Source organism: Dermacentor albipictus, chromosome 10 (assembly GCF_038994185.2).
Source record: "Dermacentor albipictus isolate Rhodes 1998 colony chromosome 10, USDA_Dalb.pri_finalv2, whole genome shotgun sequence".
In the NCBI taxonomy this organism is placed as follows: Eukaryota; Metazoa; Arthropoda; class Arachnida; order Ixodida; family Ixodidae; genus Dermacentor; species Dermacentor albipictus.
Window position 1 is genome coordinate 37,284,117 of NC_091830.1, and position 121,896 is coordinate 37,406,012.

The 121,896-nt window shown below is 44.9% G+C and overlaps 5 protein-coding genes and 2 pseudogenes across 8 annotated transcripts; 3 read left to right on the plus strand and 4 right to left on the minus strand.

Moving 5' to 3' along the window:
• The first annotated feature begins 14,215 nt into the window (after positions 1–14,215).
• l(3)87Df (lethal (3) 87Df) lies at positions 14,216–18,381 on the plus strand. The gene is made up of 4 exons (XM_065444245.1): positions 14,216–14,441; positions 14,613–14,721; positions 16,065–16,128; positions 18,171–18,381. Exons 1-4 carry the CDS (start codon positions 14,397–14,399, stop codon positions 18,304–18,306), a joined length of 354 nt encoding a protein of 117 aa, XP_065300317.1. The 5' UTR covers positions 14,216–14,396; the 3' UTR covers positions 18,307–18,381.
• Positions 18,382–23,053: 4,672 nt separating this feature from the next.
• On the minus strand, positions 23,054–39,735 carry LOC135911892 (G patch domain-containing protein 11). 3 transcript variants are annotated; one of them, XM_065444242.2, is made up of 6 exons: positions 39,509–39,735; positions 37,039–37,274; positions 32,928–33,163; positions 29,743–29,958; positions 28,563–28,644; positions 23,054–23,178 (listed from the first exon to the last, which is right to left on the minus strand). In XM_065444242.2, the coding sequence occupies exons 1-6, from the start codon at positions 39,556–39,558 to the stop codon at positions 23,117–23,119; spliced, it is 882 nt and encodes a 293-aa protein (XP_065300314.1). In that variant the 5' UTR covers positions 39,559–39,735; the 3' UTR covers positions 23,054–23,116. The 3 variants fall into 3 exon arrangements, with proteins under 3 accessions (XP_065300314.1, XP_065300313.1, XP_065300315.1); XM_065444241.2 differs by lacking the exon at positions 23,054–23,178 and adding an exon at positions 26,569–26,711; XM_065444243.2 differs by lacking the exon at positions 23,054–23,178 and adding an exon at positions 26,774–28,299.
• A 139-nt stretch (positions 39,736–39,874) lies between these two features.
• Positions 39,875–41,767, plus strand: LOC135911894 (proteasome assembly chaperone 1-like). The gene has a single exon (XM_065444244.2). It carries the CDS (start codon positions 39,948–39,950, stop codon positions 40,770–40,772), a length of 825 nt encoding a protein of 274 aa, XP_065300316.1. The 5' UTR covers positions 39,875–39,947; the 3' UTR covers positions 40,773–41,767.
• Positions 41,768–45,959: 4,192 nt separating this feature from the next.
• Positions 45,960–90,367, minus strand: LOC135911891 (calcineurin subunit B type 2). 2 transcript variants are annotated; one of them, XM_065444240.1, is made up of 6 exons: positions 90,212–90,367; positions 75,371–75,410; positions 64,101–64,277; positions 62,816–62,875; positions 58,710–58,894; positions 45,960–53,457 (listed from the first exon to the last, which is right to left on the minus strand). In XM_065444240.1, the coding sequence occupies exons 1-6, from the start codon at positions 90,212–90,214 to the stop codon at positions 53,410–53,412; spliced, it is 513 nt and encodes a 170-aa protein (XP_065300312.1). In that variant the 5' UTR covers positions 90,215–90,367; the 3' UTR covers positions 45,960–53,409. The 2 variants fall into 2 exon arrangements, with proteins under 2 accessions (XP_065300312.1, XP_065300311.1); XM_065444239.2 differs by lacking the exon at positions 45,960–53,457 and having other exon boundaries at positions 57,656–58,894; positions 90,212–90,366.
• Positions 71,377–71,550, minus strand: LOC135911904 (U2 spliceosomal RNA; annotated as a pseudogene).
• Positions 90,368–90,656: 289 nt separating the features above from the next.
• TrpRS (Tryptophanyl-tRNA synthetase) lies at positions 90,657–112,612 on the plus strand. The gene is made up of 8 exons (XM_065444238.2): positions 90,657–91,053; positions 91,252–91,360; positions 92,689–92,808; positions 95,950–96,132; positions 97,633–97,846; positions 99,711–99,884; positions 107,860–108,000; positions 110,953–112,612. Exons 1-8 carry the CDS (start codon positions 90,894–90,896, stop codon positions 111,115–111,117), a joined length of 1,266 nt encoding a protein of 421 aa, XP_065300310.1. The 5' UTR covers positions 90,657–90,893; the 3' UTR covers positions 111,118–112,612.
• On the minus strand, positions 104,560–105,123 carry LOC135911838 (uncharacterized; annotated as a pseudogene).
• Positions 112,613–121,896: the final 9,284 nt, after the last annotated feature.

Consider the following 121,896-nt stretch of genomic DNA (forward strand, 5'->3'; position numbering starts at 1 on the left):
CGGAAAATCGCAGCGATCGGTGCGACGGTGCGACTGTGCGACCAACCGGTTGGTCGCAGCCGAAAATCGGGGGGTCGGCACTGCGACTGCGATTTTCATCGCAAACGACGGAAATCGCACTTCCGGTGCGACGATAATCGCATCATGTGAAACAGGCAAATATCGGCGGCGCCGAACTATCAGAGGCGGTGAAGCTGCCGTCGGTGCCAGAGTGACCACTCCTCGGTCGCTGATTGGCCGCTTCGCCGTGCGGCTGCCGCACAAATGGATCCCGGGCCCGTCCTCTCTACGGAAAGGAAATCTCGCCATTCGCGAGCAAAACCACCGGCGCACGGGGGCCCGCGAACGGCAAACGGCGTGCGGCGAGGTTCCGTGCCGGTAACGTGGACGGGCCCTCACATTGAGAAAGGCCAAGCGAACGAGAGACCGCTCCGAGCTGCCGAACTATGCGACTATGCGAGGAGAGAAGCGGACAGCACGAACGCCGCATATCCTGGTTATCCTGGTACCTTTCGGAGTCGGCCGGCTAGTGTTCTGAAACGTGTCCGCACGGCGACTCGCCGCACGCAGTTTGCCGTTCGCGGGCCGCCGTGCGGCGTTCGTGTTGTCGACTTCTCTCCTCTTGTGTCCGTGTCTGCACGCCTTACCCCTTCTTTGCATTAAGAAAGGATTTATATATGCCTCTAGCTCGGTCATAGAGGAGGCTATGCTCGGTCGCTCGGCTCAGCAGGCTCCGTAATCGACATTTCATCACTACTCATCATACGTCACGTTTTTGTGCTAGTGTGCTATGACGTCAATATTTTCGTTCCTCCTCTGTGACGTAGTAACTGCCGCGCTAGCGATGGGTCTCGACTACGAGAAGGAGTTTTTAATGACTTTTTGGAGCTGAATTAAAATTATTTTGATATGTTTGCAGCGTCCAATACCTCGTTCTGGGTGTCCTTGCATACGGAAGCAGCCTACAACATGCTTTTTATAGCTTCAAAATTTGGTGTCCCAACCCCTTTAATGCGATTAGCATTGAAGCAATGTAGCGACACACCGTATTGGCCACGACCGAAATGCGTCATATGTGAAGCATGTATGTAGTCAGGCTCCTCCTTCGTGCATCCGTCTGGACACGCTACGCCACGTAGCGACGCCGCAGCGAAGTCCTCACATGGCGCGTGTCTGAATAAAGTCAAACCTCGTTGCAACAAAACGTGACATAACTAAATATTGGCTTTAACTAAATGAAATTACCCTTGAGATCCCCATGGATACCCATGTATTTACAACTTCATTTTAACGAAGTTCAGTTGTTCTGTCAGTGGATATAACGAACTATAGTCGGGTACAACTGTGGAAAAAAGGTGGAGGCCCCGCCTAGAGCATTGAGTTGTGACAGCCGATTGCCTCCGCGTCTAAAATACTCGCGCTCAAGAAACCCTGCTTCTAAAACGCGTAATTCTCGGTATCAATAAAAACTTGTGTGTTTTGATGACTGGTTGGGTATAGCTCTCGTGATTGGAATGCTACAGCACATGCCGGATCGCGAGAGAAAAATAACGCCGTGTCTTCTACAACGCTGCGCGTCATCTGCTTTTTAGCTTCATTGCAAGGGACAAAAGTAGAAAGAGCAGCTCTGCATAGCTTTTGCGCATAGCTTTTGCGCATGACGTTTGTGCATGGCTTCTACATGTACACGGAACATCTACTACTCGTTTTCCGAACTTAAAATGAATCAGCTGCCTTATTACTAAAATAGAACAATGCATTTATCGAAACCATTACAAATCTGGGGCGAGAAGACGATCTAGGCAGGAAAGGTGCAAACATGTTTAATTCATCGTTTTAAATAGATACTCTTGGTTTTAAATAGTATAAGACTTATATAGATGTATATTTTATTTTGTGTTTTCACAAACTTATTTTCAAGAATGTGATAGTTTATTTTTCGTTCCCTTTCACGTTTTCTTTTCTTTTGCGAGCCTGCAATCTCGCCATCGCACAGCGTCAGCGATGCTCGCTGCAATCTTTTATCGCCGGACCACGGCTCACAATAAACGCATGCGGCACCAATGGTGCATCGTAAGCTCGCAACAATATTCCCGGCATGATAGACCACCAGGAGCAGTTTGGGAATCCACTCCGACGAGGGGCAGACGCACACAAGTGATACGACTCGGCCCAGTTCGAAGTGCGGGCGGCCATCTTCTCCATAGGAGGAGTCACCGGCCATCCGGCTCGTGACGTCAGTCTAGAGTTCGCGCCCATTGGTGGAGGCTCGTGTGCATCCGTCTTGGAGGAGTAAACACCCTTGTTTTCTGAAATTCTACCCGACTAAAGATTTGGCTTTGAAACCAAAATAATCCCGACCCTTGCACGCCGGGTATATTGCTTTCCGCGGAGTTCGGCCTTCGTTCGGGGCAGAAGTTCACACAGTTGAGCCATGTGAGAACGGCAGATCAGCTTGGATTAGAGGTGCAGTCGGCGAACCGTGTTGGCGTCACGTGCTGCTCGACCACGGCGAATTTAGCTCGCGTTGCGCAAGTTGTTTTCTTCGAGCGTGTCGGCGTTTCATCGGCTTAACGACGCTATAGACGAGCCAAGAAGAAAGCGGAAACTGAAGACCATCACACTGGAACAGAAGGCCGCTATGGTAAAATCCAACGTCGTATGGACAGACATGAGGAGCAATGGTGGAATAAGTTCTGCGAATCACTTGACCCTCGTAAGCCATTGTCCATCATATGGAGGACGGTGCGGGGTCTTGGTTCATCTCAACAACAGCGACGTCCATTCTGCGCCCTAGTCCTCCATCAAGGCCATTCGCAGGTTGATATAGCTGAAGATTTCTGTGTGAAGATTGCGGGTACTGGGGGTCACCATCAATGGCGAAATTCTGGGCGAGGTTCCTGCGACACGCTTCCAAGGATTAGATGGGTCCTCCTCACTTGAGGAAGTGGACGCTGTTCTGGCCACATGTAGGCGCTCATCGTTGCCAGGGCCAGAAGGCATCACGTACGCTGATTTATGTCACGTAGGTAAACATGGCCGAGCTCGACTTCTGGAATGTTACGACCAGTCATGGAATGATGGCGTTGTTTCTGAACGGCGGAAGTCCAGCCGCTTGATACCACTCCTGAAGCCTGGAAAGTCGCCACTTGACCTAGCATCGTACCAACCCATTGCGCTGTCCAGCTGCGTTGGGAAGGTAATGGAAGGAATGGGGTTTCACAAGCCTAGAGTGGTATCTTGAGCACAACATAATGTACTCTGAGGCCATGGCAGGGTTTAAAAGAGGCCGCTCCTCTGTTGACGTCATCGACCTCGTGACGTCTGTACAAGAAAAACACCTCAAACGTATATCGGTTGCGCTTTGCCTCGATGTGAAAGTCACCTATAATAATATAACCACGAAGCCATGCTTGATACCCGAGAAAATAATGGAATTGGTGGACGAATGTTTCGGTGGATTTGGAGTTATCTATTCAAAAGATGCTTCTTTGTGCGAAGTGGGGATGGCCGAACCGCTGACCATCACACTTGCCGTGGCGTCCCGCAGGACGGGATTTTCAGCCACACTTTGTTCAACATAGTAATCATTGGTCTCGCCGAGGTTCTACCACGTACAGTCAACATTTCCATATGTGCTGACGACATATGCATCTGGGCCTTGGCAGTTACACGTCTCCAGGTACGTGCGCGGCTCCAACAAGCAGTGACCCTGACATCGTCGCACCTGCGTGCTCAAGACGTCAGCATTTCGACTGAGAATTGTGCCTTGGTCGCTTTTACCCACAATTTCATGACCTGGTACCCCATTTCTATTGACCATCAAACAATTTCATACGCGAAATGTCACCGATTCCTAGGCGTTATTATTGACAGAGACCTTTCATGGAGCCACCACATATCATATACTTGAAGAAGAGGCTTACCGCTATCGCCCATGTACGAAGGTTTCTTGCAGTAAAACGTGGGGCACATCAGTGGCATCTGTGCTTCAACGATACAGGACGCCCTTCCTAGGATGGTCGCGATATATCACCCCCGTGCTTACCAATGCTAACAAAACTAACATCCGCGTCCTACAGAGCATTCAAGGTCAAGCCCTTCGTACATGTCTGGGGGTGCCTCGATGTGCTCAACCGTAGCAACAATTGTCATCGCGCGAGACCACCCGGTAACGACTTGTATAGCTGTCGACACACTGCGGGCGCATGTTCGCCATATATCCAGAGTTCCTGATCACTATCTAGCTCGCTTGCCTTAGAAAAGACCCAAGGCAGTTTTTTTTTTCAGATCAGTAGCGGCTAAACAGCACTCTTTGTCCTTGAGACACTCGCCCGCAATAAGAACACCAACCCCTCTGTGATGCCCGAAAAAGCCTTCTGTGCACCTTGCTGTTCCAGGAATTGCGAAGAAGGCTAGCCTGACCACCACGGCTCACAAGCATCGGAATTTTTGCCTTGTTCCTACGCTAACCGAATCCATGTTTACACGGACGGTTCGGTCTCGGAAAATTCGACCGGCGCCATGGCTGTACCATCTCAATCAGTCGTCATTATGTTTAAGACTTCACATGTAACGACATCTGCAGGCTCGGAACTGGCCGCTCTTCGTGCTGCTGTGGAATACGTTGAAAAAGAACCGCCTCGCAAATGGACAATACTTTTTGACTCGAAAGCAGCCCTATAAAGCGCGCGAGGCTTACTACGCGGAGATTACGACCGACTTGTGTCCCAAATCAACGAAATTTACCATTGCGTTTCTGAATGAGGACATGGTATACTCATTTAGCGACTGCCGAGACATTGTGGCATCGTTGGTAACCACCTTGCCGATGACGCTGCCCGCCTGTACCGACGCTGCTTATACCTTTATCGAGAGTAAACACTTCAAGAGTGCTACGCAATTTCATGCTTACCATTGCGCTGACTTACTCGCATACTCCGTAAAACTATAACCATCGGTTATACACCCTCGACCCATTACTGAAATCAAAACTACCGACAAATCTTTCACGACGGGACGCAACACTGGTGTGTCGGCTGTGGGTAGGAGTAGCCTTCACTAACTCCTGCAACTATCGTATTGGAATGGCCGACTCACCTATGTGCGCCAAGTGCAAGTGTGAAGAGACCATCGGTTATCATCTGTGCAACTGTTCTCGCTTCGATAAACAGCGCCAAGCCCTTCAGTGTGCCTTGAATAGACTGAACGACCGGCCATTTACAGAAGCAAAAGTGTTGGGAGCTTGGCCACTGTTGTGACGGGTGGTCCTTCAGAGCGAGGGATGCACTTGAGTGCCTGGCTTTAGACATGCTGCACCTTAAGGCATGTTAAAGTGCGATCAAGACTCGTGTCTTTTCTCTCACTTTCTTTCACTCCCCCTCCCCACACGCGGAGTAGCAAATTAGACAAAGTCTGGTTAACCTTCCTGCCTTTTCTTCGCCCTTTCTCTCCCTCTATCGTAAAGGCAGTCGGGTCAGGTGCTGAGAAGTCATGTGTTCCGCACGCCAAAGGTTCTTTTACTGCCTTATTAAAATTCCATAGCATACGTGGCCGTGTAGCGGTTCCGTGGGCCACAAAGTTGCCTTTTTCTATGCATATTTAACGTTGTGGACCCCAGTGGGCCTATATTGCAGTATAGGTCAATAAATGATGTAACGAAGTAATGGATAGAATTAGGCAATTTCGGCTTCCAGTTAAACTTCGTTATAACGAGGTTTTACTGTATATATTCAGACAAGATTCTTTGGTACATACCCAGTGGCATATACACAGTGATCCAAGTTGGCGTGAAACAGGTTCCTTCAAAAAAGGCATATATCGAGTGTCACCTTTAGTGACACAGGTTGGTCCAGCGGTTGGTTTCGAACAGGGTTCCCTCAGCACAGCAGCCTTTAATACTCTAGACAAGGACTACGCAGTGACATAAGTTGGCGGGAAAACAGTTAGCTACAAACAGAAACATCCCGGAAAATGCGTGAAGTATCCTAAGAATGTTCAAATCACATTAAAAGTTAACAGATCACATATATAGAAGGGCACGTCCTCCTTTAGAAGGTCGGTAAGGGTACGGGCGTTCCTTGCAAAATGCCGTGTAGGGTGTCAGATGTGAGACATAATCCAACGATGCTCCGAACATTTTTAGTGTAACGGCATAGGGAAGATCTTGGCGGCGATAATCTTGTCTCAGGTTGGACATGTCGATCATGGCAACACGAGACACCTCGTCAAATAATGTATCGAGATTCACGGTGAATGCCTACTGCGGCGGTGCGAAGATCAGTCACATCGCCGCCGATGAATATTAGCGTGGTAGACCAACCCGCGAGATTCTCTATTTGCGGGGTGATCATCTTTAAGTTTACCGGGATCGTGAAAAGTCATCTGCGGTAGATTGCGTAATTATTGCCCTTGAGCTGGATTATTCGAAGAGGCGTATATTACTGGGTGCTCAGCTCCACTAATGATTCAGGTTGCAGCATACAGCATGCTTAGTACACTAAGTAGGCACTAAGCATGTAGATTAACCATTAACTATTGTCATGGTTAATGGACATCTAGAGGGATTTCCCTGTCGTGACGGATGTACTTATGTTTGGCAGTTCACGCTCCGCCGCACTGGAGCTGTCTCTATTCGCCGCTACCAACAAAACTACGTATATAGATATCATTGTCGATATCGGTGTCACTTAGCTCTAATATTGTCACGTGGTAGTGACGTTAAAGAACACAGTAGCAGTACTGTGAAAGACAAACTAGCTTTTATTGGGCGAACCTGTGCCCACAAAACAGGGTACACTTAAAGCACAACGATAGCGGCGAACACAGTCGGCGATCGTCGAAAATCTGATCTGTGGGTCAAGCGCGTCGGCTTTTATAGAGCAGTCGTCGAATGTTCCAGACTAATCGTTCGGACCCGCGTGCCTTCCACAAATTTCTACACCATTCGCGTCAGGCGAATAAATCAGATAACACAAGGTTCGGCGGCAACAGACTACGCATAGAAGCATCGATAACTTTCCAGAAACTTCGGATACATGCAAGCGCGTCCCGCGCTGTGCGATAAGATTTGTTCGGCGGCGAAACGTGGTCTCCCGATAAATATAAGTACACGTGTCAATACCCCCCTCTTAAAAAGCATCGTCCCGATGCTACAATAAGAGCGAAACACAAAAGGACACTTATTAAACGTAAGTAACAAAACAACGAAAAGAAACAAAGTCCAAAAGAAAGTTACGCGAAGTCCCAAAGTTCGTCAACGCTGGTGGTACGGCTTGAGTCGCACAACGTGGACAATTTCAGGTCGTGAGCGGCGCCGCTGTGACAGCGAAATGCCATCTGGCACGACCTCATAGTCCAGTGCGCCCATACGTCGGATGATCTTGTACGGTCCGAAATAGCGTCGGAGTAGTTTCTCACTGAGTCCTCGTCGGCGTATCGGGGTCCAGACCCAAACACGGTCGCCAGGTTGGTACTCGACGAAGCGTCGTCGGAGGTTGTAGTGTCGACTGTCGGTCCTCTGCTGGCTCTTGATTCGCAGGCGGGCGAGCTGTCGGGCTTCCTCGGCACGCTGGAGATAGCTAGCAACGTCAACATTCTCTTCGTCAGTTACGTGCGGCAGCATGGCGTCAAGCGTCGTCGTCGGGTTCCTGCCGTAAACCAGCTTAAACGGCGTGATCTGTGTTGTTTCTTGCACCGCCGTGTTGTACGCAAAGGTTACGTACGGCAGGACCGCGTCCCACGTCTTGTGTTCGACGTCGACGTACATTGCTAGCATATCGGCGAGGGTCTTGTTCAGGCGCTCTGTGAGACCATTCGTCTGCGGATGGTAGGCAGTTGTCCTCCTGTGGCTTGTCTGGCTGTACTGCAGAATGGCTTGGGTGAGCTCTGCTGTAAAAGCCGTTCCTCTGTCTGTGATGAGGACTTCTGGGGCACCATGTCGCAGCAGGATGTTCTCGACGAAAAATTTCGCCACTTCGGCTGCGCTGCCTTTTGGTAGAGCTTTAGTTTCAGCAAAACGGGTGAGATAGTCCGTCGCCACGACGATCCACTTATTCCCGGATGTTGATATCGGAAACGGCCCCAACAAATCCATCCCAATCTGCTGGAATGGTCGGCGAGGAGGTTCGATCGGCTGTAGTAATCCTGCTGGCCTTGTCGGTGGTGTCTTGCGTCGTTGGCAGTCTCGGCATGTCTTGACGTAACGGGCGACGTCGGCGGTCAGACGCGGCCAGTAATACCTTTCCTGTATTCTCGACAGCGTCCGGGAGAATCCGAGGTGCCCAGCGGTTGGATCGTCGTGTAGGGCGTGCAATATTTCTGGACGCAGCGCTGACGGTACAACAAGAAGGTAGCTGGCGCGGACTGGCGAGGAGTTCTTCTTCACGAGCAGGTTGTTTTGTAGCGTGAACGAAGACAACGCGCGCTTAAATACCCTAGGGACAACGTCGGTGTTCCCTTCCAAATACTCGACGAGACCTTTTAGTTCCGGGTCGGCTCGTTGCTGTTTAGTGAAGTCTTCCGCGCTTATTATCCCAAGGAAGGCATCGTCGTCCTCGTCGTCTTGCGGCGGGGGATCGATGGGGGCGCGCGATAAGCAGTCGGCGTCGGAGTGTTTTCGTCCGGACTTGTAGATCACCGTGACGTCATATTCTTGCAGTCTGAGGCTCCACCTCGCCAGCCGTCCTGAAGGGTCCTTTAAGTTAGCTAGCCAACACAACGCGTGATGGTCGCTGACGACTTTGAATGGCCTGCCATATAGATATGGGCGGAATTTTGCTGTAGCCCAAATGATGGCGAGGCATTCCTTTTCGGTCGTAGAATAATTGCCTTCCGCTTTCGACAGCGACCGGCTAGCATAAGATATCACTCGTTCATGCCCGTCTTTCTTCTGGACTAGGACGGCACCGAGGCCTAGGCTACTGGCGTCAGTGTGGATTTCGGTATCGGCGTCTTCGTCGAAATGTGCGAGTACCGGCGGCGACTGCATGCGTCGTTTTAGTTCTTGAAATGCGTCGGCCTGCGCCGTTTGCCATTTGAACTCGACATCAGATTTGGTTAGATGTGTTAGCGGCTCAGCGATGCGTGAAAAGTCCTTGACAAAGCGCCTGTAGTAGGCACACATGCCAAGGAATCTACGCACTGCCTTCTTGTCAATGGGTTGCGGGAACTTTGCGATGGCAGCTGTTTTCTGCGGGTCGGGGCGTACTCCGGATTTGCTGATGACGTGGCCTAGGAACAGAAGCTCGTCGTAAGCGAAGCGGCACTTTTCTGGCTTCAGAGTTAGCCCTGATGATTTGATGGCCTCTAGTACTGTTGCAAGCCGCCTAAGGTGATCGTCAAAATTTCCGGCGAAGACGACGACGTCATCCAAGTAAACGAGACAGGTCTGCCACTTCAATCCTGCTAAAACCGTGTCCATGACGCGCTGGAACGTTGCAGGCGCCGAGCACAGTCCGAATGGCATAACCTTGAACTCGTAGAGGCCGTCTGGGGTGATGAAGGCGGTCTTTTCGCGATCCCTTTCGTCGACTTCTATTTGCCAGTAGCCAGACTTGAGATCCATCGACGAGAAGTATTTAGCGTTGCAGAGCCGATCCAATGCGTCGTCTATTCGTGGGAGGGGGTATACGTCCTTCTTCGTAATCTTGTTCAGACGACGGTAATCGACGCAGAAACGCAGGGTTCCGTCCTTTTTCTTTACCAGGACCACAGGGGATGCCCAAGGGCTTTTCGACGGCTGGATGATGTCGTCGCGGAGCATTTCGTCGACTTGTTGCCTAATAGCTTCACGTTCTCGCGTCGAAACTCGGTAAGGGCTCTGGCGGAGTGGTTGAGCGCACTCTTCGGTTATTATGCGATGCTTTGCAACTGGTGTTTGTCGAATCTTTGATGAAGTCGAAAAGCAGTCCTTGTATCGTCGGAGAAGACTTCTGAGCTCTTGCTGCTTGCTTATGGGGAGACTTGGATTTACGTCGAAGTCTGGTTCGGGGACTATGGTCGGCGGGGTAGATGCGGCAGAATCTGTGAGGACTAAGGCATTGCTCGTTTCCACAATTTCCTCGATGTACGCGATTGTCATGCCCTTGCTGATGTGCTTGAACTCTTGGCTGAAGTTGGTTAGCATCACTTCCGTTTTCCCTCCGTGGAGTCGAGCGATCCCTCTTGCGACGCAAATTTCACGGTCTAGCAGTAGACGTTGGTCGCCTTCGATGACACCTTCTACGTGAGCGGGTATTTCGGTGCCGACCGAAATAACAATGCTGGAGCGAGGCGGGATGCTCACTTGATCTTCGAGCACACTCAAGGCGTGGTGACTACGAGGGCTCTCCGGCGGTATCGCTTGATCTTCAGACAGGGTTATCGACTTCGACTTCAAGTCGATGACTGCGCCATGTTGGTTTAGGAAGTCCATGCCGAGAATGACGTCGCGTGAACACTGCTGGAGGATAACGAAGGTGGCAGGGTAAGTCCGGTCATGAACGGTAATTCTTGCCGTGCAGATTCCAGTCGGCGTAATCAGGTGTCCTCCAGCGGTCCGAATTTGAGGGCCTTCCCATGCAGTCTTAACCTTCTTCAACTGGGCGGCGATGTGTCCACTCATGACGGAGTAATCAGCACCGGTGTCCACTAAGGCGGTAACTGCGTGGCCGTCGAGAAGCACGTCGAGGTCGGTGGTTCTTTGTCTGGCGTTGCAGTTAGGTCTTGGCGTCGGATCACGGCTGCGTCGTGTTGAACTGAAACTGGAATGTCGCGTCGTCAAGTCGTCTTTCGTCGGTGTAGACTTGGTTTGCTGACTTCGTCGGGACTGCGGCGTGTCTTCATTAGGTCGTCGAGATAGTTTCTTCGTCGTTTTCGTAGGCGGCGGAGGATCTTCGTCAGTTCGACGAACAGCAACCGCACCTCCATCGGTTGCTGCTTTTAGTTTTCCGGATATGGGCTCGCAGAGCGGCCCCGGGCTGGGCCGCTGTATGGTCGGCGCTGCGGTGACAGGTAGCGGCCTGGTGACGGCGAACGGGATGGTCGTCGAGGGTTCCACTGAGTGGCGGCGAGGTAGTCGGCGATATCACGAGGGCGTTCACCTTGCTGCGGGCGCGGAGCGTTGACGGCGAAACCTCGCAGTCCCATCTCCCGGTATGGGCATCGTCGGTAGACGTGGCCGGCTTCGCCGCAGTGGTAGCAGAGCGGGCGGTGGTCGGGGGTGCGCCAAATGTTCGTCTTCCTCGCGTAGGTGCGCTGGGCGACGGGTGGTCGTGCTGGCGGCGGCGGCGGCGGCGGACGACGGAACTGTGGCGTGACAGGGCCCTGGCGCGGTCGCGGCGGGGGCCCTTGACGGCGTGCGACGGCGGCGTAGGTCATCGCTTCTGGCTGGGGCTGCGGTAATTCAGGTTGCACCTCAGGAGCTCCCAGTGATCGCTGAACCTCATCTTTCACGATGTCAGCAATCGAGGCTACTTGAGGCTGCGACGAATTCAAGACCTTGCGGAGTTCTTCGCGCACAATGGCCCTTATGGTCTCTTGGAGATCAACGGAGCCCAGCGCTTGGACGGCGCACTGAGGCGTGAGCACTTGGCGGTTATATTGCCTAGTGCGCATTTCTAACGTTTTCTCAATCGTCGTAGCCTCTGTCACGAACTCGGCTACGGTCTTCGGTGGGTTTCGGATTAGTCCGGCGAAAAGTTCTTGCTTTACGCCTCGCATCAGGAAACGCACTTTTTTCTCTTCGGACATTTCCGGGTCGGCGTGCCGGAAAAGACGGGTCATCTCTTCTGTAAAGATAGCGATGGTCTCATTAGGTAGTTGGCCTCGGGTTTCCAGCAGAACTTCGGCCCTTTCTTTTCGGACAACGCTCGTGAACGTCCTCAGGAAGTTACTGCGGAACAAGTCCCATGTTGCTAGGGTGGACTCCCGGTTCTCGAACCAAGTCCTCGCGGCATCTTCCAAGGAGAAGTACACGTGTCGGAGCTTATCTTCAGAGGTCCAGCTATTGAAGGTCGAGATCCTTTCGAAGGTTTCGAGCCAGGTTTCAGGATCCTCCGACGTAGCTCCACGGAAGGTAGGGGGCTCTCTGGGTTGTTGAAGTACGATGGGTGAGACTGGGGCAGCCATTGTGGTTGTCTTGGCCACAATCTTCTTGGTCTTCTCAGGCAGAAGTCCGTGCTCCGGGGGCAGCTGTTGTAGACGACGGCTTACTCGATGGTCCGTGACTACGTTGGTGCTCTCTTTACGGTCCGGGCTTGGATCACGGCTTGTCGGGGGCGTGCGGTACATGGACCAAAAGCACCTCCACCAGATGTCACGTGGTAGTGACGTTAAAGAACACAGTAGCAGTACTGTGAAAGACAAACTAGCTTTTATTGGGCGAACCTGTGCCCACAAAACAGGGTACACTTAAAGCACAACGATAGCGGCGAACACAGTCGGCGATCGTCGAAAATCTGATCTGTGGGTCAAGCGCGTCGGCTTTTATAGAGCAGTCGTCGAATGTTCCAGACTAATCGTTCGGACCCGCGTGCCTTCCACAAATTTCTACACCATTCGCGTCAGGCGAATAAATCAGATAACACAAGGTTCGGCGGCAACAGACTACGCATAGAAGCATCGATAACTTTCCAGAAACTTCGGATACATGCAAGCGCGTCCCGCGCTGTGCGATAAGATTTGTTCGGCGGCGAAACGTGGTCTCCCGATAAATATAAGTACACGTGTCAATATGCTACCAAAATTTACCTTTGGTAGTATGTATACATTAACTCTTGTGGCACTAGCACCCACGAGTCCTCCAGCGGTGGCCCCCGCCAACGGCAATCGCTCGTATTGTGGTCATGTTGGCGTTTCTGTCGTCTCGTGGGAGTAGTCTCGTTTTGGTCGTACGCTTTGCCTGCTCAAGAAAATGTTCAAATTTTGGTGTCTTGCATAAAGCTATGTTATACATTATTGTGTTGTTATATATTTCTTGTTACGTAGCGGTAATACTTTAATTGGGTTGTTTAAGGTATATGGCTTCTCCGTGTCTATATTGTGCTTACTTTTTCTTTGTCTCGTGCATAATGATATTGTACTTAGTTTTGAAAACGCCTGCACTTTGTTCTATCAAGACTTGTAGATTAAAAACTTGGTTCACTTTGTTCCGCATAGAAAAAAAGAATTAACTTTATGCAATCAAAGAAAAACTGTGAACACTGTTCCTTGATGTCCTTGCAATTTTCAAACGTGGTAGCAGAATGCCATGGGTGTTTAAATATAGCATCGAATTTATAATCCCGTAAAACGAGGCACACCTGGTGTGCACCTGGCACATTGGTGCACCTGTCTGTGCGCGCCTTCGTTGTAGCATTTTTTTTTTTTGAGCAGCAATATTAGCTCGGCGTGCACCAACAACGACGAACTCCCTTGTTGGAGTGTTGTTGTTGAAGCAAGGCTTAATATCCTTGCTTAAAGTGTTAATCAGTCCACTTTTGCTAATTAGCGGCTTTTTCATCACCATTTGTTGAAAAAAAGTGTTCAGCCTTAATTAAATAATACAACGTGGTAAAAAGAGCGCTAAACCCTTGAACCTCTCCCCTCCCCCGACCTCTTTCACTCGAAAAAGATACAACCAATAACTTCGTATCCCCGCCCACACGTTCTGGTAACGCCGCCCCCCCTCTCAATACAGACATGCTAGATAAACACCTGCCCGAAAGTACCGGGCGCGCAGATATAAATAAACGGGAAGACTCGCACGATAAACGACTGTTATTGTTGTTGGTCAAAGATAACCCTCCGAAGCATGCAAATTGGTGTTAGAGTGAAACGCTGCAAAGTTTTCTTAGATAGTTACAGAGAAAGCTTTCTATGGCTGCCAGCATAAAGGACGGGCCGGAGATGACGCAGTCAGTGGATGTAGTTCAGTATTTTAAGAGAAGCTTCGCATGATCGGTGTCGTAAAATGGTCACTAAGCATGGTTTCTACTGCAACAAAACTGAATAAATGGTCTCCAAACCCACGCCGCTGCAACGGTTCTATGTATCAAAAGTCGATCTCGAAAGCCACGCTTTTGCTTGTTTCATGGGCTATAGGCGATTAAATTGGATTTAGTGCGCAAGTCCTATTTCAGAAGCTTCAGAAGCTAAAAAGCATCCGTCTAAATAACGTTGCAAGACGATGGTTACCGAAAATGACGAAAAACGAAAGATCTGTGGTCTCTGCGTGAAGCGTGGTATGAAGCCAGGCCCAGCCAAGCCAAAGTCGTTTGCACGGCGGCTGCGCGACAATCCGTGCGACGATTTCGCATGCGCTTCGCGTGTCGTCTTGGGCGTCTCTAAACATGTTTGCGATTAAGATTGCGTCACCATTGAGAGCGCGCTTCCTTTAACGTCCTTACTTATCACTCGATCATCTTAAAGCAGTAATTATGGCCAGGAATACCGACGACATCGATGATCCACCCCGAAAACCGGTAAGCGTATATGAAAGCATGTCCAGCGTGAATACATCAGACAGCAATATAATAACACTACGGGCGAACCTTTGTGACTCGTTTAGTTTCCCACGGTTTTGGAGACTGGGCCTGAACGAGCATGTGATCTTCAAGGTCGAAATATGTGACCGTGTGTTCCTCTGCATCCAGGTTATGTTCATGGGCCGCAACATAGAAGAAATACCTTGCTTCAGACAAGTTCTTATCACTGGCATTCTCAGCGGCCTTGGCATAGGATTTGGCACGTTTATGCTTACAAGTGAGTGATCACTGTTTCACCGGTATTCTTTCGCTACAAGGGAAAAAAGCCCGAACTACGTTTTTCAGTTGACCAACGTCACTTGCCCTGATAAACTAATTTCAAGCCGAGGTGTTCGAAATTTGTTAATCGTATCTAACACGAAAGTTCGGTAAAAGCAACCTTCGGATATCAAATTAAATACCGAATATTTTCTAATTTCTTGAAGTAAAATATAAAGGTTATGTGGAGCCCGGCTGGCTAAAAAGAAGAGACTTATTTATGTCATTCGATACATGAAATGCATTTCAGAACTTGCCTTGCGGTCAGCAGAGTAGCTTCAGTGACAAACAACCTAAGAGTGATCGTATCTGGCACAACCACAATGACACTGAAATACAGGAACAGCGCATCGCCAAATGCACAAAGCACATGCACAATGCACATGTTCGTTGAAAAGGCAAAGTGTAGTGCTACAGCACGGCGCATTGTTTTAGATAGATGCAAGCATAGTGATATTATTCAAATAACACATTCATTTGCCTAAATCGAGTAAAAAAAAATGTAAGCTGCCCAAAGGCAATGCATGAATGACTGGAAATTATTCAGCGGCAATTAGTTGTTCCTGCATTTGCTCATCAACTGGCACCTCTGTGCAGGAACTGTGGCTCCCCTGTAGACTCCAGTAACTGTTGTTATCCCTTCTATTTGAACATAAGTTGATGTTATGTCAGTGTTGGACACCCCTAATCTTCAGCAGTGCTCAACACTGACCAAATGGTGAACATTGAAAGACAGCATTAAATGTCAACTGCAAAAATTGCGGAGAAGCCCTTAAGTGTCATTGCCATGTGGACATTTAACAATAACGTGCAAGTGTAGGACTGGCTGTCTTGCTAGTGGTCGGGCTAGCATTCTAACTAGGGATACAGTAACACAAAATATACTGCAACAGATTTGAATGAAAGTTTCTAACAGCTGTTTTATAGCAGAACACCACCCACTAATAGATGTTCTGCGTGGAGTAACATGCTCCAGCCAAACCATTGTGTCACTGCACAAAAAGAACCAGGACGTAAGAAAATTTGTGCAAGTCAAAGGACAGCATTCATGAACTCACATTTGGCAGTATGCAAACTCCGTTATCGCTTGTCGTTAAACAATTGTTGCAGTAATTTGCACTACCCTACTCCTAGGTGGAGTATCAAAATCTCTTTATGACATGCACTCCACAAAACTCTCGTCAGCATGTTCCTAACAAATATCTCTCAAAAGATTTGCTTAATGATGTGCGAGGTGTGTTCCCTTTTGTTTGTACATTTCTCCTTTTTCAAGCACATGACGCACCATATTTTCTTTGACAGGCAGGCCTCGGCGGGCCACAGACGCAGCCGTGTATTCGTTCGTCGGCATTACGATGTTCTACTGGTAAGCCTGTCACTCCAGACATCACCATAATACACCCAGCTGTTCTTGCGCCACAACTTGGGTTACTGGGTATGTGCAACTAGGCATGTGGCACTGGGTATGCAAACATTCCAGAATGGATATGTGCCAAATAGAAAACCACAAGAAGCAAAGAAGCCGGCAACAGAAAATCAAAGAAGTTGGCATCAAAAGCAGCTGAGCGTGGAGAAAGTTAAAGAAATAAGGCCAAAGCAGGCATTGAATGAGCAGCATTGCATTAAACAGAGGTGAAGACATTTCAGTAACCAACAAAGCTTCTCTTATAACCGATTGTCACATATGTGTGGGATGTGCCAAGTTTTTATTCAAACCTCAATCTTTAATATAACATAGAGTGCCAGGAAACTTTAATTAAAAGCATGAAGGAAGACCTGGAAAAATTTGACAATTAGAAATTGCAATGTGGTACGGCACCCTGATCTCGTGAGCTCTATTACTACTTTACTGCTGTGTCAAAGCATGCCAGTAGTAGTAGTAGTCCTTCGCAGGCTGAAGGGAGCAACCATGGTAAGAAGCGTGTGGTGTTTGTACCTTGGGAAACCCACTTGGCCCTCATGATCAAGAGCCAGAGAGGGGAGAATAGATTCAATAAGATTGGGGTTGGTAAAGACCAATGGTAAAACTTGGCATGCATCTTCTCCCTAAAATACACTGGAGCGGCACGCATTGATATTCTCCTCTGCATTCCTCTCATTGTTGCTTTGAAGTCATGTACAGCACGAAAGCAGCAAGCAGGATAGTCATCACAGCACCAGCAATGCAGTTGCACGTACACTCTGTATGTGGTGAAATCAGTCTATTGAAACATGCCGCAATAAAAAAAAAAATCCAGCATGCTTCTGTCCGTTGCTCTCTCTCACCTATCCTTAGCCAGAAACAACAGTGTTTTTCATATCAGCTGTCCATGAACTAATATACACACCTGCCAACTCCCAAAATTTTCATACAGTTTACAAATTCAGGCCCTTTCTATAATTTTACGGGTGCATCATCAAGTTTTACGGAAAGTAACTTCTGTTTGCAACAAAGTTTCACTCATCAATCTTCAGCCATGCCCTCGAAGTCTTCCGATTGTGAAAGGTCAGCAGAGGTTTGTTCAGACAAATTCACGTAGCAGGTGAAATCAGCAACAGCAAAGCGACTGGAAAAGTCACTGTGCATTGCTTGTCATTTTGTGTTCCAAGTTTCCTGCTGCTTGTCTAAAACTTAAATCAGCATAATAAAGTGCGCAAGTATCTCTATTCCTTCCTTCCCCTTTCAGTGCTGTGTCCACTTAACCTTTACGAACTTTAGAAGAGTACAGACAAAAATTTTGTACCCCATTTCTTTTGCTTTTTTAGCTATCTTGACTCCATAATTACAGTGTGAAGCTTGAATTGCTTGAGAGTGCCACAAATAATTGTTTACAGCACCTTTCATATGACCCATTCATTATGCTTGTCCAGTGCAACATTGCTTCAGACATGAAAAAAAAAAAGACTGATCATGTCGGCAAAACTGCAGATGACGGCCACGGGCCCGCCACTCGCTCAGTGCGGTGGTAGAAGGGCATGCATTGACTGTGTTGCGGAAACCTGCCAAATTGGTCCTTCCTATTGTTCGCTTCCCTTTGAAATGCAGGGGCATACACTTTCCCCTTACATCCCGTCGAGTGCTGAATGAACTTGTCTTTTGACAGCATGGCCATAACATGCATGTATGCATTAGTATATGGGACCTTAGGACCACTACAACAGGTTTTCATAACAAGTCTCGTTTTATCGTATGCGAAGCCCTGCTGCACTTAGCATGCATTCTGAACTGGTTGCATTAAAATGCTGTGTGAATATTTGTAGTACTCTCAGGGAACTGAGGCTCTATAATGTAATAACTGGGTCGACAGCTATCCAATAAAGCAATGAAAACAAATTTTCTGTCAGTACTCCTTTAAGTTCTACAAATTGGCAGGTATGAGGTACCTATTGATCCATGCTACTAATGAGCCATGATCACCCTTTACGCAGGTTTTACTGTCGGTACCAGTACTCCGTACAGAACTTCGAGTTACGAAAGCTGCAGCAGGAGATCCAGGGTGCCATTATTAAACGAGGCAGTGACCAGGAGCCAGACAAGCCAGTACCAAAACTAGAAGATGCATAGCGCATGCAACTAGTGAATGTAACGATGTCCTCGCCAGTAATTTTTTGCTGTAGTAAATATTATTCATTACCATAACACACGTCTCCTCATTTTCCTTGCAACAGCTGGTTTGTAAGGTATGCTCAACACTAGTGTTCGTAGTTTTTGCCGTAAATGACCCACTCACATAAGAAACGGGCCAGTAAATGTTCATAATGTCTTTGCGTACACATGTGCCTACATGGCGTACTCAAAGGGAGTGGTCCAATATATGTGTGTAACATGTCTGTGTACACATATGATTTCTGAGGCACATCAGAGGCCTACCCAAAGGCAGTGGGCCAATGTGTGCTCATGTCTGCATGGTACATGTGCCCACACAGATGGCCCACACAGGAAGGGGACCAATGCGTCCGTGTACATGTGCGCCTACGTGGCCTACTCACAGGGAGTGGGCCAATATAAGATTATGATGTGTCTGTGAACACGCATGCCCATTCAAGCCCATCGATGGCCCATGCACATAGGAAGTGGGCTGACGTACAGGGTGTTTTCTTAGACCACAGAGATTTTTTTATAAAAAGGCAACGAGTGTAGTGAATGTGGCATTCTTACAGATAAGTTCTTTGGCAAGACAGACATGCCTTGCCCCTAATAATTTGAGTATTGAAGGCTATTAAAAGCTTACTTAGCTTTTTATTTTACCTTAAGGGCAGTTGTTTAGACAGCAACATAGGGGAAGTCACATTTTAGTGCAGTCTCTGTTTTTTTTTTAAAGTAGTGCCCAATTCCTGCACCGTGAGTGCAGAAAAGGCAGCCCCGCTTTCATATTAGAGGGAAACACCCCGTCACGATAAGCACAACAAAGTTTGAAACTAATTGTTACAGCCAGTCCTGGTAGATACTGAAATGGCATGTTTTCCCTGACAAGCACGTGGTGCGACATGCTGTACATTATTTGCCATGACATGCCATCATTGAAACTTGATCGCGGGGCCTTTTTGTCTGGTGTAGTTGCAGCGTGTGCTTGGTTTTGATATTGCTTGGACTGAGCATTGAAATTCTAAGATAAAAGTCTGGAATTAGAGGGGGACTTTCGAGATAAAAAAAAGGGGTGCATTAATATGTGACTGCCTCCAAGGCTCTGATAAAAAAGTTAATTAGCTACTTTTTGTCATTAATCCTCTAATATGATATTAGCGGCAATGTACGTCCACCTCGTTGAAGAACTCATCTGCAGAAACACTATGTTCACTATTCTCATAGCCTTTGTATAAGAAATCTGCGGGATCTAAAAAGCACCGCATATGCCCATGGCACGTCTGTACAGCTGTGCTTATTCATACCTGTGAATGACCCATTCACATGGAGTAGGCTAATATATTTTCTCCAAAGTCCGTGTACAGATCTGCCCCTGTGAATGGCCTGCTCACATATATATTACTGTTTCATACATAGCAGATAACACTGCCAAAGCTAGAACAACCTCTCTCGCTGTTCACATTTGCTGCAAAAAAAAAAGAATGCACCACATGAGAGTGATTGAGATAAACAGTCAACGACTGATTTTTCAGACATGCTTGATAATTCAGATGCCTTCATAGCACCACAGTGCACCCACATTGAGTCAATGTACACTCGGCCACAAAATATTGCGAGGTGCGCAAGCGCGTGCGAAACAACCCTCTTCCCCTTCTAGCGGTGCAACCCTGGTGTCGAGACCGACGCCTGCGCGTCCCTCCGAGACTGCAAGTGTGCACGTTTTCGCGCTTCCGCCTTGTGCGCTGGCAATATCCGAATACAGCCGTGAGGTGCCCCTCTTGTGATTGGCGCTGCGGCGGCAAAATGTCAGCTACCGCTACGGTAGCTGACATTTTAACTTTGTTCAATGACAATGGCAAAGGTTTAACTTTCACACATGAGCTTTCTAGGGACGGTAAACTCCAGTTTTTAGATTTGCAGCTATCCTTACAAACAGGCCACGCCGGTTGGATGTACTCGCCACGTGCACGTAAGGAACTTTTACTTTATGCGTCTGCGCACTCAAAGACTGAGAAACGTGCCATTGCTTTGATGTGTCTAGAATCTTCGTTAATGAAATCTTGTCATCACTCTGCGAACCTGAGTTTCATTGCACAGTTAAATAGGCTGCAGGCTTCTGGTTACCCAAGTGTGGTGGTGACGTCAGTCTTGGAGGTATTGCTTCAGAAACTGAAAGGGAAGCAGCACAAAAGTAACTGTATTACACAAAAGAAGAGGGCTGAAGTTGTGCTGTATTGCCACAGAGTGGCTCACAATCTAAAGAATGTCGTCACTAGATACCAAATTCCGGTAGTGTTTTCCGCGCTCCTCAGAAACTGTCAATGTTGTGCAGCCATATTTCTGAAACAAGTAAAAAACCAGATTGTGAAAAGAACCACGCGAAGTTTGTAGATTGCAGCGTCGGTGTGGTTTATAAGATTCCCTTGTCATGTGGCAAAGTGTATGTAGGGCAGTCAGGTCGCTGTGTTAACGAGCGCCTTAGAGAACATGAGCGATCCATACCAACAGGCACAGGTTCCCATTTGGCTCAGCAGTGTAAAATATGCAAGTGCAAACCCATGTTTTGTGATACCACGATTTTGAAAAAGAGCCGTGACACCACCACCCGAGAGTTATCGGAAGCATTCTTTATTCAGTCATTGGGGTCACAGTGCATTAGTGTGCCTTCCCTTAACCTTGTACAGAGCTGAATATGATTTTTTGGATTCTGTCGCATGAGTGCACTCTTGTGATCGGATGTTGGTGGCTCCACCACATGGTGCTCACTGCGCATGTTCCTCTAGTTTCAGCTGTCTATAAAGGAGTGACGCAATAAAATGTCAGTTGAGAGGAGTGCCTTGTCCTGTCGTCTTTCTTGTGTATGTTGTTTTGCGCTAAACAAAGTATTCATGGATTCGCACCAACTAGCCCGCCAACGCATAGTGTACGGTACAGTATATACCTGCTATTTTTGAAAAATTAACATGCAAATATATCAAGCAGATAGATCACGCAGGGCGTACTGAAGCAGAACCGCATTAATAAAAGCACACCGCAGGGTCCAGGCGACACTACGGAAGCGGTTGACCATCAAACCAACACTTCTATGCCTGCCGTGGTAGCTTTGCAGCTATGGCATTGTTAGAGATCGCGGAGTTGATCCCGACCACAGCAGCCGCATTTCAACAGGGTCAAATAGAAAATGCACATGCACATAGATTTCGCGACACATTAAAGAACATCACGGTGTCAAAATTAATCCGTAGTCTGCCACCACGGCGTGTCTCATAATCCGATTGTGGTTTTGGCATGTACAGCCCCATAATCCAATTGAAGTTTAAAACTTCTGCCCGGGGCCATGTGAGGCATTGACAACGCTCAACCCTCTCAGAGGTTATGAAATATGGTGCGCAACAACGCCTCAAGCAAACACCTCTCCTTGTGTGTTCTCTGCACTACGCATACAAACAGCAGTGGTGCATGCAAGGTAACGTTTAACATCAACTCGCCACTCGTGTTAGACTAAACATTGAAGAAATTAAGCTTTCATCATCAACGTCACCGCTAATTATCGTCAGTCAAAGCAAACAGCACAGAAAGCTTCATATACATCGATTCCTACAGTGTGAGATCTGCACATTTTCTTTTAATTTGATACTAAAGTTGGTCTCCAAACGCCTGACCTAGCATTGTCGTAGTACTACAACATCACCACATGAAACAAAATTTGTCGACGTGTAGCAATAAGGCTAGGTACGGAAGTTGCTCATAAAGCAAAATAGTGCTGTGTGCATTTCTTATGACTCCATTTATGCCTGGCAGCCACAGGGATTGCAGAATCAGAGCGAGCAGGTCTTTCATTACATTTTGACTCATTTGATCCCGAAACTGGTTCAGAAAAACAATTGAAGTATACTACCATGAATCATATTCTGACCGAAGGTCCCTGCCGGCGCCCCTGCATTTCTATGGGCCCGAACTTTCATTATTTGCGGCTACATTGGGTTATTTTGATCCTAAAATTGGCCGTCACCAGCCAATGCGAACTTGACCAGCCGGCACGCACGTACCTGACACCTACGGTGTATGGTGATCCCAATAGCGACCTCTTTAGTGGCAGTGTCTATCTCAGCGGAGCGTTGAACACGTCATCTCCCATCGAAGACACCTGCTTTCGGCCTGCCTTAGGATTTCCTAGCAGTAACCACAGCGGCGAAATGCATTTCGTTTCAAGCACAATCACCGTCATAAGTTCATGGTGCATGGGTTCCACGAGAAAGTTGAATTTCCCAGCAGTTTATGCCCGCAGCCAGCAAAACCACCCAGTTACTACGTTCTTCGCATGTACAGCTGAAACTTGAGATGATCAAGTTGCACTCGACACAAGACTATCATGAAATACAATATTCATTATTATATGCTGATGTCCATTACAAGAGATTGATATTTAATTCATTACATCTTACAATTAGTGATATTGAAGTTCAGCTGTTTAGCACAGGCTGGAAATCCAAATACGAGGCTGTCTGCCTCAGGGCATGCAGACATGACGCACCAACTCCCAAAGTCTTGCACAATACAATGTGTGCACAGAGTTTACCGAAGTAATGTTTTGCAATATGGATCACGGATGAATAAAATGTGCATATACAAAAGGCTACAGTCAGTACATTACTTCATAAGTTACGTAACGAACTTGGTAGCTTTTTTCTTAACCTCTAAGCCAAGTCACTCCCAAGTGCAGTGATTCACATATACATTGAAAATATTTAATAAATCTATGTACAGTGAACAATGATCTTCCACATGCTCAGTCATCATCATGATCTGCCCTCGTTGGGCCGGGACAGCATGTTGCCATGTCCTCCTCATCTGTAAATAAAAAAATGTTAAGTGGTAAAAAGCTTGCGCTAAGTACATTCTGGCAGAAATCACTGAAAATTATTGTAGATACAAGCGATAGCTTTCATGCGTGACCTGCAATCCGTGAATCACGATTACGAAATCACGAAACACGACGTCAGGATGTAAACTATAAAATACCAAGGCTACTAAACATCATGGAGCAAAAAATTGATTTTTATGCACCTCATATAAGCAATGTACAAAAAGCCTTCTCATACATTATCAAATTACTCATACGTAAAATGCTATCGCAGAAAAATTTTTTATGCACTATGCATGTATGCTTTAACCTGCACTGTAATGTGAATGTACTAACAAGCAAAAATTTAAGCATAAAATGTTTTTTCACATAGTCATTGTATAATGTACAAACTATCTTGTTTATTTGTATTTTCTACATAATACTTGCTCGTTTTTTCATACATTGACCTATCATGTAAGCCAAACGCACTTAAAAGCAAGAGCCCCTGTCAGGCCATATGGCCTTTAGCTCTTGTTTCCTCTTTCTGTAACAAAAAGAAATAAACTTCAAACTTATGCTTACATGAGAAGACACAAAGTGGCAATCTCACTGCTGACCAAGATGCCAGATGATACAACACAGTACATCTTGTTGAAATCATTGCACACCAGTTTGAAACCCCACAGGAATCTTCGCTAGCTTTAGTATCCTCGCTGCAACTTCCCTGCAACACCTATGCATCAAGCGACCGCGCCCAACACAGAGGTGTCTGTTCTGGATGGGCCACTATCGCTTTAATGTACTTAAGGCTGCACACTTTTTGTTTCACTATGGCATGCACCAACATCAGATATGCAGTGCCGAAGTTGTCTGTTCAGGCACACACCTGATGACCTGAATTGACTACTAGGCCAGACAGCAGCCTGCATGAAGTTGTCCATTTGGGTAAATACCCAGTAACCCATTTCTCCTTGGCAAGTCGGCACCTGTCTAGTGACCCGAGCTAGCAGACAACTTGGGTCATGGGTATGTGCCACCTTTTTAACGCGATAGCGTTAAGGAGCTCGTGTCGCAGAAAAGCCGGTGTCGTCGGCGTCGGGTGTCGGCGTCGGCGGCGTTGACCGTGAGCGATAAATCACGGCAGGCGCTTCATAAATGAAAAGCAACTTCCAAGATTGGCCCGGTGGGAATCGAACCCAGGTCTCCGGAGTGTGAGACGGAGACGCTACCACTCAGCCACGAGTTCGATGCTTCCAAGCGGTGCAAACGCGCCTCTAGTGAATGCGGTGTTGCCTTCGAAACGAGCCGTGGAAAGTTATACTGCGGTGTATATCGGTAATTATGAACATGTAACGTACAGAAGTCACAATTACACGAGTTGCGAAGTGCGTTTCCGCTGCATTTCTTCTGCGCTTTCCGCACACGCAGAGCCATCTTGCGGCAAACACAGAAGACCCCCTCCTCTCAATGTACGGCGCTGCCCCGACAGGAGGCGCGCCGCGCGCGCATTGGGACCGCTGCCAGGCGCGTCGCGGGACTCCCTCTCCCCTGACGACGCTTCGCCGTGCTTCCGGTTTAGATTACTATCTATCTCTCTGCCCGTGCCGATCACACGTTTGGCTGGCGTAGATCGTTTCCCCTCCGAGACACCGAGTTCTTTGGTTCGTTTCGTTCGCTCAGGCGCACGTTTCGTTGCCGCGCCCAACGCTGCGTTGCTCGACGCTCACCGCGTGATAGGTGGGCGCTAAGTCCGATGCGGGGCGCATCGTATTTTGTGCGGGATCATCCAACCATCCAAAGTGGCTGAAGTAGCTAAAGAAAGTTATCGCCTTAAAAATGCACAGAGCAGCAAGCAAAGTGTTCTTAGACGTAATAGTTTTGCGGAAACCCACAAGGTGGAGAGACCTAATTAAGGGAAAATGAGACATCCACCCAATCGTAGAAACTGCTACAAAGGGATCCTGTACGGGTTCCTCGAAAGAAAAGCCTTGCAGTTGAAGAAAAATTCAAACTCTTGCCTTTCGTTCGAGTTGTTGACAAATTCGATTTCGCCCTGCCATCTGCTAGCCTCCTGGTTAGCTCGATGGTAGGGCGGCTGCCCAGGAAATATGGTGGTCCCGGGTTCGAGTCCCGGACCAGGATGAATTTTTCTTCAACTGCGAGGCTTTTCTCTCGAGGAATCCATATGGGTACCCTTTGTAGTAAGTGCTACATTAGGGTGGATGTCTCATTTTTCCTTAATTAATAGTGTTCTTAGATGAGAAACATGATCAATGTGTGACAACTGCACAAAACAAAGAAACAGCTGTTTTATAATTAACAGGCATCTCCGTCACTTGGTAATAAAGGAGGGCAATTCAAGGACTCATGAAATCTCAGTACATAATAGTGCTGATGTAAGTGTTGGATATCTTGGACATCAAGATATCCAAGGGTCAATGTTCACAGGGCGAAACAGTCAGCTATTGTTTGAGATCAGTAGATATGATTATACACATAATTTGACGGCATTCAAAGGTTATAATGAAAACCAATTTCATCTTTACGTAATGTATATAAAGACAGTAAATTGCTATGCAGAAAAGAAAAAGAAAAGTTTCACCCGTAACTCGAAGAATCGACACACTAGCTGTCAAAATATACTGTGCAGTAAGCCTTGGATGGTTTTGTATGTATGATGTTTGTTGAAGTAAACATTCCCAAGTGTGAGCAAGCAATCACCTTGCGCGAAGTAAAAGTGTGAGTCATATTCATTTGTACAAGTTGCACCTTCTGGTGTTGGAGTGAAAACAGTTGGCTATTCTTCCTCCTCTTGACTATCCTGACCTTGCCACTGGAGTATACTAAAACAGCCCTTTAGCTTTTTGCTGCTAAATTCATTTGGCTTCCAAATTTATATTTGGGGTACCCCATTGAGAGGCATCAAGATATCCTCGAAGAAAACAAGAATATGTCAGCGTCATCCAGTAAAGATGAGAAGAAGTCAAGCGCTAGAAGAAAAAGAGTAATGAAGACGAAGCGGACTCATACATTGTCATTACATGTAGAAGAAGGTAACTTAGGATCGCCTTCGCAACTGTCAAGGCAACGTGGTAGCACATGAAAAAGGTGTAAACACCAGCTATATACAGTAGACAGGTGTTGAGCGAGCATTAGCCAGTCATGGTAGCTGCTGGCGTAATAATGCTCTCTGGTATCAGTGTTCTCAACTGCTGTAGTATCAACGGAGTGGCCGAGAGGCAGAGTCCTGGAATGCCAATCCATTGTTCGCAAGTTCGGATCATCACGGCACAATCAGTCTTTTTCTTTCTTTGTAATTTTTTTGCAAAGGATTTTGGGATGCCAGCGATGGCACGGGCAGACATCAAAGCGACTAAGTAAGCGAGCCATGGAGTTTCTCACAAGATTACCTAGAGGAAGAAATGGCGCGGTGACGCTGTTGTGTGTATGGGTATGTCGAGATATGGTGGCTTTGCATTGGCATTGTTCTCAGAAAGCCAGGACACCTTGAGGGCACACCTGGCTAGCACCATTCCATCTGTCAGAATGGATCATTTTATACTAAAACAGCACGTCCAAAGCAGTTTCTACTTCAATATCACACAATGTGTTTTATTCAATCATGACAACTCATGCTTAATGTACAATTATACAGTAAAAGCTCATTCATTCTAATTCTGCAGGGATGCCACGAAAATTGAAATTCTACAAAATGTGGACTAATGAAAGAAAGAAGAAATTGCTCGGTTAAGGCGCATATATAGTCCGACGTAGCGTGAGCATGCATATGCTACGTCATGTTGGTGGGAACAACAACTTGCATGCACTGCACAACTACACACAACTATTCGATGCACTGACACAGCCAACGTAACCAGAGGTGACCAATGCGGTGATGTGCTCAACGTCAAGATGGCTTTTGCACCATCCGTGCATTCGTCACACTTACTGCGTCAACCCACAATGCATGGTTTGGAGAAGAAAGGTGTCCACGCCGCTTCACCGACGGTCACAGACAACCGTTCAAAGTGACGTGTGGGTTGGGAATCGTTCTGTGCACGCTCCCAAGAGAGCTGCAGACGGTGCGCATGCCGGAGTATAGAAGGGACGGCATTTCGGCTGGCTCAGCACAAGCGGCATAGCGTGACTGGCCGCAAGTGACATGTCGAAAGCGTTGAGCTATAAGATGCCTTTGAACCGCTGAGAGAGGTGGTTCGTGTTGAGAAAGGAAAGCTTAGCGCTATCTTCTGCAGCCCTTGAAGGAGCATGGCTCAGCGCCAACAGGGAAAGGAAAGCGGGAGAAAAGGAGGTAGGAGAGGAGAAGGGCTGCCAATGCTTGCCACAAGAACAAAAGCTGCGCTCTAACGCACACTCGCGAAACGCACCACAACCTGCTGCAACGTTGGTCGCCGTCGTACATTCGTAGCTGCACCAGCTGCACGCTGCTGAGCCCCACTATACGTGCAAGCGGCGTCCAAACACGTATCCCAGCGATGCTTTCCTTTGAGTGACAACCACGAATCTCAAATGCTATGCTTTTTGGCACTGCGAGCGCCGATAAACGTCACGGCCGCCATGTTTTAGATATTACCTGGTGCCACTTCTCAGCAGAACACCTCGTAGGAAAAGCACATCACCTCCAACATGTAACATGAAAAAAGAAAGAAAAACTAGAAAGAAACGCAGCACCGTGTCCGCACGTTTATCTTGAAGGTTGTGAGAGAGGGAGAGAACCGACCTGCAACAGAGGCTTTGGCCGTGCTACACATACAAGTGTAGCAAAATGTACACAACTGGAACATGTAAATTGCATTCCAGACTTCAGTATTTTAGCTTACTTGCAGTGAAATGCCAAACAGTCATTTCTGAGTCAACCGAGCTATAGGTTTCTCCTATAAGATAAGGAAAGTAAAGAATTAAAACCTGAAAAATATAGGTTGTAGCAAGATGCAGTCTCGACAATAGTGCACAAAAGAAAAACATCAATAACAAAATGCAAACAAATATACGAGCCAGGGCAGTTACATTTGTCACCAACAGGTGATGCTGTTACGGCACAACTGTAGGAAATGTGCACTTTCCAGAAGCGTTGGGGTTCCCAGCTCATGAGGACATTAACTGGTCAGCTGTGAAGGTACGGAAGAGATGTTTGCAGAATTGGTAAAAAGAAAGGCAGGGAAGAAATGGCAGCAGAATCATAACAGGAACAAGCAATACTGATCAGCGAACTTGCCTAACAGCCAGAATGACTGCAGCATTTGATATTGCTTGGATAATGACTAGGTTTTCTGTTTCATCCTAAAAACCATGTCTAGTACTTCCAATTTTTGTTAGTGATGGAAAGCATCCAGAAGCTCCTAGCTTAGTACAGAAAAAGCTAAGCACTTACCATCGAACCGAATCACACACCATATGCAGTAGTGGTGACGTTGGCGAAGATACTCGGTCAAAACTTTCAGCCTCTCGGACGGCTGCAATGACAGATAAGGAAAAGGGCAAGGTTTACAACACATTTTTATAAAATGAAGAATTACTCTCCTGTGAAAGATACAGCAAGGGTAACAAGTCACCAAAAATGCAAGACGGCCGCATAATGAGAACTTTGGCTGCATGTTAAAAGAACCCCAGACGGTCAAAATTATTCTGAGCTTCAGACATAAAGCAGCCTTTGTGCAAAACTCTATGCGTGGAATGAGAGTGAATGCATGACGTAATGCTAGCATAAGTACTGCAACTGAAGAAACGATGCCATTTCCACTCTCCAGAAGTGACGCAGGACCCAGAACGTGAAATGCCAGTGCACGTGGCTGCTAGGCCCAACCTACAGGATTAGGAGGCGGCTGCTTATGGCGAGATGAAAAAAATCTTGGAGGCAACGTGCTAGGATTTATGTTGTATGCGCTAACTACTAGTTGCACATATCGTCTCTGTAGGTTCTATCGAAAGGCTGCAAATGAAAAAAAAATTGGGCAATTATCAGCCGTGCAGCTTTTCCAAGATTACTTGGCAAAGAGCAAGCGGCGGTTTCTTTTCTGCCTTCACTAGCCTCCCCAAGAGTGCTCTTTCATCCTCATTGTACACTTCCTCTGAAGACACGTGGGCCCAATGTCAGCACTGAACCTCACATTGGAACTCTTTTCTTGCTTGAAAACACCATCCACTTCCGTTTATCGGAATGCTGTGCTTTTCAGCTACACGCTGTAGTCGCCGCACGTGCAATGCAAAACATGCTACACGAGGCGAAAATGGTCGATTGTGCACGACAAGCAAGTGAGAGGGCGAGCAGGCGTGTGACAGACTACGACTTATGTTTTTCATGCGTGGAACAATTGACACAGCTTTTACTCTGGTGACGTCACATGCAAGGCCTTGTCGGGCATCACGTGTGAAGGGACCAGAAAAGCCCGGAGAGTAACATGGGACTCTTTCTTGGATTATCAAAAGTAGTTCAAAGGCCCTTCAAGGTTATGAGAGAGCAGCAGCAACAAGTGTTGAGCATGGCCTGCTCCTCCCATAGCTTATGTGCCCCCTGCCCCCTTCCCCCCCAAAATGGTTGCCACGCCACTCACGTCCACATCTTCCTCCTCCTCCTCTGCCTCTTCTTCATCTTCGTCTTCACTCTCCTCACCGCTCTTCTTGTGCGGCACGATCGCGTCGTCCGACGAAACAATGCCACCGTCGGCTATGTCTTCGTCCAAGCACACCACGTTTCTGACATCGCCGTCTGTGCTGCCCGGATGTGTGCTGCGTGGCCAGAACCACGGCTGTGCAGGCTCTGTGATGTCCTGCAGGGAAGAAAGAGATGCCGTATTTGCACGAGCGCAATGTGAGATTTTATGTGTGTGTGAAATTACCAGCCTGAAAAGTCATTTCACAGAGTCTACTGGTCACGGGCACAAGCCATGCTGGTAATCTAAACTGAATTCAATGGCATGAACAGATAGGAGGACAAGGCAAGACCAATAGTGTATAAACACATTTCTTTATATCGAGGTCCAAAATACATGGTGTTCTATAGACAACAAATTAGGAAATATTATTAAGAAGTTATCAAAAAATTATATACTCTGTTATATTAAGAATTTTGCTACAGCTGTCGACTGATAATTCGGACATACTTGATTATTCAGACAGATCTGTGGTACAGCCACTGACTAAATAGGCTTAATGCATGAGGATGAGCAAAATTTTGGACAATTCACAGCACATTGTGCGATAATTCCAACTCCTTGGCTTAGTTGTGTGGCAGCTGAGGTTACTGTGTATATTAAAGGGTGAAAGCGCAAAAAAATTAATTTCATGAACTTTGTTTTCGCTTACACCTTGCAAGAAAAAAGACAGCATAACTTGTATAACATTTGGAATAATTGCAAGAAAACATTCCATGTGTGTTATTGCACAGTTTGGACTGAAAAAGATAATCTTTCTGCAAAATGTGGGTCAGAACAAAGCCTCAGTGAGCGCAACATCTTTTTCCAAGTTGCCAGTGCGTGACAAATAAGAGACGCCCACAGGATTTTGGCAATCAATACATCCTGTAACTGTCCTTGGCCACGATGGTGATTCTATTTATCACTAAAACATGTTGAAACACAAGGCATGTCGTGCTGGACCTTGCAGAAATGCACCAAAGTGCCACTACAGACCACAGCGTCTGAACGTCTAAACCTTTGAATGCCACAAAGCTTCCCTAAACACAGCCTCCCAGTTGCAGCCATTTTTGTCCCACTGTAAAGGTAGAATTGGGGTTCAGGACATTTGACTTCAAATACTAATGGACATCACGACAAGAACGGGGCTTCTTCCTCCAACGTAAAACTTGTACCTTTACTGTAAACCAGAAAAGTGCACATTCTCACTTATATCAGTAAATTGTTGCAACATGACTCGAATCACGCACTAGACATCTCAAGTGCTGGTTTGCACAAGGGAAGTTGGCAAGGGTGTTACTTGGGTACAGCATCGTGCTGCACTGGGGGAACCGGGTTTGTAACCAACCTATCAACATGTCATTTTCTTTCTTCTATTGAACAGCAGCGTCTACTCGGCAACTGCTAAATCGCGAGAATATAGGTAAACAGAGCATCCCTTTAAAGCAACATACTACTTTAATGTGGTTTTAGCCAGCTGAATTCTTTTCCTAGCTGCAATATGTAAGGGTCACCTCAATGTTGCAAAATTGCACAACACGTTTTAACGCGATAGCATTAAGGGCCCTGAGTCGCAGAAAATCTGGTGTCGGGGTCCCATGTCCAGCATCGACTGTTGTTTTGGCAAAAGATCATTTCGAACCACGCATACCCAACCATCCAGGCCCTCTGTGTAGCACAAGGATGTTACTAAACTAATCAAGTTTCTCAAGGCAAAATACGTCAGACAAATTATAAAGTACGACTTACACACAACCTACAGACATGATAGCATCAGATTGTAATTTGAATATATGAGAAAACATAATTCTATTAGGCGGAAACTCAAAACACAAACATCTTTTCCAGCATTTCTACCATGCATAGACCAGCCATGGCAACCGAGATTTGTGTGCGCCAGAATGTGCAAATTTCGGAGGCCACGGAGCAGTGCACCCGTTTCCTTGCAACACCTCCAGATGGCACTCGCTTCTGCCACATTGAGGCCCACTCAACAGTCTGCATTGCAACCAGAAAGCTCGCCTTCATGCATAGCGTTCGCCACCAGTGTTTCCCAGAAAACATTATGGTTACATAAGCTGCAGTTGCCGGGAAGCATGAGAAGCAGTGGGGGATCTTTAAACTATTGCATTCCACTCTTAAAGGCGAAGCTTCGGCGTCCTTCAACTATTTTAAGTTCCAGTAAGAACTATCTTTAGAATTATTTTAGTGGATTAAGGATGCTATCAGACAGAAATTGTAAATGCGCTTCTCTGTTTAGCCCCTGCATAATTCGCACTGATTATGGAATTCTCTCCCAGGCCCATGCTTCATTTTGCCAAATTATATCCTCTCTTTTCTAACACATCATCCATCATACTGACCTCAGCCCTTTATAACCTTTCTTCAGAACTGGGGGGTTGCTCAATCTGTAGCTGCTTCACTAAATTATCACTACAAATTACGTTCCTGAGAAGCTCTTACCGAGGTGACAGTAATGTTAATTATCTACTGACCTATATACAGTGTAGACTACATTACTCTAGTGATGAGTGGAACTACCAGTCTTCTTTTTATCAACAAGATAATCAATGCTTTGAAAATTAGAACTACTGTTGAAGAGTACTAGGGTTCTATGTCTGCTTGCCATCGTTACCTAGCCTATTTCCTTGCACAGGGCTCCATGCTGTAAAGGCTTTAGGCAATGAACATTACTGAAGCGATGGCATAAATAAACAGGAGTTCCCTACACAAAGCTTCAATAACGAAAAATACAATCAAACTTATAGTGGACACGCATATAAGAAATTCTCAGATATAACTAAATAAATCTAAAAGCTCGTTGGCCATGCTTTATTTCATTCAGTATTCTCCTGCTATAACAAAACTGGTAAATGCAGGATCCAACACAGTATCAGTTGTAGCGAAGCAAATCTTTGTTTGCACATGGCTCAAGATATGTATTCCGGTAGCAAAAATGTAAAATACAGTCCACTGATTTTTAAGATGCTTGATATAACGTACATCACTTATTAAGAATACCAGATATATAAGGAAAGCATTTTCATGATGGACGCAACTTCATTAAAACTAGACTCGACTGTTACCAGATGGAGCTGCTGTACCTTTGCATTGTCCAGGTTGTAGCACGCTCGCTGACTTTTTCGCAAGTCACCTTCGACCTGCTGCAAGAGGGCCTTGCTACGCTTGGCACTCCTGAATTCCTCTGCCATCCGGTTGCACTCTGCCTCAGACGTCGTCTTCAACCTGGCCTCGATTCGCTCACGGGCTTCGGTTTCCTGGCCCAGACCACCACGGTTCGCCCGGACCACAATGGGGATCGGCTCCTTGATCGAGCTGCCTGCAGATAATGGCAGCAAAGACTCAAACGCAGCCGATGGGAAAAGCATATCTGACAACTATAAAAGAAATCACTAAAGAGACTGGATTTCTGAGTCAGACAGGTACTGAAATAATTGCGAGGCGTTTATAGTGTACATCCATGGTGGTAAATGTGATAGTGTGTGATACAATTTGTGATGTAGGCAGTATTGTATAACACCCAGCCTCACTCAGCACCAAGTCATCAATTATACAACACAAAGTTGATGTCTCAGGATCAAAAAGCACTAAAGGCAATAAATAAAACGCGTCTTACATGTGTCCAAAGGCATTATAACATCAGACGTTTAGACTGAAGTGTCAGCAAATAAAGTGTGAAGATGAATGGTGCCAGTATGCAGCGACAAAAAAAGAAAGGCTTCTGCACTTTTGCTGCGTGCCTTGCAAGCCACAAGGCATTTTTCTATGCACTCCAGATAAAACAGGCAATGTTCGTTCCTGCAATTCAAAGACAGTTCAATGCACCACGGCAACTCTGCAGCTATGATACTTTACTGCTGTGCATGAGGTCACAAGTTCAGCCCTCACGCCCCCCCCCCCCCCCAGTTACAGCGATCGCACTCTGTCGGAGGTGAAGCACAAAAACGCTCATGTACTGTGCTTTGCGTAATGTTAAAGAACCCTAAATGATAAAAGAATTGATCTGAAGTGACCTATTGCACCGTCTCACAGTGCTTCTGCTGCTGTGAGAAGTTAAGACCTGCCAAGCTAAGAAATTCAAAAACACTGCAGTCAGAATCAAAAAATACCAAAATTTGGTGAAAAACATGAGTGCTCTATGATTCAAATGCTGATTGCTTCATAAAAACTTGCAGAATTTGTTTCACATGGTTCACTGCTGCTCTATAGTTAAAGCAAGAATGATTTGTGCCACAAATAAACAGAAATGTTCATACGACTGTAGGAGAAACTTCAGCTGCTCTTACACATTGGCTCTATAAGTGGGTGACACTTCTACGATTAGGTCCTAATAATCTAGCTGGTTCAAAAATCAAGGTCTAAAACGTCAATCCAATTGGTGGTTGGACCTACGTTCATCATAAATCAATATGCCCCAAAGTGAAGCAAATACAAAATTGTATAATTATTGTGCTGATATGACAAATGCAAACAACCTGATTAAAGATCTTACATTTGAGAGTTAAATTGTTAAAATTTGTGGTTATGGACACTGAACCCAATTAACCAACTATCAACTTGTTTTAGGCACGGGGACCATATTTGTGTGCACCACAGAACCTGTTGATAAGCTCTAAATATAAACCTGCTCTGCTTTTCTGTGCTTGTAAGTATCCCCTTCAGGTGCCAATTAATTCCGTCAATTAAAAATTTAGTTTCGGCACATTTCTTGCATCTTCAGAACTATCAGAACTATAAAGCTATAGACTATTTTTTTTCTATTTTGCCTAATAACATATTTAATTATTCTTAATGAACTGCTGAAATATTATATTAAGAGAAAGAGAGCCAATGAGAAAATTGTAGACCAGCCTGAAAAATTTTCAATCCAGATGTCTGTTACTCAATACATGCTACATAAAAGTTTTTTCCCAGCCCAGTGGTGTTCCAGCCAGTTTAGGGTTTGGAGCAATTTTTGGAGCAGAAAAATTGGCATTTTTTGGACATTTGGAGTAGTACAACAGTACTCTGTAGCCATATGGCGAAGCTTGTTATTACTGTGCAATCAATAAGTGCTGCTCAAGGGTGAAGCAAGAAACAAAACCAACAGTAACCAATTAAGCATGGCTTCCCACGAATGGTATACCAAGCACGGTATGTCACAAACATATTTATTTGGGTAGGCAAGGAACTTAATTTTGTGAACAACTAAATAAAATTTTGCTGCCTAACAAAAACAAAGATATGCATCTGGGTGCAAGACAGACATAAAATTACAAATGAGCTAGAACTTGCGACGTCAGGCACGACACAAAAAGTGGTGGAAAATTTGTTATGTGCAGTGCATTTCTATGCTTTGCCGCACAAGACAAAATGTGTATTATGCCGATAACAATGCTAGAAGCTCGACAAGAGACTATGCATTTATGAACTCTGCCAAAATGAGATGCCTCCATAAGGCGTGTTGCAAAGATGGTGATGACGGTCGAGAACAACATTTGTACCATCCTGTATACTTGCTTTCATTGTGAGATGGATTGCCGGCTTCCCATGTGTCGTGTGGCCTCTACGAACAGATATGAAACAGTTTTTTTGTCACTGACACAAGACCGACCTTTCGAAGCACTACCTTCTACTTCTCCCCAGGGCTCACTTTGTCACAGGCGCATCCTAAATAGTTCTGAAGCTCTGCCAGTACAATTATTAGGCATATCACTGCTTGTACTGTGACAGGAGCCAGCGTGTATAATTAAGAAATACATACTGTGCCCCATGACAATTGCCTCTTCCCACTCTTACTACACTTCACCGCAATACTTTGAGTATGCTTCACCACGTAACACTGTTATATTGAGGTGAAGCTGACTTTTGGGAACCGGTATTATGCAGCACGTCATGCTTTCCAAGCTTCGAAGCCATTGGCGAGGATTACAAAGGCGGAGTCGGTGCCACTGCTAACAGCGGCGAATCGATTTGGTGAAAAACATGGCACTGAACAGGAAGAAGCTTGGTAGCGATTGTCCTTTAGTAGGACGTCCTAGTGGGCTAGTTGGTTCATATCTTTATGTTTCCTTTAACTGCACAAAAAGACGAGGACACACGAAAGAAACACGCACTACACCAATGCTAGGCTAGGCCTAGAGTTGCCACGGTGGTGGCTACAGCTGCCAGCGGATCTGCGTGTGAAAGCGCCTGTTAGAAGCGCCGAGATAATCAAAATGGTGGTGGTCGTGGCTTTGATTACCGCCGTTTCGGAGCTGCAGTCATGGCAAAAAGTCCAGAAAATCGGACGGCAAAGGGTTCTTGTGCCCGAAATTTCAGACGCTCTTATACATTGACTATGTGGGGTACCGCAGCAGCGCAACGAAGGCGTCCGAATTATCAGGCACGTCCGAAAAGTCGGTCGTCGACTCGAGTTGCATAACTCTACCGAAAACATTGCACTGCCGTGAAAACACGAAAATACGGCACTTTTGCACAGTTGGTGCAAATGGCACTTGAGTGGGCGCAGCCAGGAACAGGCAAGTCGAATTGTAGCAAAATGGTGCATATACTAGCGCAGTTGGACCACCCCTGTGAAGCCTGAAAGGAAGACCGCGAAATACAAAAAAGTGCCACATGGCTAGTCACTCGGCAAATAGTCCGACTTGCTCCAAGCAATGACAAGCAACATTACCTTGACTCTGCCAAGCTACATGGCACTTCATTTTTTTAAATTTTGGCCCAAGTTACATAGGCCAACCAGTATGGGGATGACAGTCAGTGTTCGCTGTGGGCACGTAAATGAGGTGCTGGCACGACTATGTACAACTAAGAAAGTGACCTTACCTTCCAAGAACATAAAATTGTTTTTGTGCACTGCAAACTTCCTGCATTTAGCTGGAGAGTTTGTCTAGGTTTGTTGCTGAACGAAAACTGGTACATTGGCTAACAGTGTTTGCAGTGTCCAGAAAAGGGCAGATAGGCAGCCAATGAATGCAATGACAGATGAAGGGCGAAGTCAGGTGCTTTTCATTTACTCGACGCAGGGTGTGCTCTTATTGGCTACAATCCAGCCAGCTAAGTGCAGCACAAAACGACATAGCCTCTGTCCGCACTACACTCGTCCGCCAAGAGCCTGCATGAAGTGTAGGTAAAGAGAGACAGCCCTACTAGTGCCGCAGTTCCTCTAGTAATTTTTGTAGCAAACTCTTATGGTTGGTGGGTGGCATGTACCTGCAGATGCGGCCTTGCCAAGCCCCATGCCTGGCTTAAAGCCCATCATCTTGAGAAGGTTGAATCCCTTGTTTTCCTCGCCCAAGGGTTTGTTGAGTGCTTCAGTACGAGTGTCTTCCATGAGCTGCTTTGTGGACTTTGTGCGGCTCATCTTATTCGCTTCGTAGTGCTTCTTCTCGGCCTCGAAGCGCCGCTTGGTGGAACGGTTGTGGACCAGTCCGGGCCGCAAGTCATCGCTTGAAAGTGAATAGACAGAACGGATTGCACAGCAATAATAAGAAACACTGCTTCTTGGAGAGGCAGTACTGATTTACGCCGACACTGAATGCTAATACAATTGGCTTATGGGGAAACTCTACCTCAGAAGCACTTGTTTAAGCATGTGGAAAACGAGAAAATGTTTTGCTCAGCTTACATGCAAGTGAATCTGATTAGGGTTGTGGCACTTAAAAGAAAAAGTTAAACTTTACCCTCTGTAGGGAGCAAATCTTTTATTAAGGTTCTGTAATTTTTTAGAAAAATTCAAATTTAGAAATACGAAAAATGGAAACTGCCAAGCTTACAACTTCGCAATTAAAGATAAAACAATGACATCATAATTCTGTGAACTTTACCTACAGAGAGACCTAATGCGGACAAAGTTAGGGCATTATATGCCGTTGTGAATTATACCACTAATTTCTGAATAGGACCTTTGCAAAACACTCAAACACTGTACCAAATTCACATAAGCTGTAGACTCATCACATTTGTCCCCTACGAATGCTCTGTCAGTTTTTAGTAGTGAGCTATAGATTGGCAAACATTGTGCCTCAGTTTTCCTTAAGGCTTACCAATTTCTGAAGATTGTTGTAATAGCTACGACGGTCCATATCAGAATTCGGCTTCCTACAGTCAGCACAAATCAGTTTTCTCTCTTAAATGCAAAAAATTTCATTCAGATCATTTCAGTGGCTGCCTAATGAAATAATATCTGCGTTTCACATGCATTCGAAAGAGAAATCATAGTTAGCCTTGAGGTAGAGCTTCCTCTTCACAACCTGAGCTTGCGCTACGCAATGCCAAATCATTTTCCACAAGAAAAGCGTTAAGAAGAAAATGACGGATACTAGATGCGAGCATCGGTGCGCATTGTTTCTTTTTTTTAACTCTAATAGCTTTCTTTGCCTGTTTCGCATGTATTTGCGGTTGGTGGTGGTTGATGGTCGGTGGTCTGATTTGCGACCAAAGGTGCCGAGGCAAAGGGCTCGTGCTCTCACGTAACCAAGTTGCAAGGAGGGGTGAGGGATAATGTCGCGTGTGAGCTCTCACGCGACAGAGTTGCGGACAAGGAGGCATAAAATATTTTCTGGAGTGGAAATGCCCCCAAAGTGAAGCCACACCGCTGCCATCTTAGGAGAGGTACGATAAAACATTAGCTTATGGTGAACGAAAAGAAGCGCTTGCCTCACATTCCGCACGAGTTTAGCATGGCTTATTTCGCATACAGATAATGGTCGACATGTATCTCAGTGTTGCAGGTTTGAAGGTGAAGCCTGAATGTCCTGACAAATTTTATTGTAGTGTCATCAATGCCCGACAGAAAGTAATACTTTGGCCGGGAACAAACAACTTCTATTTTCTACTTAGCTTATCATTTCCATTAACAGAGTCAAAGCGTTTGAACTGTAAGCAGACAGCACATAACAAAGCTCTATTTCAGAGACGCAGTAGGGGCATCTGCTGGCTTCACCTTGGCAGGTAAGAAACTGTGGGTGCTTCTACTCTAGCAAATTCCCTAAAAAAAAAAAAAATGAACTCCTTGGTTGCGGAGAGGTTCGGAAGGAGCACGGGAAAGGGGGACCTGTAACTCACTTCCACGTTCGTTTGGGCTATTCGTTTACATTGACAATTATCCTCGATGGTTCCTGCACATTTATTTTGTTTTCTTTTTCTGGGGGGGGGGGGTGCGGCGGGAGGAGGTTCTGTTCTTATGACCCGATAAAATGTATGTTCCTGTAAAACATGCACACACGCGAACTAAGTTACTCAGAAATTGCCTCTGTTACACATACCATTTCAGTGCGCTTGTTTGTATGATGTTGAGATGACACCGAACCAAAGAAAAAAATTGCGCGACTCGTATGACCAAAACAAGTAACTGCTCGGCGCTAGTAAGGTAACAACAGTTGAGTATACTGAATTTATGAATTTCTTTTACAGAAAGAGCGTGATGTCGCACGTTCGGGAAGCGCAATCGAAGTGTGCTACGATTAATGAATGAGACCAATTAAGAACGCGTACATAAGACCCTTGCCGCATCATTTATACGCTTTTGAACAGATTCGTGCAGCGATGTTATTTAAGAAAAGCTGCCAGAGCGCACAATGAACGTGTATTTAGTTACGCTGTATTTTTCGGGAATAACATTCACTGAAAAGTCGACATCACAGGCTTGCATTTCAAACACAGGTACCGGCTCCGACGATACCTTTCAGCGAGGAAGTTTGCTGACATGTAGTCATCTTCGTCAGCTGACATCTCCGCACTCTTGTAAGACCGTTCTATGGCAACAAGAACTTTCCGGACACAGGAACGTCTCGGGTGCTTTCGCTAAGGCGCTGCCGCATCGCTTATTTTTTTTACCCGTCGATTTTGCTGTGATGAAATCGTTTGGTTATTAAGACGGTCATTCCGTAACAAGCATATTCTATTTATGTTGTGAAAGAAAGAATAACAGTCGCACACAAAGAAGAAGCAACGCAAAAAAATGAATAGTTTAAACCCTTTAAAACCGCGTCTCAGGCGACAGCGACGGCATCCACACTCTATGGTACGGTATCTATGGTATGGTACGGTAAGTTGTTTCTTTGGTATGGTACCCACGGCATCGCCAGGGACATCACTCGAGAAAAAGCCGCCGAGTCAACATGGCGACCTTTTTCGGTGAAGTCCTGCCGATTCACTCGCGAGCCGTTGACGACAATGAGGACGAGAACGCCGAGTCGCCCAGCGTCTACTTCGACCTCGACCAGAAGTACCACGACGTCCCGTCGCTTCCCGCCTACGACCTCGTCTGCGTGGCTACTGGAGTGGCACCCAGTATTTTTGTGCAGTGCTACTTGGTGCCGGACTCGCACCAAGTTCTGGGTACCATCCGGTTGAACCGGACGAAGCAGCAGGACTCCAACGACCCATCGGGTGCCTGGGGGCTCGACTACAGCCGCCGTCCCGACGTCCTCGGTAAACTGCTCCACTATTCGGATCACGGCGGTGGCGTGTTGTACTGCTTGTGCGACAAAGAGGTGCCGTTGGAGAGCTGCGCGCCCATCGCCCGCCACTTCGTCGAGCTCTCCAAGTCCCCGCGCGTCACGTCCGTGTCGTTCGCGGCGCTGCCGGCGAGCGACTACAAGTCCAAGGGCAGGCCCGAGTTCCCGCTTCTGAGGCAGCTTCGCACGTTCGGCTCGGCCAGGAACGGCACGGAGGACGCCATACCGGACCTGGAGACACCGAACACGGTGTCGGGAATGTGCGCCGCCATGCTGACCGAATGCGAGGTGGGCGACATGCCCGGGACGCTGTTTGTCCTCTACACCGACGCGCCCGAGGTGGACTCGACGGTGGTGCGGGCGCTGGAACCGACGCTGAGGTTGAACTGTTTGCAGGCCCTGAATCAGCCGCTGGACAATTGCAGAAACGAGCTCCTGAGGCGCGTCCGGGACGCCAAGATCGACCGTGGGTACCTGTACTTCTGAGGTCGAAGCTCGGGGTTTCAGGGAGCGGAGGGGGTCGATTTAGTCGTGCTCTAATGCTAGCGTCAGCAGACTGGTTTACGAGCAGAATACACAGCAAACGCACATCTGATATCTTCTGATGACCTCATCTGTTGACGCGAAACAAAGGTTTTCAGCTAATGTTCTTGACACTCACTGACCTGAACCCGCTAGTCTGTAGCGATCTGACGAGCTTGTTACCTCAGAGGCACGGTTTACCAGGCTACCTCGTTCACTGCAGTCGAAGGACCATACTTGAAGGACACCAAGTTGAACAAGCCCGTAGCGAGCCCCCTGACAAACTGCAGCTTATTTACCTGGTAAGCGAGACATGCCAGGATGTCACCTGCAGTCCGATACAGATGCGCAAGCTGAAGACACTTTAATCATGTACCTTGTTTGACCATCACCCGTATATCTGTGGACTTCACACTGACCAAGTCACTTTTGCCTGCATGTCTCTATGAAAAGCTTCACAAGAGTAATGGACAGATTTTATGCGCACGTCTATTGGAGTGCAAGGACATTCTTGTCCGTTGCATGCAGCAATAATGCTGGTGATTTCACGAGTGAGATGTGTTTGCTGTCCGCTTCGTAGGGCATCAAATCACTTGAAAGATCTCTTCTATGTATATTTTATGCATCACAGTGTACTACAGGGCACATTACATTGAATGTGTTACTCGGTACTTATTTCTGGAGCTTTATGTTGCTCTGTCATTGGCAAATGATAAGCACACTTCTACATCATTGCAAGCACAGATTGCAGAGTGGACATATTGTTCTGTTATTGTCACAAAGTTTGGGTGCCTCGAACATAATTGAGGACCAACAGTCCGCTGTGTTTTGAGTTTTGTTGCACTTTTTCAGTCTGAAAGAGTTTGAGTCGCGTTTGTTGTTATTGTCGTGCACCTCCAACATATTTTGTTTCCTGAGGCTATTAAATGGCAGCATTGTTTAAATGCTTGTCAACCTTATGATATGTCTTCTTGCCATTATTGCAGCACAGCCCAAGCATTGCATTGAAGCTTATTTTTGTAATTAGCTAAGAAACACGATGAAATGCTTATTTGCTTCTAATATCCCAATATTATGGCTATATATGAACCTCTTCAATTTCTTTCTAGAAAAACGCATGCTTGAAGAGCAATTTAAAACAAGTGAATGTGGCATCATATAAACTAAACCGGCAGTTGGAGCATTTGTGCCAAATGCATCATAGATTCTCATGTCAGCATTATGTATGCAGGGGTGGGACTCCTGCGCCAATTGTGCTATTTTAATACAAATGCATGTTCGTGCACCAAACTGCGCCAAACGCACAAAATTGACTGAAACTGCACCAGAACTTCGGAATGCGTGGTCCGGCAGTGGCTGTGAACAGCGAGTGGATTCGTTCTCCAAAAAGAGTGCAGCCGTTCACACTGCGCACACCACGTGGCGGCGCCTCCCGCACAGTTTCTCAAAATTTTGCTGCATATAACGCTGGACTTTTCGGTGCTTCCCGCAAGTGGGCAGCACGCGCGGCCACTCCCAGCTGTGGTTGCTGCTGTGGGAACAGCCGGGGCAGCTGTATTTATAGTGTATTAGAATACAACTTAGCAGGACTCTGGTGCAAAAAAAAAAAAGAACATTTTTTTCATGCCGAAACCACGATCAGATTACGAGGCCCGCCATAGTGCGGGACTCTGTGGAAATTCGGACCACCAGGGGTTCTTTAATGTGCATCTAGCACGTAGGTGTTCACGCGTTTCTCCCCCATCGAAATGCAGTTGCCATGGTCGGGATTCGATCCCATAAACTCCAGCTTAGCAGCCAGGACTCTGGTGCAAGTTAGTTGGTTCATTATCTTGAAGCAAATTTTTACCAGCGCAAAGAAAACAAGACAAAGGACAAGAACAGTGTTCCTCGTCCTTTGTCTTGTTTTCTTCGCTCTGGTAAAAATTTGCTTCAAGATTAGAATTTCCTTGAGCAGGCCGAGTGGTGCAGTGCTCCCTAGGTGAGGCTCAAAACAACAAAAAGTAGGCTGAGGACGCTGCGAGCGAACTAGATATTTGGGAGGCCTGCACAGCTGTAGGCTCGGCGGGCATCTCTGTCCCCAGGGCCTGTATAAAGTAAAACTAATCCAATGTTTTCTTATGCCCTATGGATGGCTCAGGGAGCCATTTTGACCTATCGCGAAGGGCTAGCGGGGGATTTGGAACAAAAACAGATTGGAACAGTTTTATTGCAATAGCAATTATAGGGACACTCCAGGCGCATTTCCGCTGTCCGCATCACCTAGTGGTTCCGTAAAAACACCAAAGGTGATAAAATCATCGCCGCGTGCTGTATGTGGTATGTGCAAGGGTGAGCCGGCGATCATAGTTCAATCAGGTGCACGCAGCGGAGGAAGGCGGAGAGGAAGCGCACTGCCTTCCGTCACGTGCAAGGCTTCGGGGAAAGGTAGGGGGGTTGCATTCTATGCCGTGTATCCGCGCACACCAGGCTGGGCTGCTGTATTTTGAAATTCATCTCCGACAGATAGAGTGCGCGCTGCGCTTTGTTTTCGCATTGATGAGAGCGGCAGCACGAAAATCAATTCGCTAGCTGCTGCTGCCGCGTTTCCTCACTGCAGTGTTTTTGACAGCGAGCTCCCTGGTAATCGAGTGAGATGTGTTCATGCTTGCTTGTGCGCATGGCACCATGCTTTTTAATTCATCAATGTTTTCAAGTTTATATGGCCGACAAAACTGCTATCCTTACATTGTATGGCTGTCCACTAATTTCCTATCGCAATCGATGCTTCACCTTTCGGGTGAAACTGAGACTTCATTATGACAGGTACACTAGAATCACGCTGGTCTTTTATGTAAAAATAGCTTTAAAAAAAAGTAGTCGCACCCGAAAAGCGAAGCATCGGTTGCGATAGCAAATTAGCAGAGGATACGAAGTATAGTAGCTTTATTGGTCGTATAAACTTGTAGACATTCGCTAACTAAATTAACAAGCATGGCGTCGCGTGCACAAGCAAACGTGAACAAATCTCACTCGATTACCATGTGCACTCAAATGCTGGAACGAGGTAGTGCGACAGCAGCAGGGGGCGAATTAATTTTCGTGCTCCGTCTTGCTTCACCACCAACTAAGCAGTGAAAGCACAGCCCACAAGAAGCTATGAGCACTCTGTCGCAGACTGCCTTCGAGATAGGGCCCCATGCGACCATGCCATACGCAGCAGCCGCCGGAGTAGAACGCCCCCCTCCCCGGTGCCCTGCGCACGAGGGAAAATGATGCGCTTTCTTTCCTTGCATGCGTGAGATTAAGGCGCCATCATCGGCTCGCCCTCGCACATGCAGCATATGGGGCGCCAATGTTATTAACCTTGGACTGTATGCGGAACATCAAGACGACGACGGTATGAATGCGTTTGGTGTCCATATGATTAACATCACAATAATAAACTATGCTAGTTGATCACTCTGCCTTCTCGGTGCGGTCTGTTGGAAAAGTGCATTTGCAGGCACTTCACCTACTGTCGATGCATTAAAGAAAAGTTTATTTGTAGAAACAATGTCTTGGGCTATTTTTCGAAATATCGAACTTACTATTTCAGAATACATGTTTTTGCGATTTCTAGCACTAGTAAAAAATTTAGTGGCTGTATTATTGTTAGAGAATCTCTAAGGCGTGAATATTATCGCGAACAGAGCCTTGACAGTCTAGAAACAAGTGAATGCAGGATACGATAAAAGACCCCCCCAGGACAATTAAGTACTTGCCTGATGACGAAGGCACTCCTCATTTAAATTCTGTCACTAGTATTGAACCACTCGTTATAAGACATCATTGTAATGAAATGCCAGATGAAGGAACATTCTACTTGTCCAGTTCTATATATCATTTTTAGGAAAAAGAGCTCCCTTGACAACTACACAGGTAGTCAAAAGGTTTCGCATTTGCTCGACTCTGCCACCCGCGCTTTTGAGTTTCACTACTTTCGTCATTGCTTAGTGCTGCGCTAGCTTTCGTGGTTCGTGAAACTCACACAAACAGCTAGCAGTAGATAAGTCCACATCCATGTGATGTCACAAGATGCCTGAACGGTCCACACCACTTTACCAAAAGCGCCTGTCGCAATAGTGAAGAGCTAAACTGACGCAGGCACCGGCCAGAGCAACGTGTTAATGTTATGGTGTGGTTCCAGTCTGGTGTGTGGTGTAACAAGGAGACGAGAGTGCAGACGAAGAGAAAAGGAATGGCAGGTAGAACTGCCAAGGAATCCTTTCAGCAGTAAATGTGCGTAGGCACTCTTTCGACACCATTCTCCAATATTTCGCTTTCCGCCTTTGGTAGCCTCCGGGACTTGTTCAGGATGCACAAGTGTAAATGGCCAGCTCTTCAAATCGGTGGTGTCTGTGTGAAACCGCAAACCAAGAGAACGAGGAAGCACACCCGGAGGTGAAGAGAATCGAGTGCCGGGGAAAGTACGAAGGAGCCCACAGCCCATAGCTTTACGCGCACTGTGTTCAAACTACTAATTTTGCTTTGAAGCGACGGAAAGCACGAAGGTCACTTAGCTCGCTGCTGCTGAGTTTCCTCGTGCCAGTGCTTTGACAGCAAGTGTCTGCGGTCATCGAGTGCGAGGTGTTCATGTTTGCCTGTGCGTGCTGACATTCTAGGTAATTTAGATAGTAAGCGAATGTTTACAACGGAGTGTTCTATTCTGGCGGCTCCTGCGTATGGCACGGCCCCACGGGCAGTCTTTAATACGATCTACGATGTGGACAGAGTAGGCACAACAAGAGCTAATAGCATCGCGTGCGCTACAGCACCCATACGCTTGCGCGTCACCCGTGTTCATGAAGTGAAATGTCACTATTCTTTTTGGTTTAGAGTTACGGAATTGTAAGCACTTTTAAGCATACCAATCTTAGGTAATCCTTCTGATAAATTCCAGGCCCTAAATCTCCCCCTTTTATCATTATTGGAATGTCACTTTCTCCCTGAAATGCAAAAAAATTTATTCATATTGGTCTTACGGTTGTTTAATAAAAGCATTTCTACAAATTACATGAATTTGAATAGACGGCATTGAAGATGGTTCCTAAATAAAGCTCGCTTTTAAGGGTCCTTTGAAGGTGTCCAACTTCCTGTTTGAAGAATGAAAGAAACACAGCACACAAGGTGTTTGGGAGAGTGCAAGTTTTTAGTTGAGGACAAAGAGTATTTACAGACGTATGGTACAATTACGAGCTAAACAATGCGCTGCAATAAATTCGTACCTTTCCGTTTTATTTTATTTTTCATACTCCTTTATAAGGTCATAGCTTTTTTTTTTTCATGCGGGACAAAAATACACGCTCACACACATGCACGCACGCACACATCAAAACGCCTCGTATATACGTCGCGTCAAACCGCGCTGTAGTGATAAAAAAAAAGCACTAAACGAAAACAAATACATCTAGTCAGAGCCACATTTTTGCGTGCTCTACGGGAGTGGTAAAGTGGTACTGTGAAAGGCGGCTGCGCTGCGCTCCCTCCAAAGCAGGGACACACGGGACACTCCTTTTAGGGTGCATTCACACTTGCAAAGAGGGGTTACTCAGCGGTGTCCACAGAAGAGATTATAATCACTCTCCATCGCCAGCGGGAGAGTAGAAGCTAAAAGAAAGGTGCATCTTTCCAATACTACACAGACAAAACAAAAAAAAAAATGAGAACACGAAGGGTCACAGTTTGTGACAATCTATTTAGTTTTGCGTTATCTGTCGCACCGAGTGGACAGTCTCGATGACAATGGCAGGGCGTCGACATTCAAGCTAATGAAGAAAGGGCATGGGAAGAAACAGAATGAAGGACCACGTCGGGCTGCATTTGGATGAGCGTTTTGTCCCTGCCAGCTCTATTTTCTGTCGGCCGAAATTCAGGCGAAGGAAAATTTGAAATCGAAGAATGAAAAATAAAATGGAACGTTGCTGAATACCGCTTTTGAAGGACCTCGTTGCCTCTGTGCATTGAGGCATTGTATGACGGTTCAGACGCAAGACCGGGTGGCAATGACATCATCTGTGCTGTGTGGAACAAGTGAACTCAAGAGGAAGCAAAGAAATCCAAGTGCATGCTCCACCATGGTGCGTCACTATAGCGCGCAGCAAGAGCACGTGGAACAGCCAATCGCAATCGAAGCACAGGGTCGTGAAAAAGCACTCAGATACGCTGGGTGGTGTGCAATTATGTGACTGCCTTTTGCTATTGCAAAACAAATGTGCCCGTATTTGCCAGTGCGTACACTAGAAGAAAACGAAAACTAGTTTTTTTATTCCAGCGGTGCAACCGCCATTGCTGCGACAAGGTGTAACGCACCTTGCTGCAGCAATGTGCACAGAACAAATAAAGCAGACACTGCTTGGTAACTAACTGCAAGTGTGAATGTGCCCTTTATGGATGGCTGACACGTACAACACAGAATCTTGAGACAAAAAAAAAAAAAAGATATGTGGCTGGCAAGAGACGGAGCATTGAGGAGAAAAGAGGGGTAAAGAACGGTGTGTGTGTGTCCATGAGAAGGATCGACGAAAGAGAGAAAAGAAAAACTAGGGGAAGAGCGTGACGCGATGACCCTGAACCGCAGAACTTCGTACCAAAGCTGCTAAGGGACATATCTGGTGCCAATGTCGATGGAAGTTTCCAACGTGGCCACTCAACTGGCACAAGCACACCGTTGTGTGGCATCACAGCAACCGGATCAGAAAGTCTTGAATGAATCAGACAGCGGTAGTGCTTTTGTTTTTCTCGTCTTATGTGGATTGGCTTCGGCAGCGGCGAAGCACTTTGAGCACCAGATAGTTGCCTGGTTTGCTTTGCATGAAACTGCGTGGGCCAAGGAAACCGAGTCATTCCGGGGCTATGACATCACTGGAGCTTCGCAGATGTCCCTGCACATACCATGGGCGCCACCATATCGTATGCGTCAACGGCAGCAAAATTTCCTTTATACACAGTAAGCCAGAAATAGGCTGCACAAAGCCTAGTAGGGCGGAAGTTATCTTTAGCATTAGAGAAATCGCCGATTGCTTGAGAATCGTGTATGCAAAATGCAATAAATAATACTGACATGCTACCACTAAGTACTACTATTAGGTAATTCACAAACTCACATTCGTTACATACGTTTAAGTGCCCACAAATTACATATAGGCCAGTCTTACTGTCACAGGAGGCTTGATGTGCCACAGAGGATGCAATGACAGAAGACTACTGGCGACACCACTGTGACGTTTTTCGCACCAGGTACTCGTGACGTATTAAAAATTCTGGCGATGCCTGCCTGGGGCTGCTTAACTGTTTACAAATAAGGAAAGATCGTGCGCTTTAAGTAAAAGTAAATCTGGCAAATTTTGGGAGCCATGTTATGTAAACAGAAGCCGACTATGCAATACCATAAAACTTGCTAAGTCACAGTGACCTAGTAGTTTAGAAGACTTCAACCTCAAATTGTGAGGTTGAACATACCAAAATAACACACGGGTTACGAGACGCTGGGAATCAGACACGCAAGCTCATGCTTTATACCAGAACACTGGGTCCACCAAGCAACTGCAACAAGTGAGCTCAGCTTGAAGGAAGCCTACCCATAATATTCTCCATTATTAAGCAAGCACTTCTTTTTTTGGTCAAAGAATGCAGAATTCACAGTGATGCAACTATCATCTTATTCAGCAATGCCTGAATGAAAAAAAAAAAAAAAAAAACGAAGGCATGTAACATGCAGAAAGGCATCAAATGCAGGACAAACCCTGCACACTATCCTGTTCTTAGTTCCGAGTGAAGCTATGAAGTGACACGTACAAATCATGCCTCAGAACAGCCCCGGAGGTGCACTCCCACTGACAATATATGCATGCACTCGCACTCATACGAAGAGACGATACAAGGCTTCATTAGCAAACATGAGACCACCAGCACAAGCACTCGTCCATAAACAAGCTTCGTCAAGCCTTCGGAGACATTTCTGTGGTGTTCCATGGCCAACCACAAAGCTCATTTGGATTTCTATAATGTGAAAACCTCACTGCAATGAAGGCGAGATGAAACAGCAGTGGTTGTCTTCTTGCAAGCAGTCCATTGAGACATGGACACTTTTACCCCCAAAGCAGTAGCCGTGTGCCTGCAACTAAAGGAAGTTTGTGGCCACAACTATGATTTTTGGTACATGTTCTGTAACTTTCTCTTTTTTTGCTACACTGATGTCACCCTCCGTTTCCAGTATAAAATGATGGGGTCAGTTGCCCTAAAAATATAGCTACGATAAAATTATCGGGTTTAACATCCCATAGAAACACATCAGGGATGCTGTTATGGAGTGGCTCTGGGTTTATTTCAATTACCCGGAGTTTTGTAACAGGCACCCAAAGCTAAGCACACTAAATAGCGTCGATGCTATATAGACCTGAATCTGTTATTTTCACACATCTATGAAGTGCAAGAACACTTAATAATGACCCCAGTCGCCATCTATTTGCACACGCACTAGGCTGCCAATTATACAAGAATATAGCTGATGATAAAGCCAAGGCAAGTGAACACCGGCAGCAAGCATGTGAAACCAGTAGGCTGGGCACTATCGCAGGCGTTCCTTTGTTCCATGCACCAGTTCCGGCAGTCCCTGGCAAATGATGGCTGCCCCTTAGAAGTGCTGCGAGTTCTGGTCTACACGAAGGCTCAGGAGAAAGGTTTACCTCACCTGCGATTTTTTAATGTACACTATAACTTAAGCATGCAGTTGCATTTCACTTTAATCAGGTTCACATATGACAGGTGGTTGAACCTGCAACCGTGTTGCTGCTGAGCAATCAAGGTAAGCGCTCCTTCCCCGTGGCACCCTTCGGAGTCTAGTTTGCACTCGTTAGTCTCAAGACCAAGTTTCATTGTTATGAACACAGGCCACACGGCGTCGTGGCAGCTCAAAAAGAAAGACCTCACAAGAGCGATAGTTTTCGTGGGTCAAAATTACACCCTAAAAGGAGCAACTGCTTTTTGAGAATGTGGGAAAGCGTTCAGGTGGTCAAACCATAACTTGACCACACGCACACCGCTTTTCAGGCACCAGAAGGTTTGCCGAGTTTACAAAAACAATTTTGTGTGAAGTCTTAAAGTTGGCTGAGTGTGGCCAACTGTAAGGTCTTTTCTGGGGTCTAAGGTACCAGGCAGTTAAATAAAGGCCAATCTAATTTGCCTGCACTATGCACCAGGTTACGCCTTTCGTCAATGCGGTGTGGTTGCAGCTGTGTGTCGCCACCCTCCACGGATGGTGCAGGCTTCGTGAAAAATGGGTTCACAGTGCTTGCAGCAACCTTTGGAATATCATTTTCACCCTTTAGAGTTCAGCACTTATAGAAGTAGTGCAGGAATCCATGCTGAAGGTGTCGGGCTGGTTATGCACAATCGAGAGCTGGCATTGAACAGGTGTAAACTAGTTCACAAGGTGTAGGACAGATGAAATGGACCACTAAATTGACGCAGCTTTGGTACCGAGACCACTGCATCGGCTAAATGCCCCTCGCTTCACTGTAGTGAGGTTTTCAACCCTACTCGTGCGATGTGCACACACACCGTGTCCTTCCAGAGTTCCCTCAAAAACCGGGATTACCATGAAGTTTGTTGTGACTGTCCAACAAACCAGAAATGTAACTTCGCTGGGGGGTGCACACTGAAAAAGCTTTGCCCTCTGCTAAAGTTTAGACACAAAAAAGGCTACAGATTCATATAAGGACCACTTAATGCCCGAGCAAAGGCGTTAACCTGGTACTTGGGCCAAGCCCCTTTGATAGTTGAGACAGCGCGACTGACGAGGTTGTGGATGGTCAACGGTTATGAATTAGCGCAGTCACTCGCATACGAAAAGTAGCAGCGATCAGACACTGGTCGCTGTTCCTAAAACGAAAGCTCTTGAGGCGCCCATGGCACGTGAAGAAAAAGAAAACCGCACATTATTCTGACAATGTTGAAGAGGCAACTCTCCAGAGAAGGTTTCACATAGAAGGCTTACAGGGAAAGGGGGGGCCGGGATAGAAAAACGGAAGTAAAATTACAGCGCAGGAGTGAGTGCCACATGGCGACTAGAGTTCCACGTTACGTCGCTCCCTCTAGCATCAACGCGACGCGCTATAAACAATCGAACAAGTGTGAACACACGCGCTTGGCCGGTGAACTCAGCCCAAGACACGAGGGGGTGCTTCCGGTGAGAAAAAAACACATGGCTGGCTGGCTAGCTGGGCTTGATGCCCATCTGATCGAGTGACATTGCCAGATGGAAAAAAAAAGCACAAGTTAATCACCCACCACATGAACTATATTGTGGCACATCAAGAAGGCGTCAGGTCACACGATACAGCCCCAGTCTGCTGTGGTACCTGCAGCGAGGCAGCTTTTTGCATGAAATGTTGGTATATGAGCTTCAAAAACGCATAGTTTGTATGCGATACCAAAGTGTATATAGTGTAACCATAAATCATGTAATAAAGGGCAAAAAATAAAAACGCAGATGACACGAACAAAAGATGAAAGTGAAGAGCAGACTAACAAGTTTGTTGCCAGTTTATGCTTTGCTTGACTGTTCCACCCGCATTGTTTTTTTTTTTTGTCTGTGAATGTCATGCTTATACAGCCTTTTTCTTCTGCGCTGTACCTTTTCTGTAAGAACATCCTGCTATTAACCATGCTAAAATTGAAAAAGTGGCTGTCAAATATACAAACCCACAAGCTACATGAGGATGTGCCAAGACCTGATGCCAGCTTGATGCGTGAAGAAACTTGGAACAAGGTTGTGCCTCTACGAGAGAGGAAAGGGAGCCAAGGCTGAATGTTGAATGTTGTTAAATACAACTGAATGTCGCGCTGATAAGGGAATCGAGTATGAATTGCTACTCTAGCTAAGGCAACAGCTTACTAGCGCTCTAATTTTGCACACAGCTGGCATTCCCGTAAGTTTAATTTGACAGCAAGTTTGAAAGAAGTACTTTCCTATTTCAAGGAGGTTGGTTCGAAGTGCATGCTGCCTGCCTAAGGTTGAGGGAACAGAGGCACCATCTTTTGCAATTAAGGTAAAAAGCATTTGACAGAGAATCCAGTAAGTGCAGGGCGTTTCATTCTTTCGGGAGAAGGGCGCTGTCGTCTCTTACACAGAGAAAATTTTTGCCACCTGGCATTGCTGTAAGCATACTGCACGCTTGTCACTCATACAAGATTAAGCAAGTAATATACCACATAAAAGCGCGGTGCTATTTAAATTTCACCTTGAAAAGCCCCACGTATGTGAAATCTCAGCACTAACAAGCCAGCAGTTGGCCAGTAAGAGCCGTTTGAACCTGAATCCCTTATCGACACGATATTCAGAATATATATATGCATATATCTAAGTGTGCATCCAACCAGATGAGACGCGCGGAGTTGACGCACGCGGCTGGATTTTGGCGCTGCTATCGGCCGATCATGCGAATTCTTGCACGACGAGGTGATGCATGGTGTGCACCTCTGCGATGCCTTGGTATCGATTTCAGTGAGGCTGTCGATGTGCCGTGGCCGACACATTCCGCAGCTTACCGCCAGCGCAGACTGCGCCTCCTGCTCACTATGTTGCAGTTGACATGTGAGTTTGCAAACCCTGCCACCATCATCTATGAAATGCAATACATTGAAGTGTGGCCATTATCCATGGCCAGTCACGAACTAGCAGACATATGCACCCACAAAGAACAAGACAGAAAAACTGCAACGGTGAGGCACATCTCTGGCATATAGATTTCACATCTCACACCACAGATGCGGTGGCAGCTTGCAGACCCACGAATTCGGGTTCGACACCTATGCCAGTTAACTTAGTTTCAGAGGTTTCACAGCATGCACAACTGGTGAGTTCTGGTTCATGCACCAGACCACAGGCACAATGCTAACTGGCAAGCGACATTGCTGTTTTAAAAAAAAGCCTACGGCACACCACAGTAGAAAGCGATTTCTATTGTACAGGCCTATTGGTACACAGCTCTTAGCTAAACCGAACTCGACTTTAACGCAAGCGTACTACCGTGAGCCAGGCCCCAGCGTTTTGATTTGTCACAAGTGAAGCGAGCTGCAGAGCTAGAACGATGACATCACAAGACACAGCATTTTAAAGGTAAAATCCTTCCGCGTCTCCGTCTCGGGTGACTTGCACATGACGTCATGGCAGGCGGTTAGGCTGGGGCAACGCCCTCTCATATTTTTTGCCACAATCTTAGAGATAAGCGGGCGAAGCTGCAGCGCAATCGCCGTTCACCGACGTGGACGTCACGCAATGACATCAGCGCAGGCCGACTACCAGGCTCGTCGCAACGCGGCGAAAGCAGCGCCAAGTTTCTGCCCAGCGGCGTGCGTGCGCCAGAAACTCCGGGACGCTTCGCGTCTGCATTCCGTGTCACACACGGCTGCAGGTCGCGGACCTGCCGCTGCTTATCATCATCATCGGCTTTCCTCTTCGACTGGAGCAGAGATAACGGCAGGAAACAAGGGAGCACACGTTTGAAGTGTTCCGGAAGGGGAAAACGGGCCGCGATAAAATCAAGTCGTCGAGATACGGGCACGCCTTCGCGACAGGCCATCAAACGTCCACCACCATCTTCTTGTGGATATCTGTGTTGCCGACAACCTGCACAGGAAAAGAGAGAAAGGAAGAAGCAATGTCAGAATGCACCGTATGCAAGTTGTTAGCTGCATTTGATAACATTCGTCCTCACAGTGACCTGAACACTCAAGCTGTTTGAGTGCCTTGGCCCGACACTTCAATGACAAATTGTGCAGTGTAGATAATTCTATGAAGCAAGATGAATCGAAAACTTTGCGTGACAGAAAGCGATGCACTTCAATACGCTTGCGCCATTCCCACTTGATTCACTTGGACAAACTGAACTACTTCAGGACGAGCTGCACTTCATCTTCAGTTTGATGGGGGCTGCATTGCAGCAATCTATGCAATGTCGTTTGTTTTCACCATGTGCAAGCATCACACAAGCCGATATGCATGGGATAGCGTGCCCTTGTGGGCACAGCGTCAGATCAACCTGCATAAGCCACCAGACCCCTGACGCCTTGTTGCAGGAATGGAGACTACGAATGCCATTCATAGGCTCATTCTGTACAAATGTCCAATTTGTGGTACTGCCCATAAATCTTGGTGGGATGGGGCACAACTATGGTAAGAAGCATGGTATTTTTGTACCATGACAAACCCACCAACGAATCTCGAGATAAAAAAGGAAGGTAGGCGAGAATATTCTACAATAAAAGTAGGCTTGCGTCAGGGACACCTCCCAACTTTTTTTCAAAAAGTCACTGGAAAATTTCACAACATTCTATTGGGCAGGAAAGCACCGACAACTCATCAAACATCATAGCCAACAGAGTCACTTCGCATGTTCTCTGAACAAGGTGAACTCTAATTTGAAAAAAAAAAAAAAAAAAGTCATTATCTACAATCGGGTATGCACTTTTCTACCTCCACTTATAGGCCGATAATGAAGATAGTGCATTCGAAAAATATGGACCGTTCCCAAAGATAGTGCAGCCAAAGAAATGTGGACTGATCTTGGGAGACAGTGCCGTATAACTTTTAAGCAGTCGGACGCCCATTCTTCAAGTGACAGGCGACAAGGTAGAGTGCTGTGCTCAGCGACTTTACCCCTTTCTCACCTTCAACTCACTCACAAAGACATTGCCCCTGATCAACGTCAGCTAGAGGATGGATCGTGCCCAACTTTTTTGTGGCGACCATGCCAGATAGCAAATAACATTCTTCGTGCGATATGCAGATGAACCTTCGATTTCGACAAAGCACTCCATTAGCGCCATGAGCATTGCATTGTCTTCTGCATGCCGCTTTCTAGACTTGGCACCTTGGGTATGAATGCGCACACCGAGGAAGGAAACAATATAATGGCAGACGTTCACTCTTGAATGACTGGCGTCTTTAATGGATGGACCTTCGAAACCAGTCAAGCATGAATACATACTCACTTTATGTGCCAGGCTAAATTACAAATTATACCACTTGTAGACTTTCCAATTTTTCACAAAACTGCACTACGGTGGTGATCAATTTTTAAGACATTTTAACCAACCAATGTTTAGAAACGCGATGTGCCATATGTAGACAGAGTTCGAAAGAGAGGGAGATACTAAGATCGAGTGTTCCTATTGCCTTCTGCCTCTTTTTATAGACTAGCTTATTATGTATACATAAGCTTCGGTGGCAACAGCCGCAGGGTGCGATGTCACAGGAGCATAGCAGCGCTACCATCAGCTTTAGTGCAGACAAGGATACTGTCCATCCTCACCTAGCGATTGTACACATAAGCTTGTGATGCAGCTGGCACTAGACAAATTTCACAAGTTTTAATGTACCAATGCTGTCACAAGCATATAAAATTGAAATTGAAATTTGATTATGAGGCACACCGTAGTGGGGGACTCCAGAATAATTTGGACCATTAGGGGTTCTTCAACGTGCACCTAAATTTACGGCTGTTTTCATATTTTGCCAACGAAATGCGAAAACAGCAGTGGCCGTGATTCGATCCCGCGACCTTATGCTTAGGAGCCCCACAACTGTCGCAAGCACGCCAGTAGTAGTAGTCCTTAACGGGATGAAGTGCAACTGGGGTAAGAAGAAGCATGTTCTGTTTGCACCATGAAAAAAACCACTTGCTAACTTCGAGACCAAAAGGGAAGGGAATTTCAAATTAAGATTCTACAATAGTAGTGCCATGAGCAGACCCTAATTCCCCCTAAAACTCTCAGCAAGACTCCACCAATGGTGTCATTCTTGACATTGCCCTAAATATTACCTCGAATTCTGGTACAGCTGAAAAGTGCCCTGGTCTATTACTGCCATTGTGGTATTGACAGGGACACCACATGGTGAACCTGACAGATTGCGGCAAGCTCAGCTGTCATGCACTGTCAAATACCAAATTAAAGGTCAAGCTTTCAAAACTTTGGACAAGCTTTAGTAAGTTTTCTGGTGCAGATTTGTCAATAAAAGTGGCAGACGATTATGAACTGGCCGAAAGTCAAATACGTCCTTGTACGCACATATTGTGCTTACGTTTCATGGTGTAGGTAGGTGATGCTCTTATTGCCTACACCGTGACTGGCAGTGCCCCGTTTGACGCCAGGTGCGGTGCATTGATGACACCACTATTTCTTTTTATGAAACTCTAGCCAGTCAAGCTTGCAGAGACTACACTAATTCACTCTTTCAATCTCACCACACAGCTCCACACAAGGGCTGAACAGATGATTTAGCCAAGATAGGGGCTTCACTATCACTAGCAAGCAGGTGTCACGTGCACAAGAAATTAACTTCAGGTATATGCTTTGTTTTAGACTTTGGTGCTCATGAACAGTGAATAAAAGCCATTTTCCTGGTTTAATTACACATAAGGGCAGCTGACAGTGGACTTTTACACAATTCTGAGACCAAAACAAGTTGGGGTTTGTGCAGAACATACGACAAGGTTGGATTACAATTATGCCAAAGACCAAATTCAAAGAGTGGGAAACAAACCTTATTCGTACACATAAAACGAAAAATAGTAAAATATCCTCAGCTGCAATTTCTTGGAGATAAGCAGCTGTTGAGTTGACATGCACTGTAACGACGTCAAGCACCTACTGGCACGATGGTTAGTAGCATCCGATTTCTGCCAAGATTGCATCGTGTTAAAGCCAAACGGCCAAAACTTACTTTCTGCCAGGCACTTGGAGAGCCTGGGGCTCAAAAGCGGAGTCATGATGGCTGCGGTGGGAACCAACTAGCAAAAGAACAAAATGGTGGCACAGCTACTGTTGGCTTGATCTGGCTTCGACTAGCTCCACCAGGGCAATGGTGATCTGAACAAGCAAATCCGTGGCTGTGGACACGAAACATTGCAATCATATTGCGACACGCTTAGAAAAACCAAAAAAACTTGGATTGTACCCCGATAGACAGTGTCCATGGCACAGCCTCTATGCAGAGTTACAGTTGCTGACCAATAATTCGGACATGCTTGATAATTTATACAGCTCTGCGGCAGTTCCACTAGCCGCATAGATTTGCAAGGATGGCCCAAATTTCAGACTCCTTGCCGCATGCCATGCGAGAACTCGAACTTCGACTGCACGACCGCGTGCCAATTTGGCTGCCAAGTCGAGCAGAAATGGTGACATTTCCTTTCTGACATCTCTGCCACAGTTGTCGGCCATGCCACCGCATCTCCTCAAAGCTAAATGTAGTGAAACAGTCGATCTAGTAGTTGCCGATGAAGATTCTGTGCATGCATTCACTAACTTCACATATCTGTAGTATAACAGTGGTCAAGGTTTGGTAGCAATGCCTTTCACTCGATTCTACAGACCTCACTCTTATCCACTGTTCACGGCTGACCGAACCTGTTGATAATGGCTGCATACAATGGATTGCCATAAAATTGTGGCCACAGATTGTCTAGGTAGAACGCACGCGTATGTGCATGCAGCAACGTGTTGACATACTTGGGACATATTGGACAATCATTTTACAAAATGTACTTTAATTTTCATGGTATTTTGCTTGACTAGCACCGGATGTCACCAGTGTCACCGGACTAGCACCGGTGTCGATGGGCGATAGCGTTTAGGCACTGTGATAAAATAGCATAGTTGGCGCTTTGCCAAAAATGCCATCGCTCATACACGTCGATGAGTCTTGCACTGGTCATGCGAAAGATAGTGCTCCTGGCATTGTACCAAGAAAGCGTTGACTGCAGGTGTCGATGCATCATGTAGTGCTAGTCAAGCCAAGCTGAAGATATTCCTGAAAGTGACGATCCGAGTATACTGCACACTTTATTGACCACTTGTGGAACAAAGTCACTTATTTCCAAGTGAATCCAGCAGTTTGGACTTCCAGTTATTCAGCCTTTTAGGTGGCCCCCACCAAGTCCTAAATATTGGTTGACGGCTTACCTTAAATGTTGAAAAAGCTTCCCCAACTCTAGTTCTTAAGGAATTCAAGGGGCACACTTATTTTCCAAGAGTTTCAAGGGCCCTTGAATCCCTCTTACCAAATTCAAGCATTTTTTCAAAGGAGGCGTACGAACTCTGATAAGTACTACATAAAAAAACATGAGACATAAGGATATTACAATAGGGATTTTGAACATACCTCAAGTTTTATCACTCGGAGCAAAAGTACAACAGCACACACAATTAAGAAAGAGATGCATACAAATTGACCATTGTTATCAAAACACCACGCAAACACATTCACATGGTGCATGAATGGACAAATGATTTGCTCATGTTAACGCATCGTGCCAGATTTCTTGATTCCTTAGCAGTTCTGGACATGGCTTCAGCAAAAACTAGCAGGTTACAATTTGTGCTGCACTTGTGGCAAAGTGCAAGTAGTACTTTCAAGACAGAAGTTCAAACAGATGTACATCTGCCCTGGTCCCACAAAAGTTCAAATCTCAGCATAGTTTACAGACACAATCTGGCACACGATACAAAATTTGCAAATGTTACAAAAAGTAAGAGCACATGCAGAAACAGAGAATATCACAGCATCATATTTCAGGCAGAAGTGCTCTAGCAACACTTGCCCAGAGAAAACTTTGTCGCAGCCTGCCATGAACTTTTTGGAATGAGAAAGGCCTTTGCACTTCTTTTTCTAAAATGTCTCTAAAATACATTGCTGCTTAAATGGATACTATTACTGCACCACCTCCTAGGAATGCACCTTAGAAGTGTGCTCCTATAAAACTTTTTAATCTGCTCTCGGAAAATATGCAGTGCACAATGCTGACATACACCTGCCAGCTTCTCTTGCTACCGGTTACAATGCATATCGGGCAGACTGAACGGCACACAAGCACACACCGAACAGAACTCGTCGAAGGAGATCTTGCCGTCCTCGTCGCGGTCGGCAAACAGGATGGTCTTGTCGACGATCTGCTGCAGTTGGGCCTCCTTGAGGTTGTTGCCGACCATCATCTTGAGCACCTGGAACAGCTCGCCATTGGAGATGAAGCCGTCGTTATCCATGTCGTAAATCCGGAAGGCAACTGGAAAATTACGACCAGTGCAAAACGTCAGTGCAACAACGCCTTGGACTTAGACTGTGCTCGTGGACGGGCATAGGCATGCAAGGGGTTAACCATTTATGGGGCGGAGGGGGCAAGGCCAATTGTTCAAAAAAGTATTGCACGATTTTTTTTTTTCAATTCGATACCGTATTTACTCGCATAGTGATTGCACTTTTTGTCAAAAAATTGACGCAAATTCAGGGGTGCGATTATAACGCGGGTTAAATTTTCCGCAAAAAGAAAATTTTTTTCATCCCGCTTTTGCTACGGGATGGCAACAGGTCAACAAATAGGTGGCTGCCGCAGTATGTAGTGCAGGACACCAAAACACAAATGGCGTCAGGCAGAGCAATCCGAACGCGCTGAACGCATTTTTTTCTTCTTGTGGGTACATTACATGCATTGAAACAGTTGCTTACGTATCAGTAGTGAATATTGTTAATATCGGCAAGTTTGCGGCAATAAGGTAGCCATGTCCACTTTCAGGGGACAGAAACACATGGGCATGCTTAGCTGCCAGTGACATAGAAACACATGGCGGGCATGCTGCGGCATTTGTCTTCACTACTATCCTAATACGGTACGTTTCCGCTAAGGGTGGGCGAATATCTTAGCTGTGTTACAAGCGTCAGTGTACAAATAGGGTACACTTCTAGCGTATCAGTATAAACAAGGCTGCTGTCGTTGCTGCTCACGATTTGTTGTGTGCCCACGAGTGCAGACGAGAACAATCAAAAGCCGCCTTTTTTGTTGTTGTTGTTGACTACAACCGTTATAAATCTCAACATAATAAAGGCAAGTTTGGTTTTAGCTTTCTTTTGTCGTGGAAGTGTGGAAAGTGATGAAAGGAATGAAATGGGGCATCTGCTTAAGAATGTTTGGTGCGTGCAGACCGCTTGGTTTGTCTTGAAGAGTCGTTCGCGTAGCATTCGACAGATGGTAAGCGGGATGATTATTCGCTAGACTTGGCACATGACACATAGCTACAGCAAGTTCGGGGTGCGATCATTACACAGGAAATAAAAAAATTAAATTTCGACGACAAAATTCGGGGGTGCAATCATCATGCAAGTAAATACGGTATGTATGTTCCATCTATATGTTAGCGTTAGCCGGGGTTTCTGTAGTTTCCAAAATGCTTATGTTGAAAGTGAATTTACTACATGTAGCCTGCAACAATTGTCACTGCCATGTAAATTGGCAGCCACGCCTTCAAAATGCTTGTCCCGGTAGCTATTTCAGTTCAAGAAGAATAAATTCAATCCAATGTTCCGTAGCCACCTCCTAGCAGAACTTTTTGCACGTCTCTGCGGAGAGCTCGGTGGCAGGCCAGCACATGACAAACATGTCGCCGAAGGCGCAGATGCCATTTGGCTTACGAGAGAGATGTTAAACATGCGAAAATCCCATGTGCACCAAAACTCGAGAACAGACTAAAATACAACATCAGAAATAGTGAATACTGTCTATCTTCTGACATTCCTAACTATGTAAATAAAATAGTTACATATAATATCAACTCTGTGTTTGAAAGTGCAGCAGTGCTGCCAGCTGCCCTCTCTGGTCAAGTATAGCTCTCATAGCCAAAAGAAGTTCCATTAGCGTAGCTGGTGGTTTAAGAGGAAACTTTAGCTCAGAGCCAACTCTGATTTCCCCATTTAAATAAACGTAAAACGCAGAAATAGTCATTATTCAACCGCTGTTTTTTCGAGAGACAAACCTAACAAAGGCAAAAAAATTAAAGGCCTAAATAAAAAGGGTGTTTTAACTTTTTCTTCTAAGTGAAGTGCAAAAAACCTAATCAAATTTGGTGCAGTGAATGCAGAGTGATTTCTCTATTACCATGTATTTACACTGGAGATCAAGAGGTATACTTTTCTCTTAATGCTTCTTTGCAACATATTCAACGTCTGCGCCTTAAAGGGCCCCTCACTAGGTCTGGCGATTTTGAGCTGACAAGCGCAGAGCATACAATGCGCACCAACGATCATGTTTCCAAAGAATTACGTAGCTACGCACCGCGGAAAAGCCTGAAATTTCAGTCTGAACGCCCTTTCCCTCTTCACTTGCGACGAATCCGCCCGGAGAGGGGCGGTGACGTAATCGGGCTCCTGCGCCTATGTAGTTGTGTTCACAGTCTGAAGCTGCTCACGCCGAAATGCTACTTCGGGAATTATTCAAGACAGCATCTGTTATCTGCAATCTGTTGCCTGAATTGACGAATTGAAGTTTAGAGGAATAATAAAACACAAACGAAATGTCTGCGTGTTTTTTGTTTTACTTCGCACCGAAGCAAGAAACATGTACTTCCGCTTTGTCTGCTTGTTCCCACGGTTGTACGGTCACGTGAGCAGGTACCAAAACTGCCATTTTCTACCGTGTTCCACCATGTGATCATGCTCTGCGATCTGCTTGTTCCGTCTCAGTATTCGTGTAGCACTGAATTACACCGCTAGTCATGTTTCCTTATGCACAGCGCGCAAAATCGTGCGCTGCGCGAACGAGACAACAGCTCGCGCGCGGCACGGAAATCTGTAGAGCAGGAAAAAAGGCGAGGAGAAAAAAAATGAAGGCCGGGCCTGTGACGTATGCGTCGCGCGATACTTGAGGCCTGCTATGGGAGAACGCAGGGGAGGAATTTCACTTGCAAAGGCTAGACGGGGCGAGTGGAGAGAGCGTCCTGCTTGGCTGTAGAGCCTGCCTGCTGAAATCATGGGTCCGCGGCACTGAAGTATTTCTATCTTGGCTATTAATGAGTCGACTTGAAAACTTTTTACGGCAGAACGCTTCCTAGAGGACACGCAACACTTCCAGCATATAACCAAGACTTGCTTTGGGGCCTGGTGAGGGGCCCTTTAAAGCTTGCATTTCTTCAAAGTCAAGCCGCTTCAGCGTCTTCACTGTTCAAATTATGGCTGATGGTGACTGTACTCAGTGCACTCAGTACTGGCTTCAAGAGGCCATTTGACTGTTTTCACGAGTGTTGAAAAAGATCATTCTGTCAAGAGAATTTAACATTCCGCATGCTCGTCGAATACTTGCAGGAGAAACTTCAGCAGCGAATTAACTCCACATGCCAATCAATTAATCCTAAAGAGCCCCATGAGCATCTTAGGATCTCAGAAAAATGACCATTGGACTCAAACAATAGAAGAACACTTCACAATTGTTCTGGCTGGGCTATTCTTAAGCATAAGAAATATAAAAGAACAAAGAATATGTTTTGTAATAACTGACTGGGAACTGCCAAGTGATTGACGCAAAGCCACTGAATTCATATGGAAAGAAAATGTTTAGCACTATTTTAGGTGAGGCCATTCCCAAACAAGTGATATAAAGCTAATGAACTTCAATTGAAAAAAAAATTCAATTAGGCTATTTGTAAGTGGATGACAATGTAAGGCAACTTAACTAGTGGAGAAAAAGATATTTCGTGAAAATTTCAGCTAAGTTATTTTAAACACGGAGGATGTTAGGTTACTCAAGTTACACAAAAGGAAGAACAGTTGGCAGTAACATCAAAACATTCTTACCCCCACCCTCGAAAGATGTAAGGCTATGACGGAAAAATGCGATAGTTTCAATGAAATCGTTCAATTTACAAAGCTACGAAAGATGGTACCATTTCTATTCAGGGAATGACATCACAGAATGAATGCTGCTTCCGTGATACATTAAGTATTGCAGCAATAGTTATTCCTGGGGGGGTGTTAGTTCACAATGAATGGTGAGCAAATGTGCATTTAACAGATGGCACCAAGTCCAACCATTACAAGTATTTTTGTAACTCGTCTGTTTGCAGTGGTAGTCGCTACTTTTGTCCAACATGATTATCAAAGCACTTCCAAGCCACACCATGCAAAATGATGCACACTGTTTAATGTTTCGTTAAGCACTTACATCTGAGCTTTGACTCCTTGTCGCCTTTGACGCTAAATTGCGACACTCCTTGAATAAATTCTGCAACAGATAGGAAGAAATGAGCCAACACAGCAAAAGAGAACTGCGACCACAGATGTGAAAGCATTCGCACTGCATCTAATGTCACAGTTGGCTCGCACATTAGCATATGCACGAAATGAAACCAAGTTTAAAGGCAAAACAATCAGACTGGTGGACTGTCAAAAGCACTGGAATAAAAAACAAGTGAAGCCCCCAAATTGGCTGACCACCCAGTCAGGTAACCACTCGGCACATTGATGGTGTTTACAGCATTGAAAACAAGGACCCTACATACCAGAAATAATTAGTGCAAGTGTGGAAATTTAGGCACATTGTTAAGTTCAATAGTGTTCACAGTGCACACACTTCAAAAAATTTAACTGAGTTCCAGCTATTTTGCTAACTCTATGCACTCAGACATCACATACGTCACGGCTTACTACATGGAGTGACAAGTTGAACTGTGGGAAGACTACTGAGAACCATGCAGCCCTATTGTGTTATGTATTCCATGTTGGCAGATTTATTATGCATTAAGTACAAGTTGATTCCATAATGAATCTGCACTTGTATTTTAAATGAAAGACTGTTTAACATAAATTCTTGCATAGAATGAGACACAGAACAGAGTACATGGTGCAAGTTTGTGATGGTCAAAGAATAAAAAAAAAAAAATCATTCTACATATAATAAGCCAAGACCAAGAATCTGTTAAAACTAAAAATTTCGGTACATCTATATACCTGAAAATCGTAAAATGTGATGTACTTCTGTGCCAGATCCTACAATACTATTTAACGTCATGCAAGTTTGCACAAAAACCTAAATGTACAAAACGAGGCTACACAGGCTGTAGGAAAGCAGCTTAGGTTTAAATACCAAGAAAAAGAAAAGGATTACACAAAAATGCACACACCTAATGTTTAATAGTTACGTTGCAGGAAATAAAAACAGCCTAGAGCAATGTCACGCCAAAAGTTGTAAGCATCTTGGACATTAGCTTCACATTTCAATACAGAAAAAAACTTTAAAAATGATGTTCCACTTAATGTAAATGGAACTCTAGTGAACTTAAGCGCTTAAGTGGAATTCTAGTTAGCTTAAGTAGGACAACCTTCTAAGTAGAAATTCATGTAAGCTGGAATTAAATTGGCTCTTTAGCCTGACAATTCCACTCAAGTTTGCAGACAATTTTTAGAATAATGGGCGGTAAGTCTTTCAAAGAAATGTAGTAAAAAGTCACCTTTGAAATCCACTTCCCCGTTTCCATCTGTGTCAAATATGTCTATTACACGCTGTACTAGGGGGTTTTGCTGGAGCTCTGGGAGGGACATGAATTCGTCGATGCTCAGGGAACCAGAATTGTCAAGGTCTAGCTTCTTGAACCTTTTGCCGAGCCTTTTGATTTCGTCGGCGTCGACTAAAGAAAAAAAGAAAGACACAGTAATGGAAAGAACTCCACAGGAACTCAATTTTATGACAGACCTGTGTTACTAGCTTAAATGCTACAGAAAACGCTCAGCCACCCGAGAATGTTTAAGTTATGTCCAGTTTATCTAAAGAAGGGAAGTCAGATGACAATATTTCAGTTAAAGTAAGATTATTCATGCAGTGTATGCAAAACGTCAACTTTACCAACAACTGAGCTTATGCAAGTTCTTGCACTAGCTTGCCGCAACATTATGTACTTCAACATCTGTCTACTTCGGTTTAGTTAACCCCGACGAAGATCTAAAACCATTCCCTGTCAACAAAAATGAAACATTTGGCCCTGCGGGCAATTCACATAAATCAATTTGCTCACATTTATTTCTGGCCACAGAGTACAAAAGAAGCAATAAAATGCCATCTGAATAAAATATTATTTAGTATAATAATGAATTAGCAACCAGTCTCAAGAACTGAATTCTTGCTTCAGCATATAAAAAATCTTCAACAGGCTTTGCATTGGGATTTGCATGCTTGAATTTTGAGGTATAATATTCAGCGTAGCAAAGGTGATGCACTGGGCCTTATGGGGTTAATTGTTTATCACTACAGAGGGATTACATTGCATTGTATAGGAAGAAAGGATTTTACCCAAGAGGTTTCGTCAACGCTTCCTGCATCAAAACAGCTCAAATAAGAGATAGTAGGCTTTCAAATTCTGCGACCACGCATTGATGTAGCAGTACTGTTGTTTTAGTGTGAAATCCGTAAAAAAAGATCTTGTCATTTTTGCTCTAATAACAATAATTTTTTTTCTGCTAAATGAATGATAATGGTAGCTTCGAAGAATACTTTATCAGCCTAAATTTATTCAGTGTTGTATTTTCGTGTCCGGGGGCATGATCAGAGATCGTTGTTCAACACACGCATTCAGTTTGTGTTCAGTTCCACCTCATGCGATTGGCATAGGCAGCGCCGAGTCATCAGGCCCGCCCGGCAGCTGACGACTCAGCGCGGCCTAGGCCAATCGCATGATCACGCCCATGTTAACATGTTGAATACGTATAATCTTGCACTGGTGAAAACGAGCGCCTCCTGGAAACGATCACTGCTTGTGAGCAGTGCACCTTTACAAATGCATTTTGATACAAAATGCAATTCATTTCAGATTCATAGAAACTTATGCTTAACACCTTCACTGCCGCAAAAAAATGTAGAAAAAGTGACAAAAAGTGTAGCTTTTTTGAAAACGTGCAATTATTGCGTCATTGTTCCTCTTAAAAAGTATACCAGGAATGCCTACAACACTTTTACTGCTCTTGGTGAAAAAAAGTACCAAAAGGCATTGTGTAATATTTATGTGTCAAAACTACAAGGTAGTACAGTAAAGCCTCGTTAAACCGCACCCGCTTAAAACAGTAGTTTCGTCTTAAAAGTAGTAAAGTCTAATCCCCGACTCGGCGGCCATTGGAGATAATGTGTTTTGTATCCGCATAAACCGTACCAGTTTATTGCGTAAGTATCGGTTAACATGTACTGTTGTAACTTTTTGTCGCACGAACACGGTGGTGGCCTCGTGACCATCGGGTGGCCCGGCCCCAGCACAAGCCTGAGATCGGAACAACGGACATCAAGCGTCCTGTGCGTTTGCGCATGAAGCCACATCAACATCATTTCGGCATCATGCCAGAGAATGTTGTGGCCTGGCCTAGGGAAACTTGGCCGCTCCGGTGCCAGAGGTAATTGGCGCCATTCGTGAGGAGGGCGAGAAAGCAAATCCGCTTCCCTTGTATGACCTCCTAGACTGGTGCGCGCCTGTGCTCGCCGATCCAGGAAGCCATGCCCTTTCGCCCCTCTTCTCAACTCCTCTACCCTTGCTCTCTCTTGCAACTGCCTCACCTTCTACCATCTCTACAGGCGTCTGGCAGCCTGGCACAAGCTTAGCCCGCTGCATGACGTTTCATGTTTCCTTATCTGCTGTTATCGGGAACCTGACGCTGCTGTGTGTTGACCGGCATGGACAGTTTCGTCAGTTTTGTGGTCCTCGATAGCTGCGTGCTCGTGCTCCGCCATGTTTCTCCCGTTTCACAACTCACACCACTTGTGCATCAATCATGCAAGTGGTGCAAGAATACCTCAAAAACAAGCCCTGCAAAGTTGTTCCGGGTGCCTAAAGACAACAGGTGAGCACACAGACCCAAGGACATCAGAAGGCGCATGTACACGAACACGGCCCTGTCCATGTGTGTGCTCGATGAGCCTCTGGACATCATTGCGTCTTGATTGTGCTACACTTCCCTCTTACAGGTAGAGAAAGCTGACAGATGTTCCTCCTCATTGTCACCTGATCTATGACTTGTGTTTTTCTGTGCCAAGTCTCATTCTGTTCTGCAAGTTCAATAACTTGCCCAGCTTTCCATTCCGCCCTCAGTGCTTTTTCTGTGTATCACGTTCCAGAAACACAATAACAGCTCAAAAATTACTGTTCGTGTATGTGCAATATCTCAGTAATTGCCGATGGGAAAACCACGCGAACAACCTTCATGTGTAGGCATGATACGCTTTTCCTTTTGGAAAGCGTGAGCATTGCAAGTGTCCTAAATGCAGATTTTTGCAGTTCATGTTTATTACACAAAGGAGCACTCAGTAGGTACGACTTAGTGCCTTAAGCGACGTAATTTTACTTCTAAGCATTGCATTCCGGGTGAAAGAAAAGTCATGTTGTTGGCTTATTTTACCTGGTCTTTGATTGAGGAATATCCCTTTCTGCAAATGTTTTCTAAGTGCTGCTGCAAAAGCTGACTACCTTCTGTTCCCCCTTGCCACCGTTACTCAAGTTGTGGCCAAGTGCAAAATAATGTGATGATGATGTGTATTTACATTTTTAGTACAATGCTATTGTTGTTCTGCCATGTCTTTCATCTTGTTCAGTAATAATGAACATGTCATGCATTTCATATACTTTTGTGCAGGTTTATAAGTAAGCTCTTGTTTTTTTTTTTGGTATGGCTTAGCATTTAAAATTTTTTGGGTATTTTGCAAGTCATTGTTTTTGCCATTACCAGTGAATTTCCCCTTTCGTTAGTCTTCATGACTATGCCGTACACGTAATTCCGTTTTGTGCAATATCTAAGTGATACATCAGAAGCTCTCGGTGCGCATATCAGAAGCTCTTCTACACTTTGGTCTTTAGGGCATTATATAAAAATCTGTTTTGCATGTGTACATGTAACAGCTCTCGCGTTTTCTTGAGTTTTATATTTTTTTAGATCACTGTCTAAACTTTTGTGTTGTTTAGTTATCATGTACATGTCATGCATTTTCCACCTTAGTTTATTTTCCGAGCATGTATCACACCAAGTTATTTGAAATGATTTGTTTTCGGAAACGGAAGTCAATAAAACGAGGCCAAAGAACTGTTGTGTTGGAAGTGGAATTTATATATGTTCTAGCATATGCTGGCATACTCAAAGTATGGTGGACAAGACTGTGTGCGTGCTAACACATAAAGAACCCATGGCACACCATGCGCCAGTGCACAAACAATACCTGGGGTAGCGCACATGTGCGATTAAAAAAAATTCATGCTGCAGACAGGCAAAAAGAAGGCAAAAGTAAAGGTGCGCAGCGCATGGGAAAGGGTGGAGAGGGAGCGGAGCGGGTCATCATAATAAAAACAAAGAAAAAACAAAGAGCGCTAGGGTGTGGAGGTGCCACCGCGCAGCTGCTGTTTCTGTTGCCATGACAATGTAAACAATAGTGTGCGCTGGAATTTCGCCAAAGTATCGCCCTCATGCTAGGGCCGTAACTGAAGGGGACCTTGGTGCTAGCGTTGACAGAGCGTCTGCTCAAAAACAGCCAATGGCAGCCATGCGGAGATTCACCCCTGGGTCGTGGCGTCGTGCAAAGAAGGACTCGCATCATACAGAAGCTCAGATAACAAAGATGCCGGGTGTTCATCATAAAAAAAAATTAGACAACGTTCGTGCTATCGAACGAATAAGTTGGCACTTGCATGCGACAGGGATCTACTGTTGACTACAGTGTGTGGCACTTGTAATGTGAAGAAGTTGCTCAGCAGCACTGCTGCGACTGCAAAGAGATGTCTGCTACGAGGTTCAACTTTTCACCATCGTTGCCCTGTTGTTGCTGAAGTGTCGACTAGCGAGAGATGAGGACATGGAAAGCGACAGCATGGGCGATTCAGGCCTGACAGTAGCAGAAGTTGCGCGTTATGTCAGCCTCATGAATGCAATTGTCGCGACGAGAACAGCACCCCGCAATCAAAAAGGCGCCCTGCGAGTTCTGCAGCGCTACCGCCCACGTGCACGGAGAACATGCAACACCAACGAGGAATCTGCCATGCGTGTGTTTGCCGAGAAGAGGGAGCTGGCTGAAAAGCTGGCTCACAGCTTCAGTAAGTTTGAGGCTGCTGTCGTCGTCACATCAAACGAAAATAACACTTGCTACGCGAAATGAATAAACGCTACATGTTTTTTCTCCTTTAATCGCACTCTCTCCGAGTTCCGTTTTTGACAAGTGGGCGATCTCATGCTACTTTGGGTAAGAAATACTGTCGTTTACTACATACTTTTTCCGCGCTCCGGCCCACTACAATTTAATGAGGTTTCACTGTGCAACCTTTGTCATGACAAGTAAACTCATCATCGGCAATTAGCCCTTTGGCTACCAAAGCAAGTGAACTGCCATGCACTACAATGGGACCATATTTCCATAGCCAGCAATTCACCAAGTGGTAGGTATGGTTTGGTTTAAAAAGGGAGATGGTATGGCTGACTATGTAGGCCATACTTTTTTAAAACATAGATAGATGCTATTACTATAGTACACTATAGCATAGGTTAAATTTCTTTATTTTCGTTGATATTTTTAAAATGCAGCTGTGGAGGTTTGTGCAGCGAATCATACGCAGCAAAGATGATCTGTACGAAGCACCCTACTGCGCACGTAATATTTGCTAGCCAATGGATTAACAGGCTAAAGGGGGCCTGCAACATCGTCTTATCGCATCAACAGAGTGTTGCAGCACTCCTTCTGAAGGTCGTCGTGCTACCAGTGTCCCTTTGGTACGCAATTTATGCGTGGTGAGCTCAGAGAGAAGTGTTGAACAAGGCAGAAGGCGTGCCTATATGTACTTCGAGGCTCTAGCACCCTTCTCTGCCAACAAAAGAAATGCAGCCGTCGATCAATAATTTAGACTCAACAGTGACCACCAAACAATCCGAATAATTGGGAGTACAAAATACTGAATTCGTAAGAAAATAAGTGACCTTATTCCACAAGATGCCCCTAAAAATATGTGGTCTTCTCGAATCGTCACTTTCGGGCATATCAATTTTGCGTGACTAGTGCGAGATGCATCAGCATCTACGAGCAACGGCATTCTTGGCCTAGTGCCAAGCACACTATCCTATTGCAGTGCGGAAACGCCACTGCCCGTTGGCGTGTGGTGTGAATGAAGTGTTCCGAAAGTGAAAGTATCTTCGAAAGTAATTGTCCAAGAATGAAGCCCAACATTTTCGACATGCACATACAGCCTAGGCAGTCCGCGGCTTTGATTTTAGAGCGATGCCTTTTGTGCTATTCCTTTTAACGCTTTTCGCGCTTCGTCAGTGGTCTGTGCACTGCTCAGCTCGCATTATCAAGGGGATCAGCCGGCCATGAACAACGAATAACAGCAGTGTGGGCATGGTCGTTGACTACTACATAGACTACCGTCCTCCAGTTTTCATTTCGAGGAGGTGCCGGCGACATACCGAAACAAAAACATTGCTGTTTCTGCTTGACTCAGTGGCCGAATTTGCACACAGCCACACAGTCGAAGGCTGAATTCTGACACAATATGTCCAAATTTTCGGTTGTCGTTATATATTAAACCTAGTGCTGTGGAGCTGTCTGAAAAATTAAGTGTTTTCGAATTATCGGTCACCGACTATATATCAGTGTCAATATTTCTCTGGTGTTGAGGTCCGAATTGCACTGACGAGCAAAGCAAAAACTCATTTGTGAATGAATGCAGCTAACAAACTAATAAGAACAGTAATTATACTGAACCTAGTAACCAATTATAAGCTCACTGGAACTGGCACAGGCACACCACAAAAGAACAGGCACACCCCACGAGAACAAAAAGAAAATGCTTAGAAAGACCACAGTACAGTAGAACATTGTTGATACGTTCCCGTTAGGTACATTTTCCCTGCACCAACATTCGCAATCGAGTAGACAACAAATAACCCAACAGAGTTACGCTCATTTTTGACCAGTTCATATTTCTACGCCAAATTTCAGTACGTCGCCAAACTGTGATATTATGATACATTTTCCCGCCATTACATCCCATGTTGCGTCGCTTGTCGCTATCATGTGCAAGAACACTTGCATGGGCAATAGAAAAACAAAAACACGCCTTGGGCTGACGGAGCACCACTAGCTCGACGCATGTCAGCGTTTTGTACTGCAAAGATTTGCACGACATTTTGCATTATGTGGATATCAACAAAAGTTGTCAATTTTACAGTGAAGCTTTTAGGAGCTCGCTGGGCTTCTCTTGATGTGCGCAGCTTCGCTTAGCTGGGGAGAAGAGAACTGAAGGAGAGTGAAAGTAGAGTATAAAAGTAGCATCGCGCAGCACAGCAACGCGGCAAGGGTGGGTGGAGCGTAGCGGGGGAGGAGCGGCATGCACGCGAGCGAGGAACGCGGCCCAGATGAGTGCCCTCCTGTGGCGCGCAAGGCAGGGTGGTCAGGCGAGGGAGAGGTTCTTCTCCGGCGGCTGCTAGGGTGCCTCGATGTCCCCCTTGCCCACTACTCCGTACAGATTGGAGACAACCGTGGCACACTTACTACGACGTCGGCCACGCGAATCGCGGACGCCGTAGTAGACGCGTTTGGCGGATGCCATAGGGATGTGTTGCCGGTGCTCGTGTGTCTTGTGTGCGGGTTGGTACAACATTACTGGCCTTCCCCCCACTTCGCTGGTCTCTGGTGTTTGCAATAGCAGAGCCACGCATAATTTTTTACAGCGACGCTGTATATGGCTAGTTTCCTGCGGATTGATGTCCATAGGCCAAAAACCATGGGCCGATCCCGAAGACAGTGCAATAACGGGCCTACCTGAGGCAGAGATGAAGCAAGCACTCCAACTTGCAAGAATAAGTTTAATATCTTGGATCCAAACACTAGTACTCATATCAGATTATTAAACCGATAAGAACAGGTAGTACACTTTGACCCTTGTCGGCCATGTCTACGTTTGCACCGCCCTCTCTTTCTCGGCATTCCAAGCGCTTGCGTATCTCCTTTCCTTTCTTGCGCTCTCCAGTGGTGGCAGTCCCGTCGAAACGTCACGCGTGTCTAGTTTCCTCTGACTTCTCGGAAGCATATACAAAAATCCCGGTAAATGAGACTGTAGCTATGTTAAAAATTGTGCATCACCTGTGTCATATGCTAAACAGCTTCGCTGGTCATCCACTTTCAAAGTGGAATGGCTCACGATTTTTGAGCTACTTTGGATTCTACGCTTTCCCGGTTAGTATGTTTTTCTCGAGGTTTTTCCAAAACGTATGAACAAGGTTCCACCGCACTACCTACCACTGTGCACTGTGTAAGTTCACAGGAAGATGGGGGCTTGAGGTGGACAACAGTAGTCAAACTAGGAATGTCGTTGTAGCCAATGTTTCGTTAAAGGAACTTCTATGTCAAGGCCCTCAGCAGGACAATTATCTAACTGTAATAACATTCTACTGCCTAAAATATGAACAAATTATGTTTAAAATGAGCACCGATCTTATCAATTTCATTACGGTATACACTTGCAGCAGAATACCAACGATGCCTGTTCACGCATTCTGGGGAAAGCTAGAAGTATTATTAGAGGTAGGTAAATACAAAAATGTCTGAATACAAATAGTAAGTCTCAAATGTCGAGTACTGCACCGCTGCTGCATACAGCAGGTGTAATTATAATTACGTACTCCACCTGTGCTCACAAGTAAAAAAAAGAAACTAGCTAACAGCGACAAAGCACCTGTCTTAAAGAAAGACTAATTGAAAAACTGAATAGTAAGTCTCAAATGTTGAGTACTGCACCGCTGCTGCATACAGCAGGTGTAGTTATAATTACGTACTCCACCTGTGCTCACAAGTAAAAAAAAGAAACTAGCTAACAGCAACAAAGCACCTGTCTTAAAGGAAGACTAATTGAAAAACTGAATCAGTTTAGATTGACACAGTATTCTTGAACTCTGCTTTCACTGATTTCGGGGTAATAGGTTGATTATAGAAAAAGAATTACGATCAAAGCTCGATGTCAATTTCATACTGAAAACCCAGGGCCGGTAGGTTAGTGTAGCATCACGAGTCCCAAACTTTTTGCACATTTCTACTGTTGTGATTTTGGTATTGTGGAAGGTTAATTTACCAGCCCAGATCAAATTATTTGTGTCTTTAGTGCCCCTTTAAACACAATTACTAGCCATGATTGAAAACTGCAGAGATAACTTCTTAGCATCTTTAAGCCTGGTTGCAAACAAGCTTTCCAACATTTAATGGTTGATGTGCGGAATAAAGCATTACCGAATGCTGTATAACCGTTTGGCAACTACAAAAACAGAAAGTTGCAAGAAAAAGAAAGCCACTGAAGGACTCGTGCGCCATAAACACATGTAAAAGGGTCGGTAGCAAGAAACACTTCTGGTGAAAGACAAAAATGCTACATGACTGGACTGCCAAAGACATTAAGTGACAAATTACGAGCAACACTCACAGGTTGTCATGCAGGCTTCAGCCGCGAAACCAGAAACAAAAGTTGCATTATCCATCTTGTTCTTGCTTTCCTTTGAAAGCTATTTCATTTCTGATATTTTCCAATACATTGTTTAGCAGATGAAGGACACTAAAAAGACTAACAGCATTGGTGAAATACCTGGTCAGGTACAAAAATTTGAAAATACAGCATAGTTCTTATTTGATTACGAATGCAAATAGTGTGCAATATTCAATTCATATAGAAATATTTGCCCTACCTTAGTTTGTATTCAAAATTTAATTGTTGCATTCTATTACATATGTGTGTATCACAACGATTTTCATGCTAACCACAAATTTTCCATGCTATTTTTGGTGCTTGTAACATTGACTTTGGATTCATTATAAGTTTGCTACAATGCTTTCCTTAAATGTATTACTATAGCAAGTCCTGCCTGTGGTGTGTAACTGTGAGACTTCCCTCAGCCAGTCCTATTAAGTATCACTGCTGTTGTATCTATAATATAGATACCGATTTCTTGTTCACTATTAGAACAGTAGGTCTGACATACCAAAACTACAAATGGGCAATAAGAAGCCCTGCGGCAAAGTGCTCTGGACTAATTATCCCTTTTTTGTCCTCTGGTGCAAATTTGTTTTAATGAAGTGGAACCGTTATATTGCATACACGTGAACAACAAGTTGGGAGAACAAAAAGTCTGACGAGTTTTTGGCAATAAAAGGCTTTCTTATTGCCTAGCTAGTAGGTATGTGTCGTAAGCAGCATGCACTTTGTCTTGACTTCTTAATTCACAATCATAATGGTGCTAAATATGGCCACAGAAGACTATTTTCATGCCACCCAAGGCAGGTAGCATTCATTAGGCAGCAGGCTCCAAAAATAGGGCACAGCAGCCAAACCTAAGCATGATGGACACTTGTGAAATTTCAGAGAGACATTTATCAGCAGATAAAATTTCGCAAATTATGTATTAACCCTTTCGCTGTCGGACCTTTCTGGCCGTGACGCACCCCCAGTGTCGGCTTGGTTTCAGGGAACGAGCATAACAGGGAATGAACATAGCAATTTATTTTTGATTATGATTGGTATACAAATAACGTAGTCAATGCTGTATGCACATTTCAGTGTTCTGCAGCTGCTGTTAGTAAACATCATCATCATCATCAGCCTGGCTATAAAATCCGTTCAACATCCGAATCTGACGATGCGGAACCCTCTTCCTCGCATGCGACTCTGTCCGAGTCCGAATCCGAGCTCGGCTCGTATTCTAAATCGGAATTGAGCCACCGCGCCAATGAGCAGACGAAGGTCCCACGCGCTCAGCCATCCGAATGTAACCGCGCGCTGGGAGGATGCGCTTTCAGTCGCCCACACAACGGAGAGAAATAGGACGTTGCGTGATCAAGAAGACAGAGGGAGATAGAAAAAGGCTAAACAAAGTTCGAAGGGCTTTACGTTTACTGCTGCAAGTCGGAAGCGAGGGTTCGACGAGAGAGCGAAAGCAGCAATCGAGTCACACTTTTCGGAGAGGCAACGGCACGTGTGCCTGAACTTGACGCGGCGTAGCAGACACACCAACGGAAGAAAAATAAAAACCTTCAAACCAGCGGAGACGGCAGAACAACCCTTGAACCCATAACCACACGCGCGCGACGCATGATCCAGCGAACGCGGAGCCACCGCGCCACTCAGCGAAATGAAAGTGGGGAGTGGCAGTCGCACCGTACTCTTCAATACATGGGTTAACAGAGGTTGGGGAGAATATACGAACTTGTAGAAAGAGTCAACAGATGGCGTGGCCAATTGAGGAGCGCCAGCTTTGCGCTCAGGCGCGAAATTTTGAACGCACGATAGAGAACGTACCGGTACGTCAGTGACACCGTGGGGGGGAAGCGCGATGACGTACCGGTACGTCCGTGACAGCGAAAGGGTTAAGCATTGCTGACACATTTCTGAAATTACGTTTGTTTGTTTTTCTCAAAGTCGGTTATTACCTGAAAAGTACGATTCCTACTAGAATCATTAGACCATAAAGGGATGAGAGTTGTTTCTCTGCACCTAATCATCGAATTTGTGAGCATTTGCTCATTCTCTCTGAAATTCTTTTATGTTTCAAAATTGTCTAAATATCATGCTACGGCACAATGAGCTGACAGACACTAATTCAAGTTTTTATGACAGTGCTGCTATTACTGCAAGAGAGGTTCACTGAACCACCTCTCGACATGTCAGCGACATGATCGCTGGTTTGAACTAAGGCAATTTTGAGAAAGTGTAGATTTGTTGAGGCAACTTACAGTTGGAGCACATCTCCATCGGGAGAGAGCTTTCGTTTCCCTGGAAAGAGAAGAAAGGAGCACAGTTTTAATAGAAACAGATTTATGACCTATAATTAACCATTTCTAGCTGGCTGACTCAATTTCCCAACACAGTGATTGCACATTCCTAAATTAGGCTGAGAAGCTCAACCTTCCAAAAAGACACAAAAGACAGTCAGAATATGGGGGCTGCTTGCTAAAACTGCATGTAATGTTACGTATATGTAATGAAAGCATGTAATACTAATATCGCTTATATCTTTGCAACCCTACTATACACATACTTTACTTTGGCATCGTCGTGTAGAGGAAAGCTACCACTTAATCATGGATGTTATGTGCACAGATGGTGCTGTTGTCGTGCCATGCGCGACACTATCGGAGCTAAATTTAGCCTCTCGCTTAGTGTTCAGTGAGGCACAGCTTGACAAAGCGCTTGTCAATCCAAGCGGGTGTGCCCGTGTTTGAGACCGCCCACTCAACCATAGCAGGTATAATCCATCAAACTCAAACCTCTGCTCACCAGAAGTTACAAAGTTTACAAATGTGCAATTTGTCGGAGAATTGCACAGTTGCTTAGCTATGGCACCCCTGCATTCAACACGTAGAGTGAAGAAATGGCTTGAAGAGACTCTGTAAGCAAGACAGAAATGCCAATCTGCACCTGCCACTTCAGACCACGCTGGGCCTACTATGAATAGGAAGTGAGCATGATGGCAAGGTTAGGCAGTAGGACCCCCACGAGACGTATCGTAACTTAGGCATGTAAGGTTTGTGTTGTATGCATGAGTAAATTAAGTGCATTTGATTATGCCATTTCTGTACCCTAGTAGGCACATAACTTCACAGCAGTTACAAGACACACATAGATCAAGTTAGGTTTTTCTTCCAGCTGTGCATTGCTGTAGCTTATGAGCATAGGTTTTTAATGTAACCATAGCTAGCGTGCTCATGCAACGGAAGTCTATTACTTCAAATAATATGCACAATATAACCTTGTACCATCTGTCAGTGCTGTTTGTTCAGAGGTATGGACGAAAGTTAAAACAAATTTCTTTTTTTTTTTTGCCGTTTAGCAAAGCAGCAGTGGTGGATAACAAATCAGCTCTTTCTGACAAACAGCTGTGCCTGGCACACTACACAGTGACAGTTACACACTAATAATTCGTTCATAATGCAACCATAGTGCGTCGTTAATGTCATGACACAAAAAACAATACATTTGCCTTGCGACAAATATATGCCGTACATGTTGGCACAACTGGTGAAAACCCATCCACAGCCAGCCTTGCAGAAAAAAAAATAAAGCAAAAGAACATGCCATGAAGAACTCTAGAGCAAATATGACATATGGTTTGCCACGCCTCAGGCTGAATTGTGTTTAAAAAATACCAGGCCTCAAATAGCGACCTATTCGAAGAAAGGCCAATCCTTCTGGCTTGCCCAATCGGGTACTCTGTTTGTCGATAACACAAACTCCAAAGAATTCATATGAATTCGCCTTCTACAAGATGTGAAAGATCAGAGTGTAGCGATAACTCTACCCGATTGGGCAAGCCAAAAGGATTGGCCTTTCTTCGAATAGATCGCTATTTGAGGCCCGATATTTTTTTATACACAATTCAGTCTAAAGCATGGCCACCCATATGTCATATTTGCTCTAGGGTTCTTCATAGCATGTTCTCTTGCTTTCTTGAAGGTTTTCACATTGGCTACAGAAGCTTAACAGTAATATGACATAACTTGGTATTTCATTTTAACGTCAATTTTATTGTTCAAGTAATTAAAATGTTGTAGCTAAAAAAAAACAAGGCGGCCGAAAATAAAGTTGGCAGGAGTTTCGCTTTGCCAAACTGTTGCAGTTTGTTTTCCTCAGGTACGAAATATTTCGCCATTTGTTCTTTAGAAACAAAGCTTAACATGATAAATATCTGAGAGTGCCAAGCTCTACAAGAGTATTCAAGGCATTTCAGTTACTGTTTTCCATGTGTTAAGCATTCAAACGTTTGCTGGCCAAGATTTACACAAGTGGCAGGCACCAAAATCTGCCCAGGAATGACCAATTCGGGCTATTAACTAATTCCTTCTGTTTGAAGGAAGACCAATCCTTCGGGCTAGCCCAACCCAGCTCTTTGTTTGCCAATCACACAAATTCTAAACAATTTGCCTTTTAACCCTTTCGTACGATTTAAAAGCTCAAGCTATAGCAATAACAAAGTGTTTCTGTTTAATTGTTTTGTGGTATCTGTACCTAAAGCATATAGCTGCAACATGCTATTCTACCCCACAAAAAGAAGGTTCACCTTATGTAACCAGCACATGCACTTTAGTAAGCACATCCAAATAGTAATTTTGGAGAGACCAGAGCGAGGAGTGCCAGAAGCGAACGTAACATTGAATACTTTTTGAATAGCTTTAGAATGGTGAGCAGCCATTGTCACCAATACTAATGTAATACAATGTTCACATCTTAGTATATTCCAAATTTGGCAAGCTTCTGTTCTTAAATCGCACGCTATGAAAAACCCAACTCCCCAAGCGCATCATGCTCCACTAGAAAACTGCTCATGCTTGATATGTCTGCTATGGCCACTGGGATTAAGGTTGTGACACATTAGATTTATGCCTCGCTGCGTAAAGTTGGCGATATGAAATATTTTAAAAGCTACTTTAAGAGTACTCATACTTATTAGTGGTAACTATTCGATTCGTTGACTGAATCGAACAGGGCAATACTCCATTTGTTGTTCCCTACATTCTAGCAAGCAGACGCTTCGCAATGAAAGTGCATGGCGGCATCAAGGAAAGAATGTATTCATTTGTGGCTAGTTAGTACACTGCGGGGGGTAATTTTACGGCTGAATGCACCAAGGGCAATTGATGAGGACAATGGTTACCCGACCCTGAAAGGTCACAAGGTTACCGGACGCATCTTGAATTCTAAGCTGAAATGCAAGGTCACAGGAGCGAATTCAAAGAAAAGAATCTTGCTCCAATATCCTAGCAAGCCAGAGAAGTTTATCCCGACAATACTGACTGACTGACTGATTGATTGAGCGAATGACTGATGGAGTGTTATATCCCAAAACAATGCTGGCAACAGCATCACTGCTATGAAAAAATAAACTTTTTGCAGACTTGGTCTGGACCTGATAATTCCTGTTATTCTTCCTTTTGTAGCTTTAAATTTTGGCTTTGGTGTCTGCACACCACCATCCAGCGTTTCCATATCAATTTCCTTATGCTTTCTTTGCCTCCCTGTTAGTTGGCAGTTCTGCTCTGTTCCAGAGACTCCTCAGAACTCTCATCCCCATTCTTGCCTCGAGTGAAGACTGGCCATTATTTCTTTTTCTTTCCTGCAGAATACATATTCTGAGAAAACCGGGGCTGTTGTGACTTGGTCACACTGAGCAGCAATTCTCCAAGCTTTGGTTGCAGCTACTGTTTAGGATGGTTAAGAACTCAAAGCGCTAAAATGAGATGCCATTCAATCAACCTACCATCGTGGTATTGGTGCAGCTGCCACTGCTGGGTCAGTCAGTAATTCAGCAGATATCTTTGAGATAAAGATAAGTTCAATAGACTTAACCCCTTCAGTGTCAGGTTTTCTTGCAGGTGACACGCCTCCAGCATCGTCTTTTTTTCTTGGATATTATAAAATGAACACAAGTTCATTTTCGGTTGCGCAGAAATAAAGAAAAATCGCATGGATAATAACAAGTGCTCTCTTGGTGTGGTCCTCACATACTCAACATACAAACGAAATGTCGAAAGGAACATAGCGGGACAGAAAAGCCGAAACGTACTAGTTGGCAGTGACGCCGAAACAGTTAAGTGAACATATCAAAATGAGAATACAGTTCACATCCGTTAAATTGACCTTGACCGGACTGATGAAATTAATACAATTATCTGGTGCGCTGTATATATATACTAAAAAAAAGGCACAACATACTGCTGATTCATTTGGCAGTATTTGACCGATCTTAAGATGGCCCCAAATCGAATGCCTGCCCACCTCCTTTATGTCCAAAGTACAAAACTAACACAGAAATGATATTAAAGCTCCAAGTACAAATCTAACGCACACCAGATTTTTGTGGCAAGTGGACGATATTTGTTGCACAATGGTGACCAGAAGAACAAGTGTGGCATGGTGCGAAAGGTACTCTAGTACGCAGACGATTACTCGATTCTCGTTGAAGGAAGTGAGTGCTCTCAGCTGATAGTAAACTTTTTTTGAAGCTTTTCAAGGAGCCAGGAATGGGGTTGACATTCACATGCGAAATGGTGAGAGAATCAAGATCATGTTTTCTGGAAGCACCAGCCCAGACCGAAAAAGGCAATTGTAGACTTCCGCTCCAACAACTCCGAAGTTGTTCAAGAATGGTACAGCTCCGTCTAGCATAAGGAACGCTCTGCTGAAGTCGTGCATCCACAAAGTAGGCAACAGCTTATCAGGGCAAGTAACCAGGCTGTCATATCACTGTGGGGGAAATATTGCTCAGTGGTTTAAAGAATCAGTAAGATGACGTAACATACGTAACTGGGGGCACCAAAACTAACAAGTTGGCTGTCATCTCGTACATCCATGGCTTGTCGCATAGGCTGATAAAAGAGCTTCGCACTATGGCGAAGAACAAGCTCGGTAGCATTTGTTCGGCTGTACGCAGGCGTAGTGAGACATCGAGCAGCTGTACTACAGATGTAAGCAACCTGCCCAGCTGTAGTGTTAACCACGCAAACAAATTCGTTTCTTGCTCAACTTCAGTAGCATATTCTGTGCCTTTATGTGGGCATATATAAATGCTGGCCAAGCTGGCAGGTCTCTCAATACGAGGCTGAAATAACACTTGAATTCAACAAAAGGGTCTACACACAAGCATTTCGCAATGCATACAAGAAACTGTAAGCCGCATGAGAAGTGTACATCTCAGTTTGAAAAATAACATTCTCATGTAAGCACAAAGATCCAACGACAAAAAAGGAAGAAGCGAGATAAAGAAAAAGGGGAAGGGGTGTGTCAGCCACACCTCTATAGTGCTTCATGGTACTGAAGTGGCTTTTCTAGATGCAAGTAAACACGTGGCAGATTTTTACGTGTGTATAACACCAATAATTTTCTTTGTTTTACCTGCTCTTTTCGATGACGTTGACATATCGCATTTTTAATGTTTGCAACCTAAATAAACCTTCAGTTGCCAGTCAACACTGTCTTGTCTCTTCTTGTGCCTTTGCTTTTGTCCTAGTGGTTCGTGTTCCGAATTAGCAATGCTGATAATGTTTGCTCACACAGATCTTTAAAGCACATAAACCTGTTAAAGAGACACTAAGAAAAATATTAAGGCACTCTTAAGTGACAGATTAATGCTCGAGAACATCTGAGGTGCTAATACTAGTGAGAACAGAGCTTTAGTAATCCAGAAATTGAGGTAAATGCCGGACACAATTTGAGACTTCACCAGAACATTCAAGTATAAGCCCGATGACGTTGTAACTCCTCCTTATGATTCTGTCACTAATATTCAACCACTCAAAATAAAAATTATTGCATAGCATTAGAAGACTGAAGAATATCGTACTTGTCAACCATCCGATCATTAGGAATTACTTTTTGACGTTGCCCTTGACAACGATGTAGGTGATTGAAAGGTTTCGCTTTTGCTCAACTCTGCACCACCCGCACTTTCAAGTTTCAGTTTCAACTGCGAGTAGCGCAGAATGAGGCCCATTGCGACCAGTGTCAAAGATTATGTTTACGATACGATGCACCCTTTCCCTTCCTTTTTCACACTAAAAGCTTTGTCTTGGTTTCTGGCCGGGCTTTCACGTTTTGCACAAGAGACCAACACCGGCTGTCAGGTGCCGTTTTGCTCACCAATGACAGTAAAGGGCAATGATGGCATATGCAATGTTACAACTCTCCCGTCAGGGGCATGCAATTGCACTAGAGGTACGCGGACCTTTCAGACGTGATTTTCTGTTAAAGTGCCTTCTCCTGACATAAAACAAGTGTTGAGAGGTTTCGGGAATGACATTTTAACAGTCCATGCTGACTGAATGTTTGCCTTTAGTGTCCCTGTAATTTAATAGTGCATTATTTTAATGAACTTTTGATTTACTTCATTTTCTTGATTTGGTCAATTCGTATGTGCCACTCAGTAACTGTATGCTGATTCTTGGCCAATCCTGTGGGTGTGTGACACAAGAGGTGACAAGACAACATTCATGGTGCTCGTCCTAGCTAATGCCGCTTAACGTCTCTAAAACCAAAGTAATGTAATTTCCTGATCAGTCACCCTTAATTCCTGCCTCATACTATATAGATAGTAATCCTGCTGAATGTACCACCACTTAGAAATATGTTAGAATTCAAGTGCGACTTAACATGGAACCATTAAATTAATATTATTTTGTCTTCAACTAGCCACTCAGCCGGTATGCTTGAGTAGACCATAAGACAGGCACCTATGCACTTGTTTAAACTCGCATACATTACACTTATTCGCCCCAAAACAGAATATGCTTCTGCGCTTCAAGAGCCAACTGCACATACCTAATCAAATGAAATCGAATTACTTCGAAATCATGCTGTCCGTCTCATCTTTTCAGATTCCTTGCGCTACTCTAGCGTAGCATTTTAACGCAATAGCGTTAAAGGACCTGTGTCCCAAAGAATCCTGCATCAGCGTCCTGCGTTGACGGTCTTTGCACGAAAAATCATTCCAAACCACGCAGGCCCTTCGTGTAATGCACAGAAGTTACCGAACTAAGTAGATTTTTCAAAGTAAAATGCACCAGAAAAATTGCAAAGTACAACTTACACACGATCTACAGACGTGATAGCGTTAGATTGTAATAAGAATCTGAGAAAATTTAATTCTGTTACGCGGAAACTCAGACAAACCCCTTTTCCAGCATTTTTACCAATCAAAAGGGGCATGCCCAGTTTCTTGCAACACCTCCAAATGGCGCTTCCTTCAGTGCCATGCAGCTCATGCAAGAGGCCATGTTTCTACTAGAACGCTTGCCATCATGTATAGTGTTTGCTGCCAGCGTTTACCTGTAAACATTATGATTATACAAGGTGCAGTTGCCGCGAAACATGAGAAGCAGTCATGGATCTTTGAATGCTATCGCATTCCACTTTTAAAGGCGAGCTTAAGCGTCCTCAAAATGTTTAAAAACAATGTTCCGAGTTGAACCTTTATCAAAGCACCGTGAAGTCACTCACCCGAGTGAGTGATTTCTTCCACAAATTACACAATCATGCACCTCTGCTCAACAACTTTTAATGCAAAAGCATTAAGGGCCCCGTGTTGCAAAAAATCTGGTATCTGCATCAGCGGAGTTGTTCGTGAGTGAAAATTTCCATCCGTATTTAAGTATATGCATATGCCATGCGTTGCTGCATGACATGTGGGATAAGTGGGTTATACTGCCCCAACATTCTGTCACTAAAATTGCTCATACCTTGTCTTACATTTTTGACAACGTTATTCCTTGGAATTTTGATAACGACAGCCCACAAACAAATGTCGCGAAACAAATATTCAACAGAGCATGTCTTTTATGTTCAATCTTCTCAGACTTAAATATTAGAAGTGCGAAGCAATAACAGGAACCTGAAAATGATGAAACCTTTTGGGCACGACTGTGCGCTTCCTCCAGAATCAGCACACACAAGAGGCCACGTTCGTACCAGAAAGCTTGCCTCCTTCGTGCACAGCTTTTGCTGCCAGTATTTCCCAGTAAACATTACAGTTACATAAGCTGCAGTTGACAGGAAGGGTGAGCAGCAGTCAGGGATCTTTGAATGCTATCATATTCTACCCTCAAAGGCATAAGCGTCGTCCACGTTATTTAAACTACCTTCAAGTATCTTTCTGCGCCGTGATTATTCATGTCATCAGACGAATCACTTGTTGCATGGCTTTCGCCCGCTCATCCACACCTCGAACAACAAGTGAATGGAATGTATCATCACACATTGCAACTGAACATGACTTTACTAAGTATCAGGACTATTACACAGCCTTGCCATTTAGTACTGAACCCATGTTATGCATGAATATTTTGGTCGTACTTGCATGTGTATTTACTTATGTTGCTATAGTGCTCTTGCCTGTACTATCTATCATAATTATATCTTCACATATTACCATGTCGCTTTTTGTTTTGCTGTAGCGCTTATATCCTGTAATCATCTTACTATCTTGTTTTATTTATAAACCATTTCTTTAGTGTATGTCCCCTCTATGCAATACCCTCCCACGAGGGCCTCCAGGGGTATTCTGAATAAATAAACAAAAATCACAAGAGAGGGAAGTCGTTACCCGTGCGGTACAAAACAAACATTGCACGAGATTACACGCTGCATATGATGACGCAAATAAAATTGTACGAGTCACTGTTAATTGTTAAGCATTTAACTAACCACTAAAGTTCCGCTTCAGGGATTCCAACATGTGCACTGAAGCTGCATTTATTTTAGGCATAAATGGACAAAGTGGGATACGTGGACAAGAATGTTTGGGGATCTGCGGAAACTGAGCAGAACAGCCAGTCTAGAACGATGTGATCAAAGCTAACTAAGCGATTGCCCCATGAAATCTCCTTTACATTTCATTTTTATACTTTTCAATTCCTGTTCCCCCATTCCCTTCCCTGTCACATCTGCAACATGCAATTTAACGTTTCACAGAATGGTTATTTTTTCGGTTGCGCTAGAACTTTTCAAATGAAGTATGAATTATAATTTGGCTTTATCCATGCGATTCTTGGCCAATGCCCCACTGGGGGTATGAGTGATGGGTTGAAAGAATAACAATGTGTAGCCAAATGTTGCGACCTGTATTTCTCACAGTACGGTTTTGTCATTATTCTTCCTGTATATGTTTATAAGCAAGGTTTATTTGCATCAAAATTGGCAGACCATAGACCTATGAGAAAGTGTACAGGGCATTTAGGTCATTACTCTTTCTACGTGCTAGAAACAGAATTGGGGGAAAAAAGGATTCCTTTTTGGTTGAAAATTGCAGCAGTGGCAGGAATTAAAATTTGTGCAGCAATTAAATAAGTTGACCAACTGATTTCAGTAAATCACTTTCTAATTATTATTGTTAGTGCATAGTGCAAGACTAAAATTGCAGACATGAAGCTGCTCAGTGCTTAAAGGGGCCCTTGAATACTTTTCAATCTACCATCTTTCTGTTGCATGTTACGTAGACGTTATGTTGGAGATGCTTCTAGCCTAGGTCAAAGTAGTGATATCAAAATATTTAGCATTTTAAACACACAAACAAATCACTGCATCACTGCCAACCGTATCATCACCCAGTGGTGCTCGCCAGAACCCTCACTGACATAATGCGCTGCTTGGTGATCGGTTAAGAACGCAGTTGGAGATAACCACTATATTGCAGCAAAAATGTTACAATTTAAGAATTGATGTTATTTTTTTGTTTGCTGTCCTTATATTGACGCAAATAGATAGCGCAGTAAAGAAATCACTACAACCACAAAACTAGGTAGGGTTGCTAACTGTTCTTCCGCATCTGGGATGGTGGCATACCTCTGGGCTTTTGTACACTCGTGAGCAGCCTTGTTGTCTCGTTTTGCATGTTCTCACAGTACAGGTTTCTAACCTCGGTGCATTGTTGAGGCCTCATCCATTTTGCTGTTTGCGGGGCTGCGCTGAATTAAAGCTGAACTGAAGACGTTGCGGGGTCCCAAATTTGCTCGACCAGCGCCATCAGCACGCTGGACTAACCCAAATCCATGAGCATAGAACATGTAGGCAACCATGGAGTCCGAACTTCTGCTGCGTAGGTGCATAGGGCTCTTAACGTTGGAAGCGAGGTGTTATGTCTATGGGTGAGAGAAATGGGCACAGAAGACCACGCAAAATTCGAGTTGAGGGCGCGCATCTTTTCTGGTATTTTGAAATTTCTTGGCCTTTAATACCTTCAGACTGCATACTCCTATTGGTGCGATTCTCCTTGCATTTATCTCTACAACCGTCAATCTACGCAATCCGTGACCGAAAAATAGTGGCTTGAAAAGTGTTCAAGGGTCCCTTTAAGCTGTGTCTGTTAACCTCACAAAGCCTGATCACGATTCTACAAAGAAAAACCAACATATTCATATTTATTTCTCGCCATAGAGGGCACATTCGTATGAAGAAAAGAGCTAAATAATAATTGAGCAAATATTAATTAGTACTGATTACTTAATTAGTAATTTATTAGCTGAACTATAATCAACTCAAAATTCTCTCCAGCACATCAAAAACACTAGTATAGGCTCTGCACAAGGAATCCAGCATTTAAATCGGAGCCTTCAGGCATCACATTCAGCATATCAAAAGTTACATGTGGGGCTTTGTTGTGCTCAGCAGGAATGCCAATTAGTACAATATCGACATTCAGTTCATTCGGAAATTTGAATTCAAGGGGTACTAAAAGGCAACTCTAAACAGCAGAACTGAGAAAGTATTTTTACCACCACTTCTTAGTTGAAAAAAATGGCTGTGGCTTAGCTAAGGTTAAGCCCAGGATGCGAAGCATACTAGCCTTTATTTTAGTTGTTGAACCACTGTTTAGCCTGGTGAACTGCTGTTGCTTGGCTATATTTGGTTCGGCTAGACGAAGAAACAACTCATGCGTTACTCTGCTTTGCCTTCAAGAGTGGAACGCGACAGCGTTCCCGTCGACCCGCCAAGGGGTGTGAGACAATGGGCTACGGCGCAGCGACTACGCGCCCCGCATTGGACGCGGTGAGCGTCGAGCAACGCAGCATTCGGCGCGGCAACGAAATGTGCGCCTGAGCAAGCGACGCGCGCCTGAGCCTTAGAAACAGCTCGTTTCTAAGGCAACGCCACATTCACTAGAGGCGCTTTTGTACCGCTTTGAAGCATCGTACTCGTGGCTCAGTGGTAGCGTCTCCGTCTCACACTCCGGAGACCCTAGTTCGATTCCCACCCAGCCCATCTTGCAAGAGTTGAGCCAAAGCCACCTAGAAAATCAGTCTCTGTAGCACGCCGCAAACTTCGCTTCTCATTCCAACGAGCAGCTCTGTCTCCAGGAGGCATCTCACCTCGTGAGTGTCTAGCAGAGGCAAGCGCAGCTGCTTATATACCGCCGCGACGCCGCAAGCGACGGCGTGAGTTGGAGCCCCGTTTCTCTTCTGTCGTGACGTCATGGTGTCATGTGGTATTGAAGGCGACACCGCCGCGCCTGAGAGCTGGGTTGAGCTCTCGTAATATGCTTCGCATAAAAATTTAAATTACTCAAGGAAAAATTTTACTTTATTGAATTGCGCCCAGGAGTCCAAGAGTCGGTATGTCAGTATGGTGCTGTGCATTTCAAAGCGTTATTGGTGAAGCCACTGTAGCGCAAATTAAACACAAATAACACCTCAAGTGCACGAGCACCCGTGGTGTCTGGTCTGATGTCCTTTACATTTGTTTCATTTGTGCTGCAATTGCTTTAAGTGTCAACCAGCTTTCCAAAGAACCATTTATTTTTAAGGCTTTATTGTTTTTCACCTTGGGTTAGTATAATATAAAGGCTCCAAATTAGCTTAAGTTACAAAAGGTTATTGCATGCGGGCCATCGTAGTGCAGAAATAGCTTTTGAAGCTTTTCCAAGTTGAATCCTTGGTTCTATTAGAATGAAACCAGCATTCCCTTTACTAACAGGCAAGTAACCAGGCTTAAGTGGATGCTCCTAAAACCTATGATGCTGCAGCAAGTTCAAGCAGCGTGTCACATGTCTGTCGGTTCTCAAATAACCAGAAGCTACCCCCAACAGTTTGATTTATTGACAGTTCATGAGAAATACCTTTGCTACATTGCCAAAGGCTGCACTTGCACTTCTTTATTTCTGTTAATCTTTTCTCATTAAGACGCACAAAATATTAATTTCTCACTCTAGAGATAAAAATTTAACCAGAAATGAGTAAGCAAGACGTAATGAAGTGTCCTCGCTGCAGGTGCCGAATAGCTTGTTGGTGCAGTGAAAGAATTACGCAGTCAAGTTCATGTGCAAGCTCCGACTATGTACTGTATGACACCATGCTAATTGGATCATGGCTTAAAATAGTTGCATGCAGATACATGGATATGAAGGATGGCATAAACTTGTCCAGTACTCCTTGCACGTGTTTCTCTGTGTGTGTTTTTAGAAATTATCTTTGGCCACACAACAATGTCCATGTTTGTGTAAACAAAACGTTAACACTGACCTACTTCCCTAACTGCAATTAGTAGCTCAGAAAGTCATTCAGACACACTTAAGAGCAAAGAGATGCCCCAAGAATGTCCACAATCTCATAACAGATCATCTGCCGTAACAGTGCAATAAATAGAGTAAACGAAAGAACAATGCTGAACTCAAAGCAACTGATCGAACTATGCCCACTGATGCACATCGACACCTTTCGCCCCCTTGTACTTTCTGGTGTTACAGCGTTCTCCAACTTTCTTATAAAAGGTATTCGGATGCTTTTTCAGTAATGATTCCTTGCAATAAAGAATCAATGACGTGAAACTCATCTGCTTAAATGGGCACTGCATGTTCAGAATGCTAACAAAAACCAAAAAATTAGGTTTCTGGCAACATTCTGTTGCTATCAAACTAAGGGCATATTAGCAAAAAATATACAGCAACAAGACAAACACAATGAACTTCCCAATTACGGACTCCGAGTGCCTTTTAAGTACATTGTCTATACAAGAAAGAAAAAAAAACTGCTTTAATCTTGTCTGCTTAAATGTTCACTGTGGGCTCGAAATGCAGACAAAACAAAGGATTAAAAAAGTTCTTGTGATCTCGTCATTGCTTTTTAATTAGCAGTTTGATAGTGCAAATATTGCAATAAAACACAAAAAAGAGAGGCAGAGTGTTTACATCTGTTCCGGTATTTTGTACTAACATACCCCTAGTTAGAATAAAAGCTCAACTAGCATGACAGTCAGTCCTTGTGATTGTCGCTGTGTACATGCTTTTGGAGGCTACACAGAAAGATGGGACTAGTGGCACAGTAATGAGTGGGTGGGTATTACGTCGTCGATGTGCAAAATTAGTTACATTAAACTCATCCGCTCATACATTCTTTAACATGCTGACAGAAAATGAGAGGATTAAGAAAGATTCTGTCAACTCTGGTTGCTATCGATGTAAGGGTATGTTAGTGCAGAATACTGCAGCAAACCCAAAAGAAACAAAGAGTGTTGGCGTTTATGTCTAGTGCAGTGTTTAGCATTAACGCAAAAACCTAGTTAGAAGGCAAGACCAAGCAGTCACGAAACCAGTCCTCATTATTGCTACATGTTGCTGTGGTGGCTGGTGGCGCAATCTGGTGGTGGTGGCTCTTCAGGGTGCGCAACACACAGTTCCTTGTTGAATTGCGGCTGACCCCCTCCTCTCCCCCCCCCCTTTAACAATTTGGGAATGTCGAAGCGACGTCTGCCGGCGCGGCTTCGCAAAGGTAAGTAGTACTACACGCACAACGTCACCAAGTTCAACGATCACTGGCGCGTAGCGGAGGTCAGGCCGAAATGGTCACGCTTCGTAGTCCGCGAGCTGAACAAAAAAATGTAAGCATAAAGTGTACCGCGTCGATTCGAATATCGTCAACCGTAGTAAAAGGCGCGCGCGCCTCGGAGGCTTTCAAGTTGAAATCGGCGCACAAATATCGCTGCGCCGGGTTCACTTCTCAACGAACGGAGTGGGTTACCAGTTGCACACGCATTAGAATTCACGCGAATGCCTTGCGGCCTAGTCATAATTGAGCGAGGGTGGCGAAACGCGCGCTTTTCTTTTTTGAGTGCGCAGCAGTTGCTGCGAGCGGTTTGTATTCAATAAGTTACGAAAGGAAAAAAAAAATGATTTTCCTCGTTTTTCCGTCTGAACGCGTCGGATTCATTCAAACGCACTTCCTCAAACTGCCATGAGTGCGACGGATGCTTCGAAAACGCCGCTACCGCGCCAGTGCATTCATACGTACAAGTGTTGCGCGCTAATTGCACGCCGCGGTTTAGGCGAAAAAAATAATCAACGATTAAGCGCCCGCGTTCTTGTTTTCTTTACTTCTGCGAACATTTTGGTCGCGTCCAACTAGAGTCCCCCGATAACGTCGCAGACGGCTCAATTTTTTTTTTTTAAAGGAAAAACGCGAAAGGATGTCCTCTGTTTTTACACGGACGGACGGACGTTCACCGCGCAAGCTCATCACCCGTGAAAACGATCCGACTGCAGAAACACAGCGTTCACTGCGGGATGTTTCTCTTCATTTTCAGCGCCACCCTTGTCACCGAAGATGAAGCGAAAGCGGAAGAAAATAAAAACTAAATCGACGGAAGACACGAAATACAAAGCAAAACAAGTTCCGAAGGAGGAGTATCGCACCGCTACGGCAGCAAGGCTCTTATACAGCGGATTCAGCATGCAAAAGCCTCACTTTAGGGGGAGGCGCAAAAAGACGGGAGGCTGCCTGCCGCAGTCCCGGAAATTCCAATATCCTTAGGCCTAGGGGGACGTTTAAAAAAGCGCCTCGAAGGACGCGCATTACGACGAACAAGCGCGGATCGTGTCACAAGGGCGTGTGTAATGCCCCCGAGGCATCGAAGGAGGCAGGAAGAAGGGGGACCGCGCTACAGCAACAAACTCCGCAGCGCAGCTCGCCGTCGAAGTGCTGCAGTGAGTGCGAGTAGCGGTTTCTCCCGAGCGGTGGTGCAACGTTGGCCCCCTACGTGCACGCACGGACGATTCGATCCGTGCGTAGGTCTAAAGCACGACGAACGTAAGGCAAACTCACCATGTTTGGCGGTGGCTGGCGCGCGCTGCAGCACGATTAATCCGAGCCGCAAAGGACCGCCCAGGAGTAAAACACGACGAATTTTCCTCTACCCGAACTACCCACTATCCACCAGCGCGATCAGACGGCTCGAGGGATGGTAGAGACATCTAGTGCGGTTATTTTCGAATGGCCCCTTCACTTTTATTTTTCTTCCATGTTGACCTTGTCGCCTTGTTGTTTTATTTCAGGCGTCAGTGCGTCAATAATCATGCTTCTTGCGGTTCAAATCATTTGTCACGTCTTTTTATAAGTGACGAAAAATGCCCGAGATTGTGCGCGAACTCGTCAAACCGAAAGCAAAAGCTTCAAAATTTGTCCGCATACTGGCGCCAGCGGAGTTTTTACTTCAATGCATATGTCTTTTCGCATGCCGCATCGTCTCTCCACATTTCGCTGCAAATTTACATAGACCAGCGCTGCATAGACAAATAGACAAACGACCACCCGTGGACAGAGCATTGTACAAATGCGTGTCGATGAAATGCGGCGAACGTGGTCTGAATAACGTGGAGCACTGAGCAATCGCGGAGGCCGAAACTTGTGTATCGGCTTGCGTGAATGTACTTGTGAGAGATCTTTCGAGGCGAGAGCGTTAGACCGGCGACCGAAGTAAAACTCGCGACTAAAATAGCATTCATACATGCTACCGGCAGGGATGTCGGCATGTGTTGAAGACGTGGCCCGGCTTTCTTTGAATGACTGCGGCGATCAAGCGGACACGAGAACTGACGAAGACGTGGTGAATCCGTGGAATGTGGTCAGTGCGTCGGCAACCGGCATCGACTATGACAAGCTGATCGGTGAGCTAGCTGTCGAAGCAGTCGGAGCCGTTGCGTTTTTGCTAGCGTATGCATGGACATTCACCATTCATCGTTATAGACTGGGGTTTCAGCCTAGGCATTTGACATTTCTCTGCACGTTATGGTCTGGACTTAATACGTACTACGCTTGCGTGTGCCTCGTGTGTTTGCATTTCTTGCCTACACGTTCTGTTTCAGTGAAGTTTGGCTCGTCGAAGGTGACGCAAGACCTCGTGGACAGGATTGAGAGCCTTACGGGGAAGAAAGCGCACCACTTCCTTCGGAGAGGTGTTTTCTTTTCGCACAGGTGCGTGTTTACAACATCCGTTACGCTGGTGCACTCACGATCATTTGCGATAATTTTACACGCCAGTTCGTAATTAATTTCGATGTTAGTAATTTATTAATGTGGCTATTTACGATGATTCACTTTGCATTCCCACATCGTCGCGGAAACATTTGAGTGACACATATTAATGACTATTGATTGTTAGCCATTTCACATTTGCTACCTCTGAGCTGCAAAACAGCAACAGAGCAGCCGAAACTGGACCTTACGCCGTCGAACGGGCTGTCGTGCTGGATTCGTTCATTATATCAGAGTGTCCGCATTAAACCAAATTAATAGAATGAAGTGACCAAGAAAACCAATATTTATTTTGAAAGAGCAAGCACTGCTTCAATATTGTTTACCTAACTGGGACCCGAAAACCGTGGTTAATAAATTTCTTAGTCCGCAAATGTTTATGCATGAGGGCTGTGCTGCAACCTTCTTTGCTTCGGGAAAATGGTCATGTGATCGCATTTAATGTGCTCAAAGTTTGCAGCAGCAATCGAGATGGTTGATTTTCACTGCCCTTTTATTTTTCTCTGAATAGCAGTTGTAGTTGCAGAGAAAGGCAAATACACCGCAGTGGCAATAATTTGATCAAATTTCTCTGCTGGCACTTTTGGCATGTGACAGTAAAAGACTAAGTAAAGAATTGCAAAGCTGCTTAACACGATGGTGCTGTTATATGTTCAATACCGAAGGCATTCTGTTGCCTCTGCCACAATATTACCAAATAAAAGCCTGCCCTAAATTACAGCATCCATTGTGATGACCAGTGAATGAATGAAATGTGATGCTGCAAACCATTTGAATGTGGGCTGAATACTGACATGTTTCACCTATGGGGACAGCATGGAAGAAGGGTGTGCCATAGATAGCTGGTGGGGGCAAAATGCAGAAACATTTGTATACTGAAATTTAAGTGCACGTTAAAGAACGCTTGGTCCAAATTATTCCAGAGTGCCACACTATGGCATGCCTCATAATCAAATCATGATTTTGGCACGTAAAACCCCATAATTTAATTTTAACCAGTGAATGAGGGGAATCCAACTCTTTGTCATAACGAATGTACAAATAACCTTCTACACTGGAATGTTAAGTTGGGCTGTCTTGATAATGTGTTTGCTTATGGTACAATCATTGTAAGTAACGTTGGTAGTAATTGAAGCAGGTTCGCTGGTCAGTTCTACATAAAAAACTGTTTGTTCGGCATTTTTGAAAAGTTACATTGTTGATTTATGACTGTGTGAGCTTGTGGGCAATTGGTAGAGCTTAAAATTTGTTCTTGTGTTTTTTTCCAGGGAATTGAACGAGATTCTAAACGCTTATGAACAAAAGAAGCCATTCTACCTCTATACGGGGAGGGGCCCGTCTTCCGATGCCCTGCACATTGGTCACCTGATCCCGTTCATCTTCACCAAGTATGTTCATCTGCAATCTAGAGTTCTAGACAAACTGCCAGAAACCATTGGCATAGCTTTCAGTAGGTTTTGGCCAGTGCTTCAGTATTGCTGACATTCAATATAATAGTTTTTCATTCTTGTTTTATCATGCATCATGCTTAGTGACTGATCCAGGCAATAGCGTTAGGAATCTTAGGTGGTCGCAATTACCTAAGCTGGAGCCGTGAGTGAAGACATCAGGCATAGCTTTGGTCTTGCTTTTGAGCATTAAACTCGATCAATTAAGTTTGATCAGTGCTCTGTGCTTCACATTTCTGACATTCGTATAATTCAGTGGTTTGATATATGGGACAGAATTTACTCCGTCTACGTTTTCTGTGATTCGGCTTCTGTATTCAAGCCATGGCTGTAACACAAAATTATCTCAGGCACACTCTAGTAGGCCAGTCTTGTTACCTCACCAATATTAATGACAGACACAGTGATCACACTGTGAAAGTGCTTGTAAATGTTCTCCCAGTTCTTTCTTATTTTTTTTTTCCTGTAGCTGGAATCTTGGCTCTTGTAAAAAGCACATTAACTGCTCGGAAGGACGCCCTTACCTGGCGCATTGTTGTTTCTAGCACTTTCCACATGTTGTTTTGTCAGAGTCGGGCGCAAAATCCATAAAAATAGTAGGACTGCTTGTTAAAGAATAACTCAAGGCAAAAAGGACGAAACTAACGCAGTCTGCCACATAGGCAGACCTTGTCACTAATGCGTAGTCCAGTAGGCTCGTACACAGGAGAATGCAGCATTGTGTCTCTGGGCATTGTCATCATGGCAACTTCTTTGTCACTTCTTTGTTTGTCGGCAGTGTGACTAGGCCGGTGGTTGAAGCATGTCATTGTTCACACTGGTCATTGTCATCGTTGGCCACTTTCCTTGGTGCACGGGCCTGGATGTTTTTGCGATGTGTGCGGCAGCATTTTTCAGCTCTGCTGCTCTAGGCAGCATGTGGGAGCATTTTAATATCGGCACATAAACAAGCCATCGATTGTTATGTCAGGAACATCGCACATGCGCACTAGGATGTAGTACTGCACAACAAAGGAGACTTGTGAATTTCTTTATAATTGGTCTAGCTAACTGCAGCTCTATGCTTTGAGTTTCCACTTAAATTGATAGATTCACTGCGGCACTACCAAGGGCTAGCCTCCTGATAGTCTATTTCTGTAATTTAACTTCTCCTGTAGGCTATTCAGTTGTGTCGGAGTCGACTGTTAAATGAGGATATTTTCTTCAACTGCTAAGATTTCTTTCTGAGGAACTTATATGCACCTTTGTTTGTAGTTTCATGGCTACATTGACTTTAACAACAGCACATATATATATATATATATATATATATATATATATATATATATATATATATATATATATATATATATAAACCCCCTGAATGTTTAATATTTTCTTGATGTGCAAAACACATTGAGAATACATATGATGAACGAAAAGAAAAAAAAAATATTTCATGGAAACGTCAGCAATAGAGGGAAATTCCAGGCAATAAACTAGAAGTGGGCCACCAAAAGCCACTTAAAACTTCGTTTGAAATTTTACAGACAGCTCTTGCCATATGTGAACCACAACAGGTGCACATTTCTACATCACGTGTGTAACACCACTGCAGCAGGAGAGCTTGCATTAGTCTGTCTCCCCTGACTGTGCTTTCAAAATAATAGGAGTCGCATGCCAAATTTCTTATTTCTCATCCTGTGTTCCTGCTCTAAACCTAGAAATAATGCTTGCTGGCCTGTCATTAAGTGTTGGCTGACGACATTTAGCTGGAAACTTCGTACTCAGTACCAAAACTCTGCAAAAAAATTTTTCTTTTTCTGTGATAGTACCTGTGAACAACGCTCATCAGTAAAGGGTTAAGTGGACATTATCTTCCCCTTTCATAAATTCAAGCCTATTTTGCTGGGAGTCAATGATAAGGAGTGAGCTATGGTCCACTCTTAAAGGCAACACTTAGCTTTTATGACAAGGCACTAAACAGAGGGATACTTGCTTTGAGCAAATTTGTTGAGACAATTTCCTGAAGCAGGCTAAATGACAAAGCAAGGTCATTGAAAGGGTAACCGAACTGAAACACTGTATTGCTTGTAAGTGGCTGCTGCACCTAGCTTGCTTATTTGTGTGTGCTGTATCTAAATGCATATAGTCCTAAGCAAAGTGTGCATGTATACTGCAAAAAGTGTGTGCTCAAGGCAAAGAATCAAAAATATGTGCCGCTCCCTTACCTCCACCCTTATACGCTCACTTTGTCATCTCCATGAGCTTTTTTTTTACCGAACTTAAAGTTTATAGGTTGGTAGATAAGTGTCGAGAAGAAGTGATGGGCTATTAACGAAGGTTTTCATAGCTTCACTTTTACTGAGAGCAGCGCTTCGTCAGTGAGAGTATGATGTAAATGTAAGACAGGGTTGATGCCACCTCTGTGAAGATATGGTGCCACGCTTGTCCCAGCATGTTCGGTTAATTACTAAACTTAGCCATATGCTGATCACAAGAAAGGTTAATTATATTGCATTGCAACTTGAGAACTATCGCAGATAGATATATTTTATTAGACAGTCAAACAGAAGAGCACTGATTCTAGCCACTGTGGTGGTATAGTGGCTTCGGCATTGCGCTAAGCTCGAGATCACAGAATCAAGGCTTGGCCACAGCGGCCATGTTGCAGTGGGCATGAAATGCGAAAGTGCCTGTGTACCGTGCATTGGGTGCATGTTGAAGAACTCCAGGTCATCAAAATTATCTGGAGTCACCCACTACAGCGTGCTTGATCACCATATCATGGTTTTGGCACGTGAAACTCCAGAATTTAATTTAATCTTGGAGCTCTGATTCGACTTCACGTGGCTCTGTTGATGCTTTTTGTGGAAGGGTGGCGCCCTCTGTGTGCTGGCATTTGACTCAAGGCAGGCAGTAGTGCTAAGCGGCACATGGCCTTCAAGATTGCTGTCACAGCAATTCCCGAGTACCTTAGGAGCAGACGTATGGGTCGTCTGCTTCTTTCGACTCTTGTCTTGCCTAGTGGCAATGTTCAACATTAGTGAAATATGTTGCCATGGGTCTGTCACATTGAACAAATGTTAAAACGTTCCGCAGGTGGCTTCAGGACGCTTTCGATGTGCCTCTGGTAATCCAGCTCACTGATGACGAGAAGTTCTTGTGGAAAGACATGACGGTAGAGGAGACAGAGAAGATGGCCCACGAAAACATGCGAGACATCATCGCCTGTGGCTTTGACCCTGCGAAGACATTCATCTTCACAGACTTTCAGTTTGTGGGGTGAGTTGGTGCAGGATTTGAAGCTGAAGTGGGAGTTTTGCTGTGTATGGTCTGATACCTGCTGCTGAATTTTTAAAATTATAAGTGGAGACATCCAGATGCCCTCCGATGACGTGTGAACATTTACACCATAAGGCGAGTGTGTCACATGCTCCACCTTCCAGTCTTTGTGGCATGAAATGAGTGGTTCTTTTTGCATAGTGTCTGTAATTATTACTTATTTGGAAAGCATTCAAGTTTAAATGTACTATAACCTTACTCCTTTTAAAAGATTACTGGCATATTTCTGACTTTTCATTCTTGCGCAATGAGAAATGGAAGTCCTAGACCTCGATCCCCTCAAAGAAATAATAGCAAGTTCTAAATTATTTGCTACAATAGCTTTCCTACGATCCATTTTCGGTTCAATTTCTCTGGATGTGTATGCGTCATGACGTCACATTGGAGTAGGACATTGCAATGTTTTAGCACTCTGTCTCCTATGCTGCTTGTGCAGCTAGATGCATTCACATTTACAATTTTGTCGTAAGATGCCTGACTTCTAGAGGTTACTGATGGTTCTCGTATTGATTGCAATGATTGCAATAATTTGAGATTTGTTTACTCAAAGCCTATTTAGAGCAAAACTGATATGTATGAACAAGATGCAAATAGAATAAAATACCGATATAACGAACTTCAGGGGACTTAGGTAAATTTTTTCTTATTCTGAAAGATCAGTATAGTGAAAGGCCCAAAGATAACCGTTTCGCCCGTCAACCCATCAGTTGTCACTGTATGAGTGATCCACAAAACGTCGCTGTTGGCTCTCTGTCCGTGCTGTCGCTATTTTCCGTAGATTCCGCCGGCACACACAGTCTGGCAAATCACCGGTCACTCCGACTTTGGCCTTGGCCGTCGCAGCTGGCTGATCGTTAACTGTGAAAGCGAATAACCGAATTCGAATTAACGATGTTGAGTGTTGTTGATGTTGGTCTTGTTTGGCAGATTTATTATTCTAACAGATTTATTATTATTATTCTAACAGAAATTATTATAACAGATTTTATTATTTTGCATAACGCCTTTCCTAGCATACATTTACATTTGGCGGTCTCACAAGTGAATGGCTTGTGATGGCATTTGAGCATGGTTTTAATGGTATTCTTATGAGAGAAGTGTGGCAGTACTTGATCTGTTGTCCTGCAGTGCCTTTCTCTTCAGTAATGTGGATAGTGTAATACACTCTCTATTCACAGAACCTATTGTGCACATAGAACATTGCCATACATAAATGTGAGGCCTTAAAACTAGCTTTTTTTAGATGATGCCATTTGCTTGTGTTTGTGGTGTCACTATTTATTTGATACACCAATTAAGAATTGCTTGTTTGCTATAGTTGCTATACTCACATTAGTGAGAATCATTGACTGTGAGTCATGTGATGGTACACATAAAAAAAAGATTACATTTTCTATTAGTTATGCTCCACATTCTCTTCCCTCTTCATGTGTAAAATAGGAGGTGCCCCGAGTTTTACAAGAACATTGTGAGGATACGGCGAGGTGTCACCTTCAACCAGGTCAAAGGCATCTTCGGTTTCGGTGACAGCGACTCCATCGGCAAGATTAGTTTCCCAGCTGTCCAGGCTGCCCCGGCACTGAGTTCGTCTTTTCCATTCATTTTTGGAGAGAAGAGCCGTGTCCCTTGCCTCATTCCTTGTGGAATCGACCAGGTAAAGATTCCAGTCCCAACTTCAATTTTCAGCACGTGTCAGAAACAAGTTGATGGAATGAAAGATTCCAACACTGCCACTCTACGTATAGCCGGCAATCGCTCAACCATAATTTGCCCTGCTTATTGAATAAATTTTCCTATATTTGGTAGAGTATTATATTATTTAGAATGTCTGATTTGTTTGTGTCATCCTTTGTTTCTTTCGTACTTGTAATGCTACTTTTTAATGCATGGTGTATTTTTGTATTGATATGCTGTGGATTGGTGTAAATCAAGTGCTAAAGCTTTCTGCCAAATTTTTTAAGCTTATCTTGCAGCTGTTGCTATTGTTGTATTTCAGTTTACGAGCGTGCACAATATTCTTTTGAGTTGAAGCATTTGTTAAGTGCGTGTGTATATGGTTTTTCTAAGAAGTTACATGCCTCATCCTTATTCAATTTTTGTGTAGGTATTTTCTGCCCAAGCTTGCGATCATAGGTTGTTTTATAGTGGAGGTGTTTTCAAGCTGTCCTCCTACAGCTTTCCTTTTTTTACAGTGAAGCTGTTTATGCGGACCGTGTGCCGTCGTTGTCGGGCTTCGCTAAAAAGGGGCCTCATGACCTAATGGGAGAGGAAAACAAGAGCTGAACAGGGGGAAAGGGGTTGGAGTGACCCCTTTCCCCCTGTGAGAAGGCTATCTCATATGCAAATTTTATACGGTTTTCACACGGTGCATTTTCGGCGATCGAGCCAGATTGGCATTGAATTTATCGACGATTGATTCCACTCTGCCACGAAAGAAACAATTGTTATGCTGGCGGTTTGCAGCCAATAAATAGTGCCCAGCAATTGAAACGTGATACTAGGAACACGTGGCTGCTGGCACTTCTTGTGCCAACAAAAAAATACCGGCAGCCACGTCAATCATCAAACTAATCGAACCAATCGTCACGATTGCAGTGCCTGCATCTCCAGTGGTGGGCCTTGTGGCCATTATACGGAGCCTTGGATTAGCAGTTTTACACTGCAAGCGTCGACGATAGTTAGTTCATGAGTAGGCTTGTCGTCATAGGGCTGACCCCGAGCTGTGTGTCAGAGATGCAGAGTTTAAACAGCAGTGCTCCTAAAACATTCTTACCACATGAAGCACGCACAAGCAAAAATGAGGCAAAAGATTTACACTATAGACTGCTTACGAAGTTCGACTTGCATGGTGTAACACTCGGTGTAACTAGCGTGGACACTAGCACTGTAACTAGCAGCATGGACAGCCATGCGCAGCCATGACTGGGCTAGAGGAGATGCGCACTCACCTGACCCCTTGGTGTTACTGCGCACTCAAAACTAGCCCCTCCCTTTGAGCATGCTTATTGAATCAAGCCACCATCCTTCTCGGCTCACACCTGCACGCTTCCTTTCACACCCACAGTGTATGGGGCGCAAGGCGCAATAGGATATTATCGCACTTGGACTTTATGCAGACCTTCATGATGACACTGATGGCAAAATTCGCCTGGTGTGTCCATATAACTGCTATTGCACTTAATTTTAAAAGAGAAAAGCATGTTTCACTGCATAGTGATCTACACACCATGCTAGCTAGTTCTAGTAGAGACGATTTTGATTGTGTCAACATTCCGTCTGACAAGGTGTATGTGTAAGAGATCTCGGAGGCCATGTTACTGCGGCACCTTTTTGTCTGCCATGTGTCACCGTGCACTATGAAGTTTGTGCGGTGGGTGCAGAGAGCAACAAAACAGAGGTTGCACATGGCAGCATTTTATGAGGGTCAAAAGAGACATAATAAGTTAAGCAAAGTTAGTATATTACAGTTCCTGAAAACTGCGTTTGATGTTTTACGCTCCTGTGCACGACTGCTTCAGGATCCTTATTTCCGGATGACCCGGGACGTGGCGCCCAAGCTGGGCTATCCCAAGCCTGCCCTGCTGCACTCGGTGTTCTTCCCGGCGCTGCAGGGGGCACAGAGCAAGATGAGCGCCAGCGACCCCAACTCGTCAATATTCCTCACTGACACCCCTGCTCAGATCAAGAATAAGGTGATCCTTGATTAAGTGATTGATTGACTATGATGAAACTGTACAGACATTGACAAAGGTAAAGGTGGCTAAATACACTGGGATCTTGTTAATTCGAACTCGCTTAGTTTGAACTGATGCTGGGGTCCTGTCAAAGTTATGCGTAGTATTTCAGTGTGTGAAAACTCCCTGTAATTTGAATACTTAAGCATTTGCAACTGTTAATTTTCACATAGCATGCCGCCAGTTATGCTTTCAGCAGCATGTAAGTCCTCCATTCAATGAGCTTCCTTTAATTTGAACAAGATTTTGGGCCGTTTCGAGTTCGAATTATTGGGTTTTGATTGAAGTACATCATTCTGGTCTGCATGAAACAAGACTCCCATGTGCTTAGTTTAATTGTTTATTGAACCCTTATTCACGATACCAGTGTAAGCTAGGCAAAAAGTGTGCATAACACTTGACTAAAACCTGCCTACCTGTAACAGAAAAACTATAAAAATAATTTGAGTGATATAGAACCTTAATAAATATGTAAGTGTAGCACAATACAGGAGGCAGAAAATTGAAGCGTGAAGCAGAGATACATGACCATGCATAGTGACAGATGTACACCGTAACAAGAAATAACACAGCAGTATGGTTAATATCAACTTTGAGACCCAAAATGTAATTTTTTTAATAATCTTTGAATTTGTCTGGTACTATCGTGATTCTTTCTGGCCACTTGAAGTTTTGTCAGACTCTTGATGTGATTGATTGATGAGGTTTAATTTCACAAAAAAAAAATACTTAATTAAATTAAGTTAATTTTAACCAGACAATTTTTTTAACACGCACCGAGGACTTGGTACATGAATGTTGGGATTAAAGGCAGCGTGAACAATGAGGGCAGAGAATGAATTCACTAGACAAGGGCTAAGCTTCAACTAAATTTTGTGCCAGGAAAAAAAAAAAGAAAAGGTTCAGTTACGGAAGTTATCTAAAAATGTTATTGTGTCCTGCCCCAATTTGAATTCGGCCACAGTGGCCGGGATTCGAATCCGGGACCTTGTGCAGGGAAGCTGTAGTGAACAAAAAAGCTACGATATTTTGCCTTTTTGGGTCCTCCTAGTTAAAATGCTCAGAAAATTGGCACGGCGTCGTCCCGGACTGCTAGCCTAGGGCAACAGCATCTTAAACACTTACTGCCACGTTATGTTATTTTGCATCTCATAGCTCTCCCACTGTGCACACAACTTTTGTATTACCAGACTGCATCACAAAGGAAATCGTATAAGATCAACCAGTACGAGAAAATATGTGTGCGCTCCTCAGTAGAACCATAACGACAACTTTGGAGATGAGCTGAGTAAATGGCTTGGCACGCCATTGCAGGTTTAATATATTACTACAGATGGGAGGAGGGGAAAGGAAAAATAAATGAAAAAGGCACGCACGTGCACTCAAAATGCGTGCAGCAATCAGCACAGTGAAATGAACAAAGTGGAAACTCTAGCTTCATGGCTTCATAAGTAAACAATATGTTATGCAGCTTTGTTCCTTTTGCTGCAATACAGCAGGGCCTGCTTGAGATTACCGGAAGAAAGAAAAAACAACGCACCTAATAGCTTAGAAACACAGGTAATGAAATTTCCACAGGAAACAACATTATCATATCCTTTTGTTCACTACTATATGTAGCCCTATCCCCACTGCAAGGGATGCACAACCTATGTCACTGTAACAGACCCGCATGCAAAAAATGCAAGGATGGCAGTGCGCACGCAAACGAAAAGTTATGCCTTCATCAGGGGACGTAATGTGAAACTGCCCACAGAGAAGAGAAGCTGTTTGTCGGAAACCGGAAGTAGTCTCGCTTGGAAACAATGGAAACAGCCTTCACAGCTTTAATAATGGCTTGCTGTTTAGAGACTTTTTAATTGCTGTCATTATTATAGATTTCAACATTATGAAAGCTAATTGAAAAGAGTGATTTTACTTGCTGAGCTAGTTCTAAGTGATCCATGTCTGGTACAATAAAAACCCGAGACCTATGCGGCTTGACAGGACAAAGTTAGTTGAGGCATGAGCCAGCATTGTGTTTGCACTTGTGCACTCATTTAAGAAGTGCAGACTATCAAACACAATTGACTGCATGAATGATGACATGTCATTGTAACGCAGGCAGTGATTAAGAGCTGTCTGAGAGTGGCGATGATGTTCATTCATTGTGAATAAATTTGCAATCTGTGAAGGTAAATTCTGCAGGTTTCATCATTTTCTGACTGCAAAATTATAGGCATGCCACCTGTTTCTTGTAGAATTGGGTGTTCATTAAATTTGGGTGCACATTACCTTTTACTTTGAACACTTAAAACATAAGTGCCTGTTAGATTTGGGGGAATGTTACATCTGGGTAAATATGGTAGCTCCTGAGCATTTGCTGGTGTATCTGCTTGACAGTAGCGCCCAACCATGCTGCTTCCGTGCGGTGCCCTGAGAGCAGTGTTAGGGACAATCTCTCTCTCTATGCTTGGGTCAAGCACCCTATGTGAATACTTCTCTAATGTTAGGTTTAACAACGGAGTTTGCTTGCAACTTGCATCAATTGAGACTCCCAATGGCCACGGGTCTGAATGTTACAAAGTTGAATGACGCACAAATGTGAACACAGCCATAACTTATTGTTCGAAGCAGATATGCTACCTAAATGAAGTGCAACAATCGAATCAGTGAGGTCTTGTCAATCTGGCCTTCATTGTTTGTTTCATTATTGAGGCTGTCTTTTCTAATGATCCATTTAATTTTACATTCCTCTTGCCATTGGCTGGTACATAGTTCAGAGACTGCCATTTACGCTGTGATTGGTTGCTCGATATGGTGTGTGATAAGAAAAGTACATTTCAATATAAAATGGAATGTGACAAAATACAGGCATGCTTTGCAGTAATGAAAAGTATTATGTGTATAAGTTCCACAAAAAAGTTCAAGAGAGGAGAAATCTATTGTGACCGTGTTTGTTATCTCTGTCACTGGAAGGAAGGGTAAGCTGGCACCAGCAATCCCAGCAATACATCACTCACTATCAATTGACCACAATGTCAACAAATGACTGTTCAGTGCTGAGCAGAAGTGTAGGAATGGCGAAATTTTTCGAAGTAAGCCGAATATATATATATATATATCCTCAAATATCGAACAGAATATTGAATGCGTATTTCCAATGTCTAAAGAAAGTCGCAGTTTTGCCCGAAAGATGACAAATTATTAGACAGGTCTGCAAAGTAAGGTTAGTAGTTTTTTTGGCCATATGAACTTGTAAACATTCGCTTACTAACTAAATTAACAAGCATGGTGTCACGCACACGTGCAAAAATGAACGCATCTCAGTTGCTGACTGCAAAACGCTGGCATGAGTAGGAGGGGCAGCAGCAGCGAGCGTGCGCTGACTTTCTTGCTGCCTCTCGCTTCAACGCGAACAAAGTGGCGACAACACAGCACACAGTAACCTATCGGCACCCGGCGCACCTAGACTTTGTCCCCTTCGTAGATCGCTTTCAAGTATGGCCTATGTGGCTGTGCTCAGCCATGCCATATGCATTTATACATTTTATACATTTACGTGTTGTTAACTAGATTTCAGGTAACCAGGAAGCTTGTATATGAGAAACAAAGAAAAGTATAATTATACAGTCAACTTGCATTAATTTGACCCTGATAGGTCTGACGGAATTGATCGAATTAAACAAGACAAAGAAAAGCGCCAGAACCACGGAGGAAGGAAACTAAGGAGAGGCCCTACCCCCTCCGCGCACTAGGAGAAAAGTGTGGCGGAAATGACGTATAGGTTCTCATTTTTTTTTGCTGCTTTTTTATTTTTTATTTTTGCTGCATGGCCACGCCTTTTGGGCCACAATGGCGGCGGCGTTCTGATTTTTTGAGCGTTCACACATGTTGCTCTGGTAGGTTTCGTGCCGTGGCAAAGGCGCTGTGTGGGCGGGTTTGCGTTAGTCACCGTGTCTTGTTGCGCTGTGTTACCTACACCGTGCTCTGCCGGATGTTGCGCGAGCGCGCGCGCTTCGCGCGCGATACCACGCACAGCGCGGCATGGTTTCGCGAAAGATGTAAACAAGAGAGGAGGGTGGCACAAAAGGCGGAGCATCGCCATGAGCAACGCCAACTTCCGGCTTCACTTTTGCTTCACAAAGAGTGACGTCAGGGCCTCTCCTTAGTTTCCTTCCTCCGTGGCCAGAACTCTGCTGATGCATTTGGCAGTATTTGCCCTACTCCAACTTGCCCGCGAACCAAACTCACGCCCACTTCCTATCTGTCTGAAGTAGAAACTTAATGCAGAAAAGACATTACACCTCCTGAGCAAAGCAGAAGTCTAAATTGTGCCTGATTATTTTAGGAAGAAAGATGGGTAACGTCTAATATGCGTTTCACATTGACGGGCGGTTTGCTAATGCCAGCTTCGCTGCAATGCACAGTGTTATGCGGTAAGAATACAAAAGGCTCGAAGGTGGTGCTGCGGTCGAACCTCGATATATCGAACAGCGCGGTGAGCGCAAAATAGTTCGATATAGCCAGAATTCGATATATAAAATCACAGAAAACGCTTCAAAAACTAACACAAATCAATCAATGAACCAATCGTGGCGCAATAGATACTCGCATGAAGCTTCAAACAAAGTATTTATTTAATTCGCTGAAAGTACTGAAGCAGCGTAGCCTACTTCATATTGGCAACCGCATTTTTGACCACGGCGTCCTCAACATTGTCCAAACGGTCCACAAGAGACAGTCCAGTGCCTTCTATTGCGCCGCAGTAGCGGCGTACAACGGCCAAAGCAGCTACAGCCTCAGTTGCAGTCGGGAGTGGGGCAACATCAGCGCTTGCTGGATCAGCCTCGGCAGCGTCTTCGTTTGGCCGCTCAGCAGTCACTTCTGCAGCGATCTCCACGTCTGTTAACTCCGCCACTGTTCCGGTGCTCTCGTCACCGCCAACAAAGTCCTCAATGCACATGCTGTGTGGCTCAGCACCGACAAAGCGCTCGAACTGGCTCCAGGTTTCTTCAGGCTGGCATTCTTCCTCTGTGCCATCCAACGTCAAATCTTCGGTTGCTTCCTCGGAAGCTTTTTCAATGTGGGTCACGAAACCCGCATGCCGAAAGCAGTGAACTTCTCGGCGCCGAGAATGAACGCAAAGTTCTTGGCCTTCTGCTGTAGCATTGGTCCCGATAAAGGAATGTTCCGGCCCCTTGCGTTGATAAACCATTTGTACAGCGCCTTCTCGACGTCTTCAAAGGCAGCTTTGCGCACCCGCCGCGCGCCTGAGTGCTGGTTCTGTTGTGCCTTGGCCTTTATGTCACTCTTATTTTTCAGCAGAGTGCTCAAAGTACTCCTTGGGATGTTGAAAGCTTTGGCAACGCTCGATTTCTTTTCTCCATTTTCAATGCGCTGTATCACTTCCAATTTCGCAGCAAATGTCAGGGTGGTACGCTTCTTCGCGTTTGCAGGCATCACACCAACCACGACAGGCCTACGCCACACACACAACCACTGGCGTAGCACAAACGGCAGCACCGAGACGCACGTGTTGTTGATGTTGTCAAACTAGCCAACCTGGCCAAGCCACGGCCATGCCAAGCCGCCGCGTGCATACGCCGCTATGTTCAAATGGCACCCTCGGCGCAACCGACGTGGGCAGCTGTCGTACGCAGCAGTCTGAAACGCCGATCGCGCCGCCGCTGTCTTCGAGAGTGTTGCGGGAAAGCCCGCCTCCTGTCAACAGAGCGCACTAGGTCTGAGGCGGCGGAGTTCGATATATCCATTTTACATCTGGCCCCGTTCGAAATAAAAAATTTAAAATGCATGCGATTTTCTACGTGATATAGAAAGTGTTCTATATACGCAATAATTCGATATATCTGTGTTCGATATACCGAGGTTTGACTGTATATTGTTCACGATTGCAGTGAGCACGCAAATTATGGCCCAATTTTCTTGAAAAAAAAAAGAAATAGAAGGCATGCATTACAATAGATTAAATACAGTAATCGCACATTGTGAGCTATTGCATGAAAATTTTCCTAGAGCTGGCCGGAAATAGGTGTTTTTGACGAGAGGTGTGACCAACACATACATTGTCCCCAAAGCTCCGCCCAGACAGACACTCAAACTAGAGGGGTCGGTATTGAGGTCAACATAGGGGTTAAATGCATGCATGCTGACTGGTCAAGTTCAAATTATCTGGCGAAAGCCAAGTTTAGGATCGAGATAGCAAACATTTCGGCCAATAGAAATGCATGGGCACTGGCCGGGTCGTTCGATTGGGATCAAATTAGCCAGAGTCGAATTAACAGAAGTCTACTGTTTCTGGTGGACCATGACAATGATGGAGAGTGATGAAGAAAGAATCGACAAGACATACCAAAATGCGCGTGCAGTCGACTTTCGTTAATTCGACTCTGACAGTACTGGTGGAATTGATCGAATTGTCCGGCATTTCAAATTAAACAAGATGCAGAAAAAATGCGAACACACACAGATGATTCATTTGGCAGTATTTGCCCAATTCTAATAGAACCCGAGTCAATCGCACATCTACTTTCTTCTAAGTGTGTAAAGTAGAAAACTAAATGTGACATCACAGCTCCTAAAATATAAATCTAATTTGCACTCGATATTTTTGGCAAAAAAATAAGAAAGATAGGTAAGAGTTTTAAATGTTTTAGACCATAGCTGTGCAATACACTTTTGTTATGCGGTAAAGCATACAAACGTCTCAAAAATGGGTTTTGGTTTTGTATTCAGTTACATGACAAAGGCGATTTTCAGCTCAATTTCCTAAAAAAAAATTGCATTAGAATAAGGTAAGTACAGTAATCATACATCGTTAGCTACTGTTATTGCATAAACATCTCAGGGCAAGCCGAAAATAGGTGCTTATGACAGGAGCTGACATGTGTTCAATGCATTCAATGTCCCCTAAGCTTCGCCGAGACAGATGCTGCCACTATAGGGACTGCTGTTGGGGTCAACATAAGGGTGCAGCGTGCTGAATGGTCCAGTTGAAATTATCTGGCAAAGGCCAATTTCAACATCAGAATAACAAAAGTATGGGCCAATAGAAATGTGTGGGCACTGGTTGGACCTTCAGTCAAGGTCGAATTAAGTGAAAGATCAAATCAACTGGAGTTTAATTAATGGTAGTCGACTATGGTAGAATGTAGTGCTTGTTGAAGGCACTTAGAGCAATATTACAGCACCACACATTCTTTTGAAGGAATTGAAACATGATGAGATTGACCAAATAGTAAATCGCGACAGTGAATTCCTAGGCTTTGTTGGGCAAAATATACTTACTCAGTGACTGGTAACTATTGCCAGAAAAAGGAATTGAAACATGATGAGATTGACAAAATAATAAATTTCTTTGGGTAAATCGCGACAGTGGATTCCTAGGTTTCTTAAGGCGAGAAATGCTTACTCAATGACTGGTAACTATTGCCAGAAGTGATCTCCTCCAGGTGTTTGTTCAGGAACTGAGTTGTCTGCACAATTACTGTGGTTTGCTAAACTAGAGTCATTCCAAAGAGTTTGCACTTGCATCATTGTTTCTTCCTTTGACTTCTTTCTTCCAAGAAGTGTTGTCTCTTATAGTTTTCAAACGAAACTAATATTTAACAACTTTGAATAGCAAATTCTCGATATTATAGGAATTGAATTGTACAGACTACTCGATTCATACTTGAAATTTTGAATATTCGTTCACCGCTGGTGCTGAGCTGATTTGTACTTGTAATGACTTGTACCATGAGAGTGCTGGTGCTAGAATGCAGAGCAAAGTACAGAGGCTTTATGCTTTAACCTAAGTCTTTATTGCTTTTGTGCTTTTAAAAAGATGTGAAGACCTTGTTGGAAATAGTTCATGGGCTTCGTATCGTTAGCGTTTTAAAAGTGTGGCAGGATGAACGTATATATTTTCCTTTCTTTCTACCACTTGATGCAGATCAACAAGTATGCCTTTTCTGGAGGTGGTGCAACCATTGAGGAACACAAGGAAAAAGGAGGAAACTGCGATGTGGACATATCATACCAGTATCTCCGCTTCTTCCTCGATGATGACGAAAAGCTGGAGCAGATTCGCAAGGTATGTGACGCATTCTTTTGAAGAGCTCATTGTAATGCCATACTGCCAACTTTTCCGGATTTTTCGTAATTTTTATCAAAAGCCATAAAGTTTATGGCTTGTACGATTTTATGAATGTTGTGTCAAATTTAATAAAACTTGAGTTGAATTTGTGTTTGTCAACTTGCTAGCTCAGAGCCTTTTGTTGAACATATAGAACAAACCAAGGTGCTACTTGCACTTCACTCAAGTAGGAAACATACGAGGTGTAGATGGATTGCCGAAGTTCCTCAGGATTACAGTGATAATGACGGGGGTCTTTTCAATTCCTGACAGCAATGTTGAATGCGAACAGGTATTTAATGCTACATAAAAAAAAAATCCGAACGGAATATCTCTTGCCGTGGAAGTCTTCTGATGGTGAAAGGATGCCATATGGGTAGTTGCCTCAAGGAAGGTCATTCAGACAAGTTCCTGAAGTAGGCAAAATCAACAATGAGGTCGCTGCAATTTAGAAATTATATGTTCTTGTCACTCTCGGTTGTTCCAAGTTTGCTGCTGCTTGTGTGTTCCATCCAACGGTAAATCATCGTAGCGAAGTGCGTATGATCTCGCTACAGGAGTGTGCTCAAGGCAAACTTCTAAAAAATACATGCTAGTCGCTCCACCTCCCCCCATGCGCCCACAGGTGATATTTAGGAATTTTTAGCTTGTGGGTGTGGCAAGTATGGATGCTGAATGTTGCCCAAGTGCAGAAAAGTGCAAGTGCGCAAATGAATGATATGGTGTTAGAAAAAAAGAAGGAAATGTCAACCAGCCATGGTTGGTGTTTTGTCGCTCTTGTTGCATGCTTGTTTTTACAACTATAAGCACAACAGCTTATGGAAAAATAAAGAGTTTGTACTCTCGCTTTGTCCTGTAAACCTGTTTCTCTGGCTCTGTTATTTGTCTTGTGCTTTCAAGTCAGCACATTGTGAAAGTTATTAAGACACAACGATGCTTTGGTTTTAATATGTTGCTGGCAAGGTGGTTGGAATGTTGCTGGCACCTCTCCCAAACCGAGGGTAGTAAAGTTTTGTCAATCAGCAGTCACCGCCTGTGCCAAAATTGTGGGACAAGCCAAGCAAAGCTGCCAAGTTGTGAAAGCTGCATTTGCAATTTGTTGTGCAAGTTTCGTGTGCCTACTGTTTGTTGATTTATGGGTTAATTAGCGACATAATCCTGGGAAACCTCTTCAAGTAGTTTTGTTTTAAATGGCATCAACGTTACCTTGAATGTCTGCGCTGTCTCAGTGCAGTTGATTTTTGTTATGTTGCCAAGGGACGGTGATCCAATCAATGCGTTCATTGTCCTTCCATCTACAGCATGACAATGATCGAGGTATGAACTGACCAGGTCACAGGGCAAGTATATGTGCATGTAGCAGCGTGTTATCAAACTACGGCAGTATATTGGATGATGATTTTCGTGACATTTTGCAACTAGCACCAGATAAATTAACGGGTGAAGAGCGTTCCTGGCGCTGTGTGAAGAATGCCGTTGCTCGTAGATGCTGATGCTTAACTAGTCATGGGAAATCTGATGAACGTATCCCTGAAAGTAATAACTCTAGAATGCCACACCTTTTTTGGTCACTTGTAGAGTGTACGGTCGCTTTATTCTGGTGAATCTGATATTTAATACTCCCAATAAGTGAAACTTTTAGATGGTTGCCGACGGGCCCAAATTGTCGATTGGTTACTCTACCTGACGCTGCTATTTACGGGACAATGTGTTCAGTAGCCTAATTCTTTTGGTCCCCAGTTTTGTGTACTAGCTCAATTAGACTTCACACCTTGCAATCGCTGCAAATTACCTCCAAGATATGGCACGCAGGTCGCATGTGTGCTCAGTCATGTAGACAGCCTGTGTAGTCAGGAATGGGCTAGAGGAGGAGACACATGCTCTCCTGTCCTAGAGCACACTTTATCATATTACCTCTAGCGTTGGATTTGTGAGAACATGGCACGCATCAAGCTACTATCCTTATTGGCTCGGCTCCTCGGATCCACAGCACATGGCGCGTGGGGTGCTATCATATCACACTTGCCCTTTATATGCAACATCACAAAGGTGGCAAAAATTTATCTATAGTGTCCATATCAATTGCTATGGCAATAAAGAAAGAAATGAGATAGCAAACAGTGATGATGGCTAGGAATAAAGAACTGTGCGACTCGTGCTCACAATGTTTGAATTCAGCACATTCAGAATCCTAGGTATACCTTGTGGTGCAAATTACATTTCTTGAGAAGGCACAGAACGAAGGAAGACAGTGAAGCGCCTAGTATACCTAGGAAATCTAAGCACCAACTTGCCCAAGAAGATGTCCTTTTGGAATCTGTAATGAGTGCAAGATAGAAAAATTATTCGCACTAAGGAGAACAGTCATAAAAATGTTTTAATTTAGAGTGAACCCTAAGGCGAGAAATGATACAGTCAAACAAAAGTGTAATGAATTATTAGATGTAACGAGGTACTGAAAAAATTTCATAATTCATGCTTTGTATCAATGAATATTTCCCTGCTCTAATGAAGCAGAGACATGCAGAGTCCAACACTTGGTATAGAGAAGCAAGTTTTTCTTTGCATGTGGCCCGAAACATGTATTATAATCCATAGGAGAGATGTCAAATACAGTTCCTGACCAGTTTTTTTGAGCACGTGATAAAAGAAATATTGCTTATAAGCAATAGTCACTTATGAAATCGGGTATCTTCACTTACTAAAGTATTTTTCTCTCAGATGTCTTTTTATCCTAACAAGGTTTCACAAGGTGCATCATTATATTGTGAGTGGCATCTTCACATAAAGAGTATTAAACCATGATGGAGGTTTAGCTTTCAGAATTTTGTGTTGAAACTCTTTTCAGTGAAACTCCTTTTAGTTTGTGTTGGCCAGGAAATAATGTTGCAGTCTTTTCATCTTTTTTAGGATTACACCAGTGGAGAGCTGTTGACGGGCTACCTGAAGAAGGAATTGATCAGCATCCTGCAGAAGATCATTGCTGACCACCAAATGGCCAGGAAGGCTGTCACCGATGATGTCATAGCCAAGTTTACTACTCCGAGGCCACTAGAAGTCAAGCGGCAATGTTAGATGCCTTGCTGTACAGTTTGCATTCTCGAACTTCCGGTTATTAACTTCCATATGCAGGAAGTCTTTGTGGGTTGCAGTGACGTACTGTAATGAGAACTTCTTCGTTGTACGAATTATTAGATTATGCCAATGCACAACCGCTCTTGTTTTCATTTGCTGCCTTGTGGAGTGCCTTGGTGGAGCAACTCCATTTTTATTCCAGTGCGAGCATGTGACCATGCTTTGAACTTTGAAAGCATTAAGAATTAGGGTACGGAAATGGAAAGTATGATTATGTGACATCTGGTATATACTGTAGTAACATTTTTGTAAGAATTTTCAGGTTATGCAGAAAAGAACATCCACCTTTTCTTTCCATTTGCTGTGGAATAAAAAGGTGCTTGGTAGAAAGACTTACTTTTTGCTCCAGTGAGAACAGGGGACCAGATAAGGTCACTTAGAAATAATGAAAATTAAGACCCAGAATAGGGAAGTGTGATAAAGCACTTGTGAATGAATGTGAATGAAAGCACTTGCAATGGAATATTTATGTAAGAATTCTGGGTTTATGCCAAAGCTGTCTCTTATTTTGTTTGCCACAAAATAAAGGGAGATTTTATGGTTAAGCTCCCTTTTGACTTCAATGTGAGCCGGCAACAAGGTAGAATCATTGAAAATCATAAAGTCAGACCCGGAAATTGGAAGCACGATGTAGTGGCATTTGGCGCATTGTAAGGAGGCCATTTGTGTAAGAATTTTTGGTTTATACCAAAGTGCAATCTTCTTTTTTTTTTTTTGCCACAAAGTAAGGAGGATTTTGCAGAGGAAGTTCCATTTGAGTTTAGCTCGCTACCAGTTAAAGGCTCTTGGAACTTTTCATGATATTCTCTTGGAGATTATGAAAAATTGAAGCATATTAAATGCCATTGAGCGCGTAATCACATTTTTGTTAAAAGTCTGCGGATTATATCGAAATGCAGTCTTTTTTTTTGTTTTCCATGAAGTGGAGATACTCAATTTTGTTTCTGAGCAGGGAAACAGATAAGGCCTCTTGAAAAACACGAAGGACCAAGGCCTAGAAGGGGTAAGCATGATGCAACACCAGGAGGCATGGAACAGAAGTTTGTGCCAAGCTGTTTGGTTGTTATGGTAACCTTGGTGAAGGTACATTTGCCTTTTCACCTGATGGTGCTAGCACGTGATGGCCTCTCAGTGACTCAGCATGTCTTTATTTTATGTCAGTCAATGCAAGATAGTGGATTTTCTCTTGTGAAATGTTTGTTTTCCAGTGCACCCTGTGCAATGGAATGAAGCACAATTGGATATTGCAGATCTGAAAGTGTCATCCGTTTTGTAATTGTAATTGAATGAAGTGCTGGGTACTGTGCTCCTAGTGTCTGTGGAGAAACAGTTTCGTCTTGCATGTGATCACTGCCTTCTTAGTCGACAGCTTGCTGAAATAGAATTGTTTGAATGAGGCTTTATCAATAAAACGACTTTTTTAATGTGCCGAAAACTTTGTTTGACTCCCAAAATCTGGAGAAAGTGCATCAGGTTGTGCGCTAAAGCAGCAGAACGCTGCTATGTACAGAAAAACGTTAATTGTGACTTGAAGAGTTGTTTGTGCGATGCATCAAAATGTGCAGGGTTGGGTATGCTTGCACGACATAGTTCAAGATTTCAGTTCAGGAGAAACTTTAGTGCAAGATGCCATTTCCGCGAGGACACAAGCAGGGTAGCAAATGAGTTAAGCCAAGAGCATCTAAAAATACAGGTCATGCTTCAAGTTCAGGTGGTAAAAAAATGAGCCAGATTAAGGACACTAAAGCAAAACATTTAATATAACGAAACTGATAAATTAGCTTTCCAAAAAGGTGTCGGTGACAAAACGCAGCAGCTCTAAGTGAAAAGATCATGTATGCTTACAGCAGTATTGGTTCCACCAGTGAAACGAGCTATTGGTAATGGTTATCTCTTATTCGTCGGTGTCATGGCTTGGAGGTCAAGAGTTTCAATGGCCTCTGCCTTGTTTTAGTTGGCACTCATGTATAGCAAGTAGGGCCTCCTCTAACAAAGACGACTTGTTCCGACGAGAAAGGTTAGTTTTTTTTTATGAGCCTGTAGAGGTTTAAAAAGCATGCTTCTGTATCTTTTAGGGCCAGCTTTCTTTGAAAGGTAGGATGGTAAATTGGGTAGCAAGGTCGTAACAGTGCCCGGGACCAGTGCTAGTTTGACTCGTGGAATTCGTACCCCCTGTCCCTTAGCTACATGCCCATAATCACATAGAACAATATTTGGCTCGAAGTGCTTGCAGACCGCCGACGTTCTTACAGTGCAAGTTCTTTTCCCGTTGATTTCCGAGATTGTCGTTCTTTGCAGCTCCAAAGAATGACAATGAGCATTTTTCATGCTCCCTATGGCCAGGGTAGCCAGTCTTACAGCATGACACGTAGCAGTGCATGTCCATCTTGCTTTTCTTCATGGATAGGGAACAGCTGGAGCCGGACACCGATAAAACCATTGTAGATTACATGCGGTTCGAGCAAGCTCGAGCGTGACTTCAAACAAAAACAATAAACTGAAAAGCTACCAGTGCAGCCAGCTTAAATAAGTTCAGTTCGTGAGAGAGGGAAAGGAGAGCGAGATGGGAGGTGATGATGCAATGCCTAGCAATGCGACATAGGCACGTAACTACGGAATGAGTGAAGAGAAAGTAAAGGAACATCTGGAGCGGTGATGAAATGTGGGGACGACATTACGCCGTATGGTAGCTCACTATGAGAAGGGCGAAAGGAGAGGAGACTCGAAGTGATGTAATGCGGAGACATTACTAAGATTACACCGTATGACTGAAAAGCTGTAGGTGCATTACTTTACGTATATGTTAATAAAAGAGAAAAAGGGGCAGGGTCTGGAGGCAATATGATGCGGTGACATTCGGTCATCGCGCCAGAAGGATTGACTTTTACACCTGTGTCGTCTGCATTTGCCCAGCTCCTCCTCCTTTTAGGAAATTTTCCATTTAATGGAAATGGAATGGAAATGTAATTTTTTCTATATTGAAATGAATAGATAGCTATTACTGACCCAGCCGTTTACTCATTTGTTAAGTAAAAGTTTTACGGCTAGAACAGTCTTCTTATATAATCCTTGAATGCTCTCTCAAATCTTCAACATGTAACATGTCCCGTGCTATCATACGCAACTGGCCTGCCCTGTGGGACAGTTGCAGGCATAACTTATTGCTTAACATATGATTGTTATGTAAACTAGCAAGCATTTATGGTGCATGATGATACCTGTGCATTATATTGACATAGCTGTGAAAATTACCACCTTTGATGCATCACAAATATTGCTACTAACTTTTAATATCAGTACTGTTATTGCCTTCAACGGCAGTAAAACATGAAAAGTTTACGTCCTTGTAATAAGTTGGCCCTTTTCATTACGTAATTACAGCTACTTATTAACTGATCACCAAGTATATTTGTTATGTATGAACCAGTGAGCATAGGAATACAATGCTGAATTTACTTTCATGTTAAGAAGGAAACAGCAGATTGTGGGAGGAAGTCTTGTAATGCAAATCGAACGCATGAAATAAAGCAAACGAAAGGCACAAAGCATTAGCACGAGCAAGCCATTTATATCCCTTTGTTATTCTGGTTATGCACGCCATCTCGTGCTTATTCTATTTCGCAGCACGTTTGCGTTCGCCATGCCACACTTAACTAAATTAAGATACCTCCGCTCGCAATGAAGTTCGCGCTGAATCTGTGCCTGAAACAGCCGCGTAATTGCGGAGCATTGGGGAGACAATCAAGCATAGAAAGAAATACACAAAATGGGCTGTGTTCTCCGACTCAAAACCGGCATTACAGTGCGCACGGATGCCATTACAATTCTTCGACGTGGATGTTATGAACAGCTGACATGCGAAATCGTGAAACTTCACCATCACTTCCAACAAAAAGGTCACGCGGTTGTCCTTCAATGGGTACCTAGCCACTGTGGAATCAGTGGCAATGATTCTGCCTCTAGTGCTGCTCGCACATCACATCAAGAAGAGCACAGCATTTCAATTCCACTTTCAAGGCCGTAGGGCAGCTTCGACACGTGGCACGCACTGACTGAGTGGAACTCGCAAAACTTGAGACTTGCAAACTGCATCGATTAAACCCCTCACTGCAACTCCGACCTCTATTCGGACTTCCTCGAAGTGAAGCTATGCTTCTCTGTCACCTTTGGTTAGGAGTTGCCTTCACAAAGGCATACTCTACATTAATTGGGGTGACCAACAGTGCAGAATGCGAAGTCTGTGGCACTGAAGAAAATATTGACCACCTGCTGTGCCACTGTCCATGATATGCCCCAGAAAAACAAGAACTTGCTGACACTCTCCAAAAACTGGACAATCAGCCGCTCTCCATGTAGGTGCTGCTGGAACACCGCCCCATCGCTCGTCAGCCCATGAAGCGGTGAAGGCACTTTTGTGCTCCTTGAGGACGACGGGCCTGTGTGAACGTCTGTGATTATTAGTGCAATTACTATTAGACCACACGTGTCAGTGAACTCACTGTGCGCTCTGGCTAATTTCCTTCTTTCCTTCCCTCCTCTCCCTGTCATCTTTGTTTTCCCCCGGTGTAGGGTAGCCAACCGGACGTTATACTGGTTAACCTCCCTGCCTTCTGCTTTTCTCTTTCCTTCCTCCTCCCTCCGTATTTACAGCACACAAACGCGTTCTCTGTGCGGTAAGTCAGTGACGTGGTATTTTATAGGACCTAAATTATCCCAATGCTGGCTGATAGCGACCAAAATGTCAAGCGCGTAGCAGACACCCCCGCTTTGGTGCAGCTTCCACAGCAGAGAAAGCCCACGTGTTTTACAACCCCTTAATGATTATATGTAACGCCATCTCCGCAACCCTCCCCCACTTCGCACTCGTTTCTCCTCGCACGCTCTCTCCCCTCGATAGTGGCGCCTCCTTGACCGATGCAGGGTAACAGACGACGCCAAGCGTTAATGCGAGCCGGATGACAACCTTTCAGCTCGGCGCCTTTGTTTTAGCTCCGTTTTGTTTCCTGTCGCACTGAAATTACGTCCGAAAGCCTTAGTTCAACCCCGGGAACAAGAAAAAGCGGCACGAACGAAATTTCATGGGGAAAGGCATGTAAAGAACGTGTGCTTTCGAGTCACGATAGGGATAGCGTGGGCGCACACGTTTGCGCCTCTGTACGGGTTTTCGCTGAGTGCGGTTTGTGAATCGCCTCAAGTAGCTATGAAGCACTGCTGCCTAAAAATGTTCATCAGAAACAGAAGCTAAAAATTTGTTTTCAGTACCATGGACTGTAACTCGTCAATTATACAGCTACTTCGTAAAGGCGAACGGAAGCGGCGACTGAAGCCACATCACTCATACGGGCATGATGGCTTCCTAGAGCCGTGCAATAATTAACATTTATTACGTTGGCACTGACTGCGCTCTGGCTGCTATCCTTAGAGCATGCTGGGTATAGCGTCCCGCTTCAGCTTATTTTTGTCAAAATCGTGCATAATCGAAGGCCTAAATTGTTCATCCGGAAAATGATCCTAAATAATGAACAAAAAAGACAAAAGTCCTGCATGATTAAAACATAATATGCCCCGAAAACAATTTGCCGTGTACGAGAGAGAGAGAGAACTAAACTTTTATTTTCCGAAACGGTAAACCGAGTCAGAACCCGGCTCACCCTAGGTGGGAGGATTCCTTATTCCAAGAACCTTCTGGCTTGGGCTGCCTCTTTGGCCCGGGCGACGAGACTGCGTTGGTCGTCCAGGTCATCGGAGGAAAGCTTGGCCTCCCACGTTTCGGTTATGGTATGGATCTGCGGTGATTTGGGGCGCTCTTCTTGTGCTTCTATGGGGCGGCTTTCTTTGGAGTCGTCTTGTGGAGCTTGTGAGGTAGGGTCTGTGGGTGTGCCACGCAGTGGGCAAACCTGGACCATGTGTTGCAGGGTGTCTGGAACGTCGCAATGGGGGCATATGTACGAGTACTGCGTAGGATACAGTCTGTGCATGATTATTCCGTGCACGTAGGTGTTGGTCTGTAGGCGGCGCAGGATGACTTCTTCCTCCTTGCTTAGATTCTTGTGTGGCAAAGCGTATGTTCTTCTGCTGAGTCGGTGGTGTTGCAGAAGCTCCGAGTACTTTAGGGCGATGTCATCAACGTTGGTGGCCGGCCTAGTGTGGGATTGCAGGAAAGCCCGGCTGGTATGCTCGCGGGCAGCGGCGTGTGCCGCCTCATTTCCTGTCATGCCCTGATGGCCTGGAACCCAGTCGATGTAGGTGTCGGGGAGCGGGGCGCGTGCGATGTGATTTTTTAGTATCTTGAGCGCTGTTTCTGATACGCGGCCTTTTTGATAGTTGCGAGCTGCTGCTTGGGAGTCTGTTAGTATTATTGCTACTTCAGGGCAAGTTGTTATTGCTAGAGCAATTGCCGTTTCCTCTGCAGTCTCAGGGGCTCTTGCTCGGATGGTGACAGCTGCAAGTTCTTTGCCTTGGTGATCCGTGACGCTTAGGGCAAAGGCGTTTCGTTTAATATACCGGGCAGCATCGGTGTACCTTGTATGAGGGTCTCTCCCGTATTTCTTGCTGAGTGCGCGGATTCTGCTTTGGCGACGCTCCTTATGATAATTTGGATGCATATTGCGCGGTATACTCGCAACGCTGATGCAGTCCCGGACTGCAGGTGGGATTCTTGCTTTCTGGTCTGTGTCTGCAATGTAGCTTTCACTGTAGTTGAGGTAGCGCAAAACTGCACGTCCGGTAGGTGTGAGCTTGAGCCGCTCTAGTTGGCTGATCTTATGAGCCTCGACAAGCTCTTCCCATGTATTGTGGACGCCGAGCCGGAGGAGTTTCTCCGTTGATGCCATGGGTGGCAGCGTCAAGGCTACTTTGATTGCCTTTCGAATGACGATATTGAGTTTTTTGATTTCTGCCGGCTTGAGCTTCAAGTAGGGAGTTCCGTAGGTGATACGGCTAGTTAGAAGAGCTTGAATTATGCTAAGCGTGTCATGCTCCTTGAGTCCGCTTCTTTGGTTTGTGATCCTCTTGACGAGGTGCGTAACTTGTGACAGTGTGCGTTGGAGACGCGGGAGAGTGGCCGCCCCTGATCCGTCCTTGTGGATGTGAAGTCCGAGTACGCGAAGAGAGTCGACTGTAGGGATCTTGGTTCCGTTGAGCGAGACGCTAGGATCGGGTTCGATATAGTTAGGTGGTCTTCCTCGTGTCCGTGCTCTCAGGACAAGAAGCTCCGACTTTTCAGGTGCGCATTGGAGACCGCAGTCTCCGAGGTATCTTTCGATAATATCTACGGCTTCTTGTAGATTGCGTTCTTGTTGTCCAGTAGTAGGTGCTTTGGTCCAGAGTGTGACGTCGTCGGCGTAAAGGGCATGGCATAGGTTTGGGATGGCGTTCAGTTGTTTCGGTAGCTTGATCATTGCGATATTGAAAAGGAGGGGTGAAATAACTGATCCTTGTGGGGTTCCTTTGTTGGGTAGCCGAAATTTATCGCTGCGGAGGTTGCAGACGCCTACTGTTGCTGTTCGGTGCGTCAAAAAGCTGCTGATATAGTTATAGATCCGGGCTCCGCAGCCTGTATCTTCGAGGTTGCGGAGAATGGCTTCGTGGCTCACGTTGTCGAATGCGCCCTTTACGTCGATTGCCAGGATTGATGATTTGCGTCTGTGATCGAGGTAATCAAGCAAGTCTTCTTTGAGGAGCAGGAGTACGTCCTGCGTGGACAGATGCTGCCGGAATCCGAACATGGTGTGCGGCAAGTGTCCGTTGTCCTCGAGGTATGTTGTTAACCGGTCGTGCACCATGTGCTCGAGGAGTTTGCCCACGCAAGATGTGAGGGAAATGGGACGTAGGTTTTCGATGCGAAGAGGTTTGTTGGGTTTGGGGATCATGGTGACCTCCGAATGCTTCCAGGCTGCTGGTAGGTCCCCCTTTTCCCAGCAGTCGTTGTAGTACTGTAGCAGTGCTGTAGTGGCAGATTGCGGGAGGTTGCGTAAGAGCTTATTAGTTATTCTGTCCTTGCCGGGACTGGTGTTTCTAGTGAGTTTGGCTAATGCTGCGTGGAGCTCTGCCTGGGTGAATGGTCGATCGAGATCTGGGTTTGGTGTACCGCCGTACGCCTTTCGGGTGGCTGATGAAGTGGGCTTGTCGGTGCTAAGTTTTTGCTGAAGCTCACGAAGGACATCATCCTCCGATCCAGCATGATTGTGGATCAGTCTGTGTAGATCTTGCCTCTGTTGCGTTTTGGTGCGATCGGTAGCTAAGAGAGCGCGTAGGAGATGCCAGGTTTTCTTGGTGCTGAGTGTCCCTTGTATGCTGTCACAAAAGGCGTGCCAATTTTGCCTGCTAAGTTGCTCCGCGTAATCTTGGGCCTGTATGGTGAGAAGGGCGATTCGTTGCTTAAGTTTTCTATTGAGCTTTTGTCTCTTCCACCTCTTCAGGAGGCTTCTTTTGGCCTCCCAGAGATGAAGGAGATGCGGGTCGACTGCGGGGGTGTTGGTGCTTAGCTGGATGCTCTTGGTGTGGTTTTCTGCGGTGATGAGAAGGCCCTTGAGCCAATGGTCGATGTCGTCAATTGTTGTGTTGCCGCTGAGGTTGTCTCTGAAGGACTTCCAGTCTGTTAGTCGAGCAACTCCAGTCTTGTTTGGTTTCCGGTTGTGCGCGATGTCAAGTTGGATAATGTGGTGGTCGCTTCCGAGCGTCTCCGGGAGTCGACTCCACTCGGCCCAGTGGACGTTCGCTGTGAACGTAAGGTCCGGGCTAGTGTCCCTGGAGACACTGTTCCCGACTCTCGTGGCCTGCAATGGGTCGTTCCAGAGGGTTAGCCTGTGGTGTTGAGCAGTGTCGTGCACTCGCGCTCCCTTCTTCGTGGTGCTTGGATAAGCCCATGCTGTATGTGGGGCGTTGAAATCTCCCATTATAACAACTTGATGGCCTTTCGTGCGTTTCCTAAGTTCACGGACAAAGTGGTCGAATCCCGGAAGTTGATCACGAGGAGGGCTGTATATGCTGGCGATAAAGAGACTTTGCTGCGTTTTTCTGTCTGGTATGATCTCCACTAGGGTGTGCTCGATGGGGATGTCTTCTATTTCGTGTTCCTGCGTTGTGAGAGTTTTCTTGGTAAGGATGGCTGTGCGTTGAGTTTGTGCATGAGCGATGTATCCTTGAAGTCGGACGTTGTGGGTATTGGTTTCCTGTAGGGCAATTACATCAGGGTAGTCCAGTTTGACAAGTTCTTGTAGGTTTGCATACCGGGGACGGAAGGATCGACAGTTCCATTGCCAGATGCGCAGAGTATTTTGCGGGCTCTTTGTTGTGGTTTTAAGTGTAGCCATCATGAGGATCTTCAGCTTCACAGGCAGCATCATGGTTGGGTGAGATCGAGCGGGAGACATTGCGACTGTTCGTGCGAGCCTTCTTTCTACCCTGCTCGGTCGTGTTGAGAAGGCTGTCGAGGTAGGACTTGGTGACATAATTGTTCTTTGCGTGTGCTATGAAATTGTTGACCTGGGCTGTTAGGCCGGTAACCTGGCTTGTGAGAGTGGCGACTTGATTCGCGAGGGTGGTCACTTGGGTGTTAAGGGTCGCAATCTTCTCGACGACAGGCTTGGTGATATTTTCAATCAGGGCAAGGATGTTCTTTGTGAAGACGTCCTCGAAAGCCTGGAGATGCTTTTGAACTCTAGCTTCGATAGCGGAATCAACTGCATCCGTGGTTAGCGCTGTAAATGATTGATTGCTTCCATGTTCATATTCTTTGCATCTTTGGAATAGTCTGTCTATGAGACTTTGTTGATTTTGTAGCTTGCTCTCGAGGGCTCTTACGGCTACCGCTTCTGCCGATGCGACGCTGGCACTGCCTGAGCTGCCGGCCACTTCAGCGTAATTCAGGCGTTTTCGGGAACGCGATCGCGATCTTGATCGTGATCTTGACGTGGGTCTGTTATTTCTTGCGGTGCTACTGCAGGCGTTACTTGAGTTGGCGGCGCGTGCACTGGCCACTTCAGCGTAATTCACGCGTTTTCGGGAACGCGACCACGATCTTGATCGTGACCTTGACGTGGGTCTGCTAGTTGTTGCGGTGCTACTGGAGGCATTACTTGAGTTGGCGGCGCATCCATTGGCAGCGCCTAGTTCAGGGAACTCATCGCGGTTGGAGCTCCATCGACTGTCTCGCTCTTGGATCCTGTTGCCGTGTACGAACATTAATAAAAAAACTCGGTAAGGATATCGTAAATTTTGTTCGAATGAGCAGCGTTTCCTACAGAATTTTCAGAGCTCAAACACCATCTTTTGCTAATGTATCTGCGTGCAAGTCTGATTTGCTTCTTGAGTATTCTAGCAGTTTAATTGACGCTGTATTTTTTCCACGACTAAACACACATTCTTAAAAACGCAAATTTTAGTCTGAGCATCACTCCGTTTTTCTTATATCAAAAGGCATGCAGAAACACCACTGGAATAGTCTGAAATTTCAATTGGCCGCCCCACAAATTTTGGTTGGCCCAACCACAAATTTCAAGTAAGCGCATCTGCAAATTTCAAGTTGGTCCACCCTCAAATTTCATGTTGTCCCTACGCTTTCTATGGAGCCCTATGTATCATATGGGTATTCTCTGTGATCAGTTTAAAGTTTTGTTTCAATTGTTCCTTATCACTTATAAAGCTACAAATAATCTCATCATCACCATCAGCCTGTTTTATGTCCACTGCAGGAGAAAGGCCTCTCCCTGCGATCTC

Bases quoted from the DNA above. Each gene is read 5' to 3' on its own strand.
- TrpRS (XM_065444238.2), top strand. From the start codon at position 90,894: ATGCTACCGGCAGGGATGTCGGCATGTGTTGAAGACGTGGCCCGGCTT. The intron at 91,054-91,251 runs GTGAGCTAGCTG...GTTCTGTTTCAG, and splicing joins CGACTATGACAAGCTGATCG to TGAAGTTTGGCTCGTCGAAG. The intron at 108,001-110,952 runs GTATGTGACGCA...CATCTTTTTTAG, and splicing joins AGCTGGAGCAGATTCGCAAG to GATTACACCAGTGGAGAGCT.
- LOC135911891 (XM_065444239.2), bottom strand. The intron at 62,876-64,100 runs GTGACTTTTTAC...TATCTGTTGCAG, and splicing joins CGGGGAAGTGGATTTCAAAG to AATTTATTCAAGGAGTGTCG. The intron at 58,895-62,815 runs GTAAGTGCTTAA...GTAATTTTCCAG, and splicing joins CAAGGAGTCAAAGCTCAGAT to TTGCCTTCCGGATTTACGAC.
- LOC135911892 (XM_065444241.2), bottom strand. From the start codon at position 39,558: ATGTCAGCTGACGAAGATGACTACATGTCAGCAAACTTCCTCGCTGAA. The intron at 37,275-39,508 runs GTATCGTCGGAG...TTCACTTTCAAG, and splicing joins GCAAACTTCCTCGCTGAAAG to CGATGACTTGCGGCCCGGAC. The intron at 28,645-29,742 runs GTGAGTGGCGTG...CTGTCATTGCAG, and splicing joins AGGAGGAGGAAGATGTGGAC to CCGTCCGAGAGGCTGAAAGT.
- LOC135911894 (XM_065444244.2), top strand. From the start codon at position 39,948: ATGGCGACCTTTTTCGGTGAAGTCCTGCCGATTCACTCGCGAGCCGTT.